General features: G+C 38.2%; 1 protein-coding gene across 2 annotated transcripts; it reads right to left on the bottom strand.

The window, feature by feature from the left end:
* Nucleotides 1-14,997: 14,997 nt before the first annotated feature.
* Nucleotides 14,998-95,853, bottom strand: USO1 (USO1 vesicle transport factor). Of its 2 annotated transcripts, XM_036762941.1 has the most exons (25): nucleotides 95,606-95,842; nucleotides 77,990-78,076; nucleotides 77,845-77,909; nucleotides 75,625-75,704; nucleotides 55,338-55,438; nucleotides 49,091-49,193; nucleotides 48,890-48,945; nucleotides 46,696-46,816; nucleotides 44,961-45,139; nucleotides 42,410-42,550; nucleotides 40,911-40,999; nucleotides 37,649-37,803; nucleotides 34,692-34,903; nucleotides 33,653-33,673; nucleotides 29,217-29,327; nucleotides 28,756-28,874; nucleotides 26,496-26,677; nucleotides 26,164-26,285; nucleotides 23,236-23,374; nucleotides 21,125-21,288; nucleotides 20,482-20,571; nucleotides 18,190-18,288; nucleotides 17,409-17,516; nucleotides 16,767-16,982; nucleotides 14,998-16,181 (listed from the first exon to the last, which is right to left on the bottom strand). In XM_036762941.1, exons 1-25 carry the CDS (start codon nucleotides 95,669-95,671, stop codon nucleotides 16,020-16,022), a joined length of 2,988 nt encoding a protein of 995 aa, XP_036618836.1. In that variant the 5' UTR covers nucleotides 95,672-95,842; the 3' UTR covers nucleotides 14,998-16,019. The 2 variants fall into 2 exon arrangements, with proteins under 2 accessions (XP_036618836.1, XP_036618837.1); XM_036762942.1 differs by lacking the exon at nucleotides 33,653-33,673 and having other exon boundaries at nucleotides 95,606-95,853.
* Between the last annotated feature and the right edge of the window lie 48,326 nt (nucleotides 95,854-144,179).

Consider the following 144,179-nt stretch of genomic DNA (forward strand, 5'->3'; position numbering starts at 1 on the left):
CTCCTACATCCAAAGCCTCCAAGAAAAATATGAACGGTATGAGGCCATGGAAAAGCTCAAAAAGGATTTTGATAATCAAGTAAAAGAAATAGAGGAAAAATTGGGAAGAGAAATATGAGTGATACAAGAAAATCATGAAAAACTAGTCAATAGCTTGGTAAAGGAGATGCACAAAAAAATACTGGATAAAATAACACATTAAAAAACAGACTAGGCCAAATGGTAAAAGGGGTACAAAAAGCTAATGAAGAGAAGAATGCCTTAAAAAGCAGAATTGGCCAAATGGAAAAAGAGGCACAAAAATTCACTGAAGAAAAAACTCCTTAAAAATTAGAATTAAGCAAATGAAAGCTAATGACTTTATGAGGAATTAAGAAACAATAAAACAAAACTGAAAGAATGAAAATAGAAGACAATGTGAAATATTTCATCGGAAAGACAATCGATTTAGAAAATAGATTGAGGAGACATAATTTTAAAATTATTGGACTACCTAAAAGCCATGATCAAAATAAGAGCCTAGACATCATCTTTCAAAAAATTATCATGGAAAACTGCCCTGATATTCTAGAACCAAAGGGTTAATAGAAATTGAAAGAATCCACTGATCACCTCCTGAAAGAGATTCCAAAATGAAAACTCACAGGAATATTATAGCCAAATTCCAAAGGTCCCAGATCAAGGAGAAAATATTGCAAGCAGCCAGAAAGGAACAATTCAAGTATTGTGGAACCTCGGTCAGGATAACACAAGATTTAGCAGTTTCTACATTAAAGGATGTGAGGGCTTGGAATGGAGCTAGGATTACAACCAAGAATATACCCAGCAGAACTGAGTATAATCCTTCAAGGGAAAAAATGGATAGTCAATGAGACAGATGACTTTGAAGCATTCTTGATGAAAATACCAGAGCTGAATAGAAAATTTGACTTTTGAATGCAAGACACAAGAGAAGCATGAAAAGGTAAAGAGGAAAGGGAAATCATAAGGGACTTAATAAGGTTAAACTGCTTATATACCCACATGAGAAGATGATATTTATAACTCATGACACCTTTCTCAGTATTAGGGCAGTTAGAAGGAGTATATATAGAAAGAGGGCACTGGTATGAGTTGAATATGAAGGGACAATATCTAAAAAAAATAAAATTAAGGGGTGAGAGAGGAATGTACTGGGAGAAAGGGAAAGGGAGAAGTAGAATTTATCTCACATAAAAGAGGCAAGAAAAAGTGTTTACAATGGAGGGGAAGAGGGGATAGGTGAGGAGGGAGTGAGTGAACCTTACTCTCATCATAATTGGTTCAAAGAGGGAATAACATACACATTCAGTAGGGTATAGAAATCTATCTTACCCTACAGGAAAGTAGGAGGGGAAAGGGATAAGGGAAGGGGAGGCAATAGAAGAGAGGCCAGATTGGGGGAGGCAGTAGTCAGAAGCAAAATACTTTTTAGGAGGGACAGGGTGAAAGGAAAGAGAGAGAATAGAATAAACAGGGGGGAGGGAATAGGATGGAGGGAAATACAGTTTGCAACAGTAACTGTGAAAAAATTTTTGAAGCAGCTTTCTCTGATAAAGGCCTCGTTTCTCAAATATATAGAGAACTGAGTCAAATTCATAAAAAAGAGCCATTCCCCAATTAATAAATGATCAAAAGATATGAACAGTTTTCAGATGAAGTAATCAAAGCTATGTATTGCCAAATGAAAAAATGCTCTAACTCACTACTGATTGGAGAAATGCAAATTAAAACAATTCTGAGGTACTACCTCATACCTATTAGATTGGCTAATAGGACAGAAAAGGAAAATAACAAATGTTGGAGAAGATGTGGGAAAAATGAGACATTAATGCATTGCTGGTGGAGTTGTGAACTGATTCAATCCTTCTGCAGAGCAATTTGCAACTATGCCTAAAGGGCTATAAAACCATATATACCCTTTGACCTAACAATACCACTACTAGGTCTATATCCCAAAGGAGATAAAAAAACAAAAAGGAAAATGACCTATGTGTATGAAAATATTTATAGCAGCTCTTTTCTGGTGGCAGAGAATTGGAAATAGAGGGGATGCCCATTGATTGGGGAATGGCTGAACAAATTGTGGTATGTGATTATGATGGAATACTACTGTGCTATAAGGATGCTCTCAGAAAAACCTGGGAAGACTTGCATGGGCTGATGCAAAGTGAAATGTACTGTGTGCAAAGTAACAGTAATATTGTAAGATTTGTGTAAGTGTTGTGAATGACTTAGCTATTCTCAGCAATACAGTTATCCAAGACAATTCTGAAGAACTTAGGATGAAAATTTTTTTCCAGGCCAAGAGAATGAACTGATGGTGTCTGAATACAGATTGAAGCATCCTTTTTACTTTCATTATTTTTATTGGTCTATGTTTTCCTTCACAACATGAATAATATGGAATTGTTCTGCATGACTATACATGTATAACCTATATTGAATTGCCTGCCTTCTCAAGGGGGATGGGGTGGGGAGGGAGGAAGGAGAGAATTTAGAACTCAAAGTTTTAATAACAAATGTTAAAAATTGTTTTTACATGTAACTGGGGGAAAATAAAATCCTAAATAAATTCAAATAAATAATTGAAAGTATATATAAACAAATCAAAACAGGAAATTACAAGATAAAACTTCTCTTGCAAATCACTAATAGGTCATTCCTTGCCACACAGTTATTATTTCCAGCATATACTGATACTGCATATGTTATCAGAGGTGTTTTTTTAACGGATGAAAAGTTATTAATTACTATCAGCCATGCATCTTTCTCTTACGCTATTTGTCACAGCTGGAATACAATTCCATTCCCAGATTCATCCCACTCCCTACCTAACTCAACCTGATTTAGTCTTACTCATTTCTTAGGGCTCAGCTCCAATCCTCCCTCTTCCATGTTTCTCCCCCCTCCCCACCATCGCTCTGTCAGTTCTGATCCTTCCCCATTTGAACTTGGCATAACATTGATTCTACAGCTCTCTGAGCAGTCATTTACTGTAACAATATCTCACTTGTCTCACTTTACCGATGCACCATTAGCTCCTAAGTAAATGGCAAAATGAGTGGCCGTGAGGAAAAAAATATTCCTCACCTCCTGGCCAACTTTCGAAGGTGATGAGCCCCAGAAGTAGCTGGGTGGGAGGCACAGTGGAAAGAGTTCTGGGATTTCAGTTAGGAAGTCCTAAATTCAAATTTGACCTTAGACACTGACTAGCTGTATGACCTTGAACAAGTCACTTAAAGTCTATCTGACTCAGTTTCCTCAACTGTAAGATGGAAATAATAGCACCCAGCTCCCATGGTTGTGTCAAATTATTTGTGGCAACAAGGTGATGATGTGACCCAGAGGAAATTACTTAACCTGTCTGCCTCACTTTCCTCAACTGTAAATGATAATAATAGCACCCACCTGCCAGGGTTGCTGTGAGGATACAAAAAAGATAATATTTGTAAAGCATCTTGCAAACCTTAAAGAGCTTTATATGCACTAGCTGTTATTATAAAAGGGACCACAGAATATCCCTCTGTACTGCGGAGATCTGTGTGTGGATCTCCACTAACTGAAAAGATGACTGAGGATCAAAGGAGGGAGAAAGACAAGTAAAATTGTGGTGGGATAATATGACAAATTGCCTGGTCTAAAGATGGAAATGGATAAGAAGTTCTGGAACCACACCCAAAACTTAGCAAAGAGGGTGATTCAATTCAAGAAACATTAGGCAAAAGTCAAGGCAGCTGGCGATGACCCGGGATGCAGTGGGTGTCCTTGACCTTTCAATATTAAGGTCTTTCCCAGGCCTCAGTTTGTTTGAGGCAATGCCCATTCAATGACCAGAGAAGAGCAGCTCATTAGCTTTGATGGACTTTTTTTTTCAGAATGTGGAGCAGGAGATGAGGGGGCTTCTTCTGCATCTATTTGTGATCTATAAGGAGTCCAAGGAGAAATAAAGGAACCTTGGGAAGAAGTGGCCATGACATCTTGGTGGATATAATTGGCATACCCTAGCCTAGACCAGGGACCCTTCACAGACCCTGAAACACTTCCCCACAAGGTCAAAACTGAGAGGTGATGAAGTATAATGGATAGAGAACCAACTTTGAAAACAGAAAGATCTGGGTTCAGGTCCCATCTCTGGCACACACTATCTATGACCCTGGCCTGGTCACTAACTCTTTTTTTTAGTCACCAACTCAATGCTGTAGGTAACTAAGACTATAAACTATAGACATGGTGCTGACCTGAGTTGGTATCATGGGTCCAGTCCCTATACTTATCCCTGACTGATAGAGCAATAGAATATTGCAGACATAATATATTTGGATTTGAACAAAGCATTTGGCAAAGTCTCATGCTGTGATATGAGATGAGATGTGTGTGTGTGTGTGTGTGTGTGTGTGTGTGTGTGTGAGAGAGAGAGAGAGAGAGAATGACAGAGAGAGAGAGAGAGAGAGAGAGAGAGAGAGAGAGAGAGAGAGAGAGAGGAGAGGAGAGCAGGAGGAGAGGAGAGGAGAGGAGAGGGAAAGGGAGGGGAGGAGAAATATAGGTTGAGTTTTGGTGTCACTCTAGTATATAGATTTTTTCCTCACGCTGCTGGCCATAGGGGAACACTATCCAGTTGTAATGTAAGGCAGGGGTTCCTAACTTTTTTGTGTGTCTTGGATCACTTTGAAAGTCTGGGGAAGTCTCTAAAGCCCTTCTTAGAATGATTTTTTTGAAGTGTATAAAATAAAATACACCTGATCTCCAGGCTCCATTTCTCTGCTTGCTCTTCAAATTCAGTTGACCCTGATCAGGTACTGATCAGATATGTTTTGTGTTGCCCCCTCCCTAACCCTCCGAGCCCTTTGTTTTATATGGATTTGTGGGAGAAAGTGCCTCAGGTTTTGGAGGGATTTTTGTACTATTTATCTTTTCCATACCACCTTAGTAAATACTTTTTTCCCTAAAGACTAAATGAAGTTTAACTACCAGCACTAAGTGGGGGCTCATGAGGGACAGTACTAGAAACCCAGCCCTTCTGGGTTATACCTAGGAATCTGAGAATAGCGGTCTACTGCTGCCTGGGGAACTGGCTTGCCAACAAGAAGGATTTGGGGCAGTAGCCCCAAAGGGAGATGTTACGTATATGCGTGTGTATGTTGTTTCTTTCTTGAAAAATTTACGTTCCTTGAGAACAGGAACTGTTTCCCTCCTGTTTATCTCCAGTACCTGGAATGTAGCAGACACTTAATAAATGCTTGTTTATTGATTAATGTGTGTTACTTCCACCGATACAAAGTGAGAACTTTATACACTTCAGTAGATTGACTTAGCAGTTGTTATGGCCCAAAATAAATTAATAAATGTTTTTACAAAGATAAGATAGTTGGGGCAGCTAGGTGGTGCAGAGGATGGAACACCAGCCCTGGAGTCAGGAGGATCTGAGTTCAAATCCAGCCTCAGACACTTAGCTGTGTGATCCTGGGCAAGTCACTTATCCCTGATTGCCTCTCCTTCAAAAAAAATAGTCAAATTAATGGACAAATGGATAGATTAATGAATAAATAAATGAATGAAAATTCTACTTTGTGTCCAACATTCTGGTAATGAGTATTTTTGAACTTAGCTAAATTGGCTATCAGATCATGGACCTAGTGTTGGAAGGTATCTTATAGGACATCCATTTTCACATTTCTCATATGAGGAAACTGAAGTCCAGGGATGTTGACTTGCCTAAGGTTGCGCAGGTAGCATATGAAGGCCAGATTTGAAGCCAGGTCCTCTGACTCCAAAGCCACCTTGACCTCAACAACAAAACTTTCTAACTTAAACTTGACAGGGAATGTGCTCTTGCTTGCACATTTCTGTTGCCCTCCAATTTGCTCCAAACAGGACTTTATAAAAGGGAAGATAAAATTTGATGTCATATAAAAAAGAGCCGCTAGATGTCGCTCCAATGAAAAAAATCTGCCACTCAAAGTACAGGAAACGTCCTTGGCGTTAAGATAATGATATGAACAAGACTAATATAACAGTCGTCAGTCAACAAGTATTTATTTAAAGACTGAGTCGCAGGATAGCCATAGGACTTGGAAGCTGTCAACTACACCTTCACTCACCAAGGCTGGGCAATGAACGGAGTGAAGAAAGCAGACAATGACAACTACCAGACCAGGACAGTGACTGGCAACATCAGAAAGAAGGGGCCCGGGACAGCTCCCAGTACTAATCTTGTCAATCCAGTCTTGGATCCCAGTAGAAGGAGCATCTCGGAGACCAAAAATTAGGACTCAAACTTTCTACAGCACGTGCAACATCCAAGCAGACTCAACCATCATTCGCCTCCCACGTTCCCCTTCCTTCGGGCACATCAGACCAATTACCTCGTGCCTTATGCACAAGTCATCCTTTTTTTATATTTTACAGTTTTTCAACTCATGAATGCTGCTGCCCGTTGTTTTCCTTGTTGTGCTGATTCTCTCTTCCAAATACAACCCACGCGTGCTGAAGCTTCATCCTGAGGTTGTTGGCCGGAACTCTTCCTGTGATTCCTTCTGGGTCTCACCCAAAAGATGTCCATTCATAGAATGTAATTGTGAAAGGACAAGCCACACCATTTGGAGAAGGAATTTCTCAAACAAAACATGACTCTAATGATCCTTATACTTTTGCCCTGTATAATGTACATTGGACCACCTTACAATCTGGCCTCCAATTATAACCCATCAATTCTCCATGTCGCTCTGGCACCAGAGCCTCCATTGGCTAAACAACTATCATTAAAGTAACAGAACTTTGACTAGCTCCGTGTAACGGGTACAATTTAACCCCACCCTCCAAATTCCTTGTTTGCTCCTGAAAAGAATCCTCCAGAAAGCCTCTTGAATATACTGTAGGCTAACCTGGCCCTGAAAAGGCAGATACATCCCTTATCTCAATTGTCAGTCATCCAGAAGACCATCCTGAACACATCTCCCTGGGGCTTCTACTTCATATTTCTCCTCAATGAGGAATGAAGAAAAATTCTCAACAGACTCAGAATAGGACTCTACTTGGTCCATGGAGGGAAATGCTGCTGTTCACTTTTTTTAAAAGTTAATTTTATTTTTAATTTATGGAATAAAACAAGTATTTCCATAACGTAGTACGATAAAAAAAGATGATTGCACATGGAACTGCAAATGTACTATGCACAACTTGCTCTTCCTTTCAGCGTGTGCAGAAAACCAGAACAAGGAAATGTTCCATGATCAGTCCTGTTACAAACCTCTTGTAGGAGATTTCATCCTCAGATCAGAATCACAGAGCATTTGTTGCTTCTCAAATTCCTCCTTTTATTTCAAATGTCTAGAGGACATATTTCTAGTGGAATTACAATCACAGACATTTAAAAATTCAAAGGAGACAACTGGCAAGCCAACAAGATCATAATTAATTAATTGCTAATAGCTGCTCCACAATCCAAACTGATCTTCAGATGAGGGAAGAGGCCTTGAAAGGAAGGAGAATGATCTCCACAGGCAGAGGGATGTGGAGAGAGTAGCTTCCTGGCATGGAGAACAGCCAGCGTGAAGAAGGAAGCAGGAAATGACAAGACAAGATTGTGAAACCACTAGCATTTCCATCAGGCTAGAATGAGAAGTGTATGAAATGCAGGAGTGGGAGATAAGCCTGGTGGTGGCCAAATTGTGGTGGGCCTTAAAAGTCAGGCTGAGGAGTGGGTGTTTCATCCTAGAAGCGATGTTAGCTATCCCTCCTAGTTTTGTTTTTCATAAAAATGTTAAACACTGCCAACCCCAAGTGACGTTCCACCACACTTGCCATGTTGACACTGAACCATTAGTAACCACTCTGGCCATTCAACCATTCTGAATCCATCTGACTCAATTATTGCCCGATCCATATCTCTCTGGATACCTTTTATCAAAAGCTTTACAAAAATTCAAGTAATCACTGCCCATAGTCTTCCCCTCACCTATTGGTTTAGTAATCCTATCCAAAAAGAAAATGAGGTTAGCCTGGCATGACCTATTCTTGATGAGGCCGTTGTGGCCATAGCTGCACCACTTAGCTGCCCCTAGATTGGCTCATTTAACATTTCCCACTTCCCCTAAGCATTCAAGACCCAAACAGCTTCCTAAATACCAAAAGAGATTTAGGATTTAAACCACTTCTCTGGGCTTCTGTTTCTTCATCCACAAAATACTGGGGTTGGACTGCTTAGATAATCTCTAAGGTCCTTTCCAACTTGAAACGCTCGCCACTTATGAGCTAATATTTACATGGTTTACACACTTGAAAGTCTTTATTAAGTAAAAAGTGTGATAAAATAGAAAGTGCTTAACCTGGTTTCAGGTTAAGCATATATACATACATACATATATATTCATATTTATATAAAATTTTCTTCTGTGTGCATGTTGTTCTTAACCCCAATCCCCAATACGTCCTTTAGGGTGGGGATATTTTGATTTTTAACTCGGTGTCAGGCACAGAGAAGGCACTTAGATGCTTGTTGAACTGAAGTTAAGCTAAATCAAAGTGATCTGAATTAGTCCAAATTCAAAGTACAGCACAGGAGGAGAGGGAAAGGCAACCACAATGGTAACTTACACCTGGACAGGTACAATCTCCAAGGAACTTCATGTTTTCACTAAATCAGCTCAATTATGGGTAATAGTTAGATGGCACAAGGGAGATAATACCTAGCTTTCACAATCTAAAACTTAGTCAATGGCACCTGCTTAGTTAGGGTTGTTATATAAAAACCCATGTCTAGACACAAGATTATTTGTCAGGAAAGGAAACCACATGTTAGTCTTTATGACAAATGTGTTTTATTGCAGCTTAATTCTTACTCACCTGCTTCCGCTCCCACACACATCTTTAAAAAAAAAAAAAAGTTGCGACAACTCCTAACATTTCAAAATGGCTTTTTCAAGACTGTCCTTCATATCGATCTTCTTCACAGGAGTGTGAAGCGCCCCCAGTGACTGATTCACTTTAACATACCTAAATGCACTAAGCTTACAAAGAATTTAAAGTGATTCCATAGTTGAAGATCATTAGTTTTCTGTAACACTGATATTTACAAGTTTGATTCCTACTTCATTAGCAGATGTCATTTCTCCAATAAAAGCTAGGTTTCAGAGGCTTGAGAGGCTATAAGATGCTTTGTGCTGCTGAAATGCTGGCAGAACGCCCATTACTGGTAGGAAGATTACTGTCATTTTTACAGCATAATCAACGTTCTGACCCTCATCACAGCGGCAAGGAATTGTCTGCATTTGAAGGCTTGTTCCAATTCTTTTCATGATACTGAAGCATATGGAACCTAGGGAGGCCAACAGAATGGTGGTTCATCTCTTTATATATTTAACTTCCTGTCATACTTGAATCCATCCATAAAAACTAGCTCTGATACCTCATAATGGGGTAGAGTTGACTGGGGTTGCTTGAGAACTGTGCCAGTGAATGTATGCTCTGGCAGCCTCTACCAAATGGGAAAGGTTTTAAGCATGGCCCCAGAAACAGTATTTGCTATCAGCCTAGCTTAGGATGTAGATTCATGAGAAGGGAACGTCTTCTGAGCAAACTCTGCATCAGACAGAGTGGCACTTATTCTGCAATTTAGAGTTGCCTGTGAGAGATTCCATGACTTTGCTGGGGTCCCACGTAGTCCACATGTGTCAGAGGTGGGACCTCAGCCCGTCTTGCCTCTGAGGCCAAATCTCTTCACTACGCAATCAATAGCCGCCTCTCATGGCTCTGAATCAGACTGCCAAATTCTCCAAATCAAAATTTGGGGACCCAAAGTGCTACAGAAAGACACAAGCTGATTTTAAGTAGGTTGGAAGATAAACCGATGAAGGTGTGATTATACTAAATGGCATAGCAAGTCAGAAAAGGCAGCCTGTTCTATAGCCACAAGATAAGGAACGGCCCCAAGTGCCACACGGACATCTGAAATATCAATGAAGGTTTTCAGGACAGTTTCTCTCTTTGTGAAAGGGCGTGGATAAAAATCACACAAGATGAGGCATGAATGAGTTGCAATCTGTACTAATGAAAGTGTCCCCACTAACGGCCCAAGGCTTCATCAGAGCGTTGTGCTTCAAGCTTGGGTACAACTTCTACCAAAGTTCATCATCTCTTCCACTCCTTAGGAGGCTATGAGTTGCTGTATTTAAATAAGGAAAAAAAAAAAAAGCCATCTCCTGATGGCTAGCTCTAGATACAAAACCCTTAAACTTAGCCAGTCTGGTTCTTGAATGTTAGCTATGTAAAGTCACCAGGACTGTACATTATCAAACTTTATTAGTTTGGTAGAATCTGCTGGAGCTGATACTGTACTGGTACTGATAGGTCGACTTTTATCAGTTACTTGCTAATGATCCTGGCCTAAGTTACCAAGGCCTGGAAAGTGATGATCCATCTTACTCTTGATCTTGAGTAAGATAGGAACTTCTTGGAAAATGTACCAATGATGGCTTGATCAGTGTGAAAAATCAGAAAAGGTGGGGTGTTCTACAGCAACAAGGATTGATAGACAGCCCCCTTGCCTTCCATGCTAACAAACCTGGCAGAGCAGTCCCTTCCAGGGAGAGGCTAGCAGTGTGCAAAGCAGTTCAGGTAGTCTTACTTCTCACCTCTTGTCCATGTCCTACCAAAAATCCTACACAGCGGATCCAGTGCTCTTCCTCTAGATGTCTTCACATGAGTGGACACCAATGAGATAGACAGGTTGCTCATCAGTTCTCCCTTGCTCTTGCTAGATGAAGTCTCATTTCAGGAGGAAAAAAAGTGTCCTTGAGTCTCCCCATTTTTAATGTTTTTCCCCCCTTCCTAGAAATAGCTTACACTTGAATGTAGAGTGACATCATAGCAGTTTTTAGTATTTAACAGCAGTACAAAATGCAAATGCAAATGTGAGATCTTAAACTTATGAATGAATGCAGAAGGAAATAGGCAGAATTCAGAAAACCAAAGCATAATAGGGATGGAAACAACAATAAAATGAAACAGCAATGCATAATTATAAGAAAGAACCAAGCTTGGTCCCCAAAAGAGGATAAAATAAAGGTACCTCTCTTCTCTGCAGAGGTTGGGGTCCAGAAGTGGGTCTCTCTATATCCCATCAAATATTGGTTGATGTAATATGTGGCTCTACCATACTGTTTCCCCCTGCCCCCTTCTCTTTCTTCTTTGTTAAGAGATGGCCCATTATGAAAGGGAAAGGATGAGGATGTTATTTTGTAAGGTGATGTAAAAATAAATGCTTTTTTGGGGGGGGCGGACGGGGAAGGAAGGGGAACAAGACTTCTGATTTCATTAGTATAAGGAATGCCTAGTGAAAAAAAGGCCCTCTTCCAATTCAGACTGGCATCAGCTATGTAGTTTGTATTCTGGGAGCAAGAATTCCTAACTCAGGTTCCATAAATATCTAAAGGCATCCATGAACTTGGATGGGAAAAAAAATCTGTCTTTCCCATGTACTACTTTATACATTTAAAGACATTGTTCTGAGGAACCCACAAGTTTCACAAAACTGTCAGAAAGGGTCAATGATATACAAAAGCTTTAGAACCCTTGTCTTAGTGTTGGCTAGAGCAATGAGATGGTTAGGTTGAGTTGACCAGGGTCAGTGACCTAGCATGTGTTAGAAGGAAGAGGTCTTCCTGACTTCAAGATCAGCTCTCTACACACTGCCACGCCGACCCTCCAAGCCCTATCAATAAAAACAAGATAAAAATTATGATAGGGCACAGCAGAGTATCAGCTGATCCTTTGTATTCCTTCTCTACAGAACAGAAAAAGATATCCTTGACCAGATCTGATATTTTTATAAAAATAGGATTTGGGAACTTGGTCAAGTAGTATTAGAAAGACAATGAATTTTTTAAAAACAACTAATATTTACTCACATAAATTCTCTATTTTGCTAAAGAGCAAATTTTACAACTAAGAAAAATAGCTAAGAAAATCAGTTCACCAAACTGTAGATACTCAAATTTCCAATTCCCTGTTCCTGTGTTTCCTGTGCCAACCTACGCTCTCCTACCAAAACATGACCCTGTTTTCCCAAGCTCTCTCTGATGGGACCAATAAACTGCAGGGGGGTTGGGGGGGTGGGAAGTAGCTGTTATACTGCAAGGCCAATTCCATGCATTTGACTCTCTAGGCATCCTAGTTAAGGGACTGAGGGTGGGCTATGTAAATAGCTAAGGAATTTGTGGTAATAAGTTCAAATTTTATAATGTACTAATTATATAGGAGGAAGATTCCTCTGCTGCTTTCTAATAATGTTGCAAGAAGTACTTCGGACAAGAAAAAATGTTGATTGGGTTTAATTTTCTGACAACTCTGTTCATGTTTATAAACTCCTATTGGCATCAGAATGACTGAATGTGTGAGCTTGAGAAGATGAAACCAATCTGAGCTGGTTTCCCCACCTTTAGTCAATCCCTCTCCTGAGAGATTCTGTACCACATATGCACATTTCCTTGTTATCTTCTGTTGAGCTTATTAAAGAAGAGCTATTACTTGAGGGACAAGTAGTTCTTAAAGAACAAACTTCAATGATTAAGAGATATTGTCATGGAGAAGTTAATTGGTTCAAGGATCATTCAGGCCCACAATAAAACTGGATCATCAAAGTGGAAATGAAAACGTGGTTGAAAACCAAAAAACAATGCCCCAAACTGTCAAATTATTCCTGCAAAACAGACTAATCAATCCTCAAGGGGGAAAGAAAGTAAGGTCCTTCAGAAAGCTGGAAAAAAAACTTAAGAATGACTAGGAAAAATGAGCTGGGAACCATTACCATAAAGAAAAAATATCTATCAAAAGCAAGACAACACTTTGACTGGAGCAGTATAGATTAGAAAAAGGCAATTATCGCTGATGAAATTCACTTTTTCATTCAAGGTTTTATCAATATTATTGTCAGAAAAAGTCACAGTGGACCGGTAAGATCTGGATATCTTCAACAGACTATGGAACAACCACCTAAAAATGTTTTGGGAATTTGTTCTACTTCAATGAACCTGGCAGTCTTATCTCAGTTGAAAGAAGAGGGAACTCACATAAACTGAACTCTGGTATACTGAGAAACAGAATTATTCAAAAATCACAGAAATTCCCAAGTGGAAATGGAATACTGCAAAACAACTTTGCATGTGCATCACACATCACACACAAAAAAGCAATTTTCCCAAGAAATGGAGTTAAATCTACTTTAGTGCCTGAGAACTAAAACTGATTTAAATGCTAAAAACTAGGCTTCACAATCGAGGCTACACTTGGAAAAAAATGGACCGAGTGTTAAATAACTAATGTAATAAAAAAGCGTGGTTTCATGATGATTCAAGAATGTGTCAAAATCTTGTGAACTCGATGCCAACTTGTGTAAAACAAGTGAGTGTGGCAAAAGGGCAAACTGCATATTAAGTTTTTTGTTCCCTGTATTTATTTCACTATCCCAGTTAATTTGCACAGCCACTACAACATAAAAAAAGGTCATCCACCCAATCATCACTGAAGGACCACAAATTCTTAAAACAGTCCATTCCACTTCTGAATAGCTACAATTCGTAGCCCTCTCCGCCCCCCATAATAAGTCTAATAACATTACCTTGTCTCACTTCTCCTATTTGCCCCTGGCTTTGTCCATTGTGGCCAAGGAAAACAAGCCTTATCCCTCTGCCATAGCTAGATGTGTCGAGGACATGACAGCCTTTGAACACTGCGAACATGTCCCTCCAGAGTTTTCTCTGTCAGACTACACATACCTAGTTCTTCAATGGCTGCTCATGTAGCACAGACTCAAGGCTCTTGGCCATCCTAGCTGCCATCTTTCTTAAATGGTGGTACATTTTCTTAAACTAATCCTAATACTCCAGGTATGTTTTGATCAGGATAAAGTGCAGAGAAGCAACCACTCCTTACTCCTTAGTGCAGCCCTGAGACTGCCACATTACAGTGCTGACTCACCCTGGGCTCAAAGTCCACCAAAGCTCCCTCCAGACCTTTTCAGAAAAACCTCCCTGCTTTGTATTCGGATAGCTGATTTTTGGAAAGCAAGTATGAGACTTAACATGGATCTCTGATGACTTTCATCTTATTTGGTTCCACTTACTGTTCTAAGACGTCAAAGTCTTGTTGGTTTCTGGTTCCATTGGATGGTTTAGTTCCATTTATGAGTAAACTACCTTTAATGTCATCATGAAACCAACACCTAAATGCCAACAGTAATCCAAAAGGGAGTTCTGATTAGGGATGGAAGGAGCATACATTGTGAAGTGAGAGGGCAGACCTGGATGAGGTGGGGAGCATCTTACATTTGTGGGGTGGCATGAGGGAATTAGTTATCTGGTAAGCACAGGCAGGAAGTAAAAGGGGGTGAGAAAGGATGGCTGGAAAGGGAAAAACACAAATTTCCCAATTTTACGGAACGTCCTGGCAGCAACTGGTGAGAATCAAACTATCCGATTTTGTTGGAAAGGTCTTAAGATCCCAGCTTTCCCGCTCTCTCTAATCTAGCTTAGGATCTCTAAATTCTATCACTAGCCTTTCTTTCCTTCTCACTGGCAAGAAAAAGGAAGGAAGAAGAAAAAGAGACGTAAGTGTGCATGTGCTTCCTCCCAACCAGTTTAACATCTGATAAGTCAGTCAATATTTGTTAAGCACCTCCCATGTGCAAAGCAGCAGCCTAAGTCCCGTAACACAAAGAGCAGCTCTCCATCTCAAAGATCATATATTCTGTGAGGGGTTATGACATGTGAAGAGGAAAGTAAATCAAGATGATCTGAGGAGGTAGCAAGCATTAACAACCAGGAGGGAATCAGGAAAAGCTTCCTAGGAGTGGGAAGAATGCTAAAGGCCTTTTGTCATGATTTCATATAAAAACAGAGAGGAATTTTGATTCAATTGTGAAAAATAAATACAGCATTGCTCAAAATCTAAAAGGAACCAATGATAAAACAAATGACTATGGACTTAAGTGAACATATCTATTTTTATTACCAAAACATGAGAATGACATCTTTTATTGCACTCTTTAAAACTCTTATACTGGTCAAACCTATTTCAACATTAATTCAATTCAACAAGCATCCTGTGACTGCCTTTTCAGTGTGAGGCACTGGGTGGGTGGTAGGATGTAGCTAAAAGAATAAGACCCAATCCCTGCCCCCAAGGTGCTTCTTGTATAAAAGCCAATAAATTACATCAGAGGGGTTGGCTTTTTTTTTTAACTCAAGAACATGGAACTGGTCATGACAACCAGCTAACTTGCACTATGGGAACTGTCAGGGGTTGTTTGTAACTGAGGTGTTCTGCTTCACAAACCACGCACTTTGCAGCCTGCAGCTTCTACAGACGTACCCCTGCCTCCTGGTGCGTTGGGCTCCCATCTCTGCAATCATTCTACCTGCAAAGGCACTCCCCCTACACTGCTCAACGTTTTTATTTTGGGAGTCACCGTTAGTGAATCGGCCATTTCCCCAAAATTACCCTGCTCCTGCTCTTAAAAGAATCCATAGGTTTAGAGTATTACCAATGCTGACCACGGAGGCCAAGAGCTCAATTCAACATGTTAAATCAAATACATAAGCACTTAAAATCACAAGTTTCAAAATAAAAAGAAAGATGCAGAGACTTCTGTAAATGACCAAGGAACTAAGGCAAACTGTACGGCTACCTCATGCTTTGAACGGTGTATTTTTGGTGTCTAAAGCTAAGAGATGGTCATCTTCTAAAAGAGTTCAAAAGAACTTAAATCAAACAGAGTTGTGTGTTTTACCCATAGTTAGGCCTTTTTCTTTTAAAAAAAAAAAACCAAAAAACAAAAAAACATGGGTGGCTTCATTTCAGAAACACGGCAATAGTCTTTTAGTGAATGCTTTCCATTTGCTTCCTAAAAATCTTTATGATGTATGGAGACAGACCAAAGTATTGTCTTTGAGGCTCCATCTTAAAAATTACACGGTAATCTGTTATTTCTAGAGATACTTTAAAGCTTAGGCTGACCCCTCCACTACTTCATTAGCATTATGATGATCATCTTCATCATCACTGTTGTCATCATCGTCGTCATCGTCGTCATCAACATCATCATCATCAATGTCATCATTACCAGTCTGGTCTCCAGAGCCAAGCTCATCCTCATCTTCATCTTCAACCTAAATAGAAAAAAACCTTCACTTAGCTTGGACCAAATAACACGCAAATCTTCATTTCTCGGCCAACGAATGCCATTCCAAATGCCCCGCTTATCTTTACTTCCTTATTCTAATGACTTAGGTAACTTGTGGAAAACAATCTGTGGGCCAACTTAACAGAGAGCTACTCTTGCATAATAAAGACTATCATGAGAAAATCTGAACAGGAACTAAAAAGTGGTAGCATCTTTGTATTGTCCAGTGAGTAGTTCCTGCTAACAGAACAGCAGCCAAGCCAATTCACCTTACTAGAAATAAAATACTAAAGTTTAAGTGCATTCAAGAGAGTTAAACAAATCCTTAACAAAGACAATACTTTCAATGCAGGAATATGTGCATTCGTACAGAAGGTTTAAATTTCTAAAACATAATAAAAATATTAAAGAAATTATATTCCAGGCCCATCTATTCATGATATAGTTAGCACCTTCAAAGTAAAACATTTCTAAGCACCTTACAAAGAAATGTATAACCAAGCATGTATGAAATACAAATTGTGGAACAAAATCTTTGGGAGGATAATTCTGCAAAAATACGTGGCCTTACCGGGTGACCAAGTTCCTTGAGTTTGCTTTTTAATGAAATTATTTTCTGATCTTGATCAGCCAGCAGCACCAAGAGGTCATCCTGTTCTTTGCTAGATTTTGCAAGTCCCAGCTGCAGTTTGCTCTTCTCATTCTGTAAGATTGCAATGGTGCTGTTTGATGAATCCAACTGCTGTTTTATAGATGCTTTTTCCTCAGACAGAGCTTTAACTTCATTCTGACAACAGAAATGCTCAAGTTACTTACTTGAAAAGAACACTCACATGTCAGCAGCACGTGATGAAACGGTCTTTTCATTCAAACCCACTACATCCATTTCAGCCTCAGAACATGCAAAATTACTTTTTTTTTAAAAATGTATCTTTTATATGCAAAGCATTTATATGCCATCATCAAGAAAGCAATTTTTAGAAGCTTGAGTTGCAATATTTCCATTCAAACTAGAAACAGAGCTAGAGATGACACTAAGAATCAGGCCACAAAGCCAAACCATACATTCCAACAGTAAATGCTAACAACAACTATTTGGCTTCCTCCTACTGTTCAGAGTTTACTTTCCCACACACATAAAACAAAGTTATGAATGCACTCCATGTTATATTGTAAGATATTGTGTGTGAGGCATGGAAATGATATGACCAACCTTTAATTCCTTAGTCTCCTGAACCAATGCGGAGAGTCTGCCCTCTATGTCTGTGGGCTTGGCTGCTGTTATGGTGCCATTGTCTCCTGATACTGGAACAGATTTAGCCTAAGAAGTAGAAATTGAATTAAAAAAAAAAGTTCTAAAAGTCAAGCTAGCAATAGAAAAACCCAGACTATTAGGCATATAGTTCTCATTTCATTTTGGACTTGAAATTTGGTTTTCAAGACTAGATAAAACAGCTCTCAAATAAGACTGCTCCACAAACCAAATACTGTTTTATGAAACGAATGACATTTGGGGAAAAGCGTAAAGTGCCTAAAGCCCTAGGTATCATGAACCAAGGAACAAGGCAACACAGACACGCTTAAGAAAATAAAGGAGACAGGTCCGGGAAGGAAGGATCAAAGTTGTTCCGAGTTGGAAGTGTGCTGTAACAGTGCCTGAAACATCAGATCACAGAAAGGTGGAAAGGCTCTCAGTGACTGTGCTGTCCAACACCTTCTTTTGGAGACAGGGACTGAGGATCCAGCAGGTCTCAGAGACTGACAGACCAGGGCCTTTGACTATAACCTGGGCTCTTTCTGCTACACCACAGCACCCTAGGTCAGTAAGGAAAGTGTGTGGAAGGACTCCAACTGATGAATTAATACCAAGATTCTACCAGGCCATTGTGAACCTCCACTTTATGGCAGGAGAACAGGCTGATCATCCTCAAGCAGCCCAGTCAGTCTGGCCCTAGCTTTGCTCTTTCTGGATAAAGAAAACAAAAGGAACTTACAAATGTTTCAGTTTTCTGTAATAGCTCCTGCTTTTCCATCTGTAGTTTAGAGATCTCCATAGACTGCGAGTTTAGCTGAGCCCTGAGTGTTTCAACTTCCTTCAGAGACAAAAGTGGCAAAAAACCATTTTATATTTATTTAGAAAACTACAGAGAATCAGCAAAGAAACTGAGACAATTGATAGCTTTGGTCAAATGAAATTCAAAAATTCATCAAGACTGGTATATGTGACAATTATATTAACAATATCTTGTATAATAATACAGTATCTTGTATTAATAAAAATGTTAGTAAAAATACCAAGACACAGTGAAGCTATACAAATATCACTGCAGAACACTCATCAGAACAAGACATGACAAATAATTAGAGGGACATTCGTTACTCTTGGTTGACCCACAGCACTGTAATGAAAATAACCATGCTACCTGAATTCATTTACAGATTTACTGCTAGACCAATTAAACTATTAAGTTCTTAATAGGGCTAGACAAAATCAGTTTGGTGGAATACAGGGTAGAGAAACTTAGAGAAATAATGAAACAAGAATGAAAGAGGAATAGGAAGGAATGAGGGAGGAGTCCCAGACCTCAAATATATTACCAAAATACAAATTACAGTAACCAAAACTGCTTAGTACTGGTTAAAAAATAGAAAAGTAATCAGTGGAACAGAATGGATGGGTAAGAATCAGAAACAATAAAATTCAACAGCCTGGTAAATATGATAAACCTGGTAACACAGATGGTCCAGGGAAGAACTTCCCATGTGACAAGAACTGCTAAGAAAACAGAAAAGCAGTTTGACAGAAATTATATTTAGGCTAATGTAACATACAGCACAACAAGGCCAAAATGGATCAGAAACCTGAATATAAAAGGTGACACGAGAAAATAAATTAAGAGGATATCTCTTAACCAAATGAGATATAAAGATGACAAATGATAAAATAGGTAACTTCATTTACATGAAATTAAAGGGCTGTTGGATGAAGCAAAACCAATGCAGCCAGGTAGGATAAGAAGAAAATGTGAGGTGAAAAAAAAAATCTTTACATCAAAGACTCTTTGGTAGGGGTCTGAAAGCAAAGACAGCTAGGGAAATAACACAAATATGTATGCAAAAAGCTATTTCCTTAGAGATAACTGATCATCAAAGAATGTGAATAATATCCTAAAAAGAATTACAAACTATTAAGAACCATGTGAAATCTTGTTCTAAATCACTAATAAGAATAAAAATGTAAATTAATATAACTTTGTGGCTTCACAGCCAACTGATTGTGAGGACAAAAGACAGAAACGGGGGTTGAAGAAGACAGGCACGTTAACATTTTAGTGGAGATGTGAAATGATCCCAACCATTCAGGAGAGCAATTTGGAATTATGCTTTACAAAATAAACTGTCCATACTGTGACACAGAGATCCCATTGCTGGACATTTTAAAAGGAAGCCAAAGATAAAAAGGCAGCTCCCATATACATGAATATATTTATAGCAGCATTTTCCGTGATAGCAAAGAAGTGGAAAGGAAGTAGCTGTCCATCAATCAGGGAACGGCTAAAACAAGTGTGGTACGTGACAGCGATGGACAATCACTGCTTCACGAGATACAATGAGCATTAAGAATTCACAGAAACACACAACTAGAAGGAAAGTGAAATAAGTAGAATCAGAAAAACAATATACTTAATAACTAAAACTCTGAAGCAGTATTATCCATTTTGATAGGAATTTCCAAGTTGCAAAAGACTCCATAAAAAGGAAAAAAGTTTATTTTTCGTAAAATACTAATTTTATTAAAAAATCAAAATAAATAAAAATTTATTATTTCATACAGGCATCTGTTTAAAATATTGACAAGTCTGCCTTTTCATTTATTTCTTTGCACGTGCTCAAGAAGCATGTTTTTTTGAGGCAGGATGAAACATGGGGCATAAACAAATTGTTTACCAAGATTATTTATTTCCCACCAAGTAATTATAATGAAAAACTGGTCATGAAAATTAGGTAAGATTTACATGTTAACACAAGCCACTGGTAACATATAGTCATGCCATATACTTGGCTTCTTTTAAAATTTAATGATACTGCATAGTCTGGGAATCAATCTAGGTAGAGATTAGCATCTTTTTAGCAAAAAAAGAAGTAATAATACTCATAAGGACTCTAAAAAGTGTCAAACATTAAAGACAAAGTTTTTATTGCCATTTAAAAAATTCAGATCAGACTGATGATAATTCAGAGCAATTATTCTAATTATGGACAAAGAAAAGAAAGCACAAACTTACCCGTTGCAGTTTTGTAGTCCGATCGGGATCGCCGTCTGGAGAAGTCTCTAGAGACTGTTCTGTTTTCCCAGGCGCTAACTGTGCAGTCTTCTACAATAGCAAAGAAATAAACTAGGAAACTAAACCACAGTGACAGGCAGTAAGGTAGAAAGAATTCTGGATATTCTTTCTAACCCTAAGAAGACCAGGATTCTAGGCCCAACTCTGTAATTAACTGTTTGACTATGGAATCACTCTGGGCCTCAAGTGTCCAGAGAGAATGGATGGTTCTGGTCTCTGAATAAATCACTTCTATGTACAACATTATATTTTATCCTACTCTAATGCACTGGGATATTTGAAAATATAAAGCTAGACACATCAAATATATTTCATTGAAGCTGATATGGAAAATCACTTCATAAATGACCATTAAAAAAAATCAAGACCAGCTATTCCCTCTCATTTTAATACACATGACTTACAATTCATGTGAGAGACTAATTATAGATTATATAAATATATCTGGGAAAGAACAAGCTCTTTACTAAAGCAATACATAAGGTCATATGAGAGGGATAAAGAAGCAGTAACAGTAAAATTAAAAGAAGGACTAGCAACTTTTGTTTTTTATAATCTTGTACTCTGAATGTTCGTATCTTACCAAATTTTCAATCAAGGAGTCCTTTTCAGTCAACTGAGCTTGTAAAAGTTCTTGCTTATTTTTTAATTCTTTTATCTCTTCTCTCAACCTGCTAATTTCTTCTGGCTGAATGCCATTCATCTGAGCTCCATCACTGTGAGAACCATGATGCTGATTGTCTTTTCCTATTAGGCATGCATGAAATATGATAAAGTTGGCATTACTGGCCCTAGAAGATCCAAACACACATATATCAAAGCAAAGACAAAAGTCTGTGTGTGCCCTCCGAGTGCTAGATAATTGTGTCTCCTGTATGGTACCACCAGAGGTTTTACTGCATGTAATATATTTTAATTTAATCACAAAATAAACATTTACATGACTAATCACTACTTCTTGTCTCTGGTCAGCCCATTACCAAATCTACTAAATTATATTATCACCTCAACCACAATGCTCTATCCTCTCCACAATAAAATACTTAGTCAAATGCTTTGCAGAAATCCAGGCGCGCCATGGCATTTCCTGACTGACTACTCTATTCTATACATTTAAGACATGACAACTCATTTAGCATGACCTGTTTTAAATGAACTGCAGGTTCTTAGTGATTACTCCTCAGTTTTTTTTTAAATGTTAACAAACCATCCCTTTAATAACATTCTAGAAATCTGGTTGGAAGTACAGTCTAATTCACCAGCCTATAGTTTTGGAAGACAGGGACAAGTATTTGCCTGCTGCACCTTTAGCAATCTTGATGATTTTTCAAAGGTCACTGATAACAGCTTACTAAATGTTTCTACAATTGTAGCATGGGATCTTGAACTCATTGAAGGCAGCTGCTTACTCTCTTACAATCTTAAATCTCTGGGTTTCATCTCCTCTGTAACCATTTTTGTTCTGTCTTCTTCAGTCCTAAGATCATTATTCTTGGCAAAGAAAATAGTGGACTAAAAATGCACCCCTAAAAATGCACCCACTCTAATCATCACCTCTAGCTCTAATTGTTCCCCCACAACTCCCAATTCTTCATTTCCAAACAGTCTGATGGACATTTCAACAGACAGCCTACCTACAAGTTAAATTCAACATATACAAAGCAGGACGCCTATATTCCTCAACTGCTCCCCTCCCCCGATCCAATTCCCTTCTGGAGTCATTTCTGGCTCTTCCCTCTCCCTTCCACCCTTCCCCAATCCAATTAGCTGCTCAGTCCTTTAAAGTATACTTCTAAAGTATCTCTTGTTTCTGTCTCCTTATATATTTCTACTACTACTTTTACTCTGCCAGCTCAGCTCATTTTCCTCTTTCTCTGACTACCAGAACAGCTTCCTAGCCAATCTCCCTGGAGAGTGAGTCTCTGATGAAAGCCTTAATATTGCTAGCAAAATATTCATCCTGATGTACAGGGCTGATCATATCACTCTCTCCTTAAATACCTTCAGCAGCTACTCCCTACTAAGTGAAACACAAGCTCTCTAAGCTAGCACTGAAGACTTTCCATAGCTGGCTCCAACCTATCTTTTCTGGCACATTCTGGGCCCTTTATATTCCAGCTACATTGGACTCCTCACTCTCCCTTTATGGTGTCCTAGTTTCTCTCACCTCAGAGCATCCTTTCTCGTGTATCTACAAGATTCTCTTCACATTTCCAACTAACATCACTCTCCTGTTTCAACATTTCTTCATGAAGCATCTTTGATTCTAAAACAAAAACTGCCCCTTTCTCCTCAAATCTCTTCTAAGACTTCTCTGTATGTCATCATATTCTAGAATGACAGAGTTTGGGGCTTAAAGGACAGGAACTATGTCTTCTTTAATCTTCATATCCTCAGCAGCTGGACAGTACCTTACAAATAGCTGGTATTTAATTTCTGGTTGCCCGAGGCAACTCTCTAAAATGTCAAGTTCTAAAACAGCCACCAACTCCAAGTAAGGCATTTGCTCATGTGGAGTTTCCTGCTCCAATAAAGATTCCCCCATCCCCAAGACTTTCATTTTAAAAAAGGCTGGTCCCCTTTTCTGTGACTCAGTCAGCGAATGAAATCAATGGGCATGGATATCTATACAGAAAGCAGTGCACATATACAATTCGTACGTCTCAACCCAATGCTCAAGTGGGACTGTGGTACCTAGCTGTACTTTGAGGAGATTATACTGGTCTTTGTGCTGCTGGATCTGAGAAACTTGCTGTGTGACGGCCGTCTGCAGCTGTTCATTTTGACATTTTAGGGTAGAAACCTGTTGTTTTAATTCCTCAAGCTGGCAATCCTATGGAACAAAAATAAAAAGCATGTCTCAGGAGAATGTACATATCAATGCATCCATCTAGTCCTCAAGACAAGGTGGCATGAAGCTGGAATTAAAACAGTGAGTCCACTTGATCGAAGTCCACAGTGTATTCTATGGGCATGCTCATTTGCACACATGTATTTCCACACCTGTGGTATCCCTCCCCGACTCTCCTCCCCACCGCCCAGAGCTCCTTAAAGGTGCTCTAACTCCTGACTCAACACTTCCCACATAGGAGGCATTTAAGAAAAGCAATGTTGGGTCAAATTTAACTTAAGCATTTGCATCCTGTGAGAAAATGCAGAATGGAGATTACACTTGCTTTGCTTGGCCTCTAGGGAATACAATGAGGAGGAAGTTTTAGGGATGTGACTTCAGTTTGATAGAAGGAAAAATTTCCCCTTTTGGAAGGAGAAAAGTAGTCACATAAATAACTGAGTGGCCCAAAGAGGTAAGGTGTTCTGCCCACCCCAGAGTGAAATCGGATCACCACTTGTCTGAGGACTAAGCAGAGGGGTTTTCTGTTTCAGAGGGGCTAGACCAGATAATCTCAATTTCCAATTTTGACATTTCCTCACTCTAAGTAACATGAGAAATCATTCTCACTCCTTTAGAGTTACAGATCATAGTTTCAGCACAATAGAAATGTTCACCCTAGTCCCATGGGTAAACTAGCTATCTGATAACATACATTCATTAGATTATGTGTGCAAGATGTTGATGCAGGCCATTAGCACAACACCCCCCCTCCCATTTGGTAGAGACTGGATAATTCAATATTAACAAACATTTAATAAGAAACAACACTTTAAAACATGACAATGCTTATTAACAATCCCTCATGTAAGGTGTCCAGTGTGAGTCTATTAATAAGCACTATGATAACCTCTAATCTCACAACTTTAAAAAACAAAGCTAATAATACTTTAATGCCCAACAAATTGTTAAAATGAAAAATTTATCATTTTCCCAAACTTTTTTTAGTGATTATAAATATATAAAATGTCATTTTCTTCTTTCTAGTCAATTACTTATCAGCTCCAAGTACAGGTTATACATTACAATCCAAGAATCTTTTCTCCCTTGTTCTAAGGTAATTATCTGACACCAAAGAGTACTTAATGATGTGCAATAAAGGGAGAAACATCTTTTCACTTCTGTAATCTCACTGTGGTTTGAAGATTGTTGGGTCTAAATCACCATCATCTAAAGAAAATTCTAATTAATTTGATTTATGGAAGACTACTGAAAATGTAAAGTCTGAACCTGAAAGATTATATTTATACTCTGATTTCATATCTGGTGTGGAGGGCAGGATGTCAAAAGTGCAAAAAAAGTCATATGCAAATAGTCAAAAACACAGAATAATTTGACTTGCAGGAATTCAAACTCGTAGAGCTCTGTCTACCTCTGTTTTGACGTGGTATTTGTGGCAAGCAGCACATAGCCCAGCTGATGGGGAGGAATGGGTCATGTCCTTTCTAATGTGTGTATGTATCTATGTGTGTGCATATATGTGTGTCTACACACACACACACACACACACACGTAGTCTGTGCTATTCATATTACAAAAGAGAACTTGTCCAACCTCCCTAGATCAGCTTCTCAACAACAAACCTTCTAAACTGTCTCTCCATGATCTCAATAGAAATCTGTTCCCCCTACACCCCAAGCCTTCTGATCTGCAACCACAATGAAGATGCCCTTTCACTTCCTAACTTACTGCAATAAAAATCAAAGGCAGAACAGCAGTAGAGTGAACACCAGCTCAAGGTTAGGGTTTGGTTCCTGCCTCGGATGTCTCCTCCATGAGTGGGACGCTGGGAAAACCTCACCTTCTCCTGAGTCTGTTTGCACATGTGCAGGTGAGAAGGTCTGACAAAGCAGCCCCATGTCCTCTCACACCTAGACTTAAGAGCCTACGAACTAGGTCAGGATTTTGGAGGTTGTTTTCATGACAGAGCTATGTCTAATTAGTTTTTCTATCACCTCCAAATACCTAGTAGAGTATTCTGAACACAGTAGGTATTTAATAACAGATATCTGTTGAACTGTAGTGTTTCAATCATTTCTATTAAAAATGGATCAGCAGGGATGCTCTTAAGATTGTTTCAACAGGAAAAATCAAGATTTAACATACGTTACACTCCCTCTTCCAAGACTACAAGCTGTCCTAACGGAAAGAGGCTGCCTGTACCTTACTTCTATTTACCTCATATCAATGCTATCATTTCTTCAAATGTTTTAATCCTTGAGTTTAAAAAAATAGGGAGGAGGAAAACGACAAATTGTCCACATAATTTTAAGGAAAATGTTCACCTAAATCAGGCTCTTACCTTAGGGTCAATGAACTTGTTTCAATATTTTGATAACTATTTCAATATAACTGGTTTTCAATCCTGTGTATTTTGTATACTTAAAAACATAATTCTGAGAAGGAAGGGGTCCATAGATTTCACAGGGACTGCCAAAGGGGTATGTGACATAAAAAACATTAAGAACCCCTGGCCAATATGCTCAACAAAAAGTTGCAACTAGTGCTGTACTTTTTTAAATGACATTTTTTACTAAGAGCCTATAAAAGAAATGTCAATTCTGAAAGAGCCTATTTTCGAAATTCTAAGGGGTTTCATTTATGTAATTAGAACTAAGTTTGCATCTTACCACACTGTGTAATTTACAAAATTCCACCTGAATCCTCCTAAAAGGATTTTACCCTAAACCTGAGGGGCTAGTAGGCCAGAGGACATCTGTCCTGGCATTTACCTGCTCTCGGATCATATTTTTGTAGTGAGTCACAATGCTGTCGTGCTGTTCCAATGTTTTCTTCACCTCTTCCTCCTTTTTATCTTCTTCACTAGACTTATAAATGGACTTTGTTATGACACCTGCAAAAAATGGCTTATAGTTAAATCTTTCAAACTTTGTAAATAAGATTTCAATAGCCATGCATAATCTATCAACAAAAAGCTCAAAGACTGTCCTAACAGATAATACTCTCGGCCTAACCAGACCACAGAATGAAGCCCTTTAGGAGTTCGTGATGCCTTTCAAACACGTGCTTTTCAAATACACTGTCTCCATTCAGTGTGTCTCACCTTCAAGTTCTTTCACTAACTTTGTAAACTCATGATCAAACATCATGTGATCTGGGCTAGAAAAACTGGGCTGTGGTTTCTGGGCAGCTCTCGAGTACAGTTCATGTTTGCTAATGAAACCCAGCTTCTCTATGAAGTTCTCTTTGCCAATTCTCTTCTCGATGAGCTGTTTCAGTTTCTCTCTAAAAAGAAAAAAGCAAGAAAAAAAAAAGGCAGACATACACAGACGTATTAAAAAAAATTATCAATAGTTTGAACACTAAATGCTCAAATTATACTTCAATGGAAAACACTATTTTCATTTCCCACTTACTTCTGGGGCCCTCACTGCCCCAAAGCAGTACTTTTCACTTACCCCAGCCTTGCAGAAGCTGCTGCCTTTCCTTGCACCTCACCCTCTCAGTTAAGGTCCTGAGCTCTACGTCTGCCACGACCTTCTTTATCTCAAAAGCCCTGGACACTGTCCCCAACTGTCTTTTCCTTTCTTCCAGTCTCTAATGAGACTTTTCCTCTGGCCAATGCCAGCCTCTCTACACATGCCCTTGATTCCCTCCACCCGCCCCACATTTTCTTCAGCAGATTTTCCCTTCAATCTCTACCTATTGGTTACTTCCCTAATAAGATCAGACATGTCCTATTCTCACTGGATCCTACCAACACACACAGTTATCATTGTCTACCTTTCCTTTCTTATCTAAATTGGTAGTAGCTGATACATCCAAGGCCTCCACTTTTTTCTTTCCTTTCTCTCACTTTTCAGTCCTTTGCAATTTGGCTTCTGACCTCATCACTCAAGTGAAAGTGCGTCCTCCAAAGTTGCCAATGACCTCTAAACTGCATGGTCTGGCGGCCTTTTCTCGGTTTTTGTTATTCTCAACCTTTCCATTACAGGGGCCACTGAGGACCACTCTGGCTTCCTGGATCCTCTCCTCGTTCTCTAACCTGCTTGACTTTTCTGATTGTGCCCCAAAGCTCTTAGGCTTTTCCCAAAGCTTTGTCTTAGGCCTCTTCTCTTTCCTCTCTAAACTCTCTAGCTGAATTCATCAGCTCCTCATAGGTTTAATTATCATGTCTAGGCAGATGACTCCATATCTCCAGGCCTAATTTTAGAACATTATTTCCTGGAGAATAGATTGTTTCCTCTTTATACTTGTATCCTTACTTCCTAATGCAGTAAACACCTAATAAATGCCTGCTGACTGTCTGTCTCTTAAGTTCCTGTCCAGCATCATCAACTTCTTATTGGACCTTCAAAGCAGACGGCCTATGAGACATCTCCAAGTCCACACATCCAAAACAGAACTCTCTTACCTCTCCCCCTCCCCCAGACTCCTCCTCTTTCAAACATCCCTATTTCTGTCAAGGCAACCACCATCCTTCCAATTTCTCTATCTGTAACCTAGGTGTATCTCCACTTCCTGACTGGATCCCTGCCTCTACACCACCTCTCACACTTGCCCTTTTCTCTGTACACACATAACCAGCATCTCATAGGCTCAGGCACTCATCTCTATGGCCAGACCAGGGCAACGGCCTGCTAACTGGTCCCCTGCCTCATTTCTCCTTGCTCTAGCCCATCCTCCACATACCTGGCCCACTATGCCATGACTCCTGTGGCTCTTTACTGCCTCTAGGATAAAACGCTAAGTCCCCTTGCTGTTAAAACCTTTCAGGATCTGCTCCTTACTTATCTTTCCAATCTCATTAGATATTACTTCTCTTCCTGTACTTGACTTCCCAGAAAGGCTTTCTTGGTTTCTTAAGCATAATACTCCACTCCCAACTCTACCTCTGTACATGGATCACCCTGGATTCCAGGTCCTTGCTTCAGCTGATCACTTCCTGTCTAGCCTCCTGTGTAGACAGGCTGTTCGTACAGTTGTTTTTGCATGCTGTCTCCTCTATGTGGGCAGGAGTTGCCTTGCCTTTTTGGGTATTACAAGCACTTAGCAGAGTGCTTGGCACTTAATAAACATGCTAATTCATAGCAATTTCGGTTCAACAAACTCCTATTCAGCTCTAACTACATGCAGAGCACTGCGTTAAGTGCTGACAGGATACATCTTAAATGAGACAATGTCTCTGGCCACCACGTGAGAGAGGACACGCACTTTGACAATCTGGGATTGCCCCTCTACACCTTACCCTGAGGACTGCAAATGCCAAACTCATCAGCTACACTTGTTTTCGTTAACCATGAGAGCTTGTACGATTGTTTCTATGCACAACACTTAGAAGTATGAATCTACCCCCTACTTACTTCATATAGTTCTCAAGTGAATTATCATTGAAATAAATGCAAATGCCCAACAAGAGGGCACATAAGCCTTGAACCAACTGTTCCTCTTCGCCAAGATTTTCTGCTATTTGTGCTGTAAGCTGAAACTCTTGTTAAGGAGGATGACAAACTTCGTCATATGCCCAATGAATGTTGTCTTGCTATTCACAAAATTTTATACATTCCTTGGAGGAATCTCCTTTTGAAAATTCTGCATAATGGCATGTATAAAGCCAGTTTAGATGAATCCTATGAATGAATACTACTATCTCCTGCGTCAGAATTGAATGCTATTTCATCAGAAATGCTTACTCCCCTAATACTTACATGAGTTTTAGCACAGCTGTTGTGACACAGGCAAACTGAGAGCCTAGCACTACTTCTAAAAGAAAAAATGAAAGTTAAACCATCCCTCTTAGCTACCTAAAACAAACAAAGGATACAAATGGAATATTGGCTGAATTGTGGAGAAAGTGTGTGACAGCAATAGGACAGTTGCTTAACCAGGTACAAAGCAACATTAACAACCCAACTCGTGTTTGTACTTTGCTCCCCTGAAATAAAAAAACTGGTATGAATTTCTTCCCGTAAGTTACATATTTTCACTGAAGTTTCCCCTCTCTCTCTCATTAAAGCAGAAGAGCTGTAACACTTAGTTCTGCTACCGTTCCACCCTCCCTCCCATTCCACCCCCACCTTCCTTCAATAGGAGGAAGAGCATTTGGGTACACGTGTAGTAACCAGCTTCTGGGCATGCTGTTAATATTCAAAAAGAGTATATTCCTCTACCATCCACACACAGCACTCCCAAATGCAATCAATAGCAAGCCCAAAGATGAACAGGACTCAGTAAGAATTAGTAAAAATTAATTTATGTTCATAAGTATAAATTGGCCCACCTATAATATTAACAAGAAAAACAATGTGTTCTGAAGAATGTGGCAATCTCCCTTAAAACAGTTCAAATAGGTACAACATACAAACTAAGAAATGGGAACTGCCCCCCTGCTCTAGTGTAGGCTCCCTTTCCCTACTGCCCAGGACATCACTGGGGGGGGGGAGGGTGCTTATCCCCCTCTCCCCAACCCCCACACAGCCTGCAGCTTCTCCCCTCACTGACAGACTGTCTCAAGAGTGCTTGGCATGGCTCAAAAAGGCCTCCCTGGGGATAAGCCTCTCTAGACTCAGCCAGGTCGATCCTCAGACCGCAGACACACAAATCTTCAGTGAGTCTGTCCCCCTAAATCTGACCTACTTGATCTAACTTCCCAGAGGCTCCACTGTGTTAGTAAAACCTATGAGAACCCAAGGTCACCTTCAAGCCATAATCAGGGACTAGAAGATATGGTTTTATGTCTGAATCTATCTCAACATCAAAATGTACCTCTAACTTAAGTGTTGTTTCACCCCTAGTTTTAAAAATGTCATTTCTGAAGCACAATTTTTTTTTCAAACAATGAAATATAAACAAAAATACAGAACTGAATAATATCATGGATCACTTAGTCATATTCTCCCACAGATGGGTGGGAGTTGAGGAGACTGACTGAAGAATTCTTAGTGGGGAAACACCTTCAACCAATGCAGATAAGTAACTGGCCGTAACCTCCAGTCCTAAGAGCCGCCGTGCCCAATGGGGGGTTAAGTGACTTGCTCAGGGTCACACAATGATGTATCAGAAGAGGGAACTAGAATCTAGGTCTTCCAGCTCTCAACATTGGCTTCCCAACCACTCTACCATGCTTCCTTTGATTCCCCTTAATATTCCTTTATTCCCTATCATGAAAAAGTAGAAACCATTTACAATAAATTTAATTATAATATACAAGAAAATCTTGGTAAATTCTCACTTCATTACTTCTCAGAAGGAAAAAGAAAGATTTTTTTTGAATTTGCAAAACATTTTGAATCACAGCAGAATAGTTAATCAATAAAGGTGTACTATTTACAATGACGGCACTTTTATAAAACTATCACTTTTAAACTTCCTCTGGAATTCTTTCATTATATAGGACAGGGCGGTAGAGTCTTCAATCTCTAGGACTGAAAACACCTACTTTTTATATCAAAATAAACCAATGCTCTGTGTTGTCTCTTAAAAGGGGCATAAAGTGGGACCAACGACAGCATGGAATGAATCTAGACCACCTCCCTGAAACAGTAAAACATGTACATGCACCATATTGTCATGATCACAAAAACACTGTGACAGATGTTTAAAAGACACAGCCTTAGCAAGGCATCTGAAGGAGTCTCTGCCCTCCTCACACCATACAAAGTGAAATTTCTCACCCTTGAAGAGGCTACTGATATAACTTTTTCAGCTTCATCATCAGGTATAAAATCTTACAGATGAAAGCATCCTGAGAAGCCATCTAATATGATTTCATGTTATAGATGAAGAATCTGCAGTAATCAAGAAACCAAGTGACCTGACCAAAGTCCCCTAGCTACAAAGAGGCAGAAATGGCCTAGAAGCCAGGCCTCCTCATTTTTGGTGTGGGGCTCTTTCCACTGACTTACTTGTGTGTGAGGGGGGCAGAATGAATGTATATGAACATACACAGTACGACTGTACACATAATCTCAGTGATTCAAAAGCTAACTATCCTGCTTTGAAATTTCCCTTGGTATCAAGCCTCTGCACAACCTCCTCACTTTTCATAGGATGCTAAATGACTCTTTCCAAGCTAATCAGAGGGAGGGAAGTTTGATTTTCTAGTGCTTCTGTTTAGCCAAAAGGGTCTCAGCTCTCTTTCCAACATCCCCCTAAATCAAAGACTTTTCTGTTTCCTCTCCAAAATGAAGACTCAAAACTCTTTTTAATTCAGGAAGATTAAAAGCTCCATACTCTTCCCCTCAGGTGAGGATGTGGTTCCAGGAGGGGAACAGCACAGGCCCTGTCCTTTCTAGCATGCCATAAGCTTCCTGCTCACTTTACACTTAGACATTGCACAGTTGAGGTTACCTAAGCAGCAGACCCAAGTCTGTCAGCCTTTATTACGTACTGACTCGATGTCTTTGTTGTTTTGTGCTCCTCCTCCCCACAGGCTTCAGATTCCCCCCACGATCATTAGAACCAAAAAGAATATCACCACACACTAGCACAGTCTTATTTGCTCAGTAAAACCAATCTGGGAAGGAGATGGAGCAGGTCTCTGCAACCCCACTTTCCCTATGAGGACACTAAGGTACAGCTGCCACACTTGCCCAAAGTACACGAACAGTTGGCAAACTAAAAAATCTGGACTGGGATTCCACAAACCCAATCTAGCCAACATTCACTTAGCACCTAAAGAGCACTGTGCCAGGCCCTCAGCAAGCCTGATTCAGGTAAAAATCTGCTTTCTAGAGAGTATACAATCTGCAAGGGATGATGGCACATATATAAATAACTAAAAATCCATAACTTGGTCTTACATAAGTTAATATAATAAGAATATAAGGATTTCATTTGCAAGACACACAGAAGTACACAAGAGGTACAAATTAGTGCTATGATCATGGAGTTCAAATGATTTTTTTTAGTTCAGTGCTCTTTCCAAATTAATTTCATTAAGCATTAGATACTTAGCATGTACAAGGCACTAAGAAATGATAAATATAGACAGTCCCTACCTCAAGGAGCTTAATACAGTCTGCATCTCAGTTAATTAAAAGTGACTAGATCCCTTACAATGGAAAAAACATTTAGACAGAAAAACAGAAAATCAACTTGCTTTGTTGCATATATGTGTAGGTTTTAGTGAGAGCTAAATGACTTTTAATGATGATCATTTTATATATTTGTCACAGTTCTTGACATCAAAGGCTTGAACAATGGAGGAATTCAATAAACATTTATTTGAAAATACTGTAAATTACATTAACAAGGTAAATGTAACTTCATCTTTTGAGGATTTTAAATGCTGGAGAATTGCTCTTGGCAATCTGCCCAAATAATGTTTTGGAAATTTTGAACTGGCCTTTTCAAGCTAATTTATCTCAACTCATTTTTCAGTAAAATATTAAAACATGTCTAGTATTCTGGTTGATTTCAATTATGAGAACAAACACGCTCAGGAATTTTAGGTCTGGCAAAGTTTATTTTGCCTATCTATGGGTGTTCCATTCTTTGATGCTCATTTTCCCCTACACTTGTATAGTATTAAATATAATAGTGATAACATACTTGTTCTTTTCAAATACCACAGAAAGCAAAAAGATGGAAGTTTCATGTCACTAAAATATTAGCTCATGCTTTGAACAGAGACGTAATGCTCAATATCATTAACTTACATAAAGCAAACATCTCAATTCAGCAGCTCAGCTATTGTTGTCCAGATTTTAAAGTGAAAACATATATTCAAGCATGCCTATGTTTACTAGTTTACTGCCAATCACTCAGAAAAGACAAATAAAAGCATTCCCAAATGTTCAAAGGTATAGATTATATACAAAATAAACCATGGCATTTTAATTGTAAACATTTCGAATGTCAAGACTTAACACAGTCTTAGAAATCCACTTAAATGATTCCTACTTTAAATCATGACTAAAGGGTATAAGTACCTTAAAATTAAATTTTACCTTCCTTACAAAACATTAGAGGGAAAAGAAGAAAGTTTGAACTAAACCCCTTTGAATTCTGCAAAGTGCAAGCATCCCAAGAGAAAGCCCAAGGACAGCTTAGGATTGTCACTCGTATAGTTCCAAGGACACCGCTGCAGCATCCCATTGAGAAGCCTGTAAGAGCGCTATCTGGGTTGACACATGAAAGTGTAAGTAGAATATTACCTCAACAAGCAGTTAAAAAAAAAACCAATCAGCAGAACCCAAGACACAGAAAAGGCCCTATTTTTAAGACAGAAGTACCTAAACTCCACCAGATGATACATACCCGTCTGTCGATCTTATCACCCTGTAAATTATACATTAAAAAAATTCACATGTATTACTATTTTTGAAAACTTAAATCTGGAAAAATCCTACCAAAATTCATTCCCCACCCCCCATCTTTAACTATCACAGAACTAATTGTTTATGGCTGATTCTACTTTAAGGTTGCATCTATTTTACTAAAATGTACATTCATATTTTGGGGTCAAGGTGATATATCGCTGCCATTTAAGAGATGAAATGAAATCATCTTGAAGCTATGATATTATTCATAAACCCTTATGATTACTTATTGTTCAGGGTATGGTGGCCGTGACTAGACAGTCAACAGCTATTTGGATCAAGGCAGGATCTCTGATAGGATGTGTTATGGCAAAAGCCAGAGCTGACAAATGTTAAATGACTATAAATGGCTTCTTAGGATAAAGGTTCGGCTACTTCCAAATATGTGGGGCGTTTTGTTTTTTTGAATTATTTCTGAGATAAAAAAAGTACTAGAAATAAAGATAAAGGTGGGATTTTTAATAGTGACAAGAGATTTAATATAATGTTTAGCTTTCTAACATCCACCTTTTGTCCTCAATAAGATCAATTATTAATTCCTATGGAAGGTCCTAATCAAGTCATAGTCACAGTTAAAACTAGAAGGGATGTTAGAGGCCATCAAGTCCAACCCCATCATGGTACTGATCAGGAAACTGAGGCAGAGAGAAGGTAAGCATTTCTGTTTCAGGTGATATTTCATAAGAAGTGCTCTGCTCCAAATGAAGGCTCCAAGCAAAGGCGAGCCAGGGCAGAAAAAGCCTAATTAATACCATGTTGTACAAACTAATGCCAGAGGCAAAGTGCCATAGCAAAAGGTCACGTCAGCAGCTTTTTCTTCTAAAAAGAAAACAAGTGTGTGAGCCCTGCTCTTTTCTCCTTTCTCTGAAAAATTTTCTGCTGCTTCATAAATCCTGTAGGGTTTTTGTGCTGAAATCACATTTCTTTAGAGCGCACTTCCCTTCCCCTCTGGACCTAAGGATGGCCAGGCACTGCACCTGAGAGAGGATGTTAGTGCATTGTTGCAGCAGAGACACCGGAGGGTTGCCGATACTCGTGGCGAGCTGGACCCGCAGCAGCTGCTCCTTCTGAGTAGAATTTTCTTGCAAAGCATGGGCCAGGGCCACAGCAGCACACCAATTGGAAAGGGAATCCGTAGAAAAGAGGCCTCCACATAATAGCTGACCAGCGGAGACCGAAATACCTGTAGCTGCAAAATTGGCAGACAGAAGATAACATCAGAGCTCTATGTCTGATCAAACCAAATTCAAAATGAACTCAAGATATATTTTACATATTAGATCAGTTGCCACTCAATAATGTCATGAAAATGCCACAAGATGCTATTATTCATCTCTCTTTACATCCACTATGGTGGATGAGTAAAGGATAACTCAGAAAGGTAAAATCCATTGAAATGATTCAACAAAGCCTCAGGGCTTTTTCTTTTGTCTTTTCTATTTTTCCTCTTTTTAAATGTTTTCTCCATCTTTTGTTTTGCCATTACCTTCATTTCCATATAGGAATGTATCCCTCTCTTGCCCAGAGAACCACCCCTTGGTAGCACCTCAGCAGAGCTGACGCGTTGTGCACCAGCAGCACCCCCTGAGAAGCCTGGATAGGATGGGCATATGACAGTCACCCAGCCCAGACCTGCCTCTGCTTACTTTTCTGTGCCTCCGTTTTTTATAAATCTTCTCCCATTTCTTATAGTAAATTAATATTCTATTACATTCATGAACCACAATTTGTTTAGACATTCCACAAAGGGGATACTGGGTAAGCTTACGAGACAATGCCTTCAAGTTTTCTACAAGGTATGGTCTTAACAGTTGATGGGAATGGCAAAAGAATGATAAACACACCATGTCATCAGGAAGGGAGAGTGCTGTCTCAACTCTTTTAGATTTGCTTTTAAAAGATTCTTAGCTGACATAAAAGAGTCAAGCAAAAATAATTTTTTTTTTGTTAACTTCAGGAAAAAATGGTAGGCTTATTTTATATGTAATCTATCAATTAAGGAAACTGGATTCCCTCAGTATTTTCAAACAGCATTTCCAAATTATTAAGGTTCAGCTACAGTTTAGAAGATTTACATTTCTATAAAGCCCATCAATTCAGATATAATGGACCTTAACTTCAACAACTATAGAGAGGAGTGACAACTTTTTTAATTGAATGAAATTTTCCAAATAAAACCTTGAAAAGTCTTCCAAATGAAATCCACAATCACTTGGGAATTTGGCCTTGTCAGCAAAGAAAAGTCAAGTGGATTAAGAATGGCTGTTATCCATGCTATGATATGCACCTGAATGGGGAGATAGAAGAGTACCAGGTTTGGAGTCAAAGAACTTTACAACTTAATGCCAAGCATGACATTGGAGAAGCCAATTAATCTCTTAATTTCCTCACTTGTGAAATCAGAGGGTGAGTCTGATTGCTCCCATGGTTTCTTTCAGTGTGCATATCAGGGTTTCTTAACCATTTTTGTGTCCGAGAGAGCTCTGACAATCTGATGTCAATCTGTAGACTCCTTCTTAGAATAATATTCTTAAATGAATAAAACAAAATATATAGGATTGCCCAGGATGTCAGTTACACTAAGAGGCATATTTATTGATCAGTCAATTGATCTATCTAAGGCACAAGGACTCCAAGTTAAAAAGCCCAAGATTTTTCTTAATAGCCAAAAGCTAGAAATTAAGTGGGTATCTACCTCCTGGGGAAACAAATTATAGTACGTAAGTATAATGGAAATATTCCTGTGTGCCATAAGGAATGATTGAAATGGGTCAGTTTCAGAGGAAACTACAAAGATTTCAATATGAAATAATGTAGAGTGAAACAAGCAGAATTAGACGAAAACATTACAGGGAAAAAGAACTATGAAAGACTTCATAATTATGCTCAATGCAATAACAAACCATGAGTCCTGAAGCCTAAATATGAATCCACCCCCCACACCCTACTCCCATCTCCTCCTAGAGAGGTGATGAACTAAAAGTGCAGAATGAGATACAGATTTCTGGAAATGGTCAATATGGAAATTAGTTTTGCTGGACTCTGCATATTTGTTATGAAGATTTTAGTTTTTGTTTTTTTAAACTGCTCAGTGGGGCAGAGGGGTGTGGTGAGCATGGATAATAAATGCCTGCAGAAGGATAGAAGGAATGAATGAAGAATAAAGAGACCAGAGGATTATGGAAGACAAAATAAAATTTAGTATTGATATTTACAGGAGCAGAACACACAGCTAAATTTCCAGAAAGCCAAATTGATGAGAAGTGTTCATTTAGGATTCATACATTTACTTTGCCATGAATTTTTATCTCTACAGTTAACCTCAAGATTTTATCATGAAGAAATTTAATTGAAAAACATCTGATAACAAAAAGAATCCTTGCCTAGATTTACGAGAGGTGGTCCATTAGTACATCGTGGACCAAAGCTATGAATACACAATGAACTGGGACCAGAAATGAACAAGAGAGGAGGAGGAGGAAGAGGAGAAAGAATTAGGTAACTCTTGGGAAACTCTCTAGTGCTTTTAATGAAACCAAGGTGCAGAAATATTCTTTTTGTTTTTTAATGTTCACTTTCTCATTATTTTGAACCTAACAAAATTAAATGGGCATGTCTATATGCACTACAAAATACAGAAGAAGGAATGTATGACAAAACGTGAATATCTATTGTAATCTCTCTCTTGCTTGTGTAATCCTTCCAATGGTGATATAATGGCCATAAGTAATTGTATACTAGGCCCCAAATAATTAAAATTGTGAGTCACTAACAGGACAATAAAGACCCAAAAGAATTGCTCAAACCAAAACATTTCTATTTTACTTAAGATTAATCTTCAGATATAGGAAGATGAACTGAGGATGTAAAATATTTTAGGTGAAAGCATAAGAATGAATTCAAGTTAGAAATACTTAAAAAAACAAATCATTACCATCAATGGTAGAAGGCAGAAGCGTTGCCACAATTTCCCCTTGTCCTTTCTGGTTTTTATACAAGAAACACTGGAAACAGTAGAGAACAGCACAACGCAACACAAACGGCTGCCTTTCGTTAACCATGGACATCAGAAGCACAACAATTGCAGGCCTGTTTTATTATTAAAAGAAAAATGCATATCAGAACCAAAATAAACAAAGCCTGAAACTCAGTCATGTAAGACCTAGGGCTAAAAGGACAGTTATAATTGTGCAGGAAGCTCAAATGTGCTTTTTCCAGGACTCTCTTATTTTTCTAAGGCCAAACCCACCCAATTAGGAAAACCTGAAAAATGAATTTCCCTAATAAAACTCTCTTTTTGCATACAATAATGATATACTTGGAAAATCCTAAAGCTTCAACTAAAAAATTAGTGGAAACAATTAATAATGTTAGCAAAGTAGTAGGATGTAAAATAAATCCACACAAGTCATCAGCATTTCTATATATATCACCAACAAAACTCTGCAAGAAGAGATAGTAAGAGATACCCCATTTAGAGTAACTGTGAACAATATAAGGTACCTGGGAGGATACCTACCAAAACAAAACCAGAAACTACACGAATATAATCATAAAGCCCTATTTATACAAATAAAGTCAGATTTAAATAATTGGAGAAATATAAATTGTTCATGGATAGGCAGGGCTAATATAATAAAACTTTTTCCTAATCTATTTATTCAATGCCATCCAAATTAAATTACCAAAAAAATTATTTTACTGAGCTAGAAAAATAACAAGATTCATTTGGAAGAACAAAAGGTTGAGAATTTCAAAGGAATTAATGGAAAAAAATGTAAAGGAAGGAGGGTTAGCAGTACCACTTAAACTATAAGGCTGTAATTATCAAAACTATCTGGTACTGGCTAAGAAATAGTACAAAGGTAGAGCAGTGGAACAGAGTAGACATGGCATACACAGAAGCAAATGACGATAGTAATCTTGTGTTTGACAAATGTAAAGACTCAAGTTTTGGGGATAAGAATTCATTATTGGGTAAAAATTGTTGGGAAAGTTGGAAAGGAAATTGGACAAAGACCAATATCTTACACCATTTACCAAGATAAAGTCAAAATGGACACAAGACCTAGATATAAAGGGACATATCATAAGAAAACGAGAAGAACATGGAACATATTATCTATGAGACTTATGAAGAGAACAATTTATGAATAAACCAGAGATAGCAAGGTGAGGTGTAAAATGGATAACTTAGATTACATTAAATTAAAAAGGTTTTACAAATAAAACCAATGTATCCAAGATCAGAAGGAAAACAGAAAATTGGGGGAAAAATTTTATGGAGGGTTTCTGAGATAAAGGTCTCATATCTCAAATATATAAAGAACTTTGTCAGATCTATAAGAATACAAGTCATTCCCCAATTGATATATGGTAAAAGGATATGAACAGGTAGTTTTTTGATGAAGAAACCAAAACTACATATAGTCACAAAAAAAGACTCTAAATCACTATTGATTAAAGAAACGCAAATTAAAACAATTCTGAGATAATACCTCATACCTATCAGATTGGCTAAAATGATAAAAGGGGAAATCATCAAACGTTTGAGGGGATGTGGAAAAACTGGGGCACTAATTCACTGTTGGTGGACCTGTGAACTGATCCAATCATCTTGGAGAGCAACGTGGAATTACACCCAAAGGGATATTAAACTTTCTACATGCTTTGACCCAGTAATACAACAGTTAGGTCTGTTTCCTAAGGTGACTGGGGAAATTTATATGTTCTAAAATACTTTTAGCAGCTCTCTTTGTGGTGGCAAAGAATTAGAAAATGAGGGGATGTCCCTCAACGATGGAATGACTGAACGAGTTGTGGTGTATGATTGTGATAGAATACTACTGTGCTGTAAGAAATGATGAGCTGGTTGCTTTTAGGATGACATGGAAAGACTTGCATGAAATAATGAAGAATGAAATGACAGAACCAAAAGAATGCTGTACACAGTAATGGCAATATTGTTTTTAAGAACAATTTTGAATGACAAAATCATTTTGAGTATTATAAATAATCAAATCAACTGCAAAGGACCCAGGAAGGAAGATGTTGTCCACATCCAAAAGCACATATAGTATGGTTTTACATATATAAGCTCATATTTGTGTTTAACAGTAGCCTTCTTTAGGGTGGGGTGGGGAGAGGATGAAAAAAATAAAAAATGTACAGCAGAGAACAAAGGGAAACTTAAAAAGAAGCACAGAAAAGCAGGGTAGTTTTGAAAATAATGTATAGTATTTAGTACATAGTTTTTCAAAAAAAGTAAACAGTGTGAAATGAAATTCATGGTTTTATACTGAATCCCCTTTCTATATTGTGCAGTGTACATGGAAATCTTTCTGTCTTTTTGTATTTATTCAAAATTAATAAAAAATTTTTAAAAAGGAAAACAAAGAAAAATGGATTTGCGTATTCATTCATAATGATTTCCTAGAGACAAAGCACCCCATCCATATGTAGGAGAACGGAAAGGACGCTGTATTTGAGGCAGAGGCCCTGGGACCCGACAAGTCTTCTTTGCCTATTTACTAGGTGGGTGATCTTCGGCAATCACCCCTCTGACAACTGGGTTTCCTCATCAATAAAATGAGAATAACAACACTAGTCATTTCTGGAAATATCTACCTGGCATCCACCACTAAATTCTATCCAAATAATTCCAAAAACAAGATTAAAAAACAATCTCCTTTCGTCGATCTACCTCATGGTTAGGAATCATGGACAAAAGCTGGAGGCAGTAAGGATTCGACTCAGCTGAAGAATTAATTCAGTTCAACAGCTTTTTACTGAGTGCCCACTATGTGCCAGCATTTGCCCAAGAGGCTCCATTTAAGAGTCAAGATATGGTTAAAGGTGAACTGTAGGGGAACTCACATTCTGGAGAAAAAAAGCAACATGTTTTCTCAAGGGCTAATTATTTCAAATCATACATGTAAACTTTTAAGTCAGAGAGTAGATATTTCTGGTAACTGATAAAAAACTGGGAAAAGAAACTTAGCACCCAAAGCTCCAAATAGAGAAGGAAAAACCCAGCAGATCTGATCTGCAGGCAAGATTAATCTCTCGCCAGAGCACAACAAGATTTTAGAAGCCAAAGACATACATACAAGTTTTACTACCAAATCAGTTAATTAAGTATATTTGTAGTTTCCATAGGAATCTTTTATAAGTGTTGATATATCCCTTTCTCCTACCGTGGTGGGTTTGAAGGTGCATTGACAGATGCAAAGTAGTCTTGGTTTACTTGGCAGCCTCGAATAACTTCTGATACAGTGTTAATAGTCTGTTGAGAAGAATTTAAATATTCATCAGAAAATAAACAAAGAAGAAGGGCTAATGCTGATTTCAGAGCAGGTAAAATTTGACTGCTTCTCTTTTGGTTTAATCTCCGAAGATGGCTTGAAAAACTGCAAAGATCATTAGGAAATAATTTGTAGCAATTTAAATCTCATGTACTGCATATAAATTTCTTACACTCATAAAACTCCCTTTAAAAACACTTCCCTTCCCCAATTGATAAATGGCCAAAGGTATGAACAGGCAGTTTTCAGGTGAAGAAATCACACCTATTAGATTGACTAATATGAAAAAAAAGGAAAATGATAAACGTTGGAAGGGATATGGGAAAATTGGAACAATAACGCACTGTTGGTGGAGTTGTGAAATGATCCAACCATTCTAGAGAGCAATTTGGAACTATGCCCAAAGGGTTATAAAACTGCATAACCTTTAACCCAGCAATACCACTACTAGGTCTGTATCCCAAAGAGATGATAAAAAAGGGGAAAGGACCTATATGTACAAAAATATTTATAGCAGCCCTTTTCATGGTGGCGAAATATTGTAAATTGAGGAGATGCCCATCAATTGGGGAACGGCTGAACAAGCTGTGGTATATCAATGTAATGGAATACTATTGTGCAATAAGAAATAAGAATAGGCAGTTTTCAGGAAAACCTTGAAAGACTTGTACAAACCAATACAAAGTGAAATGAGCAGAAGCAAGAAAACATTGTACACAGTATCAGCAACACTGTGTGATGACCAACTATGAAAGACTCAGCTCTTCTGAGCAACACAATGATCCAAGACACAAGTACAAAGGACTCATGAAAGACAACGCTCTCCACACCCAGATGGACTCTGAATACAGATCGAAGCATATTTTCTTCACTTTATTCATTTTTGCAGTTTTTTCCCTTTGATCTGTTTCTTCTTTCACAACTGTGACTAATACGGAAATGTTTTCCATGACAGTACATGTATAACCTATATAAAACTGCCTATCACTTTCAGAAGAGGGGAGGGGCAGGGAGGGAGGGAGAAAAATTTGGAACTGAAAATCTTGTAAAAATGAATGCTAAAAACTGCACTGACATGTAATCAAGAAAAAATAAAATACTATTAAAAAAGAAAATAAAAATACTTCCCACTAACATCCTAGAAATCACTTTTTAAAAAGGGATCCTCAAAATCCATACTACTTTAGGTAAGACTCGGAAAAAAAAAACCCCAAACCCTTTGCCATGGGATGAAATGATAGCTAAGGAATCCATTTAAGCACTCCTATATGGATACAAAAAGTAAAGCTCATAAAAATCAGTTTAACCACAGCTTCTTTCCTTAGCATTTACAAACCATCTCTTTCCAGCCTAGGTGATGGTTTGATAAAAGTATGTGTTCATTTATTTACCTCAGTCAGAATATCAGCAGGAACACCAGTAGCCATTAAGATAATGCAAAGCTGCTGTAACAATCCACAGAGATACATCGCCTTCTGGCAGGAGCTAGTAGCACCTGGAGGATTTGTAGGTGATACCAGAACACGAACAAGCTAAGTTAGGGAAAGGAGAAAAAAGAATTGCTTTTAAAATAGAAGGAAAGCATAAAATAAAGCCTATAAAATAGAGGGCTACGTCTTGTCGATAATTAGAAATATTAAACACTGTAACACAAGTATCTGTATTACGCTAAATTTACCTATTTAATATTATGAATCAACCAACAAGCATTTATTAAGTATGTAGTATACAAATATAAATTAACATGAATTTTGAAAGCCAGCAAGTCACCTTACAAAGTTGGATAAAAAGAAAACAAAACTGATTACAAAACAGACTAGCAAGGATATGAAAGTGTGCATTACACACTCCAGACCTTAAACAAAATGTGACAATACAGAAGTTGCCTGGTACTGGCCAAAAAGCCAGAAAAACAGACCAATGCAAAAGACAACCAGGAGGGATTCTAAATTAATAGGATCACAGATCTAAAGCTGGAGGGACCTTGTACCTCATCTACACCAACCTCCTCATTTTAGGATGAGAAATTTGAATCCTAGAGAGGTAAAGGGACTTGCCTGAGGTCACAAAGGCAAGAAGGAGAAGCACAATGTGAACCTAGGCCTTCTGTCTCCAGCTCTGGTGCCCTTTCTATTGTAACACACTGACAAATCTATGCCTATTAAATAATAAGGAACGGAACTCAAAAATTAGGTAAGAAGGAGCAAAATAAATTTCTTTTGAGTTAAGTAGTATCTTCCATCCTCATTCCCCCACACTTCAAATTATTAAAAAATGATTTAAATGTTCAAAGAAAGAAAAGGCTATTAATCCAAAAAGAAGGGATAAATTCTTGACTTTCAAAGTAATGCAAGAAATTATTTGGAATAAGGTTGAGGTGTTTCCTAATGCCTGGAAGACATCTCCATTTGAATGCTGAATTAACAACTTAAACTAAGTTTGTTCAAAACAGAACTCATTATTTTTCCCTCTACATGTGATTTTTCTCCTAATTATGATCCTGTGTGGATAGCATCAACATCCTCATAATCACACAAACTTGAAACCATTTCCTCCTCTTCCCCCCATTTCATATCCAATTAGTCAAAGTTCTCCCAATCCCTTCTACTAGTCATAATTATTCCATCAATCTCCTCTCATTGTGACTATCCTACTTCTTACTTGGACAATCTGAATAGCCTCCTAACTAGTATAACACATTCTTCAATATTTAAAAGATAAAATAAAGCCTTCTTAGCTTGTTATTCAATGATCTCTACTTACAAACCTACATTTTCAGTCTTATTTCAAATGGTTATCATTTGTACATTTTAACATTCCAGCTAAACTGGACTACTATAGATTCCTTAACCTCAACCAGCCCAGTCTTGCTTTTGTGCATTTGCTTGGCCTTTTAACTCATATGATATACCTGGTCAAAAGTAATCTCTTATTTTCCCACCTGTCTCTGTTCTCCAACTTATTTATGATATTATTATTATGAATTATTACTATTCTTACTTTATTAAAACTACATGTCAAGATGCACCTAGTGAAGCCAGTGAAAATACATGGAGTTGGGAGATTAAGTGTCTTGTGTGAGGAATGGTAAGGAGATCAGAGCATCTAGAAGGAGATAAGATGGAAAAAGATTGGAAAGGAAGGTCAGGTTAGGAAGGGTTTTAAAAGCCAAACAAGATTTTATATTTGATCCTGGAGGCAACAGGATGCCACTGGAGTTTACTGGAAAGTAGGCTAACAAGGCTGGCTCCGCACTTCAGGAAGATCTATTAGACAGTTGAATGGCAGAGACACTGGCATAAGGAGAAACTTGAGGCAGAGAGATCAACCCAAAGCACCATGTCGTTCATCATCTTAGTATCTGCAGTTCCTAGTACAACGCATTTCATATAAGAAGCATTTTTATGGAATCAATACATTTTTACGGAATTTAACTGAATGGTTCAAATTAGAAAAGCATCCATTTGTAATTATATGCTCTCTTCTCACAAACAACAACAATGGACTTTGGCAAAACAGTGGACAAGAGCTTAATAAATACTTGTTGACTTGACTCAGGAGATTTGGATTCTAATATTAGCTCTCTAGAACCAGCCTCAGAGAAGTAATTACAAATACTTGAGAGAAAAACTCATTGCATTATTCTAGATATATGATTTCCACTATGTTATGTTGTAAGTTTGCATGAAGTCTTAAAACATCATGAACAGGTAAATACTGGAGCTGAAAATCCTTCACTGGACGCTAGGATCTGAAAGGCTTTTAGCTTACAATGTTATTTCTCAAAGTCAAGAAATCCTAACTATTAAATTAAAACAAAAGATCAATCTATTCTTCATTGTAAAATCCTATCAGGAATCACCATAAGCAAGCTACGTTATGTACTTTATTCTGACAGAGTTGTCAGAGTTCCTATTATATTTATGTCAAAGAACATTTTACCTGAAGCATCAGATGAAGATTAGTCACCTTCTGTGCTGACCAGCCAGAATTGTCATCACCAACCTCAAACCAAGGTTTCATACGCTGAATGTATGAACCTTCTTTAAAAAAATTCTGATTGGAATTATTATTCTTTAACAAATTTTGAAGCAGGAGGAGACAATCTTCAACTACTATACCTGAAAAGACAAACTTGAAGTTAAGACCTGAAAGAAAACTCTAAAGCATTACTGCCTGATTAAACATTAAAAAGTCATGCATATAATTGAGCTGCACTATCATTTTGTTTGTGACACCTTCCAAGTTTTCTCTTCCATCTCCCTATCCATCGAACCTGTCATCAATTCTACCTCAGCAACATTTCACAAAATAATCCCCATGTGCCATTCCTACAGCCACAGCTGTGGTTGAGGCCCTCATAATCTCTACCCTGGATTATAGTCTTCCATATAGCGATGAAATATAAACAATGCTGCCAGAGTAATTGCCTAAAAGCAGCCCCCACTACTCAAAACCCTTACTTATTCTACACTGTCTAAAGTGTCAAGTCTTCGGACAGCATTGAAGGTATTTGATGATAGGGTTCCAACCTACATTCCAACTCTATCAATTCTCTTTATGAGCCCCCCATTCCAGCCAAAATGAACTAATAATTCTTGTGACACATCCTCCACCTGGCTACTTCCAGATCATTGCTCATGTGTTCTCCCACGTTTGGAATCTTCTTCTCTTCCCATTTTATTGATCCTTGGAGGCTCAGGGCAAATTTCACCTATTCTTGTAATTTTGCCTGACTTCCCCTGGCTAGAAGTAATCTCATTTTTGAATCCAAATACCAAGCAGGTATTAACAAGATACAATAGGATCTTTCTATCATTATTAAATTCTACCAAAAATAAAACTGTAATGCCATAATAAAATCCTAAAGTTTTTTCTCTTGCATTTGTAACTAAGGGAAAGAGGTAGCCGGCATCATAAAACAAACTTAAAAGGACAAAGTAAGTGGCAAGCAAAGGGCATCCCCACCTTGGATCTGAAATACAATCGCAATTTCTATATTACTGGGAATGAGATGGGATAGAAAAATTTCTAGCCTTTTAATGTACATAGCTCTCAAAATGGAATATTTTTTCTCAATGCTGTATCTAAAATAATAACTAGTAAAATAATTGTGTTATAATATTCAGTTATTCCCTGTTTAGGTTTATATAGTTGTGTCTGACTCTTCATGATCCTGTGGACCATATCATGCCAATACTGTCCATGGGGTTTTCTTGGCAAATACTGGAGTAGTTTTGCCATTTCCTTCTCCAGTGGACTAGCGTTAAATGACTTCCCCACAGTCCATAGCTAGCAAGTGTCTGAGGCCAGATTTGAACTCAGGTCTTCTGACTTCATGTTCTATCTACTGAGGTGCCTAGCTACTGTTATTAAACAGTGCACTTTTATTTTTTAACATATCACTGCTTTGCCTTTTACTGTTCTAGCCTCTGTCCACCAGCCCCTAGTGAAACAGATGGCACCCTATTCTGCAATGGGGTATTTTGCAATGGATAGCATTTTATGTCAAAAGAGAAAAAAAAGACACAGAACCTGGCTTCTGCCATGACTTAAAAGTACATGCCTTCATCTTCCATGGCTTATTTTTTTGTTTTTCATATTACAAAAACCCCTTGCATTTTATATTAAATCTAAAAAGGTGACAAGACTTCAGATTAACTTGTTCATATCGTACCTCCATCACTGTTCCCCTCCTCTGTGATGATATCTAGTAACCTTTCGAAAGCATTTTCAAAAGCAACGATTTTCTGGATTGCTGCATTACTTCTTGTCAATGCCTGCAGTAATAAGACACCCTAGTGGGGAATAGGGAAAAGAAAGAATGTTTAGTGGCTTAAAATATCAATAGGAAATGAGAGCCTCTCAAAATCATGGCCTCATACAATTTTAGAGCTGGAAGGGGTCTTCATTTAACAGACAAGGAAACTGAGGCCCAGAGAGGTTATCAGACTTCTTTTTAAGTTTATACAGCTATTTAGAAAGTGATAAAGAGAAATTTCAGGAAAAGTCTTACTGTATTTGAAACTATATCTATGTGTTAACAGAAAAAAGTTTACACTTGAAAACCAAGGAGCTGCCCACATGGTGACTGTATGAGCCAAGTCATGAGAATAAGCTGGTGATTGCATATCAACATGCAAATTTTCCAGGGGAGTGCCCCATTGATCCGCATGTGGCCCTATGCACAGGTATAACATTTTTATCAATGACCTGGATACAAGCAAAGATGGCAGGCTCATAAAGTATGCAGATGACACAAAGCTCAGGTAGATAATAAACTAGATGACAGAATTTCAAAAAGATCATGACAGGCTAGACCACTGCACTGCATCTAATGACATGACATTTATTTGGGATCCTTATAAAGGCTTATACTTATCACCTTTACAAGTAAAGATGTGAGAAATGCTAAGCAGCATATTTCATTTATAAGCAATGAGAGAGTTGTAGTGGATTTCAACCTCAATGAGTCAAGGGACTCCTGGCAACCAAGTTCATTAATACAGCCTTAAACAGCCTGTTCTTAGGGAATAAATAACATCCAAGAATCAGGAAATGCCGGGCTCACTACACCTGGCCCTGTTCAGCCCACAGCTGGATTACTGTCTTCACTACAGTTTAGGAAGGACATCAATAAGCTGAAACAGCTCCAGAGGAGGGGAACCAGGACAGTAAAGGGGCTCAAGTTCATACCCTAGCAAAGGAAGGAACTGGAACTGTCTGATCTGAAGAAAAGAAAAATTAGGGGGAACATGAGAACTGTCTTTAAGTATTTTAAGGGTTTTCACATGAAAGAGGCATCGAATAAGTTCTGCTTAGTCATGGGGGCAGACATAGGAGCAATGGGTGAAAGCTGCAAATAATAAAATTTAAGCCTGATATAACAATTAGTAGCACTGAAAAGTAGCATGGGCTGCCTCAAGCACTATCATGACACAAAGCAAAGGCCACTGTCTAGTAAGTTGCAGGTGGCCACTAAAATAAATCCCTTAGGTCAATCCTAAGAATCTGCTACAATCCCTGCCTGGTCACTAACTAGCTGAATCGTTCACGCTCGCTGGACCTCAGTTTTTCTCATCTGTAAAATAAGCAGTTGGGGACCAGGCTAAAGTCCCTTGAGGTTTTTAAAATTCTTTATCTTTACACACACACACACACACACACACAGGCACACACACACGCCAAAGAAAGAAAGAGCATGTACATTATGTGGCGATATCAAATGATGACAAGAAAAACCCTCCAAGAATCAGCAAGTCTTACATACAAATCTTCAAAGGTATAAGAGACGGTGGATATTATTTTAAGCAAATTATCCTCTGTAATTGTTCAAAAGCAGATCAGTAAAATACTCAGTCTTAATAAATAAGTTCAACGTTATATATTCCAATGGCCTGGGTCTAGGGCATACTAAAATCTGTACAAACCTAAGAGCTCTCTAAATCAGGGCAAAAGCCCTACATTGATGTTACTGACATAAGCTCATACACATCGTACTGACATTAGTTCATTCAGTGCCTACAGGGCCTGATTCTGTGCTTGTAGAGAAAGGAATGGAAACAGCACTTAGCTGGCACTAGTTCTCAGAGAAGGGCTGAAGTGCTATACAGATCTATATGGCAACAAATATTTTGGTTAAAATAACAATCTGTATAAAAAGGAACCAAAGAAACAATATTGTCCTATATTATCCTTTATGGAACTAAAAAACAAAACCAGATGATCATTCTCTTCTATCAAACTCAAATAATATTACAAATCAAGTACTTGGGCACTTTCAGACTTCTGTTGTTTTTTTAAAATGATGTCAAGAAGAAAACATTTAAAGTGAAAGAACAACCTCATCTTCTGGGTCCCTGTTTACTTACATCATTACGTATAACTTCCCTGGAATCGGCGAGCAAATCCATTAATCTTGAAACACCTAGAATAAGCAAATAGTGTAACATGAACATTTTCAGTCCAAAAGAATACATCTTAAAGAATGAATCAAAGTGTCAAGAGTAAACCCACCTTTACAATTCCATTTTCAAACATTTTTATAATCTGAAATTATGCAAGTCTCTTACCCATAGGACTGACGAGAATAATCTGCTGCACTTGTGGCCCCTGCTGTTTTAAAAGTGTGGTAAGAAGCTTCACTCCAGGCCAGCGAACATGAAAATCAAATTCCTGCAATACAGCATGTAAAATATTTACATATGCTTTTAGACAAGAAAAAATGTTTCAAGTTGATAACAGTATATAAAAATATAGCGCTTAAAATGTCTTTAAAGAAATTACATCAACATTTCTCCTCTCAATGTTTTACTTCCTTTTCCAAAGCAGGTTGTAATCTCTGGTAATTTACTGAGGAAAACTTTCATTTCCAGCAACCAGAGTGGAATTCCTGAATAGGGAGTAAGGAGAGGAGCCAGGAAGTCTTCCACATGCCCTATTTCCCATCTGAGCCTTCCTTTATCCCATTCTCCTTCCTGATCTCTGCCAAATTATTCCTCAGAAGGAGTGGTGAGTGAAAAGTCAATAGTAACAAAGCACTGCTCTTTAAAATACCAAAATTCCGGGAAGACAGCAGAATAAGGTGGAAATAAGAAATGTAAGAAAACAAAACCCCAATTCAGAGAGCTCCCTGATATAAGAAGAGTGGGAGTAACTTTCAGGCTCTAAGCATTCTCTTGCCCACCTTCCCGGCTGCTGTACTTCAATGTACTGCTGTACATTTTCTATGGAGGTTCCCCAACTTTAAGGCACCCCACTGCTTCCAGCTTTCTATCCAGCTCTCCCAGACCACGAGGCAGTCTGGTAAACCAGATGACTGCTACTGGATCCTGACTGGCTCCTGACTTTTGGAGCTAAGCCCAGGAAAGAGTAGGGAGAACCCTGTCACCTGGTCAACTTGAAGCCCATGAATCAATCAGACTACCAAGTCTCAAGAAGGAAAAGGGATAGCTGTGGATGAGGGTGGCACCCATATAGAAGGGAAGATACCAAAAAGTATTACTAATTACAGACTGTTATTAAAGCAAGGAAGCAAACAATCACCAAATGGAAAACAAGAATACAAACTCCCGTGCAAAGCCTTCTCAATCAAAGGTCCCTCCCATAAGAGACCTCAGGGTCCGCAGATAGGACAGTGTGACCAAAGAAAGACTAGTAAAGGTGAACAACAGACTCTATTATTTGAGCCCACCAGTGTTTCTGAAAGCAATGTCCCAATTGGCCACTGAGTGATGGGATATGAAAGAAAAGAGAAGGGGCAACAAGTGCTGTGGGAGATGCACTAAGTGCCAGGTTTTCTGAAGGGGAGAAACTGGTAATAAGTGTATTTTCAGTAAAAACACGAGAAAAATCAGCAGGTATGAACTAGTCTATCCATTCTGGAAAGCAGGTATGCTAAGACAGTGACTAAGATGTACATCAGGAGTCAAACAGAAAAGTCAAATATACAGCCAAAGGAAAAAGTTTTTAAGCAAGTTCTTTTTTTGGTAGTAGCAAAGAATCAGAAACACAGCAGATACCCATTAATTGAGGAATGGTTAAGCATAATGTAATGGAATGCTATTGTCCTATAAGAAACTAGGACTACAAACAGAGAAACAATTCATATGAACAGATACAAAGCTAAATAGGAAGAACCAAGAAAAAAATGCTGAGAAGTGAATAGCAGTAATCTTGGAAGGAAACGGGAATAGAATAGCTTTGAAAGTAACACTGAGTTTATTTTACTTAAAAGGAAATTCAAATTATTTATGGTTTCATGTACAATCCTCACTATTCTATTTTGGATACAAAAGTGCTAGTTTTATTCTGTATTTCGGATTAAAAATGTAATAAAGTTTAGTAAGTCAATATCCACAAAGTTATTAATCATTTTATTTTTAACCCTTAGAAAAAAGCAAAACATGCGTTAAAAAAAAGAAACCAAGAACCACAAAATATATGACAACAAAGGGAATGGAAAGAGTAAGAATAAGGTGAAAGTTAAATGCTGCATGTAATTAATTATACTGACCAGGAAGATTAGTATTTAAATGTAATTCCTTCCCTCCTTTGCCAAGATGGCAATCTACAACTGTGAAGCAGCACACATACGCCTGGGCTGGGCTGATGCACTGGTTGGTTCTGCTGAACTGCTTCACTGCCCTCTCCAAATGACAACCCATTTTTTATTCTTTGTTATCAAGGGATGGCTTTATGCGTCAGGGAATAGGGACACATTGGGAAATGGAGATGATGTAAAAGATATTAATACACTTTTTAAAAGAAAAATGAGGAGTGACTGAGATAAAAGCTTACTACAGAAGCGATATGAAGAAGCATTTAAAGAAAAGTTCTATCACAGAAGTCCTTTAAGGACCTTCTCACAAAAGAAATTTAAATCCCCTAGGAGAGATGAAAAAGTCACAACAAATTCTTTTTTTGCCTCCTAAAATCCTTCATTTATAGCATTCCTTTTTGAGTTCCAAATTCTCTCCCTCCTTCCAGTCTCTCCATGACCCAGGCAGAAGGCAAACAATGTTATCAATTGTACATGTGAAATTATGTGAAACCTATTTCCATATTAGCCATGTTGCACAAAATAGATAAATCAAGAAAAATAATGAAGTGAAGAAATTAGGCTTCAATCTGTAGAGTTCATCAGTTCCCTCTATAGAAGTAGAGAGCATTTTTCATCACAAGTCTTTTGGAATTGTCATGGATCATTGTATTGACCAGAATAGCTAAGTCTGAAAAACTATTGATCATCATTACAATACTGCTGTTACTGTGTACAATGTTCTGGTTCTGCTCACTTCACTTTGCATCACTTCATATGTGTCTTTCCATGATTTTCTGAAACCACCCCCCTTGTCATTTCTTAACACACAATAGTATTCCATCACAATCATTTATCACAACCTAAATAGGAGGGAATACACATGAGGCGAGGTGATGGACAGTATCAAAGGCTTGACCTCTCTAAGTCAAGGATGAGGAATGAGAAAAGGCCATTAATGTGGCAATTGTGAAAATTAAATATGGATCCTGCATTCCATATTTTTATTTCACTCTGTAATCACATTCTTTATTCTTCTTTGTCTCTGAGTGTAGAAACTCTTGAGTTCAAAAGGTCAGTCTTCCTCTCCCCAGTTAGATGCCAAAGTTTATTTCCTATTGATTACTTTTAAAGAGAAACTCTGAGCTTAGTTCAGAAGTTCAACAGTTTGATAAAACACTTTAACTCCAAGGGAACTGTGATCCTAAGGGCACCACCTGCAAATCACTCTGTGCCAAGGAAGCTTGTTATCCTTCATAACTTCAGCTCCTGAGAAACTCCATGTCATCTGGGGGCTATCTTCAAGAGCGGACAAGCTGACCTTGCCCATCTTTGCCTCATCCTTGCCCAATTAAAACTGGTCTAATCTTGTTCCCAGGCACCAGTGACTCCACTATCACTGGTCTTGAGATGTAGCTTGGTCCCGTAAATCCATAAAGCATTTTTCTAAGGTAGAAAGGGTGGTCCTAAATGTGTGTGTGTGTGTGTGTGTGTGTGTGTGTGTGTGCGCGTAAAAACCCCTTCCCTTAACGTAGCCAATCATGATTCCTCACCCCCAGTTGCCAAGTGCATCAGAAAAGGTAGGATTTCCTCTGCTCTGTTCTTCATTCTATACTTAGAAAAAGAAGCTGAATCTTCAATTCTTTGTCTTTGGTTAAACTGAGCCGAGCCATCAGACTGGCTTTATTTACAGTAGTGCCCCTGAAAACTATTATACAGCTCGGAGAAAATGTGCCTTGGTCTACCTTCTGTTGAATGTCACTCATGACTCAATTAAAAGATTACTGACAACAGTAGAGAGCACAGCTTCCGTTGAATGATGAGGTCAGAAGCCAGACTTAAGCATTAAGAAGTGAAAGAAGAAATGAGAACAAGAAGAATGAGAACTAACAGGGAGGGACAGATCAGAAGAAGGTTTTTTGAAGATGGGGATACATGGGCATATTTGTAGGCAGTAGGGGAGCAATCCGATATGGAGAAAGTAGTGAAGATAATCTACTGAAACAGATGGTATGAAGCGTATATGCAGAGGTATTCACCTTAGCAAGAAGGGCCACATCTTTATGCAAGACAGGGGTGAAAGAGGAGATGATGAGGGAAGATGTCTGAGCACTGTAAGGTGAGGAGGCAGGGAAGGGTGCTTCAGTGTTTTGGTGAAGTATGAGATAAAACTCTCAGCAGAGAGAATGTGGGGAGACTGGAGGAGGGATTAAAAGGTGAGGAACAGCTGCTGGGCTGAGTGGGATAATGAAGTGTTTGGGGAAGTGCACTGCTGTCCTGAGGGCCAGATGAGATTATGTAACCTCAGTCTGTAGTGGATCCCATCAGCATGGCTTTGTGAATTTATCCAATTCTGGATTGGTATTCGACTTGCACACTGATCAAACCCAAAAAAGTTACTATTTTCAAATAATAATGTAAAACTAAGGAATGAAATATTTGTTTTCATTTGGCTAGGGAAAGATAGGGACTTGAATGCATGTGGGACCAAGGAGTAGAATATTTCTATTTGTTATTTGATTTTCTATTTTAATACTAGAGGGACCAGAATTTATGAATACCTCAAAGGATTAAACTGTGTCAACTGACAAAGCACATTTTTAAAAAATCTATAAAGCAAAGAAAATAGAGACATTAGGATAAAAATTTTTATTTCAAAGTAAAATTACATTTTCTGCATCAATTAAAACACCTGGTCTCTTCTACTGTTAAAAGACTCACAATGAATGACAGTAAGAAAGGACATCAATGGGCTAAAGAATCTTGAGGTTGCTTTTTTTTTAGTTCTGTTATTTGGGACATGACAAATAGGAACAAAAATTAACTGTATGCGGAACCACAAATCTTATCAGCGTATCTTGGCTTTTTGCTTCTGTTTTTTAAGGAGTAAAAGGAACAATCAAAAGCAGAGTAGGTATAATATAAAGGAGTATCTCAGGGGAGGAAAAATCTCCTTAATAATTCAACATTATAGGCCTGCGATAGTATGGAGGAACACCTCTCAGCTGTGGAAAGAAAGAAATGAAATGGAAATCCCTGATAATGACCGGTCAGGGGTCAAAACAGGACGTGAACAAGTAACTCCCAGTTTCTCCTCTGACTCTGAGGTTTAAAAAAACAGAACAGAACACTGAGAGGCAGAACACAGAGAGGAAGCTATGCCAGCAGAGGGAGCAGCAGCATGACCCCTCAGACATGGGAAGGAGTGAGCCAAGTCTTGCAGCCAACTCTGCTGAGGGGGTTGGACACTTCACAAGAACAGGCTTGGAAGCTGAGACTAGGTTTATCAAATACTTTCCACTGTACCTTGATTTCTCTGCCTAGAACTATCATGTCTGGGAATAAATCCTAAAGAAAACTAGAAGGAGTAAGAAATAAGAGAGTGGAAGAATGGAGAGGGTTAGGGTGGCCAGGAGAAGGCAGGGATGATTAGGTACAGTACTCTTTCCTGCTTCAGACACTTACCAGCTGTGAGACCCTGAGCAAGTCACTTAACCACTTTGACTGTGCGAGGACCCAATAAGATCCTATTTGTAAAGTGCTTAGCACAGTTCATGGCATATGTTATGTGTTATCGAAATGTCAGCTCTTGTTATTAAACAAACACAAGAGGCGGGGAATAACACACACAAACTTAAACAGCCTGGGATCAGAAATGGAGATAGGGAGACCAGGCTCAGACTGAGATCTATATAAGCAAAACAAAAGTACAGAGACTAAGCACCAACCTAGAGAGGAGGTGAACTTCATGTTCATACATATTCCTTAAAGTAGTTGATGGAAGACACAGAATTCAACAATTGTAACTTTGAATGTCAATGGATTAAACTTCCCAATAAAAGACAAAGAACATGGACAAGAAAACAAAATATTACAATTTGCTGTTATCAAGCAGCACATTTAAAATATTCAGAAATGAAAGGATGGATAAAGATTGCACTTCACATGCTCTAAAAAGCACTCATTAAGACAAGAAGACCCTAGCTATGGCTGGAAGGGACCTCTTCGGGGACCATTTAGTCCAACCCTCTCGTTTTTACAAATGAAGAAACAGGTTCAAGGATGGTTAAATGTCTGACCATGATCACACAGAGAAGTCCAGAAGCAAGACTAGCAACAATGACCTCAAATAATGCAATAATAAAAACTGACAGATAAACAGAAGAGCTACATTATGTTTAGTGGCAACACAGACAATGAAAAAACATTAAATGTGTTATGTATCAAATGACATTGCTTCTAAATTCACAAAGCCAAAATACAGAAAATGCTGTACTCACCTCCAAGAGGGATAAAAGAAGTGTGACGTTCTCTTGCTGTTTAATGAAAATTTCTGTAAATTGGCCTCCCAAATCATCACTCTGTTTTGAAGAATTGTCTTCTATAACATTCAAATATAAAATACTTCAGTATGGTGCTAAATTTTCCTTTTATTTCAGCAATTAAAGTAATACATTTAATATTATGAAAGATATAATTCTATCAACAGGAGTCTAGTCTTTCAATAGTAGTACTTCCATAAGCATCAATAATCTTTTTAATAAAAGGTTCAGATTTAATTTTCATTCAATGTTCAATCTTCAGGTCTCCTTAAATCAACATCTCCCCCTTCAAAGAAAACATTTAGGTCCATAGCCTTTGACTCTACTACTACTAAGCATATACCCCAAAGAGATAAAAATTACAAAGAAAGGCTCCATATACATCAAAATCTTTATAGCAAAGCCAGATGCCCACTGACTGGGGAATGATTATACAAACATTAATATAAATGGAATATCACTGTGCTGCAAGAAACCAATATGAAGACCTCAAAGAAACAAGGGGAGAATTAAATGAACCAATGCAGAAAAAAGTAAACAGATCCGGGAAAAGAATATATGCGGTGACTATAACAATATAAAAATTAATTTTAAAAAACTTGAAGCTGAATGCTATGTAATTATAACCAACAAGTCTGAGCCCAAAGAAGAAAAGAAGACCTCTGCCCTTGTGTACAGAGGGGAGGACCACAGTTATGGAATAGTGCATAGAGTATCAGATTGGGTTGGTGGTTTTTTCCTTGATTTTTTATTCTTTTTTAGAAGGGTAAGTGGAGTGGGAGCCAGGTGGAAAGGGGAGATATATTTGGAAATATAGGTGATAAAAAAAGCAAAAGAAATCAATAAGCATTTGAAGTAAATACATATATGTACATATATATTGAAAGTTAAGACTATTGTTAATGATTGCATATCCCTCCTAACAGCTCAGTTGTTAAATATCCAAGTATTAAAAGATAATTGGATGCTGAGTGAAACGAGCAGAACCAGGAGAACACTGTACACGGTAACAGCCACATTGTGTGATGACTAACTTTCATAGGCTTAGGTCTTCTCAGCAATGCAAAGATGGAAGATAACTCCAAAAGGCTCATGACGAAAAATGCTGTCCACATCCAGAGAAAGAACTATGTATCTGGATACAGATCAAAGCACACTATTTGCTGTCTCTTTTTTTGTTGTTGTTGTTTTGTTTTTTCTTTCTCTCATTCGTTCTAATTCTTTACAACATAACTAATGTGAAAATATGTTTAATAAGAATGTATATGTAGAGCCTATATAAGATTGCATGCCTTCTTAGGGTGGTGGGAGAGGAGGGAGGTGGAAAAAATTTAAAACTCAAAAGCTTATGAAAGTGAATGTTGAAAACTAAAAATAAATTAATTTTTTTTAAAAAAAGTAAGTATGTACCCCCTCACTTTCTACCTTTTAGTCTCCCTGAGTTCCTTGGAGATACAGATCAAATCTCACCCTCTCTAGGCAGCCTTTCTAGGTGCCCCAACATGTTAATCTTCCCCCTTCAGAGGTCTTCCCACATACTCTAGAGATCCTCTATTTTGTAGCTACCTAGCTGATTTTGTTGTCTCTCTCCTTCAATGTCCTCTCCTCAAGGGACCATGACTATCGTTTTGCCTTTCTCTTTACTCCCAGGGCTTATTACACTACCTGGAATATAGTATGCACTTGAATTCTTATTGACTTCAATTCTGGAAATAAAATAGTTATTCTATCAATTGTTCATTAACTCTTCAAAAGAGTATTGATTTTATAATACTCACTCTCTACCATTATCATTTAAGAATACTACATTTAAGTCTATACTGTCTTTGAGCAACTGTTTCTCCAGAGATGTAAAAAATTCTCATAATCATTGAAAATAACAGTCATTTTAATTCAGCTGACTAAAAGTCTTAGACTAAGAATAAAAAACAATCATTATCAAAACCCACTCACTCAATACCATTTTTCAATCTGCCATTTCAACTAAGATTATACTGGGGGTTTTCCTCCATGTGCGACATTTAATATTAGCATGATGTGGAAATGAGCAAACATGCCCAAATTAGGGAAAATAATCATGTCACTGATGACAAAACAGGTTCTTTCAAAAAAAAAAAAAAAGCAAGAGGAAAGGAAAAAAAACCACAAAAACCATATTAGCTGAGTATTGCCTTGTATTGTTCATTTAGTAAATAAATACAACGCTTTTATATTTGTTTTCTAGAAACTTAAAAACCCAAACAAAATGAAATAAAATAACCCACCACCATAAATGGGCTTTAAAATTCCTTTTTTTTTTTTTTGCAGGGGGGAAGGCAGGGCAATTGGGGTTAAGTGACTTACCCAAGATCACACAACTAGTAATGTGTCAAGTGTCTGAGGCCGAATTTGAACTCAGGTACTCCTGACTCCAGGGCCAGTGCTCTACTCACTGCGCCACCTAGCTGCCCCGGCTTTAAAATTCTTACAAAAATAGTTTCTATAGAATTCCTTTCCCCTCTACCAAGGTCAACTTTCTCAAAACCTTAAAAAAACTCCTCAAAAACATTAACTTTTCTCCTGAAGACCAGAAAGTTTAAAAAAAAAACAGCACTAAAATACGCTCCATAGTCTAGACTAATACAAGGAATCTGAGTGTCATGTGATCCAAAAGAAGGAGTAATCCAACAATGTTTACTTTTTATTATTTTGGGGGAAGTGCAATTAGGGTTAAGTGACTTGCCCAAGGCCACTCAGCTGGTAGGGTCTGAAGCCCCATTTGAACTCAGGTCTTCCTGATTCCAGGGCTGATGCTCTATCCACTGCACTACCTGGCTGCCCCTAGTTTTGATTTTGATATATTTTTAAAAATCTGCTTTTGAATACTGGGCATTTGATATATCTCTATTGAATGTCTGGGAAATTGCCCCATTTATTCGTCTGCTTATTCTATGACACTTACAGCACTTATCACTTAACTCTTCCACGCAGCAGGAAAGAGAATTAATTGTTCAGATTTCAAAATGCTCTACAACATGCAAAGCAAGAATTAAGAGGCAAGGAGGTAACTAAAGTTATTAGTAAAAAGATTAAATGCTATAAATAATGAATGTCCAGGTGGGGTACAGAAGTTCAATGGGAAGGCTTAGATGTGTGTGACGTGACAGAGCAGGGTAAAGCATAACTTTGCTGGCTGGATTCATGAAGACCTCGCTTCAAGCATTGCCTCTAACACAAACTACCCATTGAGCTGTGAACCAGGCCTACCAATGGCCTCAGACATGCCTTCCACGTAAGCTACTGATCCAAATCAATGACATAGCTATATCAAGAAGCTTCCTGCATGGCTGAACAAGTTGTAGTATATGAATGTAATGGAATACTATTGTGCTATAAGAAATGATGAGCAGATGGACTTCAGAATAACCTGGGGCTTACATGATCTGATGCTGAGTGAGGGGAGCAGAACCAGGAGATCATTGTACACAACTACAGACACACTGTATCTGTGATGAATAACTTTGATAACTTGGCTCCTCTCAGCAATGCAAGGTCCTAAGACAACTACAAATGACTCATGTTGGAAAAAGCTATCCACATTCAGAGAATTACAGAGTCTGAAATGCAGATTGAAGCAAACTATTTGATCTTTCTTTTTTTCATTTTGTTTCTTCTTTCTCATGGTTCATTCCATTGGTTCTAATTCTTCTTTATGACATGACTAATGTGAAAATATGTGTAATATGAAGATATATGTAGAGCCTATAGTGATTTGCATGCCGTCTTGGGGGGGGGAGAAGATTTGGAAATCAAAAACCTGTGAAACTGAATGCTTTAAACTAAAAATAAATTAATTAATTTTTTAAAAAGAAAAAAAAAAGAAGCTTCCCACATAAATGAAAAGATAAAAGCCCAGAGTGAACAGTATCATAAAAATCTAAGAAAGGAATCTCTGGAAGGGGCAGGGGACACAGTCAACAGTCTCAAATGCTCTGGCTAGGTCTAAACGACAGTATGCTGAGAAAAGGCCATCTAACTTAATAATAAAGACCTTAGAAAGAACAGTTTAAAGTTAAACAGTAAATATGGAAGCCAGATTTCAGACTTTGGCTGCAAAAGGGGAGAAATGATGATGGCTTGAGGGGAGCGACGATGATGGTTTTAAGGGAGGAATGGTAGAATCAGGTCAAGGTGAACAATCTTGGTGCCTTCCCTTTGCTATTATTAGTCTCAATTTATCCCATCTATCTCCCTCATCAGATTGGGAACTTCTGGAGGGCAGGGATTGTTTTTTGTTTTTCTTTGTATCTCTACTGCTCAGCCCAGGGCTTGAGACACATGGCTGCTTAATAAGTGCAGAAAAATCTGAGTATGTTTGTATGCAGCAGGTAAGGACCCAGTGATTAATAAGAGGTTCAAAATTGATCAGAGGGGCAAGCTCTTGTAGGAGACAGGAGGGGACATGATTAAGTGCACAACGGCCTACTTCATCCTCTGCTACTGGAGCAAATGAGGAGAATGGGATGCTGAGATAATTTCAAATGTAAACTGAGGAAGAAAAGAGTATGTGATGGAATGGTCTCTAGTTTTTCAGTGAGACACTGATGAAAAAGGTAGGAGAGGTAGCCTGAAGAGATTGGGAATGACTCGTTTGGGGAATGAGATTCCTGTATTTTGCATTAGTATCTAATTGATCACAGGATGACTATGTTTTTTTTTTTTAAACAAAAGTTGAACATATTGAGATTGCTGGATGGTTACAGGAAGAATGACTACTTTCAACTTCATTTAAGGAAAAAAGGTGAAGTGGAAAAAGAAACAAAAGGATGAAAACAATGCCTGCAATCTGCCTTTGCATGCTTAGTGAAATTCACAGAGAACACTGCTAATTCTCTTTTTGTTATTTTCTTGCATAGCTTTCATTTCATTTCCCAAGTTTTCCTCTACTGTTCTTATTTGATTTTTAAAATCTGTTTTGTCCTGTAGCTCTTCTAGAACTTCTTGTTGGGCTTGTGTTCAGTCTGCATTTTTCTTTGAGGCTTTGCTTGTAGATGTTTTCAAGTCATTTTCTTCTGAACTTTTATCTTGAACTTTCCTGCCACTATAGTACCTTTTCATTGTCAGTTTCTTTTTTTGAGCAAAATCGTTGCTCATTTTTCCAGCCTATTTCTTGACTTTGGACTATGTTAGAGTTGGGCCCTGCTCACCTCTGAGAAGGACGAGTGACCTGACTTTCAGGCTTTTAACAACCTTCAGCTGTTTTTACAACTCAGAGGGAGAAGTCTGATCACTGCCCTCCTCATCAGCACTATGGTCCTTACACAGGCAGCCCCTGGCTCCCTCATGACTGTAACTACTACTCCTCTGATCCGGAACTGGGTAACAGGCAACTGCGTTGCCAAATGGTACCTGATTTTTGTGTCCAGTGCTAGTACAGGGATACCCTGGAATCTCTTTTTGACTAGGTGTTAAGTCCTCTTATTATTCCTGGGTACCAGGTTGTCCTGAACTGGAAAAATCACTCATGGAAACATTTGGTTGGCTTTTCTGCTCAGAATTCAGTTCAGAATTCTTCGCATTTTTTTAAGTTGTTGTAGAGAGAGTGTGTTGGGAGAGAGCTCAGTAAAAATGCTGTCTTTTCTCCACCTAGGCTCTGCCCCTGTCTTCTGATCTTTAGGAGCACAGAGCTCTTAGTGTGAAGTTCACTATCTTAGCCTGTCAAAATCTTTTTTTTTTTTTTGGATCCCAACTGTCATCTGGTCTGAGCTATTCATTTCAACTTTGCATCACTCAAAATTCGATAGCATACCACGTATGACTTTATTCCAGAACAAAGCCAAGCAAAGTTCCCCACTTTACCCTTTCCAAGATGACATAAATCATTAATCACTAAATTTTTAGTCTAGCCATTCAACCAGCCCACAACTTTCCATCTTTTCTACAAGATAACAATCAGAAACCATTTATTAAACACTATCATCCAAGTTCCATGCTATTTTAACTGAGACACTTTATCAAACATTTTGTTAAAGTCTAGGTAAACTCTATCTATGGTCCCCCAACGTACCAATTTAGTAAACCTGTCAAGAAAGGAAATCAGGTTGTATATGACCTAGACTTGATGAAGATACTCATCGACTGTCTCTTAATTATGCATAACTAGTTTTCCCAAAAAATAAGAATTAAGGTCACTGTATTAAAGTTTGCAGCCTGCATTCTTTTCCTTTTTGAATAACTGGAGCAGTATTTTCTGTTCTGCAGCCCTATGGTACGCCTCTCATTCCCACTCATATTTTGATCAGTTTTGAAGTCTTACAACATTACTTTCCTCTTAGTATTGTGGTAATTGTGCAAATTATTCTCCTAGTTCAGTTTATTTCCCTCTGCATCAGTTCATTCAAGTCCTTCCAGGTTTTTCTGAATCCAAAGTATTTGTTCATTCTTCCAGCACAATATTTCATTACAGTCATAACCCATAATTTGTTCAGTCACTATTCCTTAACTAATGGGTACCCACTGTTCCCACTTGTCTGATACATCAAAAAGTGATGTTGTAAATATACATCCATACTCTTTGGGCTCAAAGGCAGTATAGTCATACATTGAGTAAAAGAATATGTATAGTTTAGCAACACTCAGGTATAATTCCAAACAGCTTTCTAGAATGGTTGGATCAAATCATAGCTCCACCAATAGCGCATTCATGTGCCTCTTGTTCTACAGCCCCTCTAAAAACTGTCATTTTCCTTTTTTGTCATTTTTGCCCAGCTGACAGGTGTAGAATCTCAGAGTAATTTTCATTTGTACTTATAATATTCATGATTTGGAGCATTTTTTAATATGGCTGTTGATAGTTTGCATTTCTTCATCTGAAAGCTACCTAGTTACATCATTCAACTCCTTATTTCTTGAGGAATGGCTCCTGGTCTTATATGTTTTCATCAACTCCCTATGGATCTTGGATAACTCCCCCTGATTCATCCTGGCTCTAAGTCCTCTAAGTCTGGTTTCACCTGCTGACTCTGCCTAGCACTGACACGATGATCGGCTACTTTAGTAAACACCCTAGGTTGGAGTCATTCTAGGATGCCCTTCCTTCATAGTACAGTCATCCAATGAATTCTAAACGCTAGGTACCACTTATCATCAGTTTCTCTGATCTTGCTATTGATTTATATTAGATAAGCTTTGTAATGTTTATTTCAAACCTTGAAGTGATACATAAATGATCATAACCTTAGCCAGACCTTTACTGCTGCTCTACAAGCCTTTTATTCTGTTATTAATTTCTTATATCACTGCTCCAGTGACCTCAGAAAAAGGAAAAATGAAGGAAAAAGTAAAGAGTGGAGAAAGGAAAGGGTCAGGGAAAGCTGTGTGATGTTAAGCAAATCACTCTATCTCTCTAGATCTCAGCTGTAAAATGCGGACAGACTGACAGATTTGTTAATTTCCCTTTTAGTTCTAAAAGTCTAACTCTAAATATAAGAGATGGAAATCAGAACTACACACAAATATGAAAGAAAAAGCATGTTCCTAACCAGTAGTTCCTTTTATCCTTCTGAGGATCATTAAAATATATTCCAGATCAATCTCTCCCTAGCAATAGCTTCCCAAAGGCTATCTGCCACATGAACAGTTGTCCAAGAATAAGCTGTCACTCCTCCTCCTTAACAAAGACACCAGAAAGTAATCTGAGAGTAGATATTGTTTCATTTTTTTATATTTGTATTCAGAGAGCCGTGATTAAAGTAGGTGTTTAATAAATATTTGTTGATTGATTGAGGGTCTGAGCATAATTTCCTTTTATTCTTAGCCAGTCACCTTTTACCTATTTTCACATGGGTTGACATGAATCACAAGAACTAAATACTTATTCTCACACTGCACTTTCCCTCATCAGGAGGCCCACAGGGACCCAAACCTACTACAGCAACAACATCTAAAAGCTACAAACAACAAAAAGATGCAGTGGGGAAAAATGCCTTTTTTGACTAATATTTCAGTGAATATGATCTTGACTAAGCACTCCCTCCAACAATGCAGATGGCAACCCATACATGCCTTTTCATCCTCTGCTGTCTCTTTATGTCTTCCCACAAATCTTCCATCATAAAGGGTCCACCTATCTTAAGAGAGGTCTTCTTTTAGAACTTGACACTGTATAGGTACCAATGAGGCATGCGGCCTACCCATCAGCTAGCCTTTCCTTCTGCTGTCTGATTAACTCACCTCCTCTGTTGGGCAATTCTTCATTGGTAATATGAACTAATCTGTATCTGCCCTGACCTTCTCCATTGTCCTCTGAGCAACCTAGAACTTTAAATCCTTAGAGGTTGTAGTATCACACAGAGCACTACCAGAAAAAAATTAAGTTAAAAAGATAGGCTTTGTTTCAAGGAGATACTGGAATCATTCAAAACACCAAGCAATTTTTTAAATACAATCTAGATACAGAGTTTGTTCAAGATATGCAACGTAACACAATCTGGACAATAGGTATTCTTCTATCACTTGAGCTTTTTCTGTAAAAATAGGCTCAACTACTTGTAATGATTATGGATCTCACTGAGGCTATGCCATGTTCCAAGGCTTGACTGATACAGTAAGTACAATGTCATCTACAAACAGGAACATTTGGGAAACCTCAATGAAATTTCTCTATGAGGAATCTCTCTTTCATTTTAATTCTGTAATAGACACCATCCATGCAATGGCAAACATTCATGTTCAGATTTTTTGCCTTGACTGGCTTTACCAATCCAAGGGTCATAGTTAAATGACCTAGGTTTGAGCTTGAGCTACTTGGGTGACCTCAGATAAGACATGAACTTCTGCCTACTGAATAGCTTTAAGGCTCAAAAGACATTGAAGTATACTATGTGTACTTTATGTCAAATGCAAAATGCCCCCTAAAAAAGTCATTTGAGTCACCTACTCACTCTTATCAAGTAGGGAGCCGTGTGTACATTAAAAATCCTGGAGTTTAAGTAACCTGTTTACTGCTTGTCTTTCTTAGCAATACTTCTACTAGCATAACAAGTTTCTACACTATCTGCTCTCATGCCAAATAGATCTTTGTTAAGGTAATTAACAACTGTTACCAGATATACAGAAGGCAGGACTTTCTATTATTCCTTATGAAGCTACAGGTGCTCCTGGGTTCTATGGAACAGGCAGTATTCTTGGCACTGGAGATATGAAAAGAAAAAGCAGTCCTTTCTCACCCTCAAGGAGCTTATGTTCTATTGGGGGAAACAACATATACACCCAAGAAGGTCTAAGTACACCTAAAAAATAAATACAAGGCAATTTAGATGTGGAAAATAGAACAGAAATCTTCTATTAGAATAAAGAAAACAATATGTCAAGCATGAGAAATAATAATAAGGCCAGTGCACCTAGACCACAGAATGCATGATGCCTGCAAAGGTCAGCTAAAGCCAAAATGTGAAAAACTTTAAAATGCCAAAAAGGAGTTGACTTTTTTCCCCCAAGAAACAACTAAGAGCCACTTTGTGTGTGAGATGGTGTGAGAGTGGGAGGATTAAAACGGCCAAACCTATGCATTAGGAGGTCATTTTGTCAGTATGTGGAAACTGGATTGGAGAGGAGGGAAACATGAGCGAGGGAGGTCTTGAATCAAGACAGTGATCATATGGGTATAAAGATGTTGAGGTGATCAACGACACCTGCCAACTGATGAGATATGATAGAGCTAAGCATTTAGTAAGTGCCGTCTACATGCCAGGCACTGTGCTAAGCACTGAGGACACAAAGCAAAGTAAAAAGAAAAACAAATAAACAAAAACCCTCTGCTCTCAAAGAGCTCACAATTTAATGGAGAAATAAGAAAGAGTGATGTTGACCTGAAGCCAACTTAACCCCTCTTCTTGACAAGAGTTGCCATGTTTTCCAGAAACACTGGACCTGGGCTCTGCAGGAGACCCAGAACGAGTCACAGGTGAACCCTGCTCCCCCCACCCAAGCTGACCAAATTTGTTATTTTCACTTTTGGCTGGACTCTCAGCATGTCCTTGAGGGTCGAAGCAGCTACAAGATTGGCACCAGTCAGTCTGCACCAGACTGATAAAAATTGTGCAGCTGGGACTCTGGTACATAACAGACTCTCCTACCTTCATGGTTTAGCAGTTCCAAAGGAAAAAAAATGTGACTTTTGCCATCCTACTTACTCATGTTTCTCCTCTCTTTCTTTCATCTTTCTCCTCCCCTCCTGCTCCCTTCCTCCTCCCCTCCTGCTCCCTTCCTCCTCCCATGCCACTCCCATTTGGGAGGGAATTGCCCATGAGACTTCCCCCTTGTTGCAACTCATAGATTTAAAAGCTTCTACCTGGACTGTGAACTCCCCTGTACTTGAGATAGGAGCTCCAAATCCATGTTCATTTCTCTTGTTATAAATCTGGTTTCAATATCTGTCTTACGGACTTGTGATTTTTTTGGTTAACAGTGAGAAATATAAAATGAACTGGGTGAGTTAAAAAAAATCACCTCCCAAGAAGTTCAAAAGAGAGATGCATTTAAGAGGAAAGATAATGAATTTTATTTTGGATATGTTGAGTAGCCTATCAGACATCCAGTTGGAAATGTCCAAGAGGCAGCTAGTAACACAGCATTGGAGCTAAAGAAAGAAACTAGGGCTGGATACATAGATCTGGGAAAGTGACTGCATAGAGATGAGAGTTGAACCCATGGGAATTGATGAGTTGCCTAAAAGACTGGGTAGAGAGAAAAAAAAAGAATCCAGGACAAAGCATTGGGGGTACACCTATAGTTAGGAGTTGGGGCAAAGAGACAGAATACGAGTGGCCAGTCACTTAGCAGAAGCAGGAGAGACTGAGAAAATCTGATGCTGATCAAGTTAAGCACAGCAGTTTAGCTAAATAAAAACATCAGAAAGGAGTTGCTGGACAGAGTAAATGATCCTGAAAGATTTGTCAGAAGAAAACTTCCAATTTTTGTGTTGATAAATATTGATAAACTGACAAGTTAAGTGACTTTCTAGTTTAAAATATCCATGATAGTAATGGGACACAGGGTAGAACAAGTAAATTACAGACACTGTAACAGTAATAGGAAAAGACCAAAAGTTGAGTCAAGAAATACTAAGATGGCAAATGCAGTAAATATTTACATAGAATCCTAAGACAGGTATACATTCATATAACCTGGAGGCTGAGAAAGGGGAGAGGAAACAGGGAGAGAACCAGACTTGGGATTTCCCCAACATAGGGAACTCTCAGAGAAAAAACCCCCTCTACCAATGCAGATGAGCACCAGATCTGTCGTAGAGACTCTCTGGAAAGTGCCTGAAGTACTGAAAGGTTAAGTGCCCAAACTGACAACTACAAAACTTGAAGTCAGGTCTTCTAGGAACTGAGGCCGGCTGCCATGGCATGCTTCATCACACATTTAAATAAGAGAAAAATGCATCTAAAAAGAGAATCAACCAAAGACATTATGGTGCAGTACAAAGAGTCCTGGATTGGAGTTAAGGGGGCAGAGTCTGAAATCCTGTCTCTACCACTGATGGCCTGTGGGACTTTGGACACTTCTCCTCCCCAAGTCTCAGTTACCCCATCTGTAAAAAGACACGACCTGGACTAGATAATCTCTAAGGCCCTATCTATGTTTTTATAATCAGGAGCATTACTCAGAGAGAATTCAATAACATCACATGTTTCTTCTCACAACTGTAGAATTTTATGCCTGTCAGGACTGCCAGACTGCTTTGCTTTTGCTTTGGGCAGTAAGAGAAGGTTATCATAGAACATGCACTGCTGAAAAGTGTTGTGTAAAAACAATGCATCAACATTTCAAAACTTTTTTTTAAAGTAAAAATTTCATCAAAATAATTCAGACTCCCAAATTGCCCATTTTTCACTAAAATGGCTGCATATTATTAGGGTATGATTAATCAAGATTCTATTGTAATTTAGGGAAAAATTCAATTGTGGCTAGTATTTCATATAAAAAAATTAGAGAAAGAAATCCAGTGGCGGCTCCTTCCAAATTGTCACCACAAATTCCAGAAATACAGTTCCAGTTACTCTTAAAGACATAGATAATTTTAATTTAATTTAAAAGTGCCATCAAAATCAAAGATAAGCTAAGCATACCACCAAGCGATTATCCTTTGTCAAGCCTAGGTTGGACTGACTACTTGTTCAACTATCATCTCAAATCAGTTTATGACTGAACCTTCCTCATTTAACAAATAAATCATTTAATCCACATGAAAATAAAAGTTACAACTACACTTAACGGGTCTGAAGTACCTACTGAACAGGACTTTTTATGCTTTCAGGAAATTATTTTTTAAATGGTCAGTGTTAATATTATACAGTTCAAAAAGCACAGACACCTCACAGATGAGGTTTTTTGGAAAGAGGATGGGAATTCCAAGCACATAATGGTATATAATTCTGTCAGCATCACCATAGCAGTTGGTTTTGCTTAACTATCTGTTAGAAGGTGGAGTAGTAGTAGGGCGAATCAGGAAATGATGATGATGTACCAATAAAAAAGGTGGTAAAGGAACATCTCATTTTTCTGTACAATAAGCTATATTCTGGGGCTAGAGTTAGGAGATGTTCCAAGGTTTGCTAGGTTCCATTTGTTGTGTCAAAACAAAATGTTTCAAAAGATTTTAAAATACACATATAAATAAAATTTTAATTAAGGCAATCTTTTTCCAGGATCAAGAGTCCCATTATTTTCATTCTAAAACTGCCTTGGAAACATTTCCTGAGTCCCAGAGAGCTAAAACATCTACACAGAAAATTTGGGAATTGTAAATGCAATCAATAAACAATGACTTTGTAAAGCTCTATCTTCAATGAGGAATTCTTAAGCAATAAAGGAACTTTCAAAATGAAGATCTTTACTACAAGGTGAAGGGAAAAAAAATCACAGAACAATGTTTTTATATTATCAAAAATTATGCCTAAAAGCATCATGCATACATAAATGCAATCTCTTTTACCTTCCATGTCATCTGCAAAGGTAGACATAAAAGAAAGAAGAGAGAATGGTTGAAAAAGATAAACATTACCTACACAGCACCACACATAGAACAATAAACAAGAGCTTTTAAAATACTTCCCCAAAAATAGGTTTTTCTCATAAGCTATTACATGAGGATATTAGATGATTGTAAGAAATAAATCAAATTCATTTAATCAAGTACCATACACGATGTTAAAATCATTCTTTCAGGATTTTGGGCCAGTGCACCACCAGGCCTATTTTTCAAACTTGGAACTTCAAAGGTAAAAGATTTCCAAGTGGACTCATTGGTCCTTTACCTTGCGCCACCAGGGAGCATCTGGGCAGGCACTGGCTTTCTCACAAAGCACCAAAGGGTAATGATCAAGCTGAGGAGCCGCCATCAGTATTTTCACTCTCCCACAAATTCCTAACAGAATATTTTGACAGCTTGTTGCTTTTAAATGACTTAATTTTCGCAAGGCATTAAGGTTCAAACTCTTTTATCTCAGTCCTTCGATCTAGTTAGTGCCAGTCTACTTTCTCTGCCTTATTGCATACTACACTGTGGTCCATTCCAACAGGGTTACTCTACTGTATGTGACTAACTTCTGTGCCTTGGCCGATGCTGCCCTCTATCCCTCAAACCCTCCCAAGCCTTTAAGGTCTAGTCCAAATGCGGTCAAATCATAGAACCAGAGTCATCAAGTTTAAATCTAACACCAAGGTCACCTAGCAATACGGTATAAAATTCCAGTGGACTGCATATGGCTCAGATGATCACCAATTAACACTACCTGTGTTGTATTCTATTTTTCTTTATTTTGTTAAACACTTCCCAACTACATTTTAGTCTGGTTCAGGCCCACGGCCTTGAGTTTGACCCTGCTCACCTACATACATCTCTGTACCTGAACAAGAATCCCCTCTACAATACCACCCCATTAATTCAGACTCTGCTCAAGGACTTCCACAGGTGAGGAATTCATTGCCTTAAAAGATAGCCCATTCCATTCTCAACAGCTTTAACTGTAACAAAGTTTTTACTTTAGGCAAAATCTCTCTTTACATCTTAAACATAACTGTTCCCTCCCTTCCACACAAAGGCCCTTCAAATCTCGAAAATTCACTACCATGTCCTCACCCTCCCAGTCTTCTCATCTTCCCCAGGCTAAATTAAGCATCCCTAGTTCCTCTTGGCATCTCTAGCTCCTCCAAGGCTCAACTCAAGCGCTGCCTCCTTCCAAAAGCCTTTGGTGTGGTGGTATACACACCTCAAGTTCCTGCTTCTGGCGAGGCTGAGGCTACAGTCCGGCTAAAGTATGGACTGGCTGTACTTACTAAGTCCAGCACCAATGCGGCAAGTCTCTGAGAGCAAGGAACCACCAGGCTGCTTATGGAAGGGAAAACCAGCCCAGGCTGGAAAAATTGGGAGAGCATGCCTGTGAGTGTTGAGATCAGCCCCATGAGTGACTGCTGTACTCTCAAACTAGGTAAGATAGTCTCAAAGATACAAACAAAAAGCCTTTCTCAATTTGTTATTGTCCCCCTTCACACACACACTCTCTCTCTCTCTCATATGTTCTACATATTTTGCATTTACTTGTACGTGAACATGCAATCAGTGTTCCTTATAGTAGAATGTCAGCTCCTTGAGGGTAGGGCCTTTATTACTTTCCTATTTGCACCCTGAGAACCCAGCACAATGCCTAGCATGTTATAGGTCCTTAATAAACACTTGGCTGATTCTTTCAACTACTATTTAATGGCATGGCTTCCCATTCCTTCACCATTCTAGTTACCAGCTTCTAGACGAACTCTAGCCTGCCAATATCCTTTTCAATGTGTACAAATCAGAACTCAAAACAACATTTTAGATATGGTCCAACCAGACATACAGAATAGAGTCTTCCTATATATTCCATTATGCTTTTCCCTAAAGCAGCCTATGATTGATTACATTAGTTATTTGGGGTTTTTGGGTTTTTTGCTATTTGTTGATTTATATCAAGGCTGCAGTGCACTAAAGCACCCAGATCCTTATCTAGGGTGTGCCTTCCCCATCTGTACTTGAGAATTTGAGATTTTTCACCCAAACATAGGATTTCATAATTAGCTTTGTTACTTTTTGATTTATTAAATTTAGACCATATTTCTGACTTACATTACCTTTTTGCATCCCAATTCTGTCATGCAAAATTTTAGCTATCCTTTTCTGCTTTATGGAATCCACAAATAAACATAACAACATGTATGCCTTCATCCAAGTTACTAAGAAAAAGGATGACTACAATAGAATCAGAAACAGAGTTCCATGGCACTTCACTAAAGACTGCTCTTCACATTTAAACTGACCCATTTTTCACAAATCACCAACAGCAGCTAAGCAATCAAATCCATAAGTTCTTTCAGTACCCTGTGCAGTATACTTGGTCCAGGCCTGATGATTTCGACATATGGAAGGCAGCTACCCTTAGAATCTCCTCACTTATCTTGGGTTTCAATTCCCTGTTAACCATTTTTGTTCTATGCTTCCCAGTCTCCTAGGTAGAGAAAACAGAAGCAAAATAAGACTTTAGTAATCCTACCTTCTTTTCCTTATCAGTCCCATCCACCCCAAACAGTTCTGGTCCTTCTTTGATCTTCCTCCTCTCGTCCCCTACATACCCTTTCAAATCTTTTTTGTTGTCCTTAGCATTTATCACAAGCCTTCGATCATTCTGGGCCTCAGAGCTCCTGACTTGAACTATGACACATATATTCATTCTCAGTTATCTGTTCTTACTGCCACTTGCTGGACTTATCTTTTAAAAATCAGAGTTGGTTTATGACTTTTCTGATTATTCAAAGCACTCTCTTTGGATACCTTTTACATCATTTCTTCATTGATTGTATTCCTTGTTTGTCTCATTAAAAGAATTTCATCTTCAGCAACATACAATCCTCTTCTGTAGTGTCTCAGGATCACAAGACCTTACCAATCCTTTTCTGAATGCTTCCCAAAGCCTATGGAATACAACAAACTGTGCTGGTCCTTCTTTTCTATCATGAACTTAAGGATGACACAGCCACCTCCTCTCTAGGTTTCCTTTATTTCTATTTAAACAACCAATTCCTCCTTGCTCATCAAGGATGAATTCAGAATAGTGGTCTCCTTTGCTGCTCCCTCCATCTTCTGAAGGATGAAATTATTATTAAGCAGATCAAGATTTTCTCATCTCCTCTACGCTCATCAGAGAGAAACCTCCTGCAGGTATCCAGGTAGGTGAATGACCCCATCACCCCCGTATCATCCTGTCTCCATGTCACCTCTGTGATCTGGACTCCTAACCCCCTTCCATCCTCTCTTCAGGCAGTCTGTACTATGTTCCCACCCCAGGCCTGCCTGTTTCTTTCTCTCTCCATTGAACTTCATCCCAAGGTCCTCCACCATGCTTTTACATTTCACCACATGGATCTGCTGCCAGGTTAACTCTTCATACAGAATGCTATTCTACCATCCCTCTGATCTCATTTAACACAGAATTCTCCAATCTTACATCTGTGAGGTTTTGTATGTCTCCTTACATTTAAATTTCTAGTTCACTTTTCTACTGATGTTTTTCAAGTGCCTAGAGGACTGAGATCATGAACAGGATGGGAAGGTTTCTTATGCAGGTAGCAATGAGTGCTCTTCCTTTAGACCTTAGACAGTACTTTGTTTATAACTCTTAGTGTAGATTTAAGCTTTAATAGCTTAAACAGAGGCAGCTAGTGGCACAGTACAGAGATCATGGGGCCTGGAGTCAGGAAGATCTGAGTTCAAGTCTAGTCTGTGACTATGTGTCACTTAACCTGTTTGCCTCAGTTTCCTCAACTGCAAAATGGGTGTGAGAAATGATGATTTCTCTCTTGTATTAATAACTAATTATTGTTTTTCCCCTTTTCTACTTCCTCATCCAGAAATCAACCAGTGTGGGAAATCTTCCTAAAACACTTACCCAGCCAGGATGGCTGAGATCTAATCAAAGACAGCAAAAGAAATTCTAAGTCTGAGCTAATGGATGCATTCCTATTCACTGTGTTTACTTGGACAGGTCTGACAAAGTGTTAATTTTCCCTTTTGTCAGAGAGGTGATATGGAAATTTATACATCTCTTTGACCATAATTTGGGTAATTCAAGTCAGGAACCCCAAGAACCTCACTGTACTATAGCTCACCCTATCAGGGTTGACTGCCGCCCTCAGGAACACCTGCTCTTTACACAGCATATCAATTGTGAGCCCACCGCCATAAGAGGCCTTTGGTCTGAGAGAGAGATGACCAGATGACTATACTTTTATTAAAATGCTGGCATTACTAATAAAATTATCCAGAAATTATATCTCTCAAACCTTTTTAAACACCACATGGGGATGATAATAATAGCACCAACCTCTCAGGGTTGTTGTGAGGATCAAATGAGATCATATTTGTAAAAGCACTTAGCACATTGCTTGGCATATAGTAAGTACTATTATAAATGCTTATTCCATACTCTTCCCTTCCCCTAAAACAATCAGGATTTATTCTGCATTTCTGTTACTGGTGCATGTCCTATGCCCTCCAAATAAACAAGAAGCTCCAGCCCCAGTCTTACAAAATCTTTGTCTATCTCCCAGTGCCTAGCACTGAGCTTTTGCACACAGAAGACAATAAAGAAATACCAGCTGCATGAATACATAAATATAAATACTATAGAAATATATAAATGTACAAACCCTTATGATTCCTGCCTGCCTGGGGAGCCTGTTGGTATTGTAGCATTCTCCCCTCAGTTTCTAGAAGGAAACCTCCCAGACAATACATTTTAAACAAAGAAAAGAAAAAGCCAAACACACAAAGGAAAGCCCAAGATTTAACCCTGGACCTGTTTACCCTTCTAATCCTTAAAAAGAATAAAGGAAAGTTACTATCAACAGCACCAATGTTTCATTTTCTGATAGGGATTCTTATTTTCTTACTTTAAAATACCCTCTAGTCCTTAGGGGGAGAGCTGGATTTTACATCTAGTTAGAAATTAGTCAATTACTTGTTTAAAATTAGGCAATTAATACTTTTCCTAAATAAACTTCTCAATTACTCATATGCATTATAAACCTGATTTATCTCTTGAGGTCCAGAAAACAGAAACCACAAAAAGTCTCACAACACAATTTCTGAAACTAATGAGAAATTTAGAGCTAGAAGAAATCATCCAAATCACCTAGTCTAGTAACTGGTTTTCCATTTGTGGACTTCGAGGCTCAGCAAAATGCCCTGCCCAAGGTTACACAAGTCAGTGACAGATCCTACTACTAGAATCTAGGGTCAACCCAAGAATGCCAAGCAATGCTCACTAGAGATTCCCCATCTAGGAAAGGTCACCAGTATAAGGCTGTGGGCAAAATAGCTGGGAGTAAATAACAAGTCAGTAAGAAAGTTTGGGCATTAAGAAAAAAACAGAATTGTAAATAAACCTTACAATAAAAATGTTTAAGAATTTCTTCCACTCGTGTTCAACACTGTAATGCATAAGAATTGCTAACACACTCACACCGGTTTTGGCTGTTTTAAAAATATTATTATAACTGTCAAATACATCTACCTTCCGTCAAGATTTCCCTATATTGTATTACAAAAGATTGGACATTTTGCTAATTGCTTAATTCTAAAACCTGAATAACAAAGAGAAGAAGTTAAAAGATATTTCTAATTTTCTGGAAAGAATGCAATACACTCCCACCATCAGGAAATGAGGTGCGGTAGTAAACTTAGAACTCAACTACATTAAGTTAACCATCTCTTAGAGGCTTCTCTCTCTACAAGGGGACAAAGTGTCAATCCTGCTGAACTGCACCAAGTAAAAATGAATACATCACAGGAAAACAACCTTAGCTTAAGAGCATGAAATAATATTGATCAAAAAAGGAAAAGGGATTTAAAGAATATCTCTTCTCCTCCCCCAAAATATATCTGAATTGCAGTTTGCTTCAGAATCACTGAATACCAAATAATTTTAAATGCAGAGTATCATAGGAGCACGGGAAATAGAAAATTTTTTTCATTGAATAAATCCAAGTTCATGATATATTCATATTGGAGAACCTATTAATATAAGCAATTGGGTAGTCTTTTAAAAATAAGATAAATATCTACTTTTAAATGATAAACTAAGATGTGATCTAAGTCCAAGATAAGAAATTTGACTGGAAATCATTAAGAGGTTTAGAATTCCTTCTTAGATATATCTCTTTGCTTTTTCAATTCAAAGATGTTTTTTACGATTAATAACTATAATGCTAACAAAAACAGTTGAAAACTTTATCTGGACAGCTAACTAGATGGAAAAATAATCTAAGACTAAACCTGAGAATTCAAAGGCTGATAGTGAATGTTAGATAGAAGAGAGCAAAGTTAATGTATTCTATCGTATCTAAACTATTTTACATCAACTTCTTTATAGATAGTGTGTATTCTTAAAATAATTTAACAAAACATAATTGAGAGAGTAAAGGTTTCCTAAAAGGAACTTCAATTCCTAGATGTTACTGTAGAGATGCAAAACTCTGGTTTTCAATCAGCAGTAAAGAATGACAACACACCCAGAATTTGCTAAATATTCATATAAGCTTAACCTCCTAAAAAAATACACTAATGATAAAGAAGTCTTCTTTCTCAGAGGGCCAAAAAATCAGTGAATGATAATCCAATTCCATTTTGTAATAACATAACAAACACTTTCACCCAGTAACCATTTTCAACATTTCCCCCAAGAACTGACATAGCAACTGATCTTGTTCTAATCTAACAGATTTCTCATGTACTAGAAGCCTGCTACACTTAGATGATTCCGTTTCCAAGTGGCAACTGTCTTTTCGGTCTGCAAATCTGAGATTTCATCAGTCACAGAGACAAAAGCAAATAATAAAGTGTGCGATGCACTTAAGTTCTTCCAGAAGGCCAGGCATTTTAAATTTAAATTAGGCTAGAGCTCTAATACAATTTTACCAAAAACAATTCAGCAAATAAAATCTATAGCAGTGTTTGCACTGTCAATGTTAACAATTCATTTTGGAACAGCATGATATACTAAGCCTACAAGGCAAAGCTCTACCTAAAATGTATTGTGCAGTTTGTAACTGGGAAAACACCACCCCCCCCCCCGCCCCCACACACAAATTTAAATGCTTGTGCACATCTGTAACAAACTTTTAAATGATTAACTTGTTCCTAATAGGACAGAAATAACAGGAAACTTACCTTGCTCTTCTTCTTCTACATCATTAGACATTATATTGTAGAGTGTGTCCAAAGCATAACCTATTATTTCAGAATCTGAACTGCAAAAAAAAATTGTTAAATGCTTAAAGCTAATACTTGTTTTGACCAAAGCTCTTACAACTAATTGAGAATTTCTACAGAGCAATATTTTCCAAACCAGTTGGGTAACAGGACACTTTGGACTCAACACTAGTCCTAATACCCCAGGGATAAAAGGGTAATTTGGAGCAAAACAGAGGAAAACAGTACTATTTTCATACTCCCAAAATGTACCCATCAAGTAGCAAGCATTTATTAAGTGCTTATTATTAAGAGTCAAAGATACAAACACAAAAGTTAAGACAATTCTCACCCTCAAGGAGCTCATATCCTACTAAAGGGGATCCACAAGTGAAAAAACATAAGATGAATATAAGAAACATGTATGATGTTGGGTGAATAACAACTGGGGAAACCAAGAATGGTCTGATATATTTATAATATGTACATGGTAATTTCATATTTTATGTTTAAAGAAAAAAGTATCCTTGGCATACAAATTTTCTCACAGACACCCAACACAATGGGAACACCAGCTTTCCTGGCAGAAGTGCTGTATCATTCAATTTCTTAATTCCTAATTCTTCAGAAGAAAGGCTAAATACAATTCTAACTAATTTAGCAAAATCTGTACCTTTCTAAATCTGGGTAAATTCATATATAGGAAAATCCAAACATCTCTTGCTCTTGGCAGTCAAGACCTAAATTTGAGTCCTATGAGTCTAAGAATTAACAGGTATGTATGACTGACTAGGCACATGAATCTGAGGCTCAGTTTCAATGTCTATAAAATGGCTATAATATTGTATAAACCTATTATGTCAGAAGGTTACTGTGAAGGAAGTATTATGTAGACCATAAATTTTGTACGCGCGCGTACACACACACACACGTTCTTTTATTGCCACACTTTTGATAGCTGGCCCTTATCTGCAGCTGCCCTTGTGGTTTACAGCTCTACTTTCCCCAAAGTCCAGGCTGCCAACAGTCCCTTCACCAACTCCATTTCCAATTTAGACCTACTACTGCCTCAGGTCAGAACCCAAAATGGATAGATTAAGTAGAGATTGAGATAAGGCAGCAGCTCAGCTTTTAATCTAAGTAAAATCTAATATGTTCCTATAGGTATCTTGTTAATAAAAATAAATTCATGAAGTTTTACTATATAAATATTCTATCTATTTTATGCAGATAATTTTGATGAGATAAAATATATTTTCAAGGGGCAGCTAGGTTGCGCAGTGAGTAGACACCGGCCCTGGAGTCAGGAAGACCTGAGTTCAAATTCGACCTCAGGCACATGACACATTTACTAGTTTTGTGACCTTGGGCAAGTCACTTAACCTCAACTGTCCTGCCTTCTCTCTTCCCCAAAAAAATATTTTCAATACAGAGTTTACATATATTTAATTTGATGTGATTAATTCCATAATGTCTTTAGATTTCTTGAGATTTTCATTTGACAACATTTGAAAATTGACAAGTGAGGAGTAAACTATGTTTCTTACTAAAAGATCCTCACTGACACCAAGTATCTATAGGTTTTGGTGTGCACAGAACATAAAAGAGTATTACCTTATATTAAATACTACTTTTCATAAAGGCTTTCTACATGTACTAAAATGTTCAATTTTCTTCATCACTAACTATAGCAGATTTAGTGAAAAATATTAAACAAATATTCTTAAGAAAATGAGAAAATGTTATGAACACAACAGTGTAACCATCAGATTGAAATTTTTTCAAGTTTTAGGTTCTAAACCTTACTAGGTTCCAACATCAAAGTTACAGAAAAATAATTATACACTCTGTGTTTATGTTACACAGACTGAAAATAAATCCACTGGCCCTACTACTGAGATAATCAAATTTTCACCTTATTTTTCACTAATACAGTTTACATTTCTATCACAAGGAGCACCCAGTCTAATATATAAAAAGAACTCCTGGGATAATTATAGTGTAGTACTTTGTACTGCAATATTATTACTTATAAAAACTTATAAAAATATTTTAAACATTTAATTTGTTAACAAAGTAGAAATTAAATAGATATTTTACATTAATCATTTCTGGAATTTTAATTATACACACACATATATACATATATGTTTCAATTTCTATTGATTAATGTAAAAGTTATAAGATACAGAAACTTACCGATCCGTCTGTAAAACATGGATCAGATGTTCCATAGCTTGGATACCTACTTCTAAACGATATTTCTGCCCATAAAATAAAGATATTATTAGAAAAAATGAACAATCAGTCTAAATGTTATACTTTCAAACAAACTGTCACAAACCTTAGATAATGATCTAAGAGCACGGACAGCATCCCTTCTATCATCCAAAAGAGTCGATGAAGCCACTCGGTCACAAAGTTTTTGTATCTGTTATAAAAGGAAACAGCACAGCATTAAACCACTTAAAAGGGCAGATACAAAATTTTTGATTTTTTAAAAAAACTACTATTTAATCTGCAAATGTAAAGGTTCAGGACTAGACTTTTGGAAATCTCAGTGGTAACTTCGTGGGGTCAGGGACAGAATAAATCCTCTTCAGGTAGGATAGCACTGGATCTTCATCCTCCTTCCCTGCCTGTCCTCCAAGTCCCCTTTTTTTCCAACTGCTTTCACTTAAGGTGAAAAAACCAGTTCTTGGTCCAGTAAAACAATTCGGACCAGAGACAACATAGGTCTTACTCCACTTTAAGATTACAAAACACAGGACCCAAAATAAGAGTGGTCTATCAATGGAACAGACAAGGCAGAATCAGAAACAATGGAATCCAACAGTTCAGTGTCCAACACACCAGAAAACACAAAACGAGATAAGAACTCCCTATTTGATGAAAACTAGAAAGCAGTCTGGCAGATATCAGGCCTAGATATCAATACATAAGAGTCTTCAGCAACTAAGCAAACATAAAGAAAACAATGGAATTTAGGAAAGGGGCATGGGAAAAGAATTGATGAGGTATCAAAAACCAACTTGGTTCCCCCTCCCCCCCTTTTTTTTTTGCCTACAGCTTTCCCTTCTTCTCCTTCTCTTCTTCCTTCCTCCCCCCTCCTCCCATGAAGCAAAAAGCAAGTGAATTCATTACCAACCTAATGAAATCTCACAGTTCCCTTACCTTTTCTGGGGCAGATCTGCATCTTATGTTGTTAAGCCTTGTCTTATCCCTGGCTCCCTCACGGTAAAGAGTCAAAGAGAAACTTCTCTAGTCCCTGAACAACTTCAGTGGCCCCCTATCTCTTGCCAAGTTTAGACACACTTGCTAGACTCATAAGCTCTTTGCAGGAAGGGATCATAACTACATGATCTTCAGCTTTTTTCTCCCCAATTTCCTTCTTTACCTCCTACAGCCTATTTTTTTCCTGAAGACATCTGCCCACTATTGTCTTTCCCTTTATGTCAATGCCAGAACAAGAGAAGATCCCTGCATTCTACAGCCATTTTCATACAAGGGATTCATTCGTTCAACAAATATTTCCAAAATCGTGTCCCCCTCCCCCGCCTCACGTACAGCAGGGTACCTTCTAATGGTACAGGGGCTCCACTGGGCAAAAAGATAAAGGGGCTGCTGCTGGATGAGATGGGAAAGTAAGTCAAGTGTCAGGTTGTGGACAGACTATTAAATGTGGGAATACCTAGCATGCAACTGAGAAAAGCTAGCAAACCAATGGGGAAATTAAGAAACTGGGTTGATGTTGGGGGTAGTTTCCAAACAATATGACCGGCAGAATGGGAGGTGGGCACCTTAGGTCCCTCACATATATCCCAGCAAATCTCTGAAGTTCACACCAGAAGAATGATGAGGAAATTGATTAGAAATTACTGGGACTTCTTCCACCCCAAACTACAGAAGAGGTCAGCCCAAATCCTGACAGCAGTAGGAAAGGGGAAAGTCTGCCTCAAGAAAACTCCAGGGTAGGGCCTTTGGAATCCCTAGGGGGTAACAGGAGTCAGTGACCATCATGCTGAGACTGGGAGAACAAGGTCCAGGGGCTCTGAGGTCCTGATATGCCAAGAGGGACCCTAAAATGCCAACATTCTGAACTGCCAAGATTCAGGGGCACCCTCACCCCAGGAGATGGAGGTGAGTGCAAGCACATAGGAGGGAAACCAAGGAAAGACCAAAAGCAGACCCAACCACCCCTTCAAAAGCACATTAGGGGACAGAGCCTGGCCCCGGCACAAAGCCAAGTAAATCAAAGCAAACACTAACCAGTATCAAAAATTATTGACGCTCTAAAGGGGAACAAAAGGGATTTTCCACAAGGACAACATGAATACCTAGAAGAAATGAAGCAAGAGATAAAAATGAAAGCTCTGGAGGAAAGAATTACAAGTGGCTTAACAGCGAAAGTAGTGAACCTCACCCAAGAAATGGGCTCCCTGAAGACAAGAAGACCAAACAGAAACCAATGATTCCATGAGAGAGCAGGAAATATGAAAGAAAATCTAAAGATTGGAAATATAGAAAAAAATTAAGGTACCTGACATCAAAAATAACTGACCTGGGGGGCAGAGCCAAGATGGCGGCTGGAAAGCAGGGACTAGCGTGACCTCCCTGCCGAGTCCCTCCAAAAACCTATAAAAAATGGCTCTGAACCAATTCTAGAATGGCAGAACCCACAAAACAGCAGAGGGAAGCAGGGCTCCAGCCCAGGACAGCCTGGATGGTCTCTGGGTGAGGTCTATCCCACACGGAGCTGGGAGCCGGGAGGGGAGCGGAGCAGAGCCCAGTGTGAGCAGCACGGACCAATCAGATCAGGAGCCGGCGGAGCATGCCCTAGCGCCGTGAATCAGTGAGCTGCGACAGTTACCAGACTTCTCAACCCACAAACACCAAAGACAGCGGAGAAGGTTAGTGGGAAAAGCTGCAGGAGTGGAAGGAGTTCGAGGTTCGGCTACCAGCCCCAGCGGCAGCGGAGGTGGGGCAGCTACAGCTACTGCTGCTTCCGGCCCCAGGCCCACTTGGTGGGAGGAATTAAGTGGCGGATCAGAGCAGGAGTGCACAGCCTGCTGAAGATCTAAGCCCAGACCGGGTTGGGGGTTCTTGGGGAAGGAGCAGTGCTGGTGTGTCAGAGCTGGCACACCGCCCCCCAAACGTGGAACATAGAACTCTGTAGTCTACAAGCAATCATACCCCACTGAAAAACTCAAGGGTCAAGTTAGTTGGTTAGGAATATGGCCAGGCAGCGAAAACACACCCAGATTCAGTCTCAGACTTTGGATTCTTTCTTTGGTGACAAAGAAGACCAAAACATACAGACAGAAGAAGTTAACAAAGTCAAAAAGCCTACAACAGAAACCTCCAAGGAAAACATGAACTGGTCCCAGGCCCATGGAAGAGCTCAAAAAGGATTTGGAAAAGCAAGTTAGAGAAGTAGAGGAAAAATTGGGAAGAGAAATGAGAAGGATGTGAGAAAACCATGAAAAACAAGTCAATGACTTGCTAAAGGAGATCCAAAAAAAATACTGAAAAATACACTGAAGAAAACAACACCTTCAAAAATAGACTAACTCAAATGGCAAAAGAACTCCAAAAAGTCAATGAGGAGAAGAATGCCTTGAAAGGCAGAATTAGCCAAATGGAAAACGAGGTCCAATGGACCACTGAAGAAAATACTACCTTAAAAATTAGACTGGAGCAAGTGGAAGAAATCGAGATATTATAAAACAGAACCAGAGGAATGAAAAAATGGAAGACAATGTGAAATATCTCCTTGGAAAGACCACTGACCTGGAAAATAGATCCAGGAGAGATAATTTAAAAATTATTGGACTACCTGGAAGCCATGATCAAAAAAAGAGCCTAGATATCATCTTTCAAGAAATTATCAAGGAGAACCACCCTGATATTCTAGAGCCACAGGGCAAAATAGAAATTGAAAGAATCCATTGATCACCTCCTCAAATAGATCCCAAAAAGAAATCTCCTAGGAATATTGTCGCCAAATTCCAGAGCTCCCAGATCAAGGAGAAAATACTGCAAGCAGCCAGAAAGAAACAATTTGAGTATTGTGGAAACACAATCAGGATAACACAAGATCTGGCAGCTACTACAGTAAGAGATTGAAGGGCTTGGAATACGATATTCCGGGGGTCAATGGAGCTAGGATTAAAACCAAGAATCACCTACCCAGCAAAACTGAGTATCATGCGCCAAGGCAAAATATGGACTTTCAATAAAATAGAGGACTTTCAAGCTTTCTCAGTGAAAAGACCAGAACTGAATAGAAAATGTGACTTTCAAACACAAGAATCAAGAGAAGCATGAAAAGGTAATCAAGAAAAAGAACAAGAAAAAGAAACTGCAAGGGACTTACTAAAGTTGAACTGTTTTGTTTACATTCCTACATGGAAAGATGACATGTATGATTCATGAGACCTCAGTATTAGGGTAGCTGAAGGGAATATGCATATATATTTATTATATATATATTATATATATATATATATATATATAAGTGAATGTGTGTATGTATGTATATATCTATGTGTATATATATATATAGAGAGAGAGAGAGCGGACACAGGGTGAGTTGAAGATGAAGGGAAGATATCTAAAAGAAATAAAATCAAATTAAGGGATGAGAGAGGAATATATTGAGAGAGGGAGATAGGGAGAGATAGAATGGAGTGGATTATCTCTCATAAAGGTGGCAAGAGGAAGCAGTTCTGCGGGAGGAGGGGAGAGGGCAGGTGAGGGGGGAATGAGTGAATCTTGCTCTCATCAAATTTGGCATGAGGAGGGAATACCATACATACTCAATTGGGTATCTTACCCCACAGGAAAGAAGAGGGAAGAAGATAAAAAAAAGGGGGGGATGATGGAGGGGAGGGCAGATGGGGGTGGAGGTAATCAAAAACAAACACTTTCAAAAGGGGACAGGGTCAAGGGAGAAAATTCAATAATGGGCGATGGGTTGGGAAGGAGCAAAATAGAGTTAGTCTTTCACAATATGAGTATTGTGGAAGGGTTTTACATAATGATACACATGTGGCCTATGTTGAATTGCTTGACTTCTTGGGGAGGGTGGGTGGGAAGGGAGGAGAGGGGAGAATTTGGAACTCAAAGTTTTTAAAAACAGATGTTCAAAAACAAAAAAAAAAGTTTTTGCATGCAACTAGAAAATAAGATACACAGGCAATGGGGAGTAGAAATTTATCTTGCCCTACAAGAAAGAAAGGGAAAAGGGGATGGGAGGGGAGTGGGGTGACAGAAGGGAGGGCTGACTGAGGAACAGGGCAACCAGAATATACGCCATGTTGGAGTGGGGGGGAGGGTAGAAATGGGGAGAGTAATTCAAACTCTTGTGAAAACCAATGCTGAAAACTAAATATGTTAAATAAATTAAATTTAAAAAAAAATTAAAAAAAAAAGAAATGCTAAAGTAATCAAATGCCTTTGATTAAGCCTTACTAGGTGCAAAGCCCCAGGCCTATACCCTTTTGCTAACTAGATGCTAAGCCCCAGGCTCACATCCTTTGGCTGATTAGGTATGAATCCTTCAGGCCCTGAACAGGGTATAAAAACTAAAAGGTTAGCATTTTGTTTAGGGCTCACTTGTGAAGGAGTGTTGATGTGGAGACTCTGTAAGAGCCCCCGGCTTGTAAACCTAGATGTTGGGACTTTGTTAAACCCTGGTAACTATGAAATGAGATTTGAATTAGACAAGGTCTGTCTGTTGAGGTTTGTAATTTATTTGTATTTGTTCTGAAGTTTAGGGTGCTGGCTGTTCCTCCTGAACTAAGTGATGATATTTGTATGTTGTATTAAATGAGACTGTTAACCCCTCAAAGTTACTTTCCTTAGTAAAGCAGATCAAAAGAATCTGTGTTAGCAGCTTCTGTTGCTGGTCTTGTTGGGGTTTTACATCCCTACAACAGCTGCTAGTAGATTGTTACTACAGTAGCACAGTGCTGTATACAGAGTAAGTGCTTAATAAAGGTTTCACTCATTTATTACAAAAAAAAAAAATAACTGACCTGGAAAACAGGTCAAAAGGAAAGATCACTTAAAAATCACAGGACTTCCCAAAAAACATAATTAGAAAAAACACAGAGACACACAAAACCTAGATACTATCCTTCAAGAAATAAACTAAAGCTTCTCAAATCCATTTAAGTAAAAGGGCAAAGACAGAAAGAATCCACCCGTCCTCTTCCAAAAAGAACTCCAAAACAAGCATCTCAGGAAGGTCCAGGCCAAACCCAGAGCTCTGTTCAGAAACCAGTTAAAGAGCTAAGAACTTGTTGAGGTCCCACAAGAGCTGGTGATGTAATACTCCAAATGGCGAAAACCCAGGCTTACAATCATGAGGAACTCGTCCTGCAAAATTCACCATAACCTACAAGAGGACCTTTAGTGAACTTTCAGGTACTTCCAAAGAAAAACCAGAGCTGAACAGATGCCTGAAGCACAGATAATTTGTGCAGCTTTATATACACTGGATCCTTAAGTTTCATTAGGACAGTGCTCCCTAGAGCGTTGGCACAGAGCCTGCTGCACAGCAGCCACTTACATAAGGATTGGTAAATTGAAACTACAGCCACACCAGGCATGCAGTTTTGTTTTTTTTTTAATTATTATTACTAACATTTACATAGCAATTAAAGGTTTACCAAGAGCTTGATAATAAAGCAGGTACTATTATCATCCCTATTTTACAGATGAAGAAACTGAGGCTGAGAGAGGTTCAGTGACTTGCCTAATGTGACTGAGGAAAATCAAACTGACTTCCTGAGTTAAAGTCCCACACTCTATCCATTCTATCTACATTAGCTATGATGGGCATATTTATTTTAAAGCCAAAAATTAAAAAAAAAAAAAAACTTGTGTTTGCTTCTCAGACCTAATATTAATGCAATCATAAAAATTCAATTAAGGCATCAAGAGCTGTGCAAAACTGCACAGTCCAAATCCAGATTAGTGACAAAACAGGCCTAAGGATTGTACTACTACTTTTCCCTTTTATTTTTCCTGGTCTAGACCTATGATTTCATAAGCCTCAATATAATCAGGAACTCTGTCTTTCACATATTGTTAACATTCTGTGGTGACAACTTGAATAAACTGACCTTTATCTAAAATTTCATCATAGGATCATAGACTAAGAGCTGGAAAGCACTTTGGAGGAGATCAAATTCCACACCCTCATTTTACAGGTGAAGAGACAGATCCAGGTTTGCACAATTAGTATGATCTGAACCTGTGCATTAGTTTGGCTTCCAATATCCAATGTAGATAAAAACCAAAAAAAGGTCACAATACAAAATTCTGGAGATACCACAAGATAAGAACCTCTCAAATCAAGCAATCAAACATTCATTAAGTACTCACTGTATGAAAGTCACTGCAATAAATAGAAACAGATCCTGTCCTCAAGAACCTTACATTCACAAGTGAGACTACACAAACACCTAACTACGCAAAAAGTCAATATATATTAAATATATACAAAGTAAATAAAAGGTAATTGGCAGGTGGAGCCAGTAAAAGGTTGGGAGAGGAGGTAATCATAGTATTTGAACTAAGTTTTAAAGATAATTAGAGATTTTAGGAGGGAAGGATGAGTAGAAAATGCATTCATCCCATGCTTAGAATACCCACACAAAGGCAGAGACAGGGGATGGAATGGTTTTTGTGAAGAACAGCAAAAAGTGGGCTTCCCATAAAGACAGTGATGTGCACAGACATGGTAGAGCCAGGCTTGCCCACATACATCCCAGCCAATATGCAAAAGGGTACAGCAAAAAAAGAACTTCAGAAAAACAAAAAGAAACTCTTATATCCAGCCCAGAACTCCACGAAAAGCCTACCAGAGCCTAGGGAGAGGGCAGCATCCTGACTAACCCTGGGCAAGGCACATCCCCCCTCAGTACTCTAGGCAATTCTCTAATTAAAATTGAAAACCGCAAAGAAGGAGCCACCAAGCATAGTGAGAGGGAAGTGACTTAACTAGGATTCCCTAGAACACTGAAATCACAGTCCACTCCCTATACCATTCCTTTCTTAATATGGCAAATAGTATCCAACTAAAAAGCAATGCTAGCCTTATCTGTTCCTAAGATAAAGAAAGGATAGTCAGCATCACCACAACCATAACCAGTATTATTTGATGCAGACCTAGAAATGCTAACTATAGCAATAAAAGGAAGGGATAAAAGAAATCCCATTGAAAATAACTACAGAAAGTATAAAATACCTAGGAATCTACCTTATAAATACCAACAAAGAAATTAAATTAACTTATAAAAGCAGCTGGAGAAATAGAAGACTTAAGACAATTTGAGTTTTATCAATTACTCTGGATTGGGCTCTCCCAATATAATAAAAATGACACAGTTACCTAAATTAATGTATAAATGAAATCTCATATTAATCAAACTCCAAAAGGGTTACTTTATAGTACTAAAGATACTGTAAAATATATGTAGAGGAACAAAAGGTAGAAAAAATGGGAAAAGGACCTAGCAGCAAGAGATCTCAAATTATACTAGAAATGATCAAAACTATTTAATACTGGTTAAAAAGAAGCAAAGTTCATCAGAAGAACACAAGACTTGGAAGGAGATTAGTAAAGTAGTACTCAATAAAACCAAAGACTCTAAACATATTCAATAAAAATTGCTGAGAAAACTGGCAACAACATGGCAAAATTAGACTTTGAGTTTTAGACCAATAACTCACACCATAGATCACAATAAATATCATAATCAATGGAGCAGGGAAAGTAATATCTTTCATAAATATCTAGGGAAAACGTTCTTAACCAAATGAGAAAGACAGGATCACAGGAGATAAAATGGACAACTCCAATCACATAAAATTAAAAATACTTTGCAGATACAAATACAAACATATAATGCAGTAAAATAAAATAAGAAGGTTCACAGTTAACTGGATCAGAGAAATCTTTGCAGCAAAATTTCTCTGATAAAGGTCAACTATCCAAAATAGATAGTAAATCAATATAAACACATAAGAACAAGAACCACTTCACAAGACTAAAAAAGTCAAAACAAGAAGTTCTCAAAAGAAAAGCAAGGTATCAATAATCAATGAATAAGAGAAACTGAGTCAAAAAACTCTAAAATTCCATTGCATACCTACCAGAATGGCAAAGACGACATAAAAAGGGAAATGCCAATGACTGAGGTGGTGATGAGAGGAGGAGCACATTAATAAACTATTGGTTGAGCTGTTAATTAAGCCAACCATTCTGAAAAGCAATTCAACTACACCCAAAACTGTGTATCCTTTGAGTTAGCAATTCCACTACTAAGCATGGATGTTCACCCAAAGAGATCAAAGCAAGAAGAAAAGGACACTGGGCATAGTTTGATTTGCACCAGAGATTCTAGGAAAGCATATTTTTTGCTTCAGAGGAAGCAAAATCATAGATAGGATTCCATGTGTCAAAATGCTTCAAAGGACATAAGCTCAAGATGGATGGGAAAAGGTCAAGAATAAAATTCTGATGACACGAAGGTAAACAATTTCAATGTGGAGGAAGAATAGGATTTGTTTGAAGAGACCAATGTAGATACACAAGGAACTCATAAAGCAACTTACAATGTTTTTTTTACAATGCTTTTTAAGCAATGTACAGGGGCAGAGCCAAGATGGCGGCTGGAAAGCAGGGACTTGCTTAAGCTCTCCCCCAGGTCCCTCCAAACACCTGTAAAAAATGGCTCTGAACAAATTCTAGAGCTGCAGAACCCACAAAATAGCAAAGGCTAGCAGGACCCCAGCACAGAACAGCCTGGATGGTCCCTGGGAAGGGTCTATCACATGGTGCTGGGGGCAGAACGGAGCACAGCCCAGCGTGGGCTGCGCCAGGACCAACCAGACCAGGAGCTTGGCCGAACAGGCAGTAGGGCCCTGAATCATTGAGCTGTGGCAGTTACCAGACTTCTCTACCCACAAATACCAAAGACAATAGAGCAGGTTAGTGGAAAAACTGCTGGATCAGAGTGAGAGGAGCGCAAGGTACGCCCCAGCCCTGGGGCAGCAGAGGTGGTGCATCTCTGTGGCTGCTTCTAGAGCTCAAGCTGTGGTTGCTTCTGCCCCAGGCCCACCTGGTGGGAGGAAATAAGCAGCAGATCAGAGCGGGGGTACAGAGCCTGCTTTGCCCTGCTTGGAGCTGGGTCACGGTCCTAGTTGGCGGTTCTTGGGGAGGAGGAGTGCTGGTGTGGCAGAGCTTGCTGTGTAGAAGTAGCTCTGAAAACAGCAGGGCAGCCCCTAAAGCTTGGGACAAAGTACTCTCTACTCCACAAGCAGTCACAATCTGACAAAAAGCTCAAGGGTCAAGTAGTTGACTAGGAACATGAACAGGCACTGAAAATGGACTCAGACTCTAGAATCTTTTTTTGGTGACAAAGAAGATCAAAAGATACAGCCAGAAAAAGCCAACAAAGTCAAAGAACCTACATCAAAAGCCGCCAAGAAAAATATGAACTGGTCTGAGGCCATGGAAGAGCTCAAAAAGGATTTGGAAAAGCAAGTAAGAGAAGCAGAGGAAAAACTGGGAAGAGAAATGAGAATGATGCGAGAAAATCATGAAAAAGAAGTCAATGACTTGCTAAAGGAGATCCAAAAAAATACTGAAGAAAATAACACCTTAAAAAATAGACTAATCCAAATGTCAAAAGAGCTCCAAAAAGCCAATGAGGAGAAGAATGTCTTGAAAGGCAGAATTAGCCAAATAGAAAAGGAGCTCCAAAAGACCACTGAAGAAAATACCACCTTAAAAATCAGACTGGAGCAAGTGGAAGCTAGTGAATTGATGAGAAACCAAGATATTATAAAACAGAACCAAAGGAATGAAAAAATGGAAGACAATGTGAAATATTTCGTTAGAAAAAGCACTGACCTGGAGACATAATTTAAAAATTATTGGACCACCTGAAAGCCATGATCAAAAAAAGGGCCTAGACATCATCTTTCAAGAAATTATCAAGGAAAACTGCCCTGATATTCTAGAACCAGAGGGTAAAACAGAAATTGAAAGAATCCACAGATCACCTCTTGAAAAAGATCCCAAAAACTCCTAGGAATACTGTCGCCAAATTCCAGAGTTCCCAGGTCAAGGAGAAGATACTGCAAGCAGCCAGAAAAAAACAATTTGACTATTGTGGAAACACAATCAGGATAACACAAGATCTAGCAGCTTCTACATTAAGGGATCAAATGGCTTGGAATATGATATTCTGGAGGTCAATGGAGCTAGGATTAAAACCAAGAATCACCTACCCAGCAAAACTGAGTATCATGCTCCAAGGCAAAATATGGATCTTCAATAAAAGAGAGGACTTTCAAGCTTTCTCAATGAAAAGACCAGAGCCAAATAGAACATTTGACTTTCAAATACAAGAATCAAGAGAAGCATGAAAAGGTAAACAAGAAAGAAATCAAAAGGGACTTACTAAAGTTGAACTATTTTGTTTACATTCCTACATGGAAAGATAATGTGTGTAATTCATGAGACCCTTCTCAGCATTAGGGTAGTTGAAGGGAATACACACAGATACATACATATACACACACACACACACATATATACACACACACATAGAGAGAGAGGGCACAGAGTGAGTTGATCATGAAGGGATGATATCTAAAAAATAAAATAAAATTAAGGGGTGGGAGAGGAATATATTGAGAGAGGGAGAAAGGGAGAGATAGAATGGGGTAAATTATCTAACATAAAACTGGCAAGAAAAAGCAGTTCTGTTGGAAGGGAAGAGAATGCAGGTGAGGGGGGATGAGTAAATCTTGCTCTCATCAGATTTGACCTGAGGAGGGAATACCATACACACTCAAGTGGGTATCTTACCCCACAGGAAAGAAGGAGAAAGAGGACAAAAAGGGGGGATGATAGAAGGTAGGGCAGACAGGGGAGGACTTAATCAAAAGCAAACACTTTTGAAAAGGTACAGGATCAAGGGAGAAAACTGAATAAAGGGGGCCAGGACAGGATGGAGGGAAATATAGTCAGTCTTTCACAACATGACTTATGGAAGTGTTTTGCATAATGATACATGTGTGGCCTATGTTGAACTGCTTGCCTTCTTGGGAAGGATGGGTGGGGAGGGAAGAGGGGAGAGAATTTGGAACTCAAAGTTTTAAAGCAGATGCTCAAAAAAAAAAAAAAGTGTTTTTTGCATGCAACTGGGAAATCAGATATACAGCAATGGGGCATAAAAATCTATCTTGCCCTAGAAGAAAGTAAGGGGAAAGGGGATGGGAGGGGGGAGTGGGGTGACAGAAGGGAAGGCTGACTGGGGAATGGGGCAATCAGAATATACGCCATCTTGGAGTGGGCGGGAGGGTAGAAATGGGGAGAAAATTTGTAACTCAAAATCTTGTAGAAATCAATGCTGAAAACTCAAAAATATTAAATAATAAAATATGGAATTAAAAAATGTACAGAAGAAGGAAGCAAGGTCAAAATAACAAAACATGAATATAAGAGTGTGACACAGTCCTTTAAAAAATGTTCTGAAATCTAAAGCTCAGAATGAATGGAGGCTCGTGAGAAATGATGACAATAAAAAGGGGGGTGGTAGCTATCTTGGGATTAAAAAGGATCAAAGATGAAACAGACCTTTGCTTATAGTGGAGAAGGCAGAGTCACTAAATTATTGGGTTTTTTTCCTGAAAAAAGAATGACCTTTACACTGGAAATGACAGATAAAAATTACTAACAGGCGTTGATACACAAGATTAGTAAGGAGATAGTAAAAGAGACAAAGAGGTTTTATTTTTCTTTCTTTCAGATGAGGGGAGGGGTTAGGTACCGTTCAGGGCAACAATGAGACCACCAAAAAATTTTTGTTTCATAAAAGCAGGCCAGAAGCATTTCAAAACATCTATTAGAGAACAAAATGATGGTCAAAAGAAATACCAATAGAAAAAAATTGGAGGTATGTTGGATATACTTGAAGAGAAAAGCATGCAGCAAAAAAGAAAAGCAAACTATTCACAATACAGGTTCATAGTTTCATGTACCGTTCATTCTCTTTTCTGCTTTGTATATGGAAATGTTCAGCTTATTTGGTGTTACATCCAGAATTTTTTAAAAAGAAAAAAAAATAAGCCTACAGGAATATAAGTTTAACTGTAATTCCTAGCTCAATTCTCGAACAGATCATTAAAAAGAAATGGTTGGCTAACAGCTAGAAAGAGAAGCAGAGGTTGTAACAAGCCAGCCTGGCTTCATCAAGAACAACTTATGCCACATCCTTTGACCCTAGGTCTGTATACCAAAGAGATCGAAGAAAAAGGAAAAGAACCTAAACGTACAAAAATGTTTATAGCAGCTATTTTAGTGGTGGCAAAGAATTGGAAATTGGGGGGATGCCCATCAATTTGAGGAATGGCAGAAGTTGTGGCAGATGATTTTGATGGAATACTGCTGTAACTCTAAGAAATGATGGGGGGATGGTTTCAGAGAAATATGACAAGAACTGATGCAAGGTAAGGTGAGAAGAACCAAGAGATCACTGTGCACAGTAACAGCAATATTGTATGATCAACAGTGAAATACTTAGCTATTCTCAGCAATACAATGATCCAAGACAATCCCAAAGTATTCACAATGAAAAATGCTATCCAGCTCCAGAGAAAAAACTGGTGAATTCTGAATGTAGATTGAAGCAGACTTTTTTTGGTCCATGTTTAATTTCATAACACGACTACTATGGAAATGTTTTGCATTATTACATTATAACCTATATAAAATTGCTTGTCTTCTCAATCGGGGGGAAGGGGAGGGAGAAAATTTGGAACTCAGAATTTTTTTTAAATGTTAAAAATTGTTTTTACATGCAATTGGGAAAAATATTTTTAAAAAAGAAATCACAGCAAAACCAGAATTAGAAATGAAAATGATAATCAGGGGGAAAAAAAGAACAGGTTATGCCAGGTGAACCTCATTTCCAGTTTTTCACAGGATTACTAAACTAGCAGATGATAGGAATGCTGTCAACAGAGCTTATCTAGGTTTAAACCAAGGTCTTAATAAAGTATTTCAAACTTTTTTTTAGAAAATACGGGCAGATATGCCTTAGGATTAGAAAATAATACAAGACAGATTCAGAACCAGTTAGAAGACCAGAGTCAAAGAGTAGTTGTGAATGTTTCAAAGAGCAATGTAGGTCTCCAGTGGAGTACCACAGGGATCTATTTAGCCCTGTCTGACATTTCATCAGTGACTTGGATAAAAGTTTAGATAACAAAAAGGTGGGAAGAATAGCCCACACCGGATAAAAAGGCAAGATCCAAAAGGGTCTTGACAGGTTAGAGCCAAGTGCCCTCCAGTGGCAGCTCGGAGCTAAGAACAGTTTTTATATTTTTAAATACAATACAACTTTATTTAACTTACCCAAGAATGTACAAAAATTGGGGCTGGCCCTCAGCTTGCCAACCTCTGCTAGAGCACTGAGCCCATTCTAATTACAAGAAATTCAACAGAGATAAATATAAAGTCTTGCACTCAGGTGCCAAAAAACCAACTTTATAATCGCAAATCAGGGAGGCCTAGGGAGACAGCAACTGTGCAGAAAAGGATCTGAGGGTTTTCCTGAACTACAAGCTGAACCTGAGTCTATAACATGATCTTGGGCTTCATTAAGAGAGGCACTGCTTCCCAGGATAGGGGAATAACAGCCTCACTATGCTGCACTCTGGTCAGATCTCATCTGAAGTATTGTGGTTAGTTCTGGGTGCCAGCTTAAGGACACTGACAAACTGGAGAGTGACCAAGGAAGGATCATGAATCTATTATGATGAGGATGGGTACAGGAAAAGAACATATTTAACCTGGAGAAAACTCAGTGCAGAGGGTAGCTGTCTTCAAGTATCTGAAGAGCTGTCATGTGGAAGAGGGATTAGATTTGTTGTGTTTGGCCCCAGAAGGAAAAAACAAGACTGTTAGGTGTAAGTTACAAAAAGACAAAATTAGACTTCATGGCAACAAAGAAATTCTTTTATATGTTAACAATCTCAAAATGGAATCACCCGCTTCAAGACACAGTGGACTCTGCCTCCTTGGAGGTACCGAAGCAGTGGCTGGATGACCACTTGTATTTTAGAGGAGAAAAGGGAATAAACATCTGCTAAGTGCCAGCCACTGAGTGCTTACAAAGGTTATCTCATTTGATCGTCACAACATCCCTCTAAGGTAGGTCTTGTTATGATCCCCATTTTACAGTTGGGAAAACTGAGGCAGACTGGTCAAGTGACCTGCCTAGGGTCACACAACTAAAAGTAACTGAGTGAGGATTAACAGGAATTCCTTGGTGTAGGGGTTGGCCCAGGCTAGGTGACTGTCCAAGTCCTTCCAACTCTTAAACTCTGCCATCCATACGTACAAAGATATTAAGGGCAGCATTTTTTTTCCTTAAATTCTGACACCCCTCTGTACAAATACATTAGCAGCAGTACTTTTGTTGTAGTAAAGAAATGGAAATAAAGCGGAAGCTTATCAATTGAGGAACAGATGAACAATTTATATTAATATAATGGAATCTTATTTTACTGTAAGGAATTAGAAAAGGAACAGATTCAGGGAAACCTGCAAGACTTGTGTGAACTGGTGCAGAGTGAAGGGAGCATGACCAGAACAATTTATACAGTAACAACATGGTAAAGAACAACTTTGAAGGGCTTAAGAACTCTGACCATTCACAACTCTAAGAGTTTAAGAGGAATGCATGCTCCCACCTCTTAGCAGAGAGGGAATGGGCTGAAGAATGAGAATGTGAAATTATTCTCCTTGGTTATACTTATTAAAGGGGAGGGAGGGTGTGTGTGGTAAGTTATTAAAGAAAAGACAGGATAGCAAAGAAAAAAAGAGCAGCAATGAAACATTCTAAAACACATAGGAGAGCAGAAGGAAGTTAAAAGAGACAGAGAAATATAATTCTATACCTTTAAAAAGTGACAAGTAGATTCCCAAAATTATGAAGACCAAGAAGGACTCGAAAGAAGAAATGAGAGAATCCTCCAAACCCACCCCTTTGTGGAGGTGTGTGAGAGGGAAAGGGGGTGGTGTCCACAGGTATTACACACTGCACATGGTTTTGGACTTTTTCAAAGTATTGATAAGCTGTGAAGATTTTTTTCCTCTTCTTTTTTTTGTTTTTAAAAAAATACTGTTATAGGGGATAGCTCTCTGGGGAGATGGGTAAGGACAATGAGCAAAACTATGATGAAATAAATTTTAAAATCAATAAAAACTTTTTTTTAATGCTTATTAACTGAAAAACAAGTAAAATTTTATAAAACTGGAAAATGGAGAAAAAAGTAATAAGGAATCACAATTCTAATTTCATGTAAAATCCACATTCTATTCTTCTTTGTATACTAAACTATTCTTAGGTGTTTGTCTGCTGTCTCCACCATGATACTGTAAGCACCTGGAGAGGAGGGACTGCCTTTTGCATTTATGTCCCCGGCGATTACTTAGCACTGTGACTGACACATAGTAGGTTATTAATAAATGCTTACTGACTAATTTGTAGATGTTCCATCAAGTTAATTTAAAAAAACAAGAAGGGAGGGCAGATTGGAGGAAGGGCTAATCAGAATGCCTGCCGTTGTGGGGTGGGGGAAGAGAAGAGATGGGGAGAAATTTGGAACTCAGAATCTTGTGGAAGTGAATGTTGAAAACTTTAAAATAAATTAATTTTTAACAGTCAAAAAAAAAAGAGAGAGAGCAAGAAGGCCAGTAAAGTTTGCCAGTCCACTCTTGGATGCAAAGGCAAGAGGAGGAGATTGGGCCAGGATGTGAAGGGCTTGCAATTAAACAGAGAAGCTCTCTCCAGAGCAGGATTTCTTAACCAAGATGACACACCACGCCCCCCTCTCCAATCTTTAATAATAGTTGCCTTGTATATGAAAGCTTCAGGCTTGCAAACTGCTTTAAAAATATTATATTGGGATCCTCACAACAATCCTGAAAGATCGTTGATATTATTATCCCCACTTTACAAATGAGGAAACTGAAGCAGAGGTTAAGTGACTTGCCCAAATGGGTCACACAAGTAGTTGTGGCTCTGAAGATGGATAACTATGAGTATACAGATACGTATATAGATGTAATACACATACATATGTAATACACACATATGCATGTATTATAGCTCTTACACATAGATATTACATATAAACCTATGCCATATATGTAACCGCATAGCGTTATTATACATTTATACACTTGTTACATAAAAGCTGTGTAGATAATATATAATACATATTTGATAGTATATATAAAACAAACTGCATGTACAGATGTAACTATGCACATAGGTTATATATATACACGCATGATACATATAAAAACATATACAGGTTAGATGTAAACATAGGTATGTTATCTATTGTGTTAACTGCACATAAGCCGTACAGATACGTAAAATATAAAATGTATGCTATATAAATCTATATAAAACCTCATGTATGGATGCGCCCACATGCATGGGTTATCGGCTGCACCGGTTAGTTACACATAGGCTGTGTAGACAAGATACTACTTGGCTTCTCGTGTATTTCATGCACTTCACCTGACTGAAACGCTTCAGAGCCGGTAATATGTGTGCAAATATCACACTTACACGCACACCTAGTGTGGCCAAGCTCATGAGAAGGGCTGCCCCAGACCCTAGCGGAAGGAGGAGCCCATGGGACCCCCAATATAGTGGCAGGGGGAGGGCTCCCGAGGCGCCCCCGCTTCCAGAGCTGACCCCCCTCCCCCTCGGGGCGCCGGACAGCTGGGCTCCGACCCCCGCCCCGCCCCCACCCCGCTTTCCGCCCCCCGCCCGGGGCCCACTGGGCGGCCACCTCCCCTCCCCGCTCCCTCCCACTGCGCCCCTCCCCGCTCCCGGCTGCTCCTCTCTCTCACCGTCTCGGCCCCCGAGGGCTGGGGTCCGGTGCTCTGACCCCCCATCACCCCGCGAAAGAAATTCATCTTGCCGCTCGCTCCGGGAGGACTAGGTTCCTCCCAGCCCGTCCCCGGAACCCCTACCCTCGACCTGCCCCCCAACTCCCAGGCCTAGCCCTTGAACTCCGGACCCAGCCCCCGGCCCGTCGGTCCGCCCGCCCGCAGCCCCACAGCCCGGAAACCACCGCCGCGCGGGCCGGTCTACGCATGCGCGGGGACGTGGCCTGACGTGGCGGCCGCGAGGGAGGGGGGAGGGGACCGGCAACGGCCTCTTGAGTTCTCGAGGTGCCCTTGGAGCCCCGCCCTCCTCCGCCAAAGGCCCCGCCCCTGACTCCGCCCCCTCCCGAAGGTGCCTTTCCAGCTGTTCCTGAAGTTCCTAGACGGGGATCTCCAGTTTATCTTATTCGCACACAGCAGTTTGCAGTTTGCCTTCCTTTTTCGAATGTGAGCTCTTTGAGGACAGGGACTGTTTTTCCAAATAAAGGGAAAAAGCATTTATTAAGTTCTGCCAGGAACTGTCAAACACTGATTAGGCACCTACTGATGCCAAGGCTGAGAATACAGAGAAAGGCAAAACAAACTCTGGGAGATCACATTTTATGGAGGAGACAAGCGAATGATTAGCACGAACAATACAAGCACAATAAATTGGAGATCATCTAATAGGGAAGGCACCAAGATTAAGTAGCCCCAGTGATTGGCACAGTTCCTGGCCCATAGTAGGAGATTAATAAATGCTAGTCCACTGACTGATGCCTTGTCAGTACTAGAGAAAAGTGTGACTCCTGCACACATTTTGGATTGTTTTTTCTTAAGTTACCCATCTTTTTGTTTGTTTTTACCATCCCATGCACTACCTGTCTTTTATAAGAAAGAATGAAAAAAAGAGGAATAAAAGCAATTTAGTTAAACTAAATAACAGAACTTAACAGCATATGCAATATTCCACTCCCTATACTGCAAAGAAGAGAGAAAGCTCCATAGAGGTTTGGTTTTAATTCTGAAAATGTCCCAAATGAGCATTTCCATATACAAAGTAGAACATATTAGGGAAAAGGGCTGTACATGAAACCTCTATCCCATATAGCTTGCTTTTTAAAAACAAGTATATAATATATATACTATATATATATAATATAAAAGTATATAATAAATTCAAAAAGTTACTTTTAAAGTTGTCCTGTGTTTCCCTTGCTTCTCTTCTGTGCATTTTTTTAAAAGAAAAAGTTTCAGTATGCCTCTTATTTTTGTTATTAATCATTTAATTAACAAAAAATTGCAACAAATAAGCATGATCAAGCATAGAGATTAATACAATAGGTCCTCAGGATGATTGATAATTTCTATGAAAAAGTTCTTGTCCTTTAAAGTTGTTCTTCACAATGTTATCATTATGTAAATTGTTCTGGTTCTCCTTTTACTCAGTATAAAGTCATCCAAGTATAAAGAGAGGATTGGCCAATGAGGACCCGGTCATTATAGTTCATAGAGCATATGCCTACATCTGTTTCCATACTCTCAGTTTTCATACTGAGCACAAATGTAAGAATAATCCACTTTCATTCATTTCTAGGGTCTCATTTTGCACCTGCTACTCAGTAACAAGAGATATTAAACCATCAAAAAACATTTATTAAGCAACTACAATATGTCAGGCACTAGGCTAAGCACTAGGGATGCAAAAAGAAGCAAAAGACTGTCTCTGCCCTCAAGGACCTCACAATCTAATTCTTATAGTTGGTCTAAAATACAGAGCTCTTTGTGTTTTAATTTAATACAGCAGATATAGCAAAACAGTGGAATGGCAAGAACTATCATAGGTGCTCAGGATGGATAGAGCAAGGAATCAGGAAGACCTGAGTTCAAATCCAACCACAGACACTTACTAGCTGTGTGACCCTGGGCAACTCACTTAATAACCCTGTTTGCCTCAGTTTCTTCATCTGCAAAATGAGCTGAAGAAGGAAATGGCAAATCACTTCAATATTTTTGCCAAGAAAATCCCAAAATGGGGTCACAAAGAGTGGGACACAAATGACCAATAACAAAAATGATAAGTGCTCTAGCAGTATGCCAAATGAGATAATAGGGTTGAGGGAACTGCCTTGAATTAGAGTAGAGAAAGCAGTTATACAGTAGGTCAACATAAAATTCAGTATTCAAACATACCTGAATGCCTAGCCCTTAAATCTCCTGAACAGAACCCAGAAGGTTCTGCAGTTTAGCAGAGCTGAATGGGATTAAGGCAGTCTGACTTGAAGGCAGTGGGAATTTAAAAGTAACATCAGTCTGCTTCTCTGTTGGCCCAGTAGAGTCTGATCCTCTTAGCCGTAGCTACTAGAAAATGAATATTCTGAATATTACATATTCATTGTTGTAATATAGCCTTGATACTCATCTGCAAAGTGTACTCCCCATTCTTTATCTGACCCAACAAATCTTATCATGAACCTCAGTTATGACCTCATCTCTAATTTTTTTTTGTACACACTAAAACTAGATGGTTTTTAGGGTGAAAATGTCCACTAATGCCCTGTTCTGCACCAAAATATCTGGCATTATTCCAGGAGTACTTGTATATGAATGGATTAGGCTTACACATCCAGATGAACTACTCAATTTCACTCCAAGAACCTTGAGTCAGGGGCCTGGATTCCCTTAACAAGGCCATTAGATAGGTGTGGAAGGTTCATTGTGAGTAGCCACACTCCCAACCTGAGAACCTCCAGGCCATAGGTCAGAAAGAATTCTTGACTCTGTCTTTGAACTGTCAGGCCAACTTTGATCTGTGAAGTCATTATGAATGGCTCACAGCTGGTAATTCCAGAAATTCTGGACCTCAGAGCCTGCTGCTCCACTGGAATGTCAGCCTGTTAAATAATCTCCCTCCTTATGAGGAGGAGAGGTCTGTGGTTACCTCCAGAAGAATCTACTTGGAGCTGATTCAATTAGGCTCCTGTCTTAAGGACAGTGGCTTTTTCTAATTATTTTGATGAATAGTCTTTTCCTTGACCTTTATGTCCATTCCAGACTGAAACTGCAGTACTGACTTTATATAACACTGACTTCCAGGGCCCCCACTGATGGTTTTTCCCCTAGAGTAGGGGATAATGCTCTGCATCTCAGTACTATTCACTCTCTAACAGTTGGATTAGCTTTTACAAAGGAATATTTACTTCAAAAAGTATAATCACAAATATACACATTTACACACCCATCCCTATACCACCTCAGTCTCTGTGGATTAGATTAATAACATAGCTCAGTTTCTATAGAACACAGGTCCAAGTGCCAAACTCCCTTTGGGCTCAGTTTTTGGCTTCTCAGGGCTGATTGGTTGCAACATCCTACCTGTGTAACCTCTGTACCAAAGCCCACTGGTATGGGACTCTCTCACTATTGATTGAGATGAATGCCCTGCCTTGTGTGAGTAATGGGGTAGGGTTGGTGAGAGTCCAGAGAGCTCCAGCCTTCACCAGTCTCCCTTCCAGATTCTTCAAGGACAGTCCCCTTTGGGACTGGTCAAGCTTCAGGTCTTCAAGCAGAAAGTTGCTTTGGATACTCTGGCTTCCAGCTTCAAGAGAGAAGATGGAAGAGGCCAACCCCACTTCAAGTTGCTAAAGGAAAAGTCTCTGGGAAGAAAGAGAGGACCAGGCAGTCTCTGTCATGTCCCTGTTCCCAGTTTACTATTCTAGAGACTTTGAGGAATTTCCCCTTGGGTGAGATCTAGGACATTCTCTTGGTTGAGCTGAGTTATCTTGCTCCCAATGGGAGAGCTCCTTCTTTTTGTATCAGCTGGTATATATTCTCCTATGTACATTTTCTCTGATTTCTCTTTTGCTAAGATTGGGTTTCTTTACTACTTACTATGTGTGTTCACTGTGAAACTGGTATTAAGTATGAAAGGGGTCAAGTCTTTAACATAAAGCTTGGGATCCTGCTTCCTCTGATAATTAAAAACAGTGGTCAGAGGTTAGAGTAAACCTCAACATGTTCTTGTTTCACAGATAACATGTAGGAGGCACTGGAGTTTTGGACACCAGCCTCTAACAGGTTCACTCTTGATCTGGTCAGACAGGAAGGGCAGGAAGGCAGCTCTGGAGGGGTTAATAATCTTACTTTATTCTAGTCTAGTCTTCTCAAGAGGGAGTTGCTGATAATGGCAGCACCAGCTCCTATAACATTCTCTAACAACCCTTCTTGCAGGGGCCATCATGAACTGCTCCTATGTCTCAATGGCGTCAATCAAGACAGGCATAGCATTCCAGCTTGCGCACTCCCCTAAATCCCCTCAAGCCTCGATGAGGGTCAGTTGAGGTAGGTATATACATTCCTCTATGCATTACCCAAATCCCAAATGGGTTCCCCTATGGATTCCCCATGCTTTTGCCCACTCACTGACCAGTGCCTGTTGAGGGTTGAGGGAAACAAGGTCCAGGAACTCCAAGACTGGAGCCATTAAGGTGGAGTGCCCCTCAAAGACCTGAGTACTGGAGAGAGTCAGGGCCATCTGGAATGAATTCATGATCTCAAGCATTCTTTAAGTCAAGGTAGCAAAGATTTATTATGCTTTACAGCGGGCAAGAGTTCTTAGGGAACCTGCGACCTTATAGGGGTACGGGAAAAGTTTTTATAGAAGATTTTGGGGAGAAACATGTCAATTAGGTGTTTTGGAGTGGGATTAGGGAGTGGTTAAGGGGTGGTCAGTTCTTAAAGGAACATGCACTTTTTGTATCTACTACGCAGGTATCTTACCCAGAGTTCATTGGGAAATAGCCCAAAGTGGGTGGGGGAGGGGGTGTGACATGGAGGTGTGGTTTTGACTGTGAAATGTTACTAAGTCAACTAATAGTCAGGGCTGACTGGAAATATCCAAGTTGCTTCTGTCAAATGTATTGTTAGACAAGATGAATGTAAGGGAGTATACATTTGAGTATGTCTAGGATACATATCAGTAAGGTCAGTAAGCAGTAAATGTTGTTATGGCCCAGTGCACAGCCAATTAACAATACACAGGGAGTTGGACCAATAAATTCTATAGGTAGGCACAGCTGGCCTACTGTATCAGGAGAAGACATAAGTATTTTGCTAGGGCATGCTGCCTTTGTACTGGAGAGGAACTGCCTGAGACAGTATTTTGAGGCTAGGGAGAGATGTGATTTTAGAACTGGATGTGGTTTTGGAATTGGGGTCCAGGCACAGGCACCCAAGTAGAGGCTAAGGAGAAATGTGATGTTAGAATTAGGGTCCAAGCACAAGCACCAAAGCACCCTATCGGTGCTCACTTACTTTATAGGGCAACAGACAAAGAAGGCATATTGTCAACAATAGCTTCACAGGTTAACTTTAGCAATGTTGTCATTCAGCACAAGCATAGTAATTATTACATATGTCATCCCTATATCTCACTGCACAGTCTCAGTAGGACTGCCTATCACTCCGATTCTAGGAATCACTATCTAGGATCCCTGGAGCTCTTCTGAGAGTTGTTATTTAACACCTGGAAAGACATTGCTGTGACCATGGATCCTGAGAAGCTAAACTTTAAGGGTAACAAAATCTTCCCTACTTACAATCCTAGTCCAGATTAACAATATTTAAGGAAGCAGATAGATATAATTTTAGCCTAAGACTCACTCTTCTGGAGTGCCTCCCTACTCTTCCTTTGGGCAGCAGTTAGTCTCCCTTGGAGGAGGGTGGGGGGAGAAGTGGCTGAGGTCTATTCTGACATGGAGCCTCACCATACAGGTGGGGTTCAGTCCCTACTCCAGGAGTGCCATGGCTCACATTCCTGGATCCAGTGTGATTGCGCCAGCACCTAATCCTAAGGACAAATGACCACAGAACAGAAACATCCTGAGGCCCACTTCAATTCTTGGTGACCCCACTGTGGGTGAAATGTCTGTTATTTCCACCCCCTGGGTATAGCAGGAAAGAGAGACACCGGCCCAGGCTGGCAGTTTTTAAAGATGCAATCAGTTAAACCAATTCAAAAAGGCTCCTCAAGCTTATTATGCCAAGCACTGGAGCAAGTTAAGAACAAATGAACCCCCTGGGCTTTTAGAAGAGCAAGGTCTTCTAGAACGGCTAATTAGAAGCTGAGGAAGAAATAAGATAGAGCAATACTTGTTTTGCTTGAGGGAGGGGTGAAAAAGAAAAGGCTATAGGCTTAGTTCACTTTCTAAATTTCCTGGAGACTTAGAAGAAGATGGCCTGGGATTGTATTTCGGAAGCATTCCTCTTCACAGGCTTCCTGTAATCTACAAATCAAAGAGGGTGAAGATTGTTTCAAGGCCTGAATTTTTCATTTCAGTTTTTACTCTTCTAAACTCATCTCCTATTATTTGGGCAGAGGTCTTTAAGAATGTCTCACCTTGGGAGAGGATTCTGGGAAGATGGCAGAGTAGGTCAGAAAGTTCCAAGCTCTCAAGATTTTCCCCCACAAAAGAGATAAAACAGCACCTCAGGGTGAACAAAGTGTGGGTAAAAATGAATAAGAATTGGGGCACAACAGGTTCCTCCTGGGACAATTGGAGAAGATCAGAAGGAAAATCCCAGGATGAGGTTTGGTCCCAGTGAAGAGTAAACACCCCCAGGCTGGGCTCCCCTTTAACAATAAGCGGCAAGCCCTGGGGGTGGCTGGGTTGGGAGGCTGCCTCCACCCCAGCCACAGGAACTTTTCCCCCTGTGAAAGTTAGGGGAGTTGGGCCTCTGAGCCTGGGAAGATCGAGGGAAACTCTGCTGACCAGGAACACCAGACCCAGCTGTGCTGCAGAGGGCTGCTAGGGTGGGAAGGAAAGAGCATGTGCCAGGGGAGTGCAGAAGCAGTGGGGCAGAAAGCCCCTGGCTGTGGGCACTTACAGGAGGTTGGAGGTTTGGCTTTGGTTCCACGCTAGAGGGGAGAACTGAAGACCTGAGGCAAGAGGCACCATCCCCCATACCCCAGGGCTAGAGGTGATTACAAAAATTAAGCTATTACTACCAAAAATGCACAAGCAAAGGAGAAATAAATCCAATCATAGAAAGCTATTGTGGTAATGGAGAAGACCAGGGCTCATCTTCAGAGTGTTGAGGGGGAAAAACCCAGGGATTCAGGGATCCCAAACCAAAGTTCCCAGGGTGAGGCCACCTGGAATGAATTCATGGACCCAAGCATTCTTTAAGTCAAGGAGGCAATGATTTATTATGCTTTACGGTGGGCAAGAGTTCTTAGGGAACCTGCAACCATAAAGAGGTGCAGGGGGAATTTTTATAGAAGGTTTTAGGGGGTTACGGCGGGGCAGGGGGGACACATGTCAGTTAGGTGTTTGGGGGTGGCATTAGGGTGTGGTTAAGGAGTGGTTAGTTCTTAAAGGAACATGCACATTTAGTATCTACTGCTCAGGCATATCACTCAGAGTCCTCTAGGAAACAGCCCACAGGGGGATCACTAGGGGCATGGTTTTTACTGTGAAATGTTACTGAGTTCACTATCAGTCGGGGCTAAAGGGAATCTATATAGTTTCTCATCTAGCATCTCGTTAGACAAAATACTACATCTAAGATACATGTTAGAAAGGTCAGTAAATAGTAAATATGGTTATGACTCAGTGTACTAAGGAAGAAGCAGAGATAAGTTGGGGCATGCTGCCCTTTAGCTAGAGAGAGACTGCCTGAGAGAGTATATATTTTGAGAACTGGATGTGTTTTGGAATTGGCATTCTGGCACAGGCACCCAAGCAGAGGCTATTAGAATTTTTTAAAATTTTTTTATGAAAAGAAAGTCAACCAATTAGAAAAGGAGATTCAGAATCTTAAGGAAGAAAATGACACCTTGAAAATTAGAATTGGGCAAGGTGAAACCGGCAAAATTGTAAGAGATCAAGAAATAATTAAACAAAATATGAATAATGAAAAAATAGAAGAGAAAGTAATACATCTTGTAAGAAAAACAATAGATTTGGAGAATAGATCAAGAAAACATAAAAATAATCATCAGACTGACAGTTATGATTAAAAAAATCTTGATGCAATAATACAAGAAATAATTCAAGAAAATTGTCCTGAACCATTAGAACAAGGCAGGGGGGAGGGGGAGCAAAAATAGAAAAAAAGTCAATTGATCACTACTTACAAGAGATCCTATGAAGAAAACTCATAGGAATATCATACTCAAATTCCAAAACCCCCCACTCAGGGATAAAATATTAAAAGCAACAAGAACAAAACAATTTAAATATGATCATACCACAATTAGAATTACACAAGACCTAGCAGTGGAGACATTAAAGAACTGCAAGTCTTGGAACACCATATAACAAAGAGCAAAAGGACTGGGGCTGTGGCTGATAATATCATACCCAACAAAGTTAAGCATAATCCTGAATGAAAAAAAATGGACATTTGATCAACTATTAGACTTTCAAGACTTAATTTAAAAAAAAACTGAACTTAATAAAAGATTTGACATACAAGAACCAAGAGAAATATAAGGTACATATCAAATACTAATTGTAAGGGATTCAATAAGGACAGACCATTTACTTTTTATATATGTAAAATGTAAAATGTATGTCTAAGATTTTTAGTAATTGTGTAGCTCATAAGAAAGATTGGGGTAAACCTGAGTGTGATATGAATTTAAAAAGCAAAACCATTTAGAACAGTTAAAAAGAGTAATTATTTTATACAAATGAGGTGCAAGAGAAAAAATTGATACAGAGGAATTAAATGGGGAAGGAGGGCTGGTAGTTCTGGTAACCTACTTTCATCAGGAATGGGTTTAAGAGGGAATAATACATACATATTTAGAAGAGTATAAAAGTCTTCTAAATTCAGAAGAAATAAAATGGTAGGGGCATAGAGAGAGGGGAGATGGCAAGGGAGGGATCTTTAGAGGGAAGGCTGAAGGAACAGGTAAAAGGGTATAAAAGGGTGTTTAGATTTATGGGAATGGGAAGATCAGGGATGGATCCTGGGAGCTGGGTAGGCAAGTAACAGGAGAGCAAGGTAGCCGGCAGAAGTAAAGTAGAGGAGGCAGAAGGGATAGGAAGCAAGAGACATGCAAAAACATAAAAACAAAGATCAGGAGTAGAATTTGTGAAAGTATATGTCTATATGTGTACATGTATATGTATATAGCTATAGCTATAGAGAAATATATCCAAATTTAATTGGAGCCTTCTGGGGGGAGAGGGCAGGGAAAAAAAAAGAAAAAAGTAAAAAAGTGCATAACAGAGAACAAAAGAAAACTTACAAGGAAGCAAGAGAAAAGATGGACAGTTCTCAACTTAACATGTATTATTTATCATACAGGCTTTCTTGAAATGAAAATTTATTGTTACATATTTTGAATCCTCTCTTATGTTCTGCTATGCATACAACTTGCTTTTTTTTTTCTTTCTTACTTTGTATTTAAGTTCCAATATTTAAGTTTATGATATGTTTTTGTTTCTTTTCTCTATTCAATATTTGTGTTCTGGCATTTGAGTATAAAATTAAAAAAAAAAAGAATGCTCACCTCAAAGAGTAGTCTTCAGGCAATTGTATAGAGGTTTTACTAGACCCTACTGAAAAAATCAATGATATAAATTGAATGGTCTTAAAGATGGAAGTCATTTGGAGAGGCTACCATCATAGGGTTAAGATCTCTATGGAGCAATCACCAAAATTATCATTTAAATACCATACGGACAGTCTTCTATTCCTTCTTGAACTTCACTATTTTCAAATTATGCTAACAAGATTTCTGGCTTCCCAATGTCTGCTGTACTGTTTGTCTAGCCCAAATCAACCCATTGAAAAACCAGAGTATATACTTTTGAATACAATTAACCAGAAGAGAACTGTGTCTTCCAGACAATTGTCTTTATAGCTTAATAGCTCTAATTCACAAAATCACCAAAGTACTCAGGTTAAATACATAACTTCCTAATGATATGGAAACATTATATCTAGGTATTATTCCAAAACTCAAAAAAAACCCCACAAACCCAGCACTATTGTATAATACTTTCTAAAATGTCAATGTAAGAAACATATAGACACAGCACTAATCTGAAAATGATCTCATGAATGGAAAACATAAACATGAAACAAAGCTTATTACCAATCTAATAACATAAATCTAGTTTAATACATCTCCAAATCATGGAAAAACATTCCATTCATTTATTTTCCAATTTTCAGTCAGTCAACAAGCATTTATTAAGCATTACCATGTGAAAGGTATTGTACTAAGTGCTGAGAATACAAAAAAAGACAAAAGACAGTGAGTGCCTCCCCTCAAGCTGTTCAATCTAGTGAGGAAGACAACATGTAAATAAACATATGGAAATAAGCTCTATACAAGAGAAATAGGAAAGAGTGAACATAGGGAAAGTACTAGCACTAAGAGGGGTTGGGAAAAGTTTTCTGTAGAAGGTAGGAGTTTGGGCATTTCTATGCTAATTACATTTAGAAAGCAATCTAGAATAGTTAACACTCAATCTCACAGATACAAAGATCAGCACCAACAATTACTGTTTAGAACACAGATAAAATATGGCATGGATAATAATTGCCCCCAATTAATTGATCAAACCCAAATGAATCCAAATTTTTAAATGCTCACTTCTAAAAGTTGTTACCTGATTTCAAGTACTTTCCCAAATCCACAGGAATGCTAGTATCTGTGAAATTAAGCTTGGAAATTATTAGAAGTCTCAAAACTAACCCTGACTCCCTCGGGAAGAAAACATTTCTTCAAGTGAAATTTGCTGGTTTATAGGTACAGTAGTCTCCATATCACCTCTTATCTCAATGAAGTCTAAAACACCTTTTTTAAATTTGATTTAACACTTCCTACCATCCTGGCCTTTTCGCTTTCTGGATTTTTATAATTGGCCTTGATAATCATTTAATACCTATTTAGTAACTTCAATAAGGGCCAGAGCCTGAACTAATAATAATCAACCAGAAGAAGAGCCTGTATCTTTGTTCTCTGAGTTCACTCAGAGAATACCTCTTCCTATGTCAACAAGGCCAAATGGGGCTGACTTAAGAGCATTATTTCTTCTGTTTATGGCCATTGAGGATGAGACCCTTAACCTGAGACATCATCTTGAATAATGTGACTTTTGCTTATCTTAATATTTTATGGACATATACTCTGTTATGGCATGTTAATGGTAAATTAAACACAGAGATCCTGGGTTGTAATTTTAATTGACATTTTGTCAACTCTCTTACCTTATTGTATTTACAACCTATTCAATTTAGAAAAGTCCTTTTCTTGTATCATGGTTAAACATACATGGAGATCATAAATTTGAGTAACACAGACATGCTGAATTGTGACTGTTCTAAAAATGTATTTAAACCTTTTCATTCTTTTGTTCAGACAGTCAGATTTCATCTCACTTCATACATGTATGTGTGCTGCTAGCTTTAAGGGAATGAACAATATGAATTTACATATCACCTAGCTTGTTTGCCTCCTTTAGCCAAACTTTCAGGTCCATAGCCTTTACTGGAAATCCTAACAAGTTGACAAGAGCAAGGACCTTATATTGATCTTGTTTAAGTTAAAAAGTCACAAAATTTCTCTTCCTGTAGATGGGAAATTAGAAATGGAAGCCACTAATTTGCACTCTAGATAACACTACTGCATGCCAAGTTGAATTTTTAAAAAATTTTCTACTATCAATAGCATCTTTATATATTTCTAATTGTCTTTTAATTGAACTTCAGATTGTATGAGGTGATTCAAAACAAAGCAAGCAGAACCAGGAGAACACAGTATGAGGTAACAGTAATATGGGGCAGTTAGGTGGCACAGTAGATAGAGCACTGGGTGTGGAATCAGGAAGGTTCATTGTTCTGAGTTCAAATCTAGCCTCAGACACTTACTAGCTATGTGACCCTGGGCAAGTCACTTCACCCTGTTTGCCTCAGTTTCCTTGTCTGTAAAATGAGCTGGATAAGGAATCTACAAACCTCTCCAGTATCTTTGCTGAAAAATCCCCTAGGAAAAGTTGGAAATGACTGAAATGACTAAAAAACAACAGCAATATTCTAACAACGATAGCTACTCTGATCAAGACAACGATCCAAGACAATTCCAAAGGACTTATGATGAAAAATGCTATCCGCCTCCAGAGAGAGAACTGATGAATTCTCAGTGAAGATTGAAGCACATTTTTTTCAATCCTTATTTTTCTTGCTTTTGTTTTGTTTGACAAAAAGACTAGTATGGAAATATGTTTTGCATGACTTTGCTTATATGTTGTTGTTTCATCATCTCAATTGCGTCCAACTCTTTGTGACCCCATTTGGTGTTTTCTTGGCAGAAATACTATAGTGGTTTGCCACTTCCTTCTCTATTTACAGATGCGGAAACTGAGGCAAGCAGGGTTATGTGACTTGTACAGGGCCACACAGCTAGTAAGTGTTTGATGCTGAAATTGAACTGAGATTTTCCTGTTCCCTTTATCTACTGAGCCACTTAGCTGCCCTTTTATACATATAATTAATATCCTGTTTCTTGCCTTTTCAATGGGTGGGGGAGAGGCTGGGGAGGGGGGAGAAATTTTAGAACTCAAAAATTGCAAAAAATAAATGTTAAAAATAAATAAATAAATATTAGAGCTTCAAGTCTACATTGTGCAAATGTATCTCTAATTTGTTCCCTTTTTTAGTTCCTAATTGATCAACTAAGAATATTTGTTGCAAATAACAACATTGTATTTCTTTTCATATTGATTCACTATTTAACTTTTTAAATACTATTATTTTCTTACACTTATACTTCTTTACTTTCAAATTATTTTTCCAGTTGTATTTTCAGATCTAGTTTCCCTCTTCTCCAATGAACATCTCCTTCCCAAACGAGCACAATTGTCTTACAAATCCATTGCATGACATTTGATCAGCAATAAAACTTTCAGTTTGAAAAAGTTTCTTTTTTTACTGTGTAAGACATTTCTTATTTAAGATCTTACAACTGTGTGGTATATTCTAATTCTTATTAGGTGACTTTGCTTTTAATTTGCTAGGCAATTACATTGTAACAGATAATTAAAGGAATCCCATTGTGTCCAGGCAAACCAAATTCTTCCTTTATTGGATATTCTTATATTGGATAAAATATTGTCTTTTTCTCAAAAATATTTTATTTCTTTTTTTTCCTGGAGTAACTACTATTCTCAGAAAAGAACCCTCCTACTGTGAACTGGTCCAACCATTCTGGAGAACAATTTGGAAATATGCCCAAAGGACTATAAAACCATGCATGCCTTTTGATCCAGCAATACCACTACTAGGCCTGCATCCCAAAGAGATTTTTTTTGTTGGGGGGGGAAGAAAAAAAACATTTATTAAGAGTCTACTAAGTGCCAGGCATCATGCTAAGTACTTTACAAATGTTATTTCATATGATTCTTGTAACACTGTGAAGCAGATGTTGTTAATTCCCCCATTTTACGGTTGAGGAAACAGAGGCAGAAGTTAAGTGACTTGCCCAAGGTTATAGAACTATTAAGCATCTGACACTGAATGCAGATTGAAGAATCCATTTATATAATAATCCATTATTATTCTTTGTTTGGGGGAGGGTCTGTGTTTTCTTTTATAATATGGTTAATGTGAAAATGTTTTACATGACTACACATGTATAATCGGTATCTGATTGCTTGCCTTCTCAAGGAGGAAGGGGACAGAATTTGAAAATCAAAATTTAAAAATGTTTAAAAATTTGTTTACATGCAATTGAGAAAAAATAAACAACATATGTACTAAAAAAAATTTTTTTTAAAAAGAGTTAAGTTCTGGGAACACTTTGAAAAGCCAGATGCTTAGATCTGGTCCATCTTATCTTGCCCACCAGAGGGCAAGAAGAGGCAGTAGAAGGTGGGAGCCTATAGGAGGGAGTGATACACTCCATCCTCCTCCCCCAACCCCACTGATTATGTTTTCAGAGACACTGGTCCAGTAACAAACAATGCATCCAACTAGGAGCTGAGATAGGACAAACTTATATACACTAAGAAAAGGAAGCTTCAGGAAGAACCTCTTCAGTGAAGCATTAATGGCAGCTTCAGGAATATACAAGGACTCCCAACTCTCAGAGCCCAACAGAAAGTTATACATACCTCAGGAAAACTTCATGACTACCCCTCAAAGGAGAGAAAAGGAATTCCAAGAACAGAGTCACGAGTTACCCTTTTGCCACATGTGCTGTCTAAGCTTGAGCCCACTTTGTCCATGACCCCATATATACTTGTGGGGTAGTATGTCCCAGATTTTAAGGGGATATATATATATGTATATATATATATATATGTGTATATATATATATATATATATATATATATATATACATAATTAGTTGTTCTTATGCCATCTTAGCAAATACTTCTAGCTAAAAGCTAATTACTCTGGCTAAGTAACTTATATTAACTGGATAATTAATAATGAGTACACTAGTATAGATTCATGAACGATAATATTAGAAACCCTCCCAATATCTCAGGGTTACCCCTAGAACACTGAAAGGAGAAGCAGCTAACTATATTCTGGGGACATTACCTCAGAGTTGCTTTGATTTGTATTTCTCTAAGTATTAGTGATTTAGAACATTTTTTTCAAATGGCTTTTGGTTTGGATTTCTTCCTCTAAAACTAACTGCATGTACCGTTAATATGTATTTGCTGTGAATGGAACCTTGAGATTATTTTCTCAGGCTGGAATAATCATCATGGTTCTTTCAAGTGCTAATGCTTTTGATATATATTTAGAGATATGAAGTAAAGTGTGTCTGACTTTGCAAGGAGCTACAAAACTTTGTGGCCTTAGGGTAGACTATAGCCCCAACTTAGCCATGCCCACAAAGATGGCAGAAATACTTGGGGGAGGGATTTGACCAGGTGGTCAGGCAGTATTCAGATTTCCACCTCCTTCTTCCAACCTTCCAACCAATGGGACTTACACGTAAGGGGAACAGAAAGACAAGCAAATAAAAGGATGGTGGTACTTTTGGATAGCACAAGAGACACCATTCTTGGTTAGAGGAGATATTAGATTAAGATTCAGATTGTTTGGTGAGAATCAAGACCAAGAAGTATGACAGACCAATCCATTGCTGACTCAAGCAAGCATGGATAAAGATGATGAATCCTCTTCCCTTTCATCTCCTTCCTCTGTCTGCCTTTTCTACCTCTGGGGAAAGCAAATCTCCCTGTTGCTACTTAATTTCCTCAGTTCTACTCTCCATTACTCCTTTAAATTTTGCTTTAATTTCTAATACTTCTAAACTGCAATAAAGATGTTGGCCAATATAAATATGTATTGTTTACCTTAGTTTATTTATTATCCAGATATTGGTATAAATGAAGAAAGAAAAAGAACAAGGGAATTCCCAGTTCGAGAGAGAGATGATTTCTTATTCAGAGATAAGAAACAAGCTGGTCCGGTGAAACTGATGTGGGTGCATGAAGCTAATTTAGAACTGTTAGGGCAAAGTGGGGGAGGTCTGATAATACCTTAAATACCTTAGACCAACCAAATCCTAGTTACATTTGAGTCGATTACAAAAACAAATGGAAACAAGAATGAAAGGGCAGCCATGTTGTCCTGAGGAGTTTGAAGGGAAAGCCACACCTCACATGGGCAGGGGAAGTGAGTTTCTGAGCATCTTCAGACAAGTCATCTAGCTTTTGTTGCTTGGCAATGCCATCTGGTGGTAAGATAGAATTTCACTTAGAAATCTGATTTTCCCTGCAACTTTTTAGAACTACATTTATGGATTAATAAGAATGACGTTTTGGCATTGAGCCTATGGCCTTTTTATTATTTTACTTGTTTTAACTTTGAAGTTTCCAGTGTTCTCTCAGCTATATGATGATAATTCACATTTTAATGACACAAGTATTATCCTTTTTTACAGACAAGAAAACTGAGGTTCAAAATGGCTTAACTAGGGGCAGCTAGGTGGCACAGTGAGTAGAGCACCAGCCCTGGAGTCAGGAGGACCTGAGTTCAAATCTGACCTCAGACACTTGACACACTTACTATGTGACCTTGGGCAAGTCACTTAACCTCAATTGCCCTGCTTTCCCCCCTCAAAAAAGGGCTTAACTGAGTGGCTAAAAGTTGTACAACTAGTATTGGAATCAGGACTTGAATATTGATCATTTAGATTCTAGGACCTAGTCCCTTTCTTCATTACAATTTGCCAATATTCTTCAAATTGTTTCTTAGGTATGTTCATCTTCTTGTTTGAAAAGTAACAGTTCTGAAGATTTACTTGCTGAATGATCCCATTAATCATACAAAAGTGAGTTCTCATGTAGGAAGCAGGAATTTGAAACATATTTCCTTATATTTTAGGCATTTCACTTTTATTTACTAGAAGCCAAAGCAAACAGGGTAATTTTCTTTTTTTTAGACAGACATTATATAGTAGTAATTCAAAACCCAAGACGACAATTTGAAAAGATTGCAAAAGCAACAAAACTGATACCTCTACAGCTATATTAAGATTGTTTGTTTGTTTACATTCTTAGATATTGGAATAATAAATGGAAAAACAAATTCCTTCCAAGTATAACCTAGGTTTTCAAGTCTGGGGTTTTAGATGGTACCACTTTGATGTGATTCTGGATTTATGGAAAGAATGCTGATATAAGGCTGGGGGAAGGTTGGAGCAAAAAGTTGGTGCAAGAGTTTGGAGAAAAGAGATATTCTCTTCTTCGAGGGTCAAATATGGTGCTAGGTTCTCTTCAGATATGTAGAAAGAAAGAGAAGTACTCTGGAAGCTGCAGGTATGTGGGGAAAATCCAGTTCTTGAATATGTCCGTGATTTTCCACTTTCCTCCTTGGAAACTTCAAGGAATTTCTCCTTGGGTGAGATCAGGGCCTTTCTCTTAGTTGAGCGGATATCTTATCTCATTCCCATCCAAAAAATAATTTGCTTATCTATTTTCTGGCATATTCTTCTTTATTTTTTTTTGTAGGGGGGAAGGCAGGGCAATTGGGGTTAAGTGACTTGCCCAAGGTCACACAGCTAGTAAGTGTGTCAAGTGTCTGAGGTCACATTTGAACTCAGGTCCTCCTGACTTCAGGGCTGGTGCTCTACTCACTGCACCACCTAGCTTCCCCTTTCTGGCATATTCTAATCTGTTTAACCTCCATTTTTTGTTGTTGTTATTTGCTTGGATAAATGGGCTTACTCATTCATCACTATTTGTGAAGTTCTTTTGTATAACCTCCATTTGGTAGGAAGGAGTCAAGTTGGTGAGTGTAATCAAAAGGCTATCAACTTGGGGAGTAGCTTCCGTTTAGAACCTCCAAAATGACACTCCTAGTCCAGCAATATTTGGAGGTTTAGATATAATTTTAGCTTAATATAGTTAGTTAGATAGGTCCTGATTAATGTACAAAATGATTCCCCATGAAGTAGCCACTTCATTCAAATTCACACTGCGTATTTCCATTGGGCTAAAACCAATTACCATGTTTTATATAGTTATAACTTCTAATAGTGCTAATTTTGAATTTGAATACACCTGCAGCCACTTCATGGGATACAATGTTCATGCTAACTAGGAAAGAATACTCAGCCTCATGGCCTTTCTCCCGCTCCTGTTAAGGCAGACATCTCAATCTCCCTTGGAGAGGGATAGGCAAGATTCCAGAGATATCTATCAATGTCTCCCCTGAGCTTCATTTAGACAACTCCTATGAAATTACATTTCTAACATGGGCATACACACGATCTTATAAAAGTATAGGGATGAGAATAATAATATTAAAAAATATTTTGTATTTTCTAAGTATTAATAACATGAATAATATTAAAATATCATTACATATCAGAGAGTCAGATTACAGATTATAAAATTAAGGAAGCAGCCTGGCATAGTAAAAACAACCTCCATTTACACCATCTCCTAGAAGCCAAAACAAACAAGGTAGCTGTGGAATGAGAGGAATGGGCTTCAGATCCTGCCTCAGACACTTGCTTCTCTTAAGACCATAGACAAATCATTTAACCTTCTTGGATTCAGTTTCCTCATTTATAAAATTAGAGGGTTGGATTGGCCCTCAGCTAAGGAAGCACACATGGCTAAAGCCTCAATTGTATTATAAAATACATTTTTTTTATTTTTAAAAATAAGTTTCTACTGATAGCTTCTGTTTCTTATATCATTACAGTTATCCCAGATATCCCTCCTCTATCCCCTTCCAGAGAGCCATCCCATATAACATATACTTATTTTTAGAGAGGGAAGGTGGGGCAGGAATCAGCACAATTGATCAATACATTGAACAAGTTGAAAACCATGTGCAGTATGTAAAACCTGTGGACCTCCCACCTCCATGGAAGGGTAGGTGGGTGTGTCTTTTCATATCTCTTCACTCAAGTCTTGCTTGATCTTTATGATTTTGCTATATTTACTCTTTTTAGTGTGTCGTTCTTTCCATTTATGTTGTTGTAAATTGAGTATATTATTTTCCTGGCTCTGCTTAATTTACTCTGCAATCATACAGATCTTCCCAAGCATCTCTGTATTTATCACACACATTATTTCTTAGAGCACAGTAATATTCCACTATGTTCCTATACCACAATTTGTTTAGCCATTCTCCAACTGATGGGCATCTACTTTGTTTCCAATTCTTAACTATCATGAAAAGTGCTGCTATAAACATGTTGGTTTATTTAGTGTTTTCGTTCAGGAGTTTCAGGAGATGGCTGGTAAATGCTTTCTATTTCCAAGAAAGGTTTTTATCATCATTGTCTAAAAGGGAGGTGCATTGTAAATCAATAAAGCACACAAGGGTAAGGAGGCCATCCACAAGACAATCTTTGTTTGTTGTGTTGGTTGCTGTCCTTCATTCTCAAAGAGGACCAAAATGACATTACTATGTTGGAGTTTGACACAACGTGTTGGAGGTACAGTGGGTCTGACTGGCTGAGCAGACTAATACAAGCTTGCAATGCTCTACCACAGGTCGGGTACAAATAGTCCACATGAACATTTAGAGTGGAGATGTCTCTAAATTTGCGCATCTTTTGAGCTACTTTAATTCTGCTTTGCTCACAGAGCACAGTGCCTTTGATGGGGGCATGCCATACCGGGCAATCCTTTGCCAGTATTTCCCATGTCACACAATTGATTCCAAAGTTCTTCAGAGAGACTTTAAGAATGTCCTTGTATCATTTCTTCTGACCTCCACCCATTGGAGTTTCGCTCTCTGCAGAAGAGTTGCTTGTTCTATAGCAATTCTTCCAATGGTCAGTGAGAAATGAAAGACTAAGTAAGAACCAGACCAAAAAGAGACAGCTCTTCTGGAATGGTCTGTGGAGTCTCCCAGTTGTATCACCTAGGAAATGCTTTGAACTTCCTTTAAAATGTTTTTTTTTTTGGTATCCTGAACTAGAAAACACCAGTAAACAAGCATTTTTATATACAGAGATGAACAAAGAGGATTACCAATAATATCCATTATTTATAGATTTTTAGATTCAGCATATTAGTTTCAAAACTGTCTCATTTGTCCATGTTTTCCTTTGGACTGCCTTTTGTTCTTTTCGTTGCATTTTTGAAAATGTTTAACGGACACTTTATCTTTTTTTTGGCATCACCATCACTTTCTCACCTCTAATACTTCCCTTCCTCCCACCCCCGATTAAAAAAAAAATCATCCCTTGTAATCAATGAACACAGTCAGGAAAAACAAATATACACATTGGCCACGACCAAAAATACTATACCTCTGGTCTATTACCTTGCTTTCAAGAGGTAGGAAGAATGTTTCATCATTGCTCCTCTGGAGTTATAGTTGGTCATTGAATCAACCCCAGGGCCCATAAGAAGATGGACGTCAACTAAGGAGTATATAGTTTTTTGCTTACCTAAACATCTCCAGTCTCCCAAATTGTTACACTATTAAACCATGGTTATACGCTAAGATTTTTCTTTTTCTTTTTTTTGAATTCTCAGTATTTTCCCCCAATTATATATAAAAACAGTTTTTTAAGATTTGTTTTTAAAACTGAATTCCAAATGCTCTTCCCATCTCTCTTTCCACCCCCTCATTGAGAAGGCAAGCAATTTGATATAAGTTATACATGTGTAGTCATGTAAAATATTTTTCCATATTAGTCATGGTATGGAAGAAAACAGGCCAAAAAAAACCCTCAAGAAAAATAAAGTATATAAAAAGGATGCTTCAATCTATACTCAGACACCATCAGTTCTTTTTCTGGGGATGGGTAGCATTTTTTGTCATTAAGTCCTTCAGAATTGTCTTGGATCATTGTGTTGCTGAGAACAGCTAAGTCATTCACAGCTGATCATCTTAGAACAGGGGTGGGGAACCTGCTGCCTTGAGGCCACATGTGGCCTTCTAGGTCCTTGGGTGTGGCCTTTTGACTGAGTCCAAGTTTTATAGAACAAATCCTTTTATTAAGGGGATTTGTTCTGTGAAGTTTGGGTCCAGTCAAAGGGCTATATTTGTCATTTTCCTTTTCTTGCCCTGTTAGCCAATCTAATAGATATGAGGTAGTATCTCAGAATTGTTGCAATTTGCATTCCTCTAGACCACTTTCTCATATGGCTATAGAGAGTTTTAATTACTTCACCTGAAAACTTTAATATCTTTTGATCATTCATCAATTGGGGAATGGCTCCTATTTTTATATATGTGACTCAGTTCTCCATATATTTAAAAAACGAGGCCTTTATCAGAGAAACTTGCTCCAAAATTTTTTTCACAGTTATGATTGCTAACTGTATTTCCATCTATCCTATTCCCCCCACCCCATTTATTTTATTCTTTTATTTCACTCTATCCCTCTTCAAAAGTGTTTTGCTTCTAACTACTGCCTCCCCCAATCTGCCCTCCTTTCTATCACCTCAACCCCACTCCCCCACCCCACCTTCACTTATCCCCTTCCCCTCCTACGTTTTTGTAAGATAAGATAGATTTCTATACCTAATTTAGTATGTTATTCCCTCTTTGAGTCAATTTTGATGAGGATAAGTTTCACTCTCCCCCCAACCTCCCCCATTTTCTCCACCACTGTAGAAGTTTTTTTCTTGCCTCTTTTATGTGATATAATTTCCCCATTCTACTCCTCCCTTTCCCTTTCTCATCGTGCATTCTTTCTCATCCCTTAATTTTTTAAAAAAAGATATCATGCCTTTATATTCAACTGACATCTGTGCCCTCTTTCTATATGCACACTTAACTGCCCTAATGAGAAAGCTTTTATGAGTTATAAATGTTTAATAACCAGCTCTCTGAAAAAAAATCCACAACATACTTTTAAGTATAATCTATATTATTAACACTTTTTCCAGTATAATCTGCATTGTTTAGATTTTCTTTATCACTTTATTAAGTCTAGCTAATCAACAAAACAATAAATCAAGCCCTCATTTGTAGCATTTGTTGATTTCTGATATTCACACTGAAAATTTAACAATCAGCTCTCCCAAGCTGGTTGGATCCGGCTCTAGTATACCCCTCATCTGAGACCCATGCCCTCTTCATTTCTAATTTTTTTATTTCATTTGAGACCTAGAAATACAGTTGTTATGTTTTGTCCCATCCCTAAGAACAGGTACAAACTAGGCTCCTCCTACTTGATTTTTCTCCTAACCTTATATAAAATCAATTAGTATTTTTCTGTTTTGGATTTGATTAGCAAGACTACTATGTTTCAGACCTCTGAAATTTGCTTCTCTGGCCCTCAGTTATGATAGTGAGAATCTACATCTAACAGGTGCCCCCATTTAGTCAATTTTGGGATATTTTACCTTAGAACCACTGGCCATGGTTTGGGAAAGTCCCTCCTAATAACCCTCTGCTCTGAGCTCGACCTGACTTAGACCAGTCTTCTGGTAGTTGAGGTTGGACATTGGAACAAAGATAGTCATAGGTCATTCATTAAACCGTTAACAAAAGATTTGCTTAGCCCAAATAAGAGAAGGCATCAAGGGCAGGTACTGAGGACATCTAGAGGTGATTCAGCAGAGTGAATCTCCCACATTCAAGTAATGAGGAAATGAAGTCACCATGTTGAAGTCAACATTCCCCTGAGTCAATCAAGTTTCAAAGAATATCTCACCCTGTTTTAAGGAAAAACTAGCTTAATCTGCATGGAAGAGGAGGTTAAGTTACCACACCCCTCAACTTCCAACAAATTTTCTTTCCTAAATGGATAGAGGAGCTATCTTCTCTTATTTTCAGGTCTTGATGCTTTCCTGACCTATATAGAACTCTCCATACTTTGGTCCCTAGAAGATGCTTCCTGTCTTATCTCACCATAACTTCTCCATTCTAGGTGATCTTCCTGAAGCAAATTCTATTAGTTCACAAATGTCAGAAATAAGTCAATCTAACTTATATCTCTTCCAGTAGGTCCTACCCTGTCCTCAGGTCCTGTGGCCTGGTTCCATATTGGCAAAGCCTCTGGGATCCTTGCCACTCTGACCCTGGCTGGTCTTAACACAACATGGCTTCTTACTTCTTACCCAGTGCTAACTTCATCTCTTGTCCTGACTGTTTGTTCCCTGTTGGGGAATTTCTCAGCCTAGATTGCTGGAAAGTCCAGGGACAATCAAATCTACCAGCTAGATCTTCTGACTGGAGTCAAATAATTTAAGCAGCAAAACTGAAAATAAAAAAGTTGTTTTTTTTAAAAAATAGCATGTGAAGGAAGGCTGCTTTCTGGTAGAAATTCAACTTCTTTTGTTATAGATTTGACTTTTAAACTTTGCAGGCCTACTTAGAGGACACAACCAATCAGCAGCATTTTGTATCAATTTAGGGTAAATATGTAATATTTTTCATAGCAGAAAGAGGAATAGAGTTGGAATCAGAAAGAGGAGTTTTTCTATTTGCTATGCAATTGGCAGGATTTATTACAGGATGAGAAAAAAATTCTCTGTTCAAGAGCAGCGAAGAGGAGGTGACCAGATATTTCTGTAATGATTAAAGAAGCTTATTTGATCTAAAATAGCAGGGTTGAAGTAATCATTTAGAAAAAGCTACAAGTGTCTCCCAACCAAGGTCAACAAATAGTTGTTCCAACAGTGGATGAGATCATCTGCTTGACCATGTCCTTGTACAGTTTGTTATGTTTTATTTCTCCATAGCCCCATCATGGTCTTGCTCCAGATTTCCATTCATTTACCCAGGGAAGCTAACAGACACATTGTAAAGATATTGAACACCAGGTACGATTTATTCCCCCTCCTTTAGTCACTTTCCTAGCTCTGCTGGGGCTTCTTTTTCTGCATTCAGATCCAGGCCAAGTACTTGGAAATGTGTCAATATTGACATATTTTCAACTACCTCTTCCTCCCCTTCGTGATTGTATCACGTTCACTTCAGGGCACAAAGTTAGTAGATAAAAGCTGAAACATTTCATTACCACATGCAAAAACTGTGTATTATGTCATGAAGTATAAATCAATTAGAGGGAGGTCATCCAAATAAAAAAGTGTAAGAAACGTCAGTCAAAAATATGGGACAGGAATGCCAGGTGGGGCCACCCTAGAATTGAAGATAAGGAACAAAAAGTTGGATTAGATCTATACCATTTTTACTCTTTGTGCGTGTGTGTGTGTGCACGCGTGCGCGTGCATGTGTTGGGAAGAGATGGGTATCTTTTAACCTTCCCATGTTCTCTTTCTCATCAGAGTGCCAATATTATCTCCCTTCACAAATTCTAAGAGGAACATGTGCTGTGACAGTATGTAGCATTAGGATTTTAACTGGTTTCTCAGAAACACGTCTGTGCTCAGCAGCTTTTGGAAAGTTCTTTCTGAATGGAAGGTTGAAGAGATGCTCGTGGTCACTAGACTAAGAGGGTCAAAGAGAATAAAATCCTAGGTTATAAGAGAATATTTTTTTCCTTGTTAAATACTACTTTTAAAAAATTCTGAATTTAAGAAATAAAACAAGCATTTCCATAACAAAGTGGAATAGGAAAAAAGACGATTGCACATGAAACTGGAAATCTATCATGTACAATTAGCTTTACTTTTTAAATATATAATAAAATTATCATGTAACTTTCTTGTTTTCCTATCCCTCCACTCCCCACCCCCCACCCAGAGATGGCTACCATTAGACATCAATATGTATGTAAACACACATATATGTGTGTGTATATATATATATATATGTAAATCCATTCTCTGCATACATCTATTTATTAGTTCTTTCTCTGGATGCAGATAGCATCTTCCTTCATAGGTCTTTTGCAGTTAATTTAGTATTTATAATACTCAAAATGACTTGGTCACTCCAAGTTGTTCTTAAAATAATATTGCTGTTACTGTATACAATGTTCTCTTGGTTCTGCTTATTTCACTCTTCATTATTTGACACAAGTCTATTCATATTTTTCTAAGATCATTGAGCTCATTTATTATAGCACAATAGTATTCCATCACAATCATATACCACAACTTGTTTAGCCATCCCCCAATTGTTGGGCATCCCCACAATTTCCAGTTCTTTGCCACCACAAAGAGAGCTGCCACAAATGTTTAGAACACTTAAGTTCTTTTCATTTTCCTCTAATCATCTTGGAAAACAGGCCTAACAATAGTATTGCTGGGTCAAAGGGGAGAGGCAGTTTCACATCTCTTTGGGCATAATTCCAAATTGCTCCCCAAAATGATTGGACTCAGTGAATTAGTGTCCCAATTTTTCCACATCCCCTCCAACACTTGTCACTTTCCCTATCACTTTAGTCAATCTAATAGGTATAAAATGATATCTCAAGGTGGTTTTAATTTGCATTTCTGTAATCAATAAAGATTTAGAGCATTTTTCATGTGATCATAAATTGTTTTGATTTCTTCATTAGTAGTTTTCTGATTCATATCCTTTGATCACTTATCAATTGGGGGATGATTCGTATTCTTTTAGATTTGACAGAATTCTTTATATATTTGTGATTTGAAACCTTTATCTAAGAAACGATCCACAAAATTTCCCCCCAATTTTCTGCTTTCCTTCTGGTCTTGGCTGCAATGGTTTTATTTGTACAAAACCTTTAAAATTTAATATAATTGAAATTATCCATTTTACACCTGACAGTGCTATCTCTTGTTTATTCATAAATTATTCACCTATCCATAGATCTGATAAGTAGTATGTTCCATAATTTTCTTGTGATGTCTCCCTTTATAACTAGGTCATGTATCCATTTTGACCTTATCTTGGTAAATGGTGTAAAATATTGGTCTGTGTCCAATTTCTGCCAGACTACTTTGCCACTTTCCCAACAATTTTTTTTTTACCAAATAATGAATTCTTATCCCTCAAACATAAGTCTTCACACTTGTCAAACACAAGATTACTGTAATAATTTGCTGCTGTAGATTACGCCTACTCTGTTCCACTGATCTACGTATTTTGGTCAGTATCAGATAGTTTTGATAATTACTGCCTTATAATATAGTTTAAGATCTGATACTGCTAAACCTTCTTCCTTTGCCTTTTGTTTTCATTAATTCCTTTGATATGCTTGACCTTTTGTTCTTCCAAATGAATTTTGTTATTTTTTTCTAACTCAGTAAAATGCTTTTTTGGTGATTTAATTGGGATGGCATTGAATAAATAGATTAGTTTAGGTAAAATTGTCATTTTATTATGTTGTCCTGTTTACCCATGAACTATTGATAGTTCTCCAATTATTTAAATCTGATTTTATTTGTATAAAAAGTTTTTAATAATTTTGTTCTTATGGTTCCTGGGTTTGTTTTGGCAGGCATACTCCCAGGTATTTTATACTGTCTAAAGTTATTTTAAAAGGTGTATCTCTTACTATCTCTTCTTGCAGGATTTTATTGGTGATATATAGGAATGCTGATGATTTATGTGGTCTTACTTTATATCCTGCTATTTTGCTAAAATTATCAATTGATTATTAGTCGATTCTTTAGGATTTTTCAAGCATATAATCATATAATCTGAAAAAAAGAGATAGTTTTATTACCTTGTTGTCCATTCTGATTCTTTCTATTTCTTTTTCTCCTGTTATTGCTATTGCTAGGATTTTTTTAGGATTTTTAATACAATATTGAATAATATTGATGACAGTGGGCATCCTTCTTTCATACCTGATCTTACTGGGAAGGCTTCTAGCTTATCCTTATTATAAGTAATATTTACTGATGGTTTTGAGTAAATGCTTCTTATTAATTTAAGGGAAAATCCATTTATACCTATACTTTCATAGTGATTGCTTTTTTGTAGCTGTAATAAATTCTACATGTTATTTTCAAAACAATCCTGTTTATCTGTGCCCCCTTCTGTTCTCTTCTATGCACTGAAAAAAAAAATGTTTCACTGGCCTCTTTTTTCCCCATCACTTTTGTTAACCTCCTCTCCAATTCTGCCCCCACAATTAAAAACCAAGAGAAAGAGGGGGAAATCTTATAACAAACAAGCATAGTCCGGCAAAATGAACCTATATAGTGGCCTTGTTGAAAATTGCATGTCTTTTTCTGTACCACATTTCTTCAGCTCTCATCATAAGGTACAGAAAATGCTTTGTCATGTTGCCTACCATGGACCCATGTCAATGAAGACATGGTTGTTTCTCTTTGTTATCATTGTATAAATTATTCTCTTAGTTCTCACTTCACTCTATATAATTCACACAGGTCCTTTGAGGTTCCTCTGAAACCATCATTTCTTATAATGCAATAATATTCAATTACATTCCTATTCCATAATATGTCTAGCCATTCCCCAATAGTACGGTACCTCCTCAGTGTTCAACTTTTGCCTATTACAAAAACAAAAGAGAGATGCTTTAAATATGTTTATACATATAGGACCATTTCCTTTTTCTTCTTAGATATCTCACCCTCTCACTCTCACAATGAAAAGTCTGCTATAATTTTCATATTAATTGATATATGTAATAAATATACTAACATACTAATAATTTCATTTTCTCAAGAGCTGCCTCTATGCATTTTCTATGCTCAGAGCCACACAAAGCAGGCCTAAGGGAGGGGAGTGCCAGTAATCAGGTGGTTTAATTAATCAATTTCACAATGAGGAATTTTTTCCTGGCTGAAGTAAAAGCACAGGTTATATACTCAGATCACAGCTGGGGAAGGAGGGAAGAAGGTGGATTATGAACAATCATTTAGAGGTTTTCCATGAGAAACCCACAAGCAGGAACTTATAAAGTAGTATTGTTGCATTTGGACATGAACTTGGTGGAACCAATGCTATATAAACATTTGCATTGTCTGAGAAAACTTTGTAAGTCCCCACTTCAGCACCTAATAGGCTGGGTCCATGAGGTTGTTCCTCACTCCAAACCTCTACTTCTGGATCTCTATCTCCAATCTCCTTCACCTAAAGTGAGAAAAGAAAGGCCACCTAAGAATAAAAATAATCTCATAAATCAGTCATGTCCTTCAGAAACTGACTTTAATAAGAGCTGGGCCTTAAGGAGGAAAACTTGGATTGCAAATTAATAATTGGTTATGAATGTAATAGTATAATAATAATTTCTTTCAGGGGAAATAAACAAATACGTACAAACAAGCTAGCTGAAGGGTAGATAGGAATTGGGAATACTTTTACTGTAGCAAAAAATTAGAACCCAAGTAGCTAACTAATCAGTTGGAGAATGATGTAACAAGTTGGGTATATAAATGTAATGAAATGTTGCAGCTTAAGAAATGATGAGTGTGAGGAATATAGAGAAACTGTAAAATAATTCATTTGGATCCCTCCTCTATTTCCATCAGTATTAATCAGTTTGACATTTTACATAAATCATATAAGGATAAATAGATAAGCCAGGTTCTCATAGTTTGCCTTTATAATGGACTTCAAACTTTAATGTAATATTCACTACTTTTTTTTTTACCAGCTAGGAAGCTCACTTACACAACCACAAAATGCTGACAATGTATGTAATCCATCCTGGTTTACTCGAATTCTCTGTCCAAACCTAGCATGGGTTGGATGTCTTGATTCTTTGGAAAGTCCCCCAACTTATCTTTGTACCTCCAGACCATTGACTCTTGTCCAATATCAGCTGACTATCTTAGAACCACTTAATCAGTGGAGATGCCCCATGTTTCACCCGACCTGTGGACCCACTCCCATTTTTGGTTCTCAAGAGCAAAGTCTATCAACCAATGAGATTCTGTATTTTACCATGTCTCTTTTACATATTTGGGTACCAATCCCTATAAAAACAATGTCCTGGAGATCAGGGGCATCTGAGATCATGAGGAAGATATGAGGTCCACTTCATTAGAGGGAACCATGGACCCTTTAATAAAGTGCCATTGGCTCAGAGCTTTTTCTTGCAGATTGGGCAATTATAATCCCTAAAAAACAAGGGAAGAGTTATATGAATTGATTTTCAACCAAGTAAATAGAACCAGGAAGACAATGCACATGACTACAGCAACGCAAATAGATGGAACTAAAAACCAAGACCTAATATTTTGTGATTATAATGATCAAGCTTTGCTCCAAAGAAGAGAGGAAAATAATATATCTTTCTCCTCTCTTTTCAGAGATGGAGGACAATAGGTAGGGAGTACTGCATATACTATCAGACTCAGTTTTTGCTGAACTTCCCCTCCCTTCTTTCTTGCTCCTTTTTTTATTAAATCTTTGAGGTAGGGAAAGATAAGGAATATTTTTAGAAATGAAGGTGATTTGAAAATAAAAGTCATTAATAAAATATTTTTAAATGGAAATTCATAAGTTGAATGAATATTACAAATACGAAGTAGTGGTTGTTAGAATGTTTGGAAAAGCTAGTGCTTTTAAGATAGTATCTGCTGCTTCGGTAGTTACTAACCAAGATAAACCATTATGAATAAAAAACCAATTAATGAATATTTCAGGGCTCTTGGTTATTTCCATAACGCTGTTCCTTGTAAGATGTAAGATAAAATATGCAATATTTTGAGATATGTAAGATAAAAACAAAACCCTCATATTCAGTAAATATTGTTATGGCCTTGTGCAGGAGACAGGGAATTTATGGAAGACTTTATACAGAAAGATAGCTTGAACACAGGGTCTCTCCCATGGTTCTAGCTATAGTAGTGACCACGGAATGAATCCAGCTAACAGGACTCTCTTATTTGTAATACCCAATATGATGGAGCCACTGATCATCAAGGTCCCTGAGGAACTGTCTATGTGATTTATGACTTTCTAGGGGTTCATATTTCCTAAATTCTGGGTTTTTAAAAAATGGTTATTGGGGTACATGTCATGTTCCCTACTAGCAAACAAGCTATTTGAGGATAGGGACCAGGTCTTATTTCTCTTTGGATTTCCCTGAATTCTTTACATATATTAGGCTTAATAAACTTTTAAAATGAATGAATGAATGGAATATATTCATGTTTGATAGCATTCTCTATTGTATCATGTAGACTATACAATATAGATAAGTAGATCCAAAGTAATATGGGTCTACAGCCATAAGGAAATGATTAATCGAGCTTTGAGTAAATTATTGGACATGGAGAAGTTAAGATCTGCTTAAAAGTTTTGGTGAGTGTTACTGTTTTGTTTTTGTTTTTTTTTTTTTAGTAGGAGTAAGGAAATAGCAAAATGGAGGGTGATTAGGAGCAGCTAGATGATACAGTAGATAAGAGTCCACTAGGTTGTGAAGTTGGGCCATGGAGACCAACTATGGAGTCAGGAAGACCTGAATTCAAATCTAGCCTTAGATACTTATTTGCTGAGCAATCCTGGGCAAGTCACTTAGCCTCAGAATGCCTCAGTTTCTTCATTTATAAAACAGAGATAATTAATAGCACCTACCTCCCTGGGCTTGTGGTGAAGATTGAATAAGATAATATTTGTAAAGCACTTTATAAACGTTAAAGACCTATATAAATATTAGCTATTATTATTAAGAAAAAGAAACAGAGAAGCAAGAAAATAGAAGCAAAAACAATGACTAAGAAGTAGTCTCTTTTAGTTCTTGCTGAGATTATAGCTTACTTATGTGTCAAAGTCAGGGAGCTGTCTAGTTTTTATTGGTGTTGATGTCATTTTACAGTATGAGTTTTATAATTCACTGTCTCTGGAAAGGGAATGAAAGTGAAACACAAATATAGATCCTAGCTTCTGCCAATCTGGCTTTCTAGTTTTCCTAGCAATTTTTGTTAAATGGTGATTTCTTGTTCCAAAATCTTGGATCTTCGGGTTTGTCAAACACTAGATCAGTACGGTCTTTTACTACTGTGTATTATATACCTAATCTATCCCACTGATCCACCAAAGCCACTACCAGGTTATTTTAATGTTTGATAACCTGGTACAGTTAGGCTACCTTCCTTCACATTTTTTTCATTGATTCTTTTGATATTCTTGACCTCTTATTCCTCCAGATGAATTATATTATTTTTTCTAGTTCTATAAAGTAATTCTTTGGCAGTTTCATTGGTATGGCACTGAATAAGTAAATCACAATTATAATATTTATTATAGGGGCTTGGCCTATCCTGGAGCAATTGATGTTTCTCTAGTTATCTAGTTTTATAAAAACTAGATAAAGTTATAAACTATTTGTGAGAAGGGTGTTTGGTAATTGTGTTCATTATGTTCCTGTGTATGTGTGTCTTGGCAGTTAGATTCCCAAGTATTTTATACCATCTGTAGTTATTTCAAGTGGAATTTCTTTTTCTATCTCTTTCTTCTGGATTTTATTGGTAATATTTTTTAAAATGCTGATGATTTGTATGGATTTATTTTATATCCTACAACTTTGCTGAAGTTGTTTCAGTTAGTTTTTTAGTAAACTTTCTAGGGATCTCTACGTAAATCATTATATCATTGGCAAGAGTGATAGTTTTGCCTACATTTATTATTTTAATTTCTTTTTCTTGTCTTATTTCTATAGGTAGTATTTTAGTACAATATTGAATAATAATGGTGATAATGGGAATCCTTGCTTTGCCCTAATCTTATTGGAAAGGCTTCTAACTTATCCTTATTAGAGATAATGCTTGCTCTTGGTTTTAAATAGACACTACTAATCATTTTAAGGAAAGTTCAACTTATTCCTATGCTTTATAATTTTTTTAAAGTAGTAACAGGTTTTAGATTCAAAATAATCATATTATTTTTGTTGCTTCTATTAATGACACGGTCAATTATGTTTATAATTTTCCCAATAGTGAACCAACCATTCACTCCTGGTATAAATTCAGCCTGGTCATAGTGTAGGACCTTTGTGATGTAGTGCTATAATTGCCTTTATAACATTTTATGTAGAATTTTGTATCAATATTCATTAGGGAAATTACTCTATAGTTTTCTTTCTCTGTTTTGATTTTCCTTGGTATCAATACCATATTCATGTAATAGAAAGAACTTTGTAAAAATCCTTCTTTACCTATTTTTTCAATCTGCTTATATAGTATTGGAATGAATTGTTCTTTAAATGTTTAGTATAATTTGCTCGCAAATCCATCTAGTTTTTTCTTAGGGAGTTCATTTATGAGTTGTTCAATATCTTTTTCTAAAATAGAGTTTTTTAAGTATTCTACATCCTATTCTGATAAATTGGGCAACTTATACTTTTGTAAATACTCACCCAATTAATTTAGATTGTCAGTTTTATTGGCATATAGTTGGATGAAGTACCTCATAATAATTGTTTTTATTTTCTCTGCATTGACTGTGAATTCACCTTTTTCATTTTTGATACTGGTAATTTTTTTTTCTTTTTTCTTTTTAAAAATCAAATTAGCCAATGGTCTATTTATTTTATTGTGTTTTTTTTTTTACAACAGCTCCTACTTTTGTTATTTCAATGAATTTTTTTTAAAAAAAACTTTTAATTTTGTTAATTTTGCCTTTGATTTTCAAATTTTCTATTTTGGAGTTTAGTTTGGGGTTTTCAATTTATTGTTTTTCTATGTTTTTTAGTTGCATGCCCAACTTATTGAGCTACTCTTTTCCTCTTTTACTGATGTAAGCATTTAGAGACATAAAATTTCCCCTAAGTATTGCTTTGGCTGCATTCCACAAATTTTGGTATGTTGTCTCATTGTTGGCATTATCTTTTTTTTAATTTATTTTTTAGTTTTAAATTTATCTAATTTATTTAATATTTTTAGTTTTCAGCATTGATTTTCACAAAAGTTTGAATTACAAATTTTCTCCCCATTTCTACCCTCCCCCCCCCACTCCAAGATGGCATATATTCTGGTTGTCCCGTTCCCCAGCCAACCCTCCCTTCTGTCACCCCACTCCCTCCCCATCCCCTTTTCCCTTACTTTCTTGGAGGGAAAGATAAATTTCTATGCCCCATTGCCTGAGTATCTTATTTCCTAGCTGTATGCAAAAATTTGTTTTTTGAACATCTGTTTTTAAAACTTTGAGTTCCAAATTCTCTCCCTCTTCCCTCCCCACCCACCCTCCCTAAGAAGGCAAGCAATTCAACATAGGCCACATGCGTATCATTATGCAAAAAACTTCCACAATACTCATGTTGTGAAAATCTAACTATATTTTGCTCCTTCCTATCCTATCCCCCTTTATTCAATTTTTTCCCTTGACCCTGTCCCTTTTTGAAAGTGTTTATTTTTGATTACCTCCTCCCTCTATCTGCCCTCCCTTGTAACATCCCCCCTTTTTATCCCCTTCCTCCTTCTTTCCTGTGGGGTAAGATACCCAATTGAGTGTGTATATTATTCCCTCCTCAGGTCAAATCTGATGAGAGCAAGATTCACTCATTTCCCCCTCACTTGCCCCCTCTTCCCTTCCAACAGAACTGCTTTTTCTTGCCACTTTTATGTGAGATAATTTACCCCATTCTATCTCTCCCTTTCTCCCTCTCTCAATATACTCCTCTCTCATCCCTTAATTTGATTTTATGTTTTTAGATATCATCCCTTCATATTCAACTCACCCTGTGCCCTCTGTGTGTGTGTGTGTGTGTATGTATATATATATATATATATATATATATATATATATATATATGTATGTATGTATGTATATTCCCTTCAGCTACCCTAATACTGAGGTCTCATGAATTATACACATCATGTTTCCATGTAGGAATGTAAACAAAACAGTTCAACTTTAGTAAGTCCCTTTTGATTTCTCTTTCTTGCTTACCTTTTCATGCTTCTCTTGATTCTTGTATTTGAATGTCAAATGTTCTATTCAGCTCTGGTCTTTTCATTGAGAAAGCTTGAAAGTCCTCTATTTTATTGAAAATCCATATTTTGCCTTGGAGCATGATACTCACTTTTGCTGGGTAGGTGATTCTTGGTTTTAATCCTAACTCCATTGACCTCCAGAATATTATATTCCAAGCCCTTTGATCTCTTAATGTTGAAGCTGCTAGATCTTGTGCTATTCTGATTGTGCTTCCACAATACTCAAATTGTTTCTTTCTGGCTGCTTGCAGTATTTTCTCCTTGATCTGGGAGCTCTGGAATTTGGCGACAATATTCCTAGGAGTTTTCTTTTTGGGATCTTTTTCAGAAGGCAATCAGTAGATTCTTTCAATTTCTATTTCACCCTCTGGCTCTAGAATAACAGGGCAGTTCTCCTTGATAATTTCTTGAAAGACAATATCTAGGCTCTTTTTTTGATCATGGCTTTCAGGTAGTCCAATAATTTTTAAATTATCTCTCCTGGATCTATTTTCCAGGTCAGTGGTTTTTCCAATGGGATATTTGACATTGTCTTCCATTTTTTCATTCCTTTGGTTCCGTTTTATAATATCTTGATTTCTCATCAAGTCACTAGCTTCCACTTGCTCCAATCTCATTTTTAAGGTAGTATTTTCTTCAGTGGTCTTTTGGCCCTCCTTTTCCATTTGGCTAATTCTGCCTTTCAAGGCATTCTTCTCCTCATTGGCTTTTTGAAGCTCTTTTGCCATTTGAGTTAGTCTATTTTTTAAGGTGTTATTTTCTTCAGTATTTTTTTGGGTCTTCTTTAGCAAGTCATTGACTTGTTTTCCATGGTTTTCTTGCATCACTCTCATTTCTCTTCCCAATTTTTCCTCTACTTCTCTAATCTGCTTTTCCAACCCCTTTTTGAGCTCTTCCATGGCCTAAGACCAGTTTATGTTTTTCTTGGAGGCTTTTGATGTAGGCTCTTTGAGTTGTTGACTTCTTCTGGCTGTATGTTTTGGTCTTCTTTGTCCCCAAAGAAAGATTCCAAAGTCTGAGTCTGAATCTGAGTCCGTTTTCGCTGCCTGGCCATGTTCCCAGTCAACTTACTTGACACTTGAGTTTTTTGTCGGGGTATGACTACTTGTACAGCATAGAGTACTTTGTCCCAAGCTTGAGGGGCTGCAGTGTTATTTTCAGAGCCATTTCTACACAGCAAGCTCTGCCACACCAGTGCTACCCCTCCCCCAAGAACCACCAACCCAGACCTGACTCAGATCTAAGCTGGCTCTGCACTCCTGCTTGCTCAGATTCGCTGCTTAATTCCTTCCACCAGGTGGGCCTGGGGGCAGCTGTAGCTCTGTAAGCAACCTCAGCGCTGCATCACCTCTGCTGCTGCTGGGGCGGTGGCCAAACCCAAACTCATTTCACTCTGTCCCAGCAGCTTTTCCCACTAACCTTTTCTGTTGTCTTTGGTGTTTGTGGGTTGAGAAGTCTGGTAACTGCCACAGCTCACTGATTCAGGGTGCTAGGGCCTGTTCCACCTGGCCTGGTCTGGTTGGTCTAGGCACAGCTCACACTGGGCTCTGCTCTGCTCCCAGTTCCATGGGATAGATCTTACCCAGCAACCATCCAGGTTGTCCTGGGCTGAAGCCCTGCTTCCTTCCACTATTCCATGTGTTCTGCAGTTCTAGAATTTGTTCAGAGCCATTTTTTATAGGTTTTTGGAGGGACCTGGGGGGGGGGGAGCTCACGCAAGTCCCTGCTTTCCAGCTGCCATCTTGGCTCTGCCCCCTGTTGGCATTCTCTTAATGAAACTATTAATTTTTTCTATGATTTGTCCATTGACGCACCCTTGCTTTAGGATTAGGTTATCTAGTTTCCAATTAATATTTAATATGTGCTTCAAAGGCCCTTTATTGAAAGTAATTTTTATTATGTTATTGTCAGAAAAGATGCATTTTATATTTTTGCTTTTCTGTGCTTGGTTGTGAGATTTTCATGCCCTAGTACATGATTAATTTTATGAAAGTGCCATGAAAAGTTGAGAAATAGTTATACTCTTTTCTTTTCCTATTTAGTATTCTCCAGTGGTCTATCATATCTAATGTCTAAAATTCCATTCATCTCCTCAACTTCTCTTTTGGTTATTTGTGGTTAAATTTATCTGGAACCAAGTAGGGGTAAATTGAGGTTCCCCACTAATTTAGTTTAACTATTTGCCCCATAACTCATTTACCTGTTCCTTTAAGCATTTTCATGCTATTCCATCATATATATTCAGTATTGATATTAATTCATTACATATAGTACCTTTTAGCAAAATATAGTTTCCATGATTATTTCTTTTAGTTAGTTTTATTTCTGCTTTTGCCTTTTCTGGATCATGATTGCTGCCTCTGCCTTTTTTTATTTCAGCTGAAGCATAATGATTCTGCTGCAGCCCCTTATTTTAACTCTGCATATTTTTTTTTGCTTCAAGTGTATTTCTTGTAAATAACATGTTGTTGGATTCTGGTTTCTAATTCACTCTATGATCCTCTTCTGTTTTATGAACAATGTTGTAGGCATGGCTCTAAAATTAGCACCTTCTCAGTTCAGATTCAATGTCTGGACAAAATGAGGCACTCAATTCATTGAACATTTAACAAAGGATGTTTGCTTTGCCCTGACAGAGCAAAGATATTAAAAAAGGATACAGTGACACTTATCTGCTCTGGACATACACCCTCTCATCTCTATCTGGAAAGGTATCTGGTCAGTAAGTCATCAGGATATAATGATTCATGTGGTCTTGGGGGCACCCACCAAGTCTGAGAGTCATTGAACCCACAGGGCTTGGGCTTTTTGTTGACCTTGGGCCAGGAAGCTACATCAGAGAAGCTGAGGGCAATCAAATTTCCTAGGGGTAGGAAGCTTCAAAGACTACTAAGGAAGCTGTTATGGAAGCTAATGCTGAGGAAAGTCAGAATAAGAGAAATTCTTTCAAGAAACTCCTATCCTATCAGACACTGCCCCTTGGTGACAAGGTCCTCATGATGTGCTTAAAGCACCTTCTACCATTTAAATAACTAGACAGTTTTCCTGTCAAGGGTATTGCTAATGTAGGAAAAAGAAGGGAAAGGGAAAAACAAAGCAAAACAAAACTGCAAACCCCATAACAAAGGTCTATGAATTTGGTTTTGATGGCTCAGAGCCAGTGTAAATAGCAGTTGTTCCTGTTTTGGCCAGAAACCTTGAGGGTCTTCCCCTCACAGGTTGATTATTTTTTTACCTGCAGATTGATTTTTTTTTTTTAAGTAGGAAGGCAGGGCAATTAGGGTTAAGTGACTTGCCCAAGGTCAAACAGCTAGTAAGTCTGTCAAATGTCAAGTGTCTGAGGTCAGATTGGAATTCAGGTCCTCCTGACTCTAGGGCTAGTGCTCTACTCACTGTGCCACCTAGCTGTCCTGGATTTTTTTTTTTTTGACTAGGTAAAGAGGCCATTTTTTTTGGCCTCATTTCTTATCTAGCTTTAATCACCAAATGGGTGGAGCCTCAGACAAACTGAGGCCTGGGAAAGACCTTAGCTTAAAAAGGCCAAGGCCTCCCATTGCATCCAGGGCCATCTCCTGTCATTCTGATCTATATCTTGCCACTGGACTCAGATGGTTCTGGAGAAGAGAATGAGGCTGGGGACTTTGCACAGCCCTGCCTCACTTAATCATCTGCAAGTCATAACATCACCTTCCCAATGTCATAGTCCTCTTTAAGAATGAAGGACAAAGAACAAGAGACTCTCATGGTCTCAGGCACCCATCAAGTCTGAGAGGCCCTGCGTCCTAAAGGCTTGGGCTATTATTGGCCCTAAGCTAGGAAGCTCTATTGGGGAAGCTGAGGCCAATCATTTTTCCAGGGTTGGAGGGAGGCTTTATAGCTTCACCAGGGAAACTGAGACCTAAGGAAGTTTTATAGGCATTGTGTGTAGGTAGAAAACTGTGTCAAGGTATGGGAAGTTGCCTCCAAAAATTGCTGTCCTCACATAGGTAAGTTTATCCCATTCATATTCACAGTTATGATTATTAACTGTGTATTTCCTTTCATCTTGTTTTCTTATACTTATTCTTTTCTTTTCTACCTCATTCCCTTCCTGTCAAGAGTGTATTTGCTTCTGACCACTGCCAACCTTAATCTACCCTCCCTCTTATCTTATACCCTCCCACTTTTTCTTAGCTCCATTTTCCTCCTACTTTGATTTCTGTACCTCCAGACCTCTAGAACTCAAAAGGTTATCTCCAAGCCTGTACACAGTCATTGTAGGGTAGCTATTCATCTGTCTATGGGCAGGGAAGAACAAACAGCAAAACAGCAGCCTAAGCCTGGGACTCAGGCTTGCCTAAGTAGGATACATTTTAGATGCCATGTGCACATGGCAGCATGGAGGCCAGGGTGGGAGTTAGAGCAAACCTTTCCCTTCTCACATCCCCATCTTGGTAATCAGCTCAAAATAGTCCTGACATGATTCACACACAGCTGGGATGGAAGAGTGGCTTCCAGTTGGGTTGCTCCTTTTTCTCCATTCACTGAGTCATCCCATCAGCTGTGGAGCCAATAAAGGGACTTTTTGTCATTTCAAATGCAAGTCTTTTGTCCTTGAGTCAGATTTTCTTAGAAGCAGGCCCCTCAACTACCAGGAAGTTGAATAAAACCAGTATGTTCCACAGGATGGTCCCAATAGGCTAATTGAAGCTTGTGATCATGGTAAAAAAAAAAAAAAAAAAAACCTACATGATCTGTAAGGACCCCTCCAGCTCAAAATTTATGACTATGATACTCAGAGAAAGATCCAGCCTTGTTCAGGAGTTGATTTGCATTTCTGTTTTCTTAATTCTTCACTGTTTGAGTGAAATCTTTTTTTAAAAAAATAGTATTTTATTTTTTCCAATTACACACAAAGACAATTTTTAACATTCATTCTTTGGAAAGATTTTGAATTCCAATTTTTTTCTCCTTCCTTCCCTTCTTCCCCGTCCCCAAGATGGCAAGCAATCTGATATAGGTTATACATGTACAGTAATGTAAAACACATTTCCACATTAGTCATGTTGTAAAAGAAGAAACAGAATAAAAGGAAAAAACCATGAGAAAAAACCCAAAGTTGAAAATAGTATGCTTCGATCTGCATTCAGACTCTACCAGTTCTTTCTCTGGATGGGGATAACATTTTCCATCATGACTGTTTTGGAATTGTCTTGGATCATTGTATTGCTGAAAAGAGCTAAGTCTGTCAGGGTTGATCATCACACAGTATTACTGTTACTGTGTACGATGTTCTCTTGGTTCTGCCCACTAAGTGAAATCTTTCTGATTATTTAATCAAATCAGACAAGGAATTTTGCAGCACATACTTTAAGCATGGCTCTCTGATAGCAAGTACACTGTAGTACAATTGAAAGAACATTGTACTTAGTTTCAGAAGATCTGGCTTTAAGCCCTGCCTCTGATGTTGACTTGCTGCGTGATCTAGGGAAGCTATAACACTTCTCTCTGACATTTTTTTTTCCTTCTCTGCTAGGATGAACTCAGCCTGAAAAGGCTTTGTTGGAGCATACGCATATGAATGATTATGATGATTGTTAGGCAGGAGATACATTATGATCTGGGGTCAAGTTTTTGAGTAATTTTCTTGCTTAGAGTTTTAGCACAGAGCTTTTACACAGGGAATGTTTACTTTCAAAGGTCATAAATGGAGAAATTTACTTCCCTCTCCCCCAACACTTTGGAGGCATAATCCTCTTCCTTTCCCCCCTCCATGTACCATCTCAGTCTCTGGGGAGGGGAAGGCGTTGGGTTCACAGTTTAGGTTGGTTCCCATAGAGCATGGTACCAGGCCCAAGTCTAAAACCCACCTCAGGCTTGAGTGCTAGGCACCCTGGCTCCTTAGGGCTCCTACGCTGGGCTGGCTGCACTACTTCACCTATAATCCTGGCTCCAAAGTCAATCCAACTCCCAGGTCTTGTGAGGATCATCACCTCTGGCACCTGAACCCAAGAGCAAACAATACAGAAAGAAACAAATACTCCCAGACCCATTTCTTGGAGCCCAGGCAAAAGAAAGTAGGGGAAGGCAAAGTCCATCTTCTCTCACTGGTTCAGTTCATGACATTCACTCTGGTGTAGTAACTGACCAGAGTGCAGCCAAAAAGGTGGTGGAGAAAGAGCAATAACCTTGGTCTGATCAGTTTTAAAGATGGGGGCAACCAATCAAAGGAGGCTACCATGCTCATGTGGTCAGGGATGCAGTGGACTCCATTAGCCAAGTTACAGACTCATTTACATAGTTAACCTAAGACCTGTTGGATTCCTTCAAATACTATAAAGGGTCAGGCCCACATAGCTCTAGGTTGGAGGAGGCAGGGTGTCAAGAGGAGGATTATGGCAGAACTGAACTGAAATGAGTTTAAAGAGACAGAGTCCTCAAGAGAAAATTAAATCAGGGGCTATTCAGATTTTTTTTTTTTTGTATCTAAGGTAGAAAAATAGTTTCCTTTGGGGATGTGAGTGATAAGGAATTACCTACAGCTCAAGAACATTGAACCAAATGTAAAGGCCCTCCCTAGCTAATAGCAGGGTTCTGTATTCTAAAGTTTGGTGCCCCAGGGCAAAGAGTCTCCTTCTAGGGATTTATGTCTCCTCTAGCCAAGACTCTGAAAGAAAAGGCAGATGATCTTATTATAAAAAATAAAAAGCCTGGAAAAGTTCTCCTCGATAGGAAGGTTTACTCCTATTCTAATATGCTTTGGATGTTTTCTTTAGGAGTAGAGGGGAGTGGTCTGCCTTTTTCTCTGAAAAGGGTATAGCAGAAAAGATATCGGGGATTTAAGTTGAAAGAAGGTGGCAGAGTCTGCTCTTCACAACCAAGTGAGCTAATTGCAGGAATGTGCTAGAACCAGCTCAAATGGACTCACAGGAGCTGAGTGTTAAATTTTCAATGTGAGCTTTTTGTACCTTGGAAATAAATAAATCAGAGCTTGATTTATTGTTTTGTTGACTCTTGAAACTTAAGAAAGTGATGGAGAAAATGTTACTAATGCAGATAAAACTTAAAAGTGTGTTTTGTGTACATTTCCCCCCCTGGAGAGCCAGTTGTTAAACATTTGCCAACATACCCCTAATTGGGACCTCTTGTTAACTAGTAAACTTAAGCACATGGGTAGAGGTTTATGTATTATGGTTTCAAGTGGAAACAGCCCTAAAGAGCACCTTGAATCTGAGAAAAATACATAATGGACCTGTGTGTGAGCTGGAAGTCGTCCATGGACTCTACATGTATAAAATGGAGGTTCATGATAATTGGATTACCTACCTCACAGGTTTGTTGTAAAATGAGCTACTGTATATCATGCTTTCCAGACCTCGAGGCCTATGTATAAATGTGAGCTATCTTTGCAGCATGAGGTGCATAAATTTTATGTTAATGTTCCAAAATAAAAATGTTGCCCAAAGCAATATTGAGTCAAGTGTAGGCAGAGCCCAGGAAGATTCCTTTTCTTGGGCACAATGTTTCACCCTATCAGAAACTCACTCATTTTAGTTTGTAAAATTGTATCTATGTCAAGTCTCTCTAACAAGATTGCAAGTAATATAGGGAGGAAGACGGAGTTTTAGCCCTTCTTTTGGGGTTCCCCATATAACATCAAGCAGAGAACATTTTCCAGAGCCACTTAATCAAACCCATCATTATGGGTTTAATGGATTCTGCAGGGATTTATGGGGAGATGATATGAGAACCTAAAGATTAATGTTCTTCCTGAATGTACACTCACAGGAATTCTTTGCAATAATCCCAACTGTAATTGAAATTGTCTTTAGCAAACAGCCTAGAAATGCAAAGTTTGGTGAAATTTATAGCTTGTTTTAAACCAGAGGATAGTCCGAATACATTTTTCTAGGTTGTACATATTTCTGTTACATAATACAGTTTCAGAATACGAATTATTTTAAAATACTGCTTCTCAGAGTATTCAGAATAAAGAATAAGGAAAGAAAGAATAAAGAAATAAAGAAAGAAGAATAAAGAAATAAAGAAAAAGCAATAAAGGACAAAGAAGGGGCTTCCCTATTCCAGGGGTGGTCTTGAGGCCACATGTGGCCTTCTGGTTCCTCAAGTGCAAGTGAATCCAAGCTTCACAGAACAAATCCCATTAATCGAAGGATTTGTTCTGTAAAACTGTTCTGTAAAACTTGGACTCAGTCAAAAGGCCACACCCAAGGACCTAGAAGGCCACATATGGCCTCGAGGCAGCAGGTTCCCCACCCCTGTTCTAAGATGATCAGCTGTGAATGACTTAGCTGTTCTCAGCAACACAATGATCCAAGACAATTCTGAAGGACTTAATGACAAAAAATGCTATCCATCCCCAGAGAAAGAACTGATGGTGTCTGAATATAGATTGAAGCATCTTTTTTTTATATACTTTATTTTTCATGAGGGTTTTTTTTTGGTCTGGGTGAGTGGAGCAGGTTCTATGTATCAAGTCAGAGATTTTGAGTATGGGCCTAACAATAGACTGCATCTGTATTCAAAGGACCAGCCTTGCTCAGTACTGAGAGACACAGCAGCAGCAGCAGCAGCAGCAGCAGCAGCTATGAGCTGGTCTTTTGGTGATGAATTCTTCAGCACTAGAAACTCAAGAAACAAAGAAAAATACCAACTTGCTCTCAGGTCTGTGCAGCCCTGCTTCTGTAGTGATTGTGGCAGAGGAAGGGCAAAGTGGGCAGAGGGTATGAAGAATCACAAAATTTTTAGATGACCAAACAAATGCTGACTTAGCTGTCATTATTGTAAGTGTGAGATCCTTGTCCAGTGATCAATGACTAGACATACTACTGGAGGAAATGAATCAGATGAATCTTCACATTTTAAAAAATAATAAATGAAAACCAAAGAGAAAAGGAAGCTGGCTTTTAAATACATGGATGGCTCATAGGTTCTCCTTGGAAGGTCAAATAAAGGATTTCATGAAATAAGTTTTGTTATGTGTCCAAAAGCAATAAGAAACAATTTTAAGAGCTGTTTGGCCATTTCTAATTGCCGTATTCATGATAAATATTCACAAAAAGACCACCATTAAAGTCACTGCTGCTAACTTACCAACACTTATTGGAAAGGATGAAAAAGTAGAGTTATTCTACAAAGACCTCAATAAGATCCTCCAAAGTCAAGGGGATTTAAGAAAACAGGAACTCTAAGGCAGCACTCTTGGTTCAGCCATTCTGGAAAGCATTGAGGAATTATGTCCCCAAAGCTACTAAACTGTGCATACCCTGTGGTCTAGCAAGATCACTACTAGACCTGCACCCCAAAAAGACCAAAAAAAGAGGAAAAGGAACTGTATGTACAAAAATATTTGTAGCAGCTTTGTTTGTGGTGACAAAGAGCTGGAAACTAATAGGGTACCTATCAACTGAGAATGGTTGAATAAAACATGGTTTCCAATTCACCTGCATGTTATGGTATCACATCCCTGATGTCATGGTCCTCCAAACAACGACAACAATTTTTCATACCTAACTGTATGTGAAGGTAATGTAATGTTACTGTGCCAAAAGAAATGACAAAAAACTTGTAAGAACAAGTACAAAGTGAAGTAAATAGAACTAGGAGAGCTATTTACATTGTAATAACAACATTGTAAAAACAAACAACGCTGAGAACTCTGATCAACACAATGACCAACCATGATTCCAGAGGAGCAGTAATAAGCATGCTAACCACACCCTGATAGAGGGATGCTGGACAAAATATGCTGATTGAGGAACATTTTTTGACATAGCCAATATGAGAATTTGTTTGGCCTCACTGTGTATATTTTATTATGACAAGTTTTGCATTTCTCTTTTATTAGCCATTTGATTCAATTTCATGAATTTTTTCAATAATTTTTGTTGATAAATTTTTATTTTTACATCACTGATATTTCCCAGTGCGTGTTCCCCTCCTCTCCATCACAGATGGTAATCCCTTTTGGTAAAAAAAATTTTAAAAAGAAAAAAAAAACAGTTCAAGAAAACAAACTAGCACATGGAAAATGTCTGGGATTATTTGCAGTGCAACATATAGTTTGCCATTTCTGCCAAGAAATGAGAGGAGATATCCTCTCACATTCCTTCTTGGGCCAAACTTGGTCGTTATAATTTTATAGTAATAATTTTTATTTATTTCCATTTATATTTTTGTTCTTGTTGTTCATTTGTTTCAGTTGCGTCTGACTTCATAAGCCCATTTGGGGTTTTCTTGTCAAAGATACTGAAGTGGTTTACCATTTCCTTCTCTAGTTCATTTTATAGATGAAGAAACTGAGGCAAACAGGATTAAGTGACTTGCCCAGGATCACACAGCAAATAAATGTCTGAGGCTAGATTTGAACTTAGGTCTGCCTGACTCTGGGCCTGGCACTTTATCCACCTAGTTATCCAGTTATATTTTTGTAGTAATTGTTTATATTATTTTCCTGGTTCTGCTTTCTTTGCTTTGCATTAAAACCAACACTTCTACCTACATGTACCTTTCATTCCATTTCCTCTTGTCTTCTAATTGCCCCCATTATCATCCTTACTCTTTCTCTAATCATCAGTCTCTTCCTAGGTCCTGGCTCTTTAAGGCTGCCCACAAATATGTCCCCCATGTCTCCTCCATCAATAAAAAACCCTCATTTGATCCTATCCAATCATATCCCCTAGATGTCTGTAACATTTGACACTGTTCATCACATTCTCCTCCCGGATACTCTTTCCTTATTCGATTTTCAAGACCTCATCCTCTCTTGGTTCTCCTCCTACCTGGCTAACTTTGCCTTCTCAGTCTCTTTTGCTGAAACTTTACTCATGCCACACCCACTAACTGTAGGCATCTCCCAAGATTCTGGCCTAATTCTTCTTCTATTCTTTCTCTATACTATCATGCTTGGTGAGCTCATCAATTTTCATGGTTTCAATGATCATTTCTATGCAAATGATTCCCAGGTGGAACTATATATCTAGCCCTAGTCTCTCTCCTGAGCTCTATTCCCAGATTACCAACTGCCTATTGGATATTTTGAACTGAACATCCCAGAGGATATGAAGATGATCTCTATATAGATGTCAAAAAGGTTGAGGTTTGAAAAAAGGCCATTGGGCTTGGTAATTAAGAACTCATTGGTTTGGAGAGAACAGTTTCATTTGAATGATGAGGTTAGAAGCTAGATTACAGAGGGTTTTGTGGATAGTGAGTGGAGAGGAATTGGGAGCACCAAGTGTAGATGGTTTTGTCAAAGAGTTTAACATACAAGGGGAGAAAAGAGGAAAATAACTAGGAATTTGATAGGATTTGATAGGGTCAAACTCAACAAGTCTAAAACACTCATCATTTCTCCCAAACCCACCCCTCTTCTAGACTTCCTTGTTACTCTCCAAGGTACTTGTATCATCATCATAGGACTAGGTTTTCAACCTCTTGTCATTCTGGACTCTCATCACTGTCACTCACTCCATATATTCACTCAGTTGTCCCATCTTGTTGTTTCTACCTTCCCTTCTGTCACATACACTATCTTCTTACCACTCAAACGTTCACTTCTCTAGCCCAAGCATTCATTGCTTCTCTCTGAGGTATTGCAATAGATTTCTAGTTTGTCTCCCTATCTGAAATCTCTTCCTCCTCCATGTAACTGCCAACAATGATTTTCTTAAAGCACAGATTTGACTATGTCACTGTGAAGAATGAAAAATTTGAAGGACAGTTTCTGTGTAATTAATAATCAGTTTATTAATTAGTCTAGCTAATATCTTGGTAACCAAAGATAAAGGCATGAAGAGACTGGAAGCCTTAACGTACTTTTGAAAAAGGGGGGTACCCCTGATAGGTTAAAAATCAGCCCTGATTGGTGAGTAATTAATGAGGGTTAGAAATCTTCAGCTCCTCCTGCTGAGAATGTCTTGATCATAAGGCTCAGCCTCCTCCAGCAATTTGGACAGAGGAATCCATCTCCACCCAGACCACTCTGGTTGGTTGTCTCCTTCATGAGCTGGTCACCCTAAACTCCAAAGGAGGAATATAAGGGCAGGGGCTCATGGCTTTGGAGCAGGAATTCACCTAGATTAGATTGTTTAAACTCTAAACAGAAGTAAGGTTTCTTAGTTGGGTGGGATCCTGCCCAAGATCACAGACTATGTACTCCGAGGACTATGGCAATCTCATCTATCAGCCATGTCCTTCTGAGACTAATGGGCTGACCTATAGGAGTTGGTGCTTGAATGAGGAAAAAAAAAAACCTGGATCCTAATTAATAATGGATTATTAATATAAGAGTAAATAATCGTTTCTTTCATTAACCTTATACTCAATAAATTCCAGTTCTTCCCTGTTACCTCCAGGATCAAATATAAAGTTCTTCACAATTTAGCAGCTTCTTCCTCCATTTCCAGTTTTCTTATATCTTATCCCCCTCCACACATGCCAAAATCTAGCCATACTGGCCTACTTATTCTGTACATAAGACATTCCATCTCCCATTCTCTATGTCTTTGTGGTGGATATCCCAGATGCTGGAATGTTCCATCTCCTCATTTCTGCCTTGGAGAATCCCTGGCTTCCTTCAAGACAGCTCAGATGCCACCTTTTGCAGGAGACCTTTCCCAGTCATCCCTGTAGTTACTAGAGCCTTACCCTTGGAGAATATTTTTACATCTATTCTATATGTATCTTAAATGTAACTATGTATTTATACGTGGTTACCTTGATTTTTTTTGAAAGTAGAGAAAATACTTCATCTGGTATACAGAATAAAGGAAGGAGTAAAAGATGGAGAAATGAAGGAAGGGACTATAAGACAGGGAATAAAAATAGGTGGGTATGAACTAAACTGGACAGGCTTAAGTGTGCAAATATATTGTGTAAGCTCCACCATAAGTTTAGGGACATTGATATATAAAAGAGAATTAAGTTTTGCTTCTAAGTTTATCTAATTGCAAAAGATCTGTTGTTAGTAAATCCCCAGTCCTCTCTAATTAGCACCTTCTTACTCTCCCAGTCCATATCTATATTGGCAGGCTGGGTCCCCAAAGGATGATTGACCAGTTCTTTCCTCAGAGTTCCATGGGTAACCCTAAGGGGTTGTAGTTCCTATTATGATCCCTCAGCAGCCTCCATGTGGTATGTTCCCTAATATTAATCAACTAACAGAACTCTTATTAGCTTTTAGAAAAGGACATTTATTAAGAAGGGATATCAAGAACATATCCCCAAATTTGAGGTCACATTCTTCCTTTACGCGTACAATCCTTGAGGACAGTGGGCTCAAATTTAAAGTGCAGGTGGGGCCAAAGGCATCTCTAACTTCCACAAATGGAAGGCACTCCCAGCAAGGTTCCAGTTCATCTCTGGTCTTCACTTAACTTTCTGTTCCCATCACCTGGCTATAAAAATGAGATGCAAAATTTCCCCCCAAAGCTGTAATTTTGGGTTCATCTACTCCTTCCAGTTTCTATTTCTTTTATTCTATCCACTGCAGTCATGAACATCATCCGTTTAAATGCACATGCAGGAATATTAAGGCTTTTTTGTCAGAAAAATACAGTATAGTAGGGTTTTAGGATCCACCAAACTCATGTGTAGTTTACATGAGATGGCCATCCACAAGCCTGCTGTTCAACTCATTACCATATTCATTCTCATAATTCCAAATTCTGAAGAAATTCAGGAACATGTGGCATAGCAGATAGAGTATCAGACTCTGAGTCAAGAAAACCTGAGTTCAAATCCTGTCTCAGACACCAACTTTGTGATCCTAGGCAAATCAATTAACCTCTCTGCCTCAGTTTCCTCATTTGCAAAATGAGAGTGATAGTAGTACCTGCTTGAGATAACATATGTAAAGTGCTTTGAAAATCTTTAAGTACTATGTGAGTGTTAGTTCACAGTACTTCCTTACTAATTAATGAAACTAACCTCTCTCACTGGTATAGGAGTCTCTTCTGATTGGTGAACATCAGTGCCCTGGATCTGCAGAGTTGACAAAGCTGGCAAGAGAGAGGAGAGCTCTGGTCCCTTCAAGTTCTCTGAGTCTAGTGAGTGTCTTTGGGCTCCTTTGGCTTCTAGCTTCAAGAGAAAAAAATAACAATGATAATGATAACTAACATTTATGTAACACTACATGCCAGGCACTGCACTAAACACTTTAGGATTATACAATGCCGATTCATTTCATCTTGCTAAAGGGACAATAAGGCTTGGAGGAGTCTCTATCATGTTCCTGTCCCTAGCTTGCAACACTAGACATTGGGGGGAATTTCCATTTGGGTGAGATCCTTGCTCCCAATGGGGGAGCTCCTTCACTCTATACTGTCTGGTATATATTCTCCGATGTATAGGTTCTCTGGCTTCTGTTTTGCTATCAGCTTGGATAAATGGGTTTCTTTGCCACTTGCTATGTTTGTTTATTAGTGGAACTGATTATTTGGTGGGAAGAGGGTCAAGTCTTATACATAAAGCTTGGGTCCTCATTTCCCCATTAATGAACAGTGATTAGAATTTTAGTTTGAATCTAAATCTCCTAGATTAATAATATTTAAGAAAGCAGATGGATATAAATTTAGCCTGGTACCCCTTCTCTTTGAGGAGAGCAGAGTGACCAAGTTTACAGACCCAACTTTCTGCTTTCCCTCCTGGAAGGAATTAAATTCTCTCTTGGATAAAGGTTTGGGAAGTAGGGGTGGTGAAAAGAAGCTAAAGATATCTATTCTGCCTCTCTCTGAGCCACACAATGATACTATCATACTGCATATGGAGGACAGCCTGGCTACATATGGTTAAGTGAGATCATTCGGTGGCCTATCAATGACTTTAAAAAAACCCACGAATTTTCAATAACAATCACCAAATCCTAGAAAAGACTTTGCTACATATATGCATATAGATTCATACCTATCTATGTAATAAAACGGGCAAGATAATTTATTAATAGTATAACCAATAATAAAACTAAGACATAAACCATTATGTACATTTTTTTATCTATGAGGAAGGTCATAGCCAGAGTTAGTTCTAACCATCACTCTGACTCTTGATTTCTTACTTTTGGAAAATGGTTCCACCATTCGTTTCTCAGAATCATAACCAAAGTCTCTAAAAAGAAAAAAAACACCCAACACCTTGTATTTGTTCACAATATAAGGGTTAAACTTGATTCTCTCAAAGAATGCTGTTTTTCTCTTTCCTTTCACAGTCTCTTTCCAGCTATGATAGGAACCTCTCTACAATGATAGTTAAATTCAATCTTTTTACTAACTCTACATAGAATGACAATTAAATTCGGTTTCTGATTTCTACTAAGCTCCTCAAGGAATGGTCCTTATGCTATCACTGTTTAAGATTTCATTTCTTTT

This window comes from Trichosurus vulpecula, chromosome 6 (assembly GCF_011100635.1).
Source record: "Trichosurus vulpecula isolate mTriVul1 chromosome 6, mTriVul1.pri, whole genome shotgun sequence".
Taxonomy (NCBI): domain Eukaryota; kingdom Metazoa; phylum Chordata; class Mammalia; order Diprotodontia; family Phalangeridae; genus Trichosurus; species Trichosurus vulpecula.

Bases quoted from the DNA above. Each gene is read 5' to 3' on its own strand.
- USO1 (XM_036762941.1), bottom strand. From the start codon at position 95,671: ATGAATTTCTTTCGCGGGGTGATGGGGGGTCAGAGCACCGGACCCCAG. The intron at 20,572-21,124 runs GTAAGATACGAA...TTGCTATTGTAG, and splicing joins ACTCCTTGATTGAAAATTTG to AAGACTGCACAGTTAGCGCC. The intron at 16,182-16,766 runs GTAAGGCCACGT...TTTTCTATTTAG, and splicing joins TCAAGGAACTTGGTCACCCG to GTTGAAGATGAAGATGAGGA.